General features: G+C 39.4%; 5 protein-coding genes across 13 annotated transcripts; 1 reads left to right on the top strand and 4 right to left on the bottom strand.

Annotated features, from left to right (window-relative positions):
• Positions 1-20520: 20520 nt before the first annotated feature.
• Positions 20521-27473, bottom strand: LOC135247392 (alpha-2A adrenergic receptor-like). The gene is made up of 2 exons (XM_064320792.1): positions 26942-27473; positions 20521-26608 (listed from the first exon to the last, which is right to left on the bottom strand). The coding sequence occupies exon 2, from the start codon at positions 26574-26576 to the stop codon at positions 25365-25367; it is 1212 nt and encodes a 403-aa protein (XP_064176862.1). The 5' UTR covers positions 26577-26608; positions 26942-27473; the 3' UTR covers positions 20521-25364.
• Positions 27474-30639: 3166 nt separating this feature from the next.
• Positions 30640-54422, bottom strand: shoc2 (SHOC2 leucine rich repeat scaffold protein). 6 transcript variants are annotated; one of them, XM_064320787.1, is made up of 10 exons: positions 52048-52179; positions 43447-44515; positions 42545-42682; positions 41134-41264; positions 40335-40523; positions 39713-39835; positions 38941-39078; positions 36884-37001; positions 36083-36318; positions 30640-32304 (listed from the first exon to the last, which is right to left on the bottom strand). In XM_064320787.1, exons 2-9 carry the CDS (start codon positions 44141-44143, stop codon positions 36110-36112), a joined length of 1743 nt encoding a protein of 580 aa, XP_064176857.1. In that variant the 5' UTR covers positions 44144-44515; positions 52048-52179; the 3' UTR covers positions 30640-32304; positions 36083-36109. The 6 variants fall into 6 exon arrangements, with proteins under 6 accessions (XP_064176857.1, XP_064176856.1, XP_064176855.1 ...); XM_064320786.1 differs by lacking the exon at positions 52048-52179 and adding an exon at positions 54333-54422 and having other exon boundaries at positions 30640-36318; XM_064320785.1 differs by lacking the exon at positions 52048-52179 and adding an exon at positions 53453-53688 and having other exon boundaries at positions 30640-36318.
• Positions 52619-56892, top strand: bbip1 (BBSome interacting protein 1). Its single transcript, XM_064320793.1, has 3 exons — positions 52619-52681; positions 53360-53438; positions 55357-56892. Exons 2-3 carry the CDS (start codon positions 53393-53395, stop codon positions 55518-55520), a joined length of 210 nt encoding a protein of 69 aa, XP_064176863.1. The 5' UTR covers positions 52619-52681; positions 53360-53392; the 3' UTR covers positions 55521-56892.
• Positions 56893-57044: 152 nt separating this feature from the next.
• Positions 57045-67444, bottom strand: pdcd4b (programmed cell death 4b). Of its 3 annotated transcripts, none has more exons than XM_064320789.1 (12): positions 67299-67444; positions 66560-66665; positions 65206-65511; positions 63017-63111; positions 62141-62254; positions 61369-61590; positions 59564-59661; positions 59251-59365; positions 58633-58740; positions 58282-58392; positions 57993-58132; positions 57045-57238 (listed from the first exon to the last, which is right to left on the bottom strand). In XM_064320789.1, the coding sequence occupies exons 2-12, from the start codon at positions 66600-66602 to the stop codon at positions 57178-57180; spliced, it is 1413 nt and encodes a 470-aa protein (XP_064176859.1). In that variant the 5' UTR covers positions 66603-66665; positions 67299-67444; the 3' UTR covers positions 57045-57177. The 3 variants fall into 3 exon arrangements, with proteins under 3 accessions (XP_064176859.1, XP_064176858.1, XP_064176860.1); XM_064320788.1 differs by lacking the exon at positions 67299-67444 and adding an exon at positions 66811-67016; XM_064320790.1 differs by lacking the exons at positions 62141-62254; positions 67299-67444 and adding an exon at positions 66811-67019.
• A 2809-nt stretch (positions 67445-70253) lies between these two features.
• On the bottom strand, positions 70254-120685 carry rbm20 (RNA binding motif protein 20). Of its 2 annotated transcripts, none has more exons than XM_064320794.1 (14): positions 120370-120685; positions 85459-86458; positions 84747-84808; positions 84163-84260; positions 83607-83707; positions 79601-79744; positions 79149-79280; positions 78961-79040; positions 78015-78648; positions 77015-77131; positions 75320-75845; positions 75018-75134; positions 74011-74132; positions 70254-72160 (listed from the first exon to the last, which is right to left on the bottom strand). In XM_064320794.1, the coding sequence occupies exons 1-14, from the start codon at positions 120498-120500 to the stop codon at positions 72086-72088; spliced, it is 3339 nt and encodes a 1112-aa protein (XP_064176864.1). In that variant the 5' UTR covers positions 120501-120685; the 3' UTR covers positions 70254-72085. The 2 variants fall into 2 exon arrangements, with proteins under 2 accessions (XP_064176864.1, XP_064176865.1); XM_064320795.1 differs by having other exon boundaries at positions 77015-77119; positions 120370-120684.
• Between the last annotated feature and the right edge of the window lie 1211 nt (positions 120686-121896).

Genomic DNA, 121896 nt, shown 5'->3' on the forward strand with positions numbered 1-121896 from the left:
AGCACCACCTCTGAAGATATCATTATATCCTTGTCGAGCAGGTAGTGGGATAAATGGGTTATTTAAAGTAAACACCACAAGATTAATGGCACGAAATGGCACATGAAGCACAGAGCTGGATTAATGGGAGCCCCTTCAGCAAGATTATTAGTAATGCTTGTATCAACACCGGCATCATTTGCGTCTTTCTGTTTTTTTCCCACTGAAAAGGAATGCAACAAGCACATACTCCGAGTCCTTTAATTAAAATGCTTCCTGCTCTTTCAGGCAATCAAATTGCAAAAATGGTAATCGTTCAGAAACCATCGGTTGGATACGTACTGTACAGCAGCCCCTTGAACACACAGTGTCAAATGTAGAGTGCACATTGTGTGCATATTGACGTCCCGCTTCTGATTGCAGCTAGGATTTTGAACCTTCGCTATCTTTAGGATATTTATGGCAGGCAATTCACATCGACGCAGGCAAAGTAGACATGCAGGATAGTGTGATGGTTGTATTCCTGATGTTGTTTATTCTGTGAGGCCAGGGGTGAGAAAATAGTCTATTACGGTGATTCTCATTGCCTGTCATTGCATAAGTCATACATTATGCATTATGTAAAGCCTTTGTTCTCTGAGTAATACTCTAATTAATTAGTCTTCGGTCTCAATTTCATAAGTTCCACACGGCTGAGTTTATATATCAATAGTACACTAAAGACCATGTTCTTCTTGGTCATTACTTGATGGAATTATGATCTTTCCCACACAGAAACTGCTCTTTCCTTGGTTACTACTCAAATGTCAATTAAAAACATTGGCATGTTGCTTTAGCCACATAAATACATGCACTGAGTCTGTAATAATTCTAAAGACCCTTTTTTATGGCACATATTTCAGAACTTCAGTTTGCCAACAAAGCAACTCCTCCAAGCAGCTTCAAGTGTTTCCAGAAAAACATGTTTTCTGGCTTTGTTTAATTTACTCTGTCTGCAACCTTTTTGTTTACAGAACATCCTATCCTTAATATGGCGTGATGGCTCAATCAGGAGCGTTGGCTGGCGTGTTTAAACAGTTCTGTTTGACCAGGACGTAGCAACCCCAAGACGGTGGCAGTGAGATCGCGTGGACGGAGAAGGGGCATCAATGCTGCCAAATGAGCCATTATTAAGCTAAATCTATTTGAGCAAGTCATGGTTGATTTTAAAGAGGAGAACACCTGCACTGTATTCAGTGAATGCATTGTACTTGTCTGGCGTATTTCCTCATCATGTGCCAATTCAAAGATCACTACTCTAAGCACAGTGCAATCTCTCTTTTATTGAAGGTGATAGCAAATTGTGTATTCCGCTCCGTTCAACCTACTAGTCGTCTCTGAACAAACTACAAGTGTGATAGAAAATGTGCAGCCAAAAGACAGCCCACTGAATTAAAAAAAAAATTAATTAGATGGCAATGCGAAATTTCACACTACAACTTTTAGACTGTTTATTCATGCGGGGAGGATTCTGTTGATAAAGAAAGTAATTTAGCACATTATCGCAAATTCATGAATGCTAATAGGCTTGCTGCGGTTGCCTGGATACTAATGACGTTAAATTAAAAGGCCGTCGTTCAGAGGCTGGAAGGGAAACTGATTGCTGCTGCGTTTTGTGTTGGCATACTCATTATATGCTCCAAATAAACAACTGGGTTCTTTTTAATGTGTAATAATGTCAAAAATGAAAGCTAATGTAATGCAAAAAATTAATGTAAGCTCCTTCAAATGTTATATATTACATAGCATTACTGTACAAAACTTTTTATATGGTATAGTGACAATAGACATGCTGCACGTTCTTACTCAAGAACATGTTCATAATTACAGGTACATTACAATTTAAGGACATGGATATATTTGGTCACAGAAATCGATGATTCATTTTGCTATGACATTTTATGTCATAGTCTTTTTTTAGCAATTTGCAAAAGGAAAGTTGACAATTACCAGCTTGGCTGAAAATGGAACCTGAACACAAATCATAAATGATTTTATACTGGACAACCGCAATGTCAATTAACAAGACATTTGTTCTTGTCTTGTTAATTGTATCAGTGTATTTCAAAGTGTTCCAGTACAAACTTTCACAAACAAAAGGCAAAGTAGAAATGATTTCAAAATAACCTGGATAAGTGAAGTGTTGACACAATGAATTTTACCTTTCATTTTCTGACAGTTTTCAATTCTGACATGAAGGCTTTATTAAGAAGAATACAGTCAGGATCTGCACTTTATGCATAACAATGCATCTGTTGACAGTGCCAACAGCTACACGAATGGTTTTCTGTTCCATTTAGGTGGATTCTGAACCAGTTGCTCCCATATACACCATTAAAATGGCTGTAATAAATTATACAAAATCACAGTGTAAATCACAAATGTCATCTGGCTGGCATTAAATGAAATCCCATATTATATAGTAGGCACCATCATTATTAATGATCTGCATTCCTCAACAGCGACATGCAAGCCCTACCTCATTTGAATACTTCAACCTTCACCACGCCGATGCATCTTTCTCCCAGCATGGGCACCTCGGAAATCAATAATGCAGCAAGAACAAAAGGCTGGGAACAGAGCTCCATTTCCAGCTTCCATCAGCTCACATGAGAGCAGAGTGGGGTTCTCATCTGCTAAATTTATGAAATGCCCCCAAGGGAACTCAACAAAATCACATCGCTTAATTGTCCATGTGTCTTAGGATCCTGTTTTTGTGTTTTGTGCAGTTGCAGATGACAAGCTTAGTTGCTTTTCGTCCACATTAGTTCCATGTGAAACAGTGTGCGGTTTTGTTTCTCCTCACATCACAGTATGCTCCCTCAACAAAAAATATTTTTTTGCATAAAAAGCAAGTCACTCATAAACAGAAAGAATACACTTTTAATGCATCTGTAAAGGAAAAACACAAATCCTTCTAAACTCTCTGTGGACCAAATAATGTCAAGCTGCAATTATATTTTCACCACTATGTTTCACACAAATTATACCAGCCACATTCCAATGCATCACTACCCGTGTTTTTACTTATTATTTATTTGTTCGTTTGTTGGCCACAAATAGTATATGTTTCTATAAGAAATAGAACATTAATCATTTACTATTAGTTAGCAAGCAAGTAGTACTACGTGCACATCCTCATGTAAAAAAAAATATATATATATATATATATATATATATATATATATATATATATATATATATAACTTCTGTTTCCTACAATTGGCTAGGATGAATAGATGTTAGTGGTTGGATAGATCTGAACAGATGTTGGCCTTGTTTGATGTAGATATTGGCCAATGGGGAAAATTAATAAGGTGGGACTGGAGGCAGGGAAATTAAGAAGGGCGAAGAGGAAAAAACAAAGCAGATAAGGCAGAAGCATAAAAGTTTGAAGCTTCATTGTGTGACACCATAAAGTTCAATCTGAATTCTGTATGTTCACAAGATATCAGAGTGTGTGTAAGATGATGTTTGTAAACAGTGAGAGTGTGGTAAATGTAATCATTTCAGGGGGGAAACCCTGAAATGTCATAGTGCTGTCCATGTATGGGATATGCACCCACCAGTCGATAACCTGGCAGACAGCATTTTAATACTACATGGTATCTCTAAATTCCATTTAAAAATTGACTTCAAAGAAACCAAGAACATTTCAATGAAAACGTTAACCTCCCTAAAATTTTGATGGTAAATAAACAATCAAATAAGATTGTGTATTTATTTACGTTTTATAGCTGGTAAGGTTATCAGCTACCTCAGGAATTGAATAATAAAGAATTCTTGGATTTATTTGGAAACTTATTTGTTCAAACTAGCATTTCCATCATTCTACTTGCTGTCACTTAATGTGTGCCTATTTGAAATATTACTTGCATCATAATATTTTTATTTATTCTCAGTCTGATCAGCGTGTTTCATCAAATCATATTTTAAAAAAAGGTTGTCCTGTGTGTCAACAACAGCCTTCCAACTGCAGTTTGTAAATATTTGTTCTTCTTTGTTACTTCCACAATTCTCACACGTACTATTGATTTATTGTCTGTGCACTTTCACTCAAGACAGTACTTTACAAAGGAAAACCTGGCAATGTAAACCTTGTTAATACAGAGACACGCAAAGCAACTGTATACTAGCAGAAAAGCCATATTCATTTAAAGGGAACCCCACCTGTTAAGATGTGTAAGCCTTAATATGTTGCAATTTTCCTCTACTATGAAAAAGCATTGTAAAAACCACACAATAGCTAATAATTCATAGAAATTTTGACCTATGGAGCTCACCATTATTTTAGACGTGCAATGCACTATGGGTAGATGACCTAAAATGGTTGCAAGAGAGGTTTACTCAGTTGTTTTGACCAGCAGTTGCGGTTAATAATTAAAAAAATATGTATCTATACAGTGTCACATTGTGCTGCTTTTTGTTGCCATTTCCGGTCGAAGAGCAATAAGGGAACTGATGTAAGTCTTCACAGCTTTCATAGCGATAAAAGGAAGAGAAAGGAGTGGGAAGACGCCTGTGGGTGAACGCAGCTACCAAGAGACCCACAGTTTTTTCTTGTCACTTTAGTCCCGATGCATTTGAGGGACTCAGTAGACCACAACTGGTGAGAGAATTGACTGGTGCCGTGGGTTGTAAGTGAAGACTAAAACCAAATGCCATGCCTATAGTTTTTCCACATAAGGAGCCTAAGTGACCCAGAATAGCGAGTGAAACCGGCTCAAAGAAACGGCAGCAACAATAGACACTGGATGCTCTCCTAGCACAAAAACACTCTGCTACTCTCCCTGCAGTTATGGCTTCTGAGAGCAAAAGTTTAACCTTAACAACCATGGAAGAATCTGGCGATCTGCCAGTATCACTGTTAGTTCAGCAATCTGTGAGTGTACAGTGTTCCCCATCCAAGACTGATGCCACAACTCAAACAGATGTAAACACATTGAATACAGCTGTACGGTGGCCTACGGATGTCTACTATTATCCAATAACCACAGATCATGTTCATGCTTGTTTAAGTTGAAGGAGAGCGACCGGCACAGGAGGACAGTCAGTCCCAGGACCTGTTCTTGTCAGATGGTGAAACTAGCAGGGGGAGTCAGGCACGAGACAGACGGATTACCAATACAATTTAAGTACATCTGAGTTTTCTCGAAGCACACAGGAATCACAAGCTTCACTTGACAACCACAAACAAGAGAAGGTGTTTCTTGATTATGAGAAACAGTTGAAAGAACTACTTCCTGTAATTATTTTTTAAAGTGTTGGCTCATTAATTATCAAGGAAGATATGAAGGACTTACAAAATGAAGGATCACAGGTGACACTTGAAATCAGATGTGCTAATGGCCTTCTCTCAGCGGTACCAAAGGGGCTAGAAACATAGTTGTGGTAGTTTTATTCAGTGTCATCCATTTTGCCGAATTTGAAATTTTTGTGGTAACATGAACCTTAAAACAATACGTAAAAATTCATACACAACACTTAGGAAGGAGTATGTATTCTCAGTTATTGAGAAAACATGGACGCAAAGTGCATTGTTATCTCACATGAAATCAAGAGAAACAGAAATTGTGCTCTGTGGAGATGGGCGATGTGACTCTCCTGGCCACATACACATTTATAGATGCAGAGGGTCAAAAGGTTGTGGTCTTAGAATCGATCAGCTGTACCCAAGTTGCTAGCTCTAATGACATGGACATCAAAGGTTTTAAGGATGCTTTCAAAGCAATAGAAGAAAACAGATTTAAGGTCGCTACCATCTCCACTGACAGACATCCACAAATTGTTAAAGAAATGATACTCAATAATCCAGAGAAATGCCATGAATTTGACCCTTGGCACATGGCAAAAGGAGTGTCAAAAAACAGGTCACTGCAGCTAAGAAGAAGGAATGTGGAGGTTTAGGAGAGTGAATACCATCCATCATAAATAATTTGTGATGGAGTGCCCAAACCTGTGAGGGTAATGCAGAGGTGTGGAAAGGGAAGTGAGTGTCAGTAATACACCATGTTAGCAACCGACATGACTGGCCAGAGAACAGGCATTACCACCAGTGCGCTCATGAGCCCATTGATGAGACGAACCAGAGAAGAAAGTTTTGGTTAAGATAAGAATCTGAAGCCCACAAAGCATTAGTCAAGATTGTTAAAGACAAGAGCCTTTTGAAAGACCTGAATCATCTGACAAAGTGCATACACACTACAGCACTAGAGGGATGTTCAAAGGTTGCAACTAAATATCATTTAGCCGCATTATGTCTGTAATACATACTGTACATATTTTCAGTTGTTTGCAAATATTTGTTTAAGGTGTACCACTCAATGTATCTGAAGTACCTGTCAAAGAGAACACTTTTTGTATATTATGTGATGATCCATGCCTCCATGTTTGCTGCTCTTGATCATAAAAATGCGAATATCAATACACGTGTCTCCTTTGTTAGCAATCATGGGAAATATTACAGCAAACTCTTCCTTTAAGCTCATTTCATTATTCAATTTTATAATTTTTTCTGTTTTTGGACAGGCTCCCCCAAGGTGGGGAGTCAGTTGGTGAACCCAAATTTTAAAAAATGGAACAAAGAACACAAGTAATTCAGAGCAGGAGATGTGGCCGTTAAAAATGACTATGGCTGCATGACGGCAATGGTGGCAGATGGTCTCTCTTAAGTATCAGATGTAAAGCAGGACATGGACATAAGAGTGGATAGACCACACATTATGGCTCCACAACAGAGACTGCCTGTCACCAATTATTTTTCAAACACAGCAGTTTTCATGTTTCAAATAGACTTGTGATACTAGCCTGTTCAACCCTACTGACACTTCAGAAATTTCATCATTACAAATGCATAGTGTGCACTCAAGCATTTTTAAACCCACAAAAGTTTTATTTTAAATTCTAGTCAAGTTCCAGGTTTTCAAAGACACCAGTATTTGAAAACCAAAAACGTATTTTCTTCTTATCACTAAGAAAGCTGTGAAGACTTGCATCAGTAGGGGAAATGGAAGAAAAACTGTTCATTTGAATCCAGTTTGATTTCACTTACTTAGCTATGCTTAACTAATGAAAGCTGACAAAATACATGCAAAACTTGAGCCATACTTGGTAGATTCTAAATCATTAAAGTTTCTTCAGGCTTGATCTACTTCTGTCTGATCATTTTCTGCATCTTTGTATTTTGTATAAATTCCATTTTGTTCAGGGTAGACCATTTTTGTTTTGATGGAATAACCCTGCAACTTCTTCTGCCCAGCCAACCATGCATCCACCATGTGAACTGACGATAAGAGGCATATCTGTAAGACCTAAAAATCACAATTTTCAGGTAAAACAACAAATTACTAGCAACCAAACTGAAGTCAAATATGAATCCTGACAATAACACATTTTATTTATAGCATACTTTTTATTTAGCTAAAAATCCCAATGCTAAATAAATTTCTTATCTATTGACAATTCATGAATTGCATTACATTTGAAATGTAGTGGAGTGATCCACAAACAAGGGTAGATGTTCTGACTTGCCTATTAATGACCTGGTTCTGATTACGTAGGACAGCACTCTCCCTATCACGGAGACTGACAAGGGCGGGGTTCCCTTTAAGACTATTGCAATAATATGGGCCGGTTATCACCAGCAATTTCTCAACCTCTGGAAGGCAGAGAAAATTCTCAAGAAATCCATTAAATGAAAATGCTATCTCGGCCATTTGAGAAACTAGTTTACTCAGAAGCATAGAACTTAATGATAAAAGCTGGAGACAGGACATCGTGAGCACTAGCCACACATCCACATTTGGACAAGGAAGAGCAAGCATAGGTCCTGGAACCCCCAGAGTTTTCTTATCCAAAATGAGATCTCTGACTCCTGGTGTCACACAAAATCATGCTCTTATTTAGTGCTTGGTGGTACATGCAACCTCTTCACATCTTTACTATATCACTGTCAGCAGACGGAAAATACAGACTGTGCTTTGTAGTGTTGTTTACAAAACACAAACAACTTCAAATGTTATAGTCCGGTAGCTCCAGCTTCACCCTTGTGACTCAAGAATGCAAAAGGGGCCTCAAACAATGGCATCCACAGCTAGTCTCACTCATGGACTCACAATGCCTTGGAATGGTATGGAAGAGTATGCATGTTTTTGTGTTTCTTGAGAGATACAAACATGGAACACCGATGCACTGTTTTTCTCAACTTGACATCCCATGGATACAGTATAAAACTAAACATATAATCTCTCAAATTTCCAAGGAACAGGTTCAGTGAGGGCAGGTTCATTTTATACTCAGTTGAGTTCAACATGTTCTATATTTTTTACATCATTTATATTTTTTTATAATATAGTTTTATATAGAGAGAGTTTTTCCTTTCTCATATGGAATAGCACTGCTGTCACTGCAGTTTTCCTGTCAAGCCTGCTCTCATCGTGCCTTTATCAATTCAGATTCCCAGTATCTCAGCCTATAGCATTGTTTTCTACCAAATCATCATCAGAGGTTAACATATAGTATATTGTATTTTCAACTGAAATGTCCTTAAACAGCAATTTTCAGTATGGATGCAGAGGCATAAGGGCATATTTGTTTACTTCTTCTTTTTCCAGTGCTATTAGCAGAATAAACCTGCTATATGCCTGAATGGACGCAGCAAACCCCAACCGGACCAGCTGCCGGTAACGGAAAACTCCAACATCACTTATTAATAAACAAAACACCATCTGTGGACAGCACGTCCAGGTGTTTATTCTGTTGCCTCCAGAAGCTCTCACATTTCTCCATACCTGCATTGGTAATTGTGGCTGCACCCGCCATGATTTTGGAGCCAATCTAGATTTACCTCCATCTGTGTGGAGTTTTCCTAGCTTGGAAAAAGGCAGAATCTCATCGCTCAGTTCAGAGCTGAACCAGCCAGGATTAGCTGTGAGCTGTTTTGAGATGCTTAGCAATATCCAACATGGCTGCCTAGACTTAAAGAACATTTCTAGATAGGATGCCTTCCTCTCACATTCTATTTGATATTTGTAGACTGTTGAAAGACCTTTGTTGTCTTCAAAGGCACACCTATAGGCAAGTACAACTGTAGTTTGGTGACCGCTAACACCAGAAGGACAAGCTGCCACGTCTTTTCATTCTTCTGTCTACCAACTGAACTAGTTAGCCACAATACCAAAGCACTATACATTTCCTGCAGCTGGTAGAATGAAGGCCATACAGAGTGGAATTTTGATAGTGACAAAATTTCTGTTGTTTTGGCTCTGTATTCCAGCACATTGGTTTTGAAATGAAAAATTGAATGCGGTGCTAAAATGCACGGTATTAGTTTGAATTTGATGGCATTTACACCCATATCGGGTTAACCATGCAGACATTATGGCCGTTTTAATGCATAGTCCGCCATTTTAGGAGACCAAAGGTAATTGGATAAATTAACATAAACTTAAATAGTCTTATTTAGTACTTGGTTGCAAATCCTTTGCAACTGCTATTTTCTTGAAGTTAGTGACGCATATACAGTATATCACTGAACGCTGGATATCTTCCCTGGTGATGCTTTGCCATGCCTTCAGTCCTTGTTTGATTCTGGGGCTTTTTGCCTTCAGTCTTGTCTTCAGCAAGTGAATGCTTGTTCATTTGGATTCAGGTCAGATGATTGACTTGGCCAGTCCAGAACATTCCACTTTTTGACCCAGAAAAACTCTTTGGTTGTAGAGCAGTATGTTTGGGGCCATTGGCCTGCTAGAAGGTGAAGCACCATGCAAATAGTTTTGATTCATTTGGTTGGATCTGAGCAGTTAAGGTGTTTCTGTACACTTCAGAATTAGTCCTGCTTCTACCTTCAGCAGACATATAATCAAGTTACCAAGATACAGCTGAGCAGCCAAATGTTCTATTACTTTGTCCTCTGTCAACAGATGGATAACATAAACAATTAAATTCCCAGGGTGCATTTCAATTGATTATTCAGGTACCTCCTTGCTTCCTATTATTTTTCCTGGTATGGAAGACTAAACAAGTTTAAAAAACCAAAAAAACATGAAATTGACTGTGAAATCACGTGTATGTGGGTGCATTCCAATTGCTTATTTTATTCATCCTTTGTCTCCAAGGTCCTTGACTGACCCAGAAATCAATTTAGATGTGTCATCATTAAGGACATTCCAATGTGTAATTCTCCTTCAAGGAACTAGAAGCTAGGAGGCTACCAAAGATTTCTTGAGCAAGGAAACATGAGTGCATCCTTTGCGGAAGTCTTGTTTTGGAATGCATGACGTAGGGGCGACATAGCTCAGGAGGTAAGAGCAGTTGTCTGGCAGTCGGAGGGTTGCCGGTTCGATCCCCCGCCCTGGGCATGTCGAAGTGTCCCTGAGCAAGACACCTAACCCCTAATTGCTCTGGTGAATGTGAGGCATCAATTGTAAAGCGCTTTGGATAAAAGTGCTATATAAATGCAGTCCATTTACCATATAGTCATCAACCTGTGGATCGACCTTTTCCCATCTGCCACGACTGTAATTGACGTGCTTCTATCTGACCCTTAAAAGAACAAGGATGTTCAATTGGCAGAATACACGTTTCCTTGCTTCCTTTCCTTGCCTTCTTTCCTTGCATCCGCCGATGGGTGGAGTTAGGAACGAGGAAAGGAAGCAAGAAGATAAAATAAGCAAATGGAATGAGCCCAGGGTGTCGACATGTGATTCCAATTTCACATATTTTTAGTCCATATTAGGAAAGGCGGAAAGGAAAGGAGGCAAAAAGGTACCTAAATAAGCGGTTGGAATGCACCCTCAGAATTTAAACTAGCTGTTATTTTATTGTAATTAGATTGTTCATGTTTAGAATCAATAAGTCCCTTCACTGAACTGACAATAAGGCATACCATGAACTGGCACAGCGAATAGGTAAGCAAGAACTGAAACGTCCATAGTTTAATCAGACATGCTTTATGTTTCTCCAAATATTTTGTTTATCAAAGTAAAGACATGTCAATTGAGAACATCACCTTACAATTTTACACTGCATCAGAAAATGCTTGGTAGATCAATGCTTAAATTTTGTTCGCATTGTAAACTTTGCTACAATCTTAGATTAGCCACTAGACGACTCTACAGTTTGTTTGGTTGCACTTCGAACGCATACCAAAATTGCACGCCACTGGGTAATGTTAGCTGACAAATATTGCCTTTACGTGTCAAGGGGAATACAAATAGCAAGACAATGCTGGTTTTGGTCACCTCAGCCGTGGATTTGTTTGGTTATGTGACTGAAACACTAGCTTTTGCAAACAGTTTTTTTTTTTTTTTTCCCACACAAAGAACAAATCCAATAGTCGGTTGTTTGATCAGAAAAGAATGAAACTCATATAGTGCAAGTTGGGCCTTTCTCTTTAAACGTTGCTTTGCACAGACATGTAATTTGCAATAATCCTCACTAAATCCTCACTAAAGCTAATGTTTACGATCCAAGTCCTCAAGTAAGTTTCTCCTGAATCTGTTTTGCTCATAATCCAGTAGCCTCAGAAGAAAAACCTATGCTCTTTTTTGGGCATTATATGGCAGACAGTTCTGAAAGGTAGTGTAAATGCATAAAAACATGCCTAACCAGATAAATAGTCGCTCTAAACATGAAAAGCACCTAATTGAAACAAATTAACGTTTTGCATAACAGCCATTGCATTCCATCTGATTTAAACAAGTTCTGCATAGTATTTCTTTCATTATATTCTAAGCTAACAATGATTTCATTCATACTTTTTGGCTTAGATATCACATTGATTTTTGAGCCTCATTCAATACTGTTGTACACCAGACAGACTCTAGCCTATAGCATAATCTCTCTTCGACTATGAAAACCTCCAAAATGACATAGAATGCACTTAGTGTCCGGCCTTTTAATAATAATATAATGTACGATAATATTTAAAATTACAGGGCTTGAACCACCCAATTATATTTATACACTTTGGTTTCTGCAGAAATTACAGTACTTTTCATACATAAAAACACGTCTTTGTCCCAAATATTATGTAGATTACTCTATAAAGAGGCATCAAATATCTCAACAACAGAACACTATATATAACAGATGCCCCATTTGGAGCCATGTTGAGTCTAGCGCTAAACATAAGCAATTGCTTTTGAAGCAATATTCATGAAAATCTCAAATACTAAGTACTTTCAGTACTAAGCACACATTTTTTCCAGTATTGTTTAAGGTAAACCGCCCAAAATACAAAAATAAAACTTTTCAAAATGAACTATTTTTGAGAGGTCAAAAAATACCATACCATCTTAAGAAATCAGGTCCAGTTATTTTGTATTAAATTGATTGGCTAGTGTGCCAAAGTACCACTGTTCTCAGAAAGCTATTATTGCCATCAGTTCATGGAAGCACACATCTGACTGCTCACAGTTCAAATGAGGCCTGTCTCTTTCCGCATATGCATAAGTCTGATGCACTTTGCACTTTCATTTTGCTTGGCTGGGACCTGTTGCTTCTGCTGGGTAAATTAACATGCCAACCTTATGTAACTGGTTTTGTAACATTATACAAGATATACAACAGTCTCAGTCTGTATCCTGTTTAGGTCCTGTTCAATTGCATGAGTTGACAGACTCAAACACTAATGGTAAAATAAAATAAAAAAACATGCAGCAGGCAGCTCAGGGAATGGCTGATATCCCATCAGGCCATTTACCTGTTCTGGAAAAGTACCCATCGAAAGTAATGTTTACAGGGAAAACAATAAGCTGGAATATGATTCAATTTTGTTTCTCTGAGATGGTTGTAGCCAGCTTGCAAGCAAAGGTCTGGACAGTTCTTTAATTTAGGCATACTTCTGATTTACAATGCATCAAGGTTAGACATGGGCATCTTACACAAATCTATAGCAGTTCATCAGTATTACAGCTTTATTTATTTTTGCAGTGAATGGCGTGCACTTTGCCTTTTTGTTTGCATTGTACTGTTTGTATTGTTTTTGTTACCAGCAGAAATACGTATTAAATTAAGATGGATTTTTTGTATTATTTCTCACATTCTCAAATGAGTTGTGAGGATGTGTATAGCATCTCCAGCTTTACAATTTCTCTCATTAGCATCAGATGTAGACAGTGTTTATCGCAGTCTGCACCCCATAGACAGTGCACGTTATGATTGCTGTAATGGATAATCAAGAACGAAAATCAAACATGTTGCTTTGAGGACATAGGTGACTACAAAGCTCTTCGCAATATAAAATGTCAGCCATGAGTGGAGGGGGTCCGATTAATTAAAAGAACACTCCTGGGGTTTTTATTAACATAATAAATACATCCACATTTATAAAATAACGTAGGGCCCAGAGTGTTGCACTGTGGCTGTAATCACTGTTGTTCTCTATCACATTGTGTTCTTGAAATTGATCGTGCCTGAGCACAGCACAGCAATCAGCCACGCAAAGAAAAGCACTCGGTTGTGAGCACTGGCATGCTGAGAATGGTACAAAGAGGTCGATTCGAGAGAACAGGGATGAGTAAAAAGGAGGAATTATTCCAACACGTCAATTCATTTACAAAGTCTAATGAAACTGCGCAAAATAGAAGTAATTTCTGTTTGCAGTTTTATTTATTTATTTTTTTGATAGATTTGCTGTTCTATCAAATTAGCGCCTTGTGATCATCTCTTGTCACAACTAGTTCAGCAACGCGGATTCACGTAAGACACGGCTCCAGAGACGACAACCGCGACATGAAAGACACATTGTGCATTTGTTGATGCAAATTACGGCATTGATGACAGTTTGATTCCACATCATTTCCATTTTGAGTGGCTGTTTCTCCATGTTAAATTGGACCCACTGAGATGGCCATTTCTGCTAAAACTTTTGTCCGGTAGGCTTCGTTTACATTTCAAGTGGTGGACTCCCTTTTAATGTACTCAATGCCAATTTCGGGACACTTGGAAAGTGACACAAAAATCTACAATGAATTTTTAAGGTCGTATACATTTAGTGAGTGGAAACAGCATCGCCACACTATAGCGGATTGAAATCCTCACAATGCCATGCACCTAAGCATCAGCATGCAAGCACGAGGGACTCAGCAGTGTCTACCCTCCAGCCTCATACCCCAAGGGAGCTGTTCATTCATCGCTGTAGAGTACCTCTCCTTTACTATGTCTTACAAATTTGAGGAATACATTTTATATAGTTAGATTTTTATTTTTTATTTTTTATCACCATAAATATTCCTTGATGGCATTTAGCAAATACTAATCCAGAGCAGTTTACACAGCTTTTTTTTTTTTTTTTTTGCTACGTACAGCCCATTCATACAGTTGTATGTTTGCTGACATAATTCAGGTGAAGTACATTGCTCAAGGGCAATGGTCTTCCCAGGAATCAAACCTGAAACCAGGTCAATCCACAAAGCTATATGAAAATTTTCCAGAAAAGAGCATAACCACAGCACTGTACATCTTTAGACGAATATTTACTTATGTCTTGTGTTCTTAAATTCAAGCTCAATAAATCGCTTTCAACGGTTTTAGCTGCCCTTAGCTGCCACGCCACACTACCACACATAGTACATTGTGTGCATATTAGGTTACAGATTAAATATTACTGTCTTGTCTGGACTATCGCGTCATGTTGTTCACAACACGTACATCAGTAAGGATGTGGCTCAAATTAAGGAAACACTTTCGTATCCTATTAATGTTCAATGGTCCGTGTCAAGTCAAGGTAGATGATTCTGCATTTGCCAGGATGCGTCACTGGAGTGTACGCTCGGTGATTCACAATGAACTCACATTTAACAGTTCGTTTTTTTTTGCCCAAAGTATGTAATCGTTTTTTTGTGGATGCAGCGTGATCCATCAGAGCGAGTCTCTTAAAATTCTGAAAAAGCCAAGAAGCATGGCTGGAAGGGACAATGAATTAAGATTGTGAAGGGATTGTGAAGTAGCAAATGGATATGTAAGGTGCAAGAGCCAAATAAAAACATCACATTCAAATGTTTCTCGATCTCGGATGAAAACTGTTCAGCGCCACAGCAGGTCTGATCGGCAGCATTCCCAGAAATGCGGAGGTAGTTAATGTACGACCACCCACAGCACAGAGGCCACATTTCTCATAAGGAACAAAATGGGGGGAAAACGTTTCCCTGTCCCCTGGAGCAAACATCTTCGGTCTGGTATGAGAAAGGTCTTCCTGTGTCAGCAAAGGTCGCACACAAGGAAGAATTCACACACAAGCCTGTCTGCAGAGAGCCTGGTGCTCCTTTATTCAGTTTTATGACTGTTGGACCATCCCCTGTCAGTGCAGTCATCTTCATGCCCCCCCCCCAACTGGAAACTGGTAAGTATAAAGCTCTCTTGCTGCATATTCAACGGCCGACTTTTAGGATGAATATCCCCTATCTCAGTTGCTTCATATAACGAAGAAAGAAAATGCATTTTAAGCATTTATTTCAGATTTTTCCTCTAGTCACGAAATAGTGTTCACTTGCTTTCTACCATTAGCTTGCAACAATGCTGGTAATGCACATAAACAAATGTATGAATGTAAATACACAGGGTATAGCTATATATTTGATTTTGAAAATGGAATGCATGGTTGAAGGGGACTTTCTTCTGCAGAGGCTGTGTACCACTGAACCTCTGACTTGTAATCCTGCTCTGGGATTTAAAGAAATACAGCTGAAATGATGTTCTGGCGTCCTCTTTAGGCTCCCAACTGTGACTCTCGACTCTTTTTTATTTCAACGTTGTCGTCTGTTAAGCAAGCATCTGTTTACATATTTTGTATTTCAAGGCAAAGTTTCCAGAAACGCAAATGTCATCCAAAGGTGAAAGGTGAACAGATGCAGGAGGGGAAATTTGCCAGAAATATGTAACTTGTGTTTAGCGAAACCCCTGGGGCTCCGTGTGAATGAACTACTGTAGACGTTGCTGAATATGGCTGTACAGAATCCAATGGATAGAACATTTTGCTTGACAGTCAAATGAAAATTCACAAGTTCAGTACCACTGCAATCACCCATGTCAGAATCCTCTCAGATTGATTATTCTCACAACCTTGTGCTGAAAGCTTACCGTCTGGCATTTTCTCTTCTATTAAAGCTCCAAGGGGATGCCTTCTTTAATGAAAAACATATGGCACATTTTCACTTTATTCTTTAGGGATGCATATATTACAAACTGCTAGAAGTAGGAGAACATTGAGGATTGAACAGCGGGGAAAAATGTATGTCTGCCTTAGGCCTTTTTAAAAAATAAATAAATAAACAAACAAACAACTTTTTCTTGTTATCAGCACAGAGACACCTCTGCCTTATTTTCAAGTTGCAGACCAACAAATTGGAAAATGCAACTGATAAAATTATTGACCAACAATGTTGCACAAAGATCACAGCTACGATTATGAATCCCAGCTGAACCTAGAGCATAGATTCTCTAAATACTGGCTTCTGCTGCATTTAAATTATCTGAGTATATCTGTGTGGTCAAAAGGTCCTTTGATTCCAGTGAAAGGCCGCAAATATAATTTATTGGTGACAATTTTTTTAATGAAAATGGTTTTTATAGAAAATGCAACACCAGATACGTCCCTGCCTGCATTTTCTCTTCATTGTAAGATGAAAGGGAGGTTCTAGTTTGGATAAGGGCAGGTGTCCTTCAAACCCTAATGATACTAAAGAAGTGCAGGCCTATTTTCTGAAATGGAACACAGCATCACACATTGACATTGCATCACATTAGTGAAAGGGGAGTTTGTAGCATTTTTGCAGTGTTTATCAAAATGAAGCATTCTACCATATTATTATTATTATTATTATTATTATTATCATTATTATACAACAAAATCTAGGTGTTTCAAGATGTATATATTTTTTTTTTGCCTTGAAAATGCTTTTCAGTGTATTCCACATAGGGTTTCTGAGCTTAAAGTACCTCAATAGGACACCCATAATGAAAACACTGATTTGTATGGTGCAAAATTAAATAAAGTTGTCTATGCTATATCAGGCAGACAGACAGACAGGTAGAGATTAATTGGGGGTATTTTCTTAATATTTTTTTTAATAACTCAACAGCATATTGGTGTGCATTTATCATTCATCAGGCTGCACACAAAGGGAGGTCGCCTCTGTGACTGTGACACTGCCTGGGAAGTTGCCCTGGAGACCAACACGGTCAGTCCATTTTATGTACACAACACTCAGCCATTTTCTCCTGATTCACTACAAGTCTTCTGGTGCAGAACATACAGGCACATTCCCTCAGAATCTATTCAATTCTAAATGAATGGGCGATAATGTTATTTTCAACATCAAACCTGTTGCCAAATCCTAATGTGACATTCTTCAGGAGGAAACACTGTTACTTAACTCTTAAACTCCCAATATTTCTTAAAATATTATAAGTTCTGTGTAAGGTCGGGCCTCTCTTCCCACATAAACTCTGTAGTCTTCTTAAGCCTTGAAATGCCACCTTAATGATAGACTGTCAAACATGAATAGAAGACATTTGCCACAAAATCTGTGGGTTGACATTTTCATTTGTGTTTATTGTCAATGGGTTGCCTTTGTCATGTATATTAAACGGTGATGGGTTTGAATTGCCGGTTGTCTTAAATGTCAGTGAAGGGTTGCTGGGGTGTCCCATTAAAACACAAGGTTGCGCTGTGTGGTACATTCCACAGTCTGGTATCAAATCCTCACCATGTTCGTGCCAACTGTGGCCAGCAGTCCTCTCTGGTGGGTGCGTAATTATTCATAGTGTTGTCCAGGGAGAGATGGCTTTAATCAACATGTTTTTCCTGCCACATGCCAGAGAAACTCTTGTAGTCGATCAGACTCCAGCAATCTCCCTCTCATCATTTCCACTGATGGATTGTTTGGTAAAAAGAAGCTGTGACTACGTGCTTGACTGCTAGTCTGCTCCTCTGGAATTGGCATAAGATGTTTCAGCAATGTAACTATGATTCAGCACTCCAAATTTGGAGAACAGATGTAATTGGGGGAAAAATTGGTTCTAGAAAAAGAAAGAAAGAAAGAAAGAAGTTGCTGCTTTTGGCATGTTGAAATTCTGGCTTGGTATTAAATACCTATGGGGGCATTAGGCAAGAGTGTCAATGTACAGAAATCAGATTTTAGCAATGGATTTGTTAGCAGAAGTGTGTAGATTCATATCTCAGCTGGGGCTGGGGCATGAATTTCTTCTGCATAAATATAAAACAAAATGCTATGGTGATGTACGTGCCAAAAGTAAATCAAAATATAATTTTTAATAATTTATTGAAATAATTTATTACCTATTCTAGTTCTTTTTAGTTCTCTTTGAAAATATTTCTGAATATTCGAATTTTTCTGTTCCCTATTACAGGAAGTTAGACACGAGTGGAGACAAATAGGTAAGCCTATTTTTCCGCCACTTGTTTCAAAAGAAGCACTACTAAAGTAAACAGATGACGCACAATTAATTGACACAAGTAATTTAGTGTGGCACAATTTAGTCTCCAAACATAATGCGCAAGGGGAAGTTTGTGATTGTGAGCGATTTTACCTTTTGTTTACAATCACTCAACAGCCAGCAGTCCGAATACTGTGTTTAGTGATTGCTCATATGCAGCCATTTATTGCCATCCCAGATAAAATGCTGTTAATTACGCAGTTAATCGAGCAAATTGCTTGGCTCCCTAGTGTGGAACAGGCCTGTATTTTGGCAGTTCAAATGAGTTCTTTGTAAAAAAAAAAAAAAAAGTAGTATGACACGGTGTTCCATTATTTCTGTGTTTCCATATGCAAAATTAAAAGTTCCCAGCAGGAGTGCTGTCCTGGACCTTACGGATTTTTTAACGAAGTTTTTGTAGGATTCATCACTCAGTCTTAGTTATATTATTGCATGGAGTTGAACACATTTCTATTCATAATTTTCTGAGCAAAACCCATGCAGACAGACAGAGTCCCAGCAATGCCCGCCTTTTGTGGGAAATACTTAAATAGACCGAGAGGTCATTTAGTCCAATGTTGTGCAAATACGTGAGTGTACATTAACTCAGGTGTCTGCCATCTGTTCTCCAACACTTTGGCGCTAATGAGACAATCACCGCAGAACACTTACAGAGATTTGGAGCTCCATAATGTTGCAACGCAGCTGGACCCTTAACGAGGTCAATTCAGCTGAGGGCCCAAGGGCCAAATGCAGCCCACCACAGACCGATGCTTGGTCACAGATACAAAAATAATGACAACTGTGCCTTCTAATAGTAACTGAATAATAAATAATAGCCACAATTATTTTTTCTCATACATATACGCACACAGTCGGTACTTGTTGGTACACTGTTTTATGAATAACACATGGAAATGCTCGGCCCATATACGCCAGTTTTAATAATAATCTGGCCCCCATGATAAGTAGTTGAAAACCCAGCTCCAGACAGTTACACGGAGGTGAGGTATACTTGTTTGCCCACATTGTTGCTGCGTTCTCTGGTTGGCCCTGTTTGAACTGAAATTCCACCCTCTTGCCTTCTGTCTTCTGCAAGTGCCTGTGAACCCATGTGTTAAAATAAGAAAGGACATCTGTTTTGGCAATAGTGTATCTCACAAAACCTACCAGAAATTACCGGTCCGTGCCTAGGGCTCTCACTGCCTTTGCCAAACTCTGCTATGGTGTGGCATGTGAGTGCCCTCTAAAGTTCACGCCCTTGATAAGGATAAGTAAAGAAGGCCATACAAAATAAACAATACAGGTAATGAGCTCTCCTGTACGCTCAAAAATGGCGCAAGTGTATTATGTTCATATTAATACAAGAGGTAAAACTGTTTGTTTAACAAGTCACCTGTTTTTTTTTTTGTTTTGTTTTGTTTTTTTTTTCCCAAAAACTTATGTGACAGATTTATTCACACCCCTGTCAGTATTTTGTGAGGTGAAACTGAGATGGCCATTGCAAAACAATAATTTTAGAGTCAGATAAACATTTTTTGGTCGATTTAAAGGACTGCCTGAGATAATTGTTTACTTTAAAGATTCAATTGTGGCTAGCTCTGAGCCAGGTATTTGGCCTAAATATTTTGGTGGATTCCACTCCATTCAAGAGCCCCAGGACCAGTTGATGCATACCAACCCCATAACATCAAAGATACACCATATTTGACCTTAAGGTACGACATACCTTTAAACATAAGCATCTTTCGTCCAATGCCTAACCCACTACTGGTGTACATGGTCAAAAAGCTAAATTTCGTTTTCATTTGATCATAACACTATGGAGTTGCAATGCCATATAGCAAGCTCCAGATACTTATTTTTGTTGGTTGCCCTCAACAGATCCTTTCTTTCAGGATAAACTTCTAACAAGCCTATTAGCATGAAGGTATGAAGGTGGCGTTTGTGTCCTCCAATGCAATCAAATTTTGTTGCCCTGACTGTGGGCCTTTTCTGCCTTGCAAATTATCTGCTTCATCGTGCATAGATTCAGCTGTGTCCTTGATCATGCAGGTTTACTACTTTTCTTTTTTTTTTTACTTTTGTTTTTTTAATGCAGATTTAATTGTGTTGTATTTCATTCAGACTGATTATTAGTGGAGTGAATAGCTGTGATCCATGTCTTTCTCAGAAAAAAAAGACTCTTTATTAAACAAAATCTTTGTCTCTGAGCAATTGCATCTGTACAAAAGAAAATAATTTTACAACTTTTTGGGCAACCAGTATAGCTCCTAATTTTATTTTTCTTTGCTCATCTTTATAAAGGGCGTTAATTGTTCTGGAGGACACCGTACCTCACAGTGCCACATGTCAGCTTACATAACCAATGCTTACATTACCTGTTAACCCAATATAAACATCTGGAGTGCAGCATGACAACTATATATGACTGTGTATATATCCACAAACATTTTTTTCTCTCTAAAGAACAGAACGGGCAAATGGAACCTCCTACTCTGTCAATGCGTCCTCATTCTCCTCTTATGAAAATGCAGACAAAAAAATATCAGTGGGCTTGCAGCATTATTTTTGCAGAATGGAAATACACCTAAGTGTTAATTTTCTACTGGTCGATTACTTGCATTTGATTTTTGGGTTTATATTTGCACTTATTTGTATAATTATGTCACAGATGTTAAGATAATACATATGGCCTCACAAATGGAAGGAAATAAACTTTCAAAAGTCCCAATTTCCCTATTTACATTTTGACTCATGCTTGTGCCCCCTGGTTAAATGTCTCTAGAAAACCACTACATGTATATGTAATGTGTGTTTATGTAAATGTCTGTCAACAAAGTTACAACTGTGAAGATACCATCATATGTCAATCTATCTTGGTTCAGTTTGGGTACAGGTAGGACAGCTAGCAAGAAGGGGTCACTGAGGTCAGAATGAATCCTTGAAGAACATAACATGACATAACGTAAGATGAGAACAGGCCATTCAGCACAACACTGCACGTCTATTCCAAGGTGAGATGTTTATGTATGCACATATTACAAAAAATGCAATTAATAATTATTGTGAAGATCAAAACACATGCATTTATAGTTAGTTAAGTTAGTATAGTTGAGTATAGAATCACTCTTACAGACAGTGAGCCTTTGAACCTGGTGGGATGCAGCAGTTACAATGGTTCTTGCGAAAACACAGTTCTGAAAGCAAAATTGATTTTTTTATAAAACATAATTACTTTAACATTTTCAAGTGTCAAACATTTCACTAAAATGCATTCATTTATAGTTAAACAATTTTGTTCAAAACCTGGGGAATCCAAATAGTTCAGAGACAGCATGAGTTTTATTTATTTATTTATTTATTTATCTATTCATTCATTTATTATGGTAGTGTGATTCCTGTGAATCCCAGAGAGCTCCGAATCCCATTCCCCACATTTCATCTTTATTGAATAAAGAAAATTAATTAAACACACCACTAAACCCTGCACCTGTTTTGTTTGTTTGTTTGCTTGTTTGTTTGTTTCCAGGCATCTCAGGGGCATCAAACACAACAGTACATCTGGCCTAAAGCATAGCTGCCAACCTCCTTAGATCCAGTACCTGACTCTTTACAGTTGGTACAGGGGGGAAATAACAGTTCTGGTCTCTGATTCTTAACATTGCTTAATGTATCTAACTGTTTTGAGATGTAATTTTATTTGAATTAAAATTTATAATATCGCTTCTTGTGAGTTGCATCATTTCCCTTTCATCATAATACATTCATGCATTGGGCCCTTAATATAAGGATACAACATAAATTGTAATGTTGTGGAAGAAATGCATAATAAAAGCAGCCTGAGGACTAGATCTCATAATTTTTGGTGTGCTGCTCTAGTTGTCAAATCAACCTTGGGGATACTTCAAAACATATACATTTTTGGCTAGCTGACCTGAATAAGGGTCTATTTCCAGAATGAAGATAAAACATTGAAGGGTCTATCATCCTTTGAGGTGAAATACATGAACCATTTCAGGTTGCCAAGAGCATTGTGCTTTCTTACAGTGGAATCAAGATCATTTTAAATAATTGCAGCCAAACATTCTACAAATTGACTCACCTTTGGTCGAGAGACTATAGGGACCACTGAGCTGCATGGATGGATATGATTTTATCATGTATAAACTGCCACACACAGACAAGCTGACAGCAATAATGGGCCTTCTCTAACCTCCATGCAAGGTACACGATTTTGGCAGTTTTTTACAGGCATGAGCTTTGCTGAATACCTTCCTTAGATATATGTTGCCTCTAACCCCACAAATCTAAAGCACTGAATACAATATTAATGTTCTTATCTGACCTGGTCTGCATTTACCATGACAAACTTTGCCTAAATTTAAATGTCCAATGTTTTTGAGGGAAAATAAAAACGTTTAATTTACATATATATAGTAGCCTTCTTTTTTCCAGTATGAAATAAGCCTGAAACAGAATAGGTAAGTAGCATATTTAGATAGGTAATAGATACATATCAATCTATTTACAAGTATTTTTTAATCCCCAGAATTTAAAGTGAAACATTTGTCTTTTTTTAAGAGAAGTGGAAATAGTCACCTCCTAAGGTTATCAGCAAGCACATTTTCATGGTTCACTTAATGTATCACCTATCTGACAAACCCTGCAATGAACACTGTTCCCAAGAAATACAAGTAAATGGTACAGTGCCAGCCTAGGTGTTAATAGAATAAAAGAAAGGATATCTGAGACTTGTAATAAAGGATAAAACATAAATACCAATGCAGAATGCTGACTAAAAGAAATAACCTTCCGTTTATTAGTCATGGGAGAGTGATGCTCCGTGAAACCCTTAGTCAGTGGACATGAGCTGTCAATCACTAATATGTTCCAATAAAATAACTGTGTTCATGGTAATAAAACACCATGATTTGTCAGTGAGTCACTTAAAACACAATTGCTCCGCCCATTTTGAGGTACATAAAACCTTGATCTCTCTGTAGGCTTCTGTCAAAAACATTGCTTGTCCACATTTGTAGAATGTAATCATCGGGTACTGCCGTGGGAATCCCCCCTATACTCATTATTCTGGTGAAAAAGAAGTAGTCTATATTGCAGCAACTATGTTTAGAAACTGAACTTGGGAACCATCACATTCAAGAGTAATTTGACTTAAGGCCAACATATCAGTATTCAGAGAGAAAGTCTTTTAGGTATTGAACTGGCAAAACAATAAGTATTCTTTGAAATAAGGATACTAATGCAACAGAATGAGTGCACTTTTAATTTACAGTAGTTTGTTCAACATGAAGGTGAATCTCAGGCCAAAGAATAAAACACATACATTTGTTTCCCTACTCATCTTCTGATATGTCTGGTAACAGATGCACAACTTGCTAGCCCAGCATTCCTTGTGTGTGTGCACATTATACCTTACAGGCAATAGCAACTGACCACAGTGGCAACCCACTTGTTTTGAATGAAAACTTACCATTGCTTATCCAGCCTGGTAGTTGAGCAGGCTTTGTCATAGCATTTCATGATTTTAATTAGGAATCCAAGATTAAAAAAAAAAAAAAGTATTTACAATTGTTTATTCACACTGTATGTTGACTTGTGCAGTATTTTAATAAGGTCTCAAGTTCCTTCTGAATGCACAAACATTACGTTCAAGAAAAATCTACTCATTCTCAGCAGAGAGACTGAGTTTAGCAAGTCTGCAATTCTGGTTTGGGCATATCTTCAAAGAAATCTAAATGATCCATTGACTATGGGGGAACAATAACAAGTATGTTGACCATAAAGGTGACCAAACACTTTTAGAACTGATTAAATTAATCTTTCATGTCAAAACAAAACCAATGTTAAGACTGCGGCAGAAAACAAAGCCATTCAGCCTAGGCCGTACAAATAATGCTGTTTAATTTCTGGGTTGCAGCAACTTTTTTTATCTCTACCTTGATAAAGAATATGTATAATCAAACAATGTCCTTAAAGAACTTACAGTTATTCATCTACGAGCTCACACATTTTTTTAAAAAACCTTCCAACATAATAATATATATATGGCCTCAATGCGTAATTATTCTGTTTTTGTTTATTGTTTTGCTTGCATATTTGGAATGCTTAGCATAGTCTTGTCTGGTAAATTCAGTCAGACAGCCAGTCGATATTGTATGATATAAAAATATTTGTTTTGTTACTGAATTCATTTCAACATGCCGTATTCCTGTTAATCAAATGTCCCACTGAACCAAGAAGTCTAAAGGCCATGTCCTGTCCCGCTACCTAATTTATACAATCCAAGCTGATGTGAAAAATGCATTTATTAAATCATTTACATACCACACGTTTCTGTTCAATGTTGCAGTTTTGAAAACATCATGTTAAACATGACAAAATACCGACACGTTTTGAAAAAATGCACGCAATAAATGACGATATCAGGGTTATACATCCATAAATATAAATAACAATAACCACACATCTGTGGAATATTTATCATCACTGACGTAATATACTAGGCTATAGCCTTAAACAATTACATGACAGAATAAAATATATGCATGATGTCATTTTTTTTAATCGAAAATCTTTCCCCAGTTGGCACAGGTGTATACATTTCTCAATACATTATATAAAATGACTGTGCACTTAGCACTGGTATGCACGTTAACTCACTTGCAAAATAGGATGGAAAACAGTACATAGTAAACTACATTGTGTTAAATGAATTCTGATGGAATACAGTTTTCGCAGATAAAGTTTGTTTGATCCCTACTGCGCTCAATAACTCTGTTAAAGTTGAATTAACTGAACCTTTTTTGCTGTGTAAGCTAATTACAGTTACATACGTGATCAACACACACAATGAATTGTAAAATTTGTCCTTGCAGAGACAGTTCTCAAACAATTTGTTTTTTCTCACCTTTACAAAGTATCTTTTTAAAAGCCCTCCTAAAATCATTGTTAAATATTGTGTATATTATGGGGTTCAGGGAGCTGTTGCAGTACCCAAACCAGAAGAAAAACTTAAACAGTGTTAGGGGTACGTTGCACGAGTCACATATGGCTGTCAGTGTATAAGTGAAGAAAAACGGAAACCAGCATATTACAAAAACTCCTATCACCACTGCAAGCACGAAAGTGAATCGTTTTTCCCTGTTTTGGCGTCCTTTCCATCTGGATCCTTTAGCACTCAAACGGTCCTCTCTTTTCGGAATATTGTCTCCCGGTTTGATTCGACTGAGTTTTGTCTTGCTCTCCGCTTTCTTCTTTTTCATCGAACATGGGGTGTTCACATTATGGTCTGAAGAAGAGGACTCCTCTATGTCAACTCCATTTACTTCAGCTTTCTCAACCTTTTCTTTCTGCTCTACGTCCTTTTCCCCGGTTAATTTTTCGTGAAAGCGTTGTTCTTCCTCTAAGCCATTGTGTTTCTTGTCTGCTTCTGTTTTTTTCCTCTTTCCCGGAGGGGTCCGCGTTCTCTTCTTTGCAATTTGATAAATTCGAATGTAAACGAGAATCATGATGATGCAAGGGACAAAAAATGAACCAATGCACGAAGATATTATGTACCATTTGTCTTTGTTGATTTCACACGTTGGACCCTCCTCCTTGGCACCCTCTTTCTCCATCGTAATCAAAGGAGGGAATGATATAACTGCAGCGATGACCCAAACTATAACGATAATGCATTTTATCCTCTTGGGAGTTCGTTTGAGGTTGTACTCGATGGCTTTAGTGATGGACCAGTACCGGTCCAGGCTGATGGCGCATAGATGGGCAATAGATGCAGTGCAAAACAAAACGTCCAGGGCAAGGTAAATTTCACACCAAACTTTACCAAAGTACCAATAGCCCATTAGTTCATTGGCCAGAGAAAATGGCATGACCAGTGTGGCCACCAGAATGTCAGCGGACGCTAAGGAAACTAAAAATAAGTTCTGTGGGGCTTTTAAGCCCCGGCTTGTAAACACTGCTATAATTACAAGGACATTGCCAAATACTGTTAAGAGGATAAGAATCCCCACGAGTATCGTAAGGGGAATTGAGATTTCCATCCTGTACGGAAGGCCTCCAAGCAAAGTTTCGTTAGTCACGTTGTCAGACCCCATTTGAGAGATCGCCTTGCTTCCCCTTGAGGATTCTGTAAAATTAACAGAAACGCCCCACAAAATTACTTTCTAAACGTTGCATTTAAACTATTGTCAAGACTTTAATTTCAGACGATTTTTTTCCTGTCCATTGTCAGCCATCATCTTTGTTAATTGGTTTGTTTTGTCAAGCCGTCTTAGTAGGCTATAGGCAGTGCACACTTATCCACCCAAATAAAACATCAAAATCAGAGATACAGATACACTATAGTGTTTTTAAAAAACTCATATTAAACATAGCTTAAATATAGTCCATTTTCTTTAGGAACAAATAGCCTACAAATAATTATTCTATCTATGCAATGTGAATATAAATTAAGCCTTACCTTTCTGACTGTCACAGAAGTCCTTTGATAAGCCAACAAATATTGGCGAGCAGTTTCATGACTTAGTTTTTTTACGCTGGTCGACAAAGCAGCTTGTTTCAGGACACGTTACTAAATGGACGAGCTACGCTTTTATGAAGGCCCTTGCTATATAATTACCCATGTTGGATCTGGATCCGTGTCTCGCATGGGACTAATAGCGCGGTAATCACATTTGCCTGTGCCTCTGTCAGCGGGGCGCTTCCCCTATCTGCTGCTACCACCACTCCTTTCTCTTATAATACCAGCCCCTAGTCTGCGTTGCTTAGCACCCAGCGTCAAAACCACGTGGAAATAAAAAAGCAGCGCTTCAAACTCAGTAGACTACTTTTTTTTTCCTTTCCCGTATTCACCCATTTCCTATTCGTCCACTGCATGCCAAATCCAATGTGATTTTTCAGCCAGCACAGTGAGCTCATGTCCTTTCGTCAAACCATTGTCGACTACTGTCACCGGGTTTGACGGTGAGCAATTAAACTTTTAACATTGCTGTCCTTGGTTTGAACAGCCTAATTGATCGTGTTAATGTCCATTTGCGTGGTTACGCTGTGCAGTAGCCTTGACCTGCTGAACGAAACGTATCAATCCGGACAGGGTCATTAATTATAAGTAAACATATTTGAATACTATATATTTTTACAGGTTGTGTATTATGCAAGGAAATCAGGCTGAACATACGAATTTAAGTCGATTACATGGATGCAACAGGTCAAGAGTGTATCTGGAAAATTACTACACATGGCATTTTGTCCTATTCCTATTGTCAGCCATTTGGCGCACGCTTTTCTGTTAGCTAATTTGCGTTTTGTAAAAGGTTTATAATTATAAAAGGTTATAATGAAATATTTCGACAAAATGTGCTTCTCATTTAAACAAGCTGTGGACTTGTGAATTATAAAACAATGATTCTGTAATTTGTTGCCTGTTGCCTACATCGTTATTAAGCAAGAGAAAGCTCATTGACCACGATAAACAAAATTAACGTTTTGCTGTCATTTAGATTCTTCAATCTAAGCATTTTAATTAAGCCATGTGTACTTTCAAGATAGCCAAAAACTGCAATAAGCCTGCCAGTATGACAATAAAAAAACACATCTACGTATGGTTTCTCTGGACTAGTCTAGGTATATTAAGACAGAAGCCTTTCCCTCATGAAAACTCAAAACCAAAACAAACAAACCTTCAATGTAAATAATAGAGAACGAGAACTCTCTCTCCAGGAGTTCAGAGGTGTTTAGCCCATAAATAGTCGTCTGAGGATCGGAAGCTGTAGCCTTACATTTCACGGGCGTTGTGTTAGCGCTTCAGCACTGTGGACAGAGCGCAAGGATACAGTGACACCTGTCGACAGATGGCAAACAGTATCAGTTGCGGTATTGCACATGCAATAAACTCATTTTAAGCAAGCAAAAGTAGCCTGGAATCTACGTTTCCATGGTGAAAAAACAATATCTGATGTCTGGTTTGTCCATAAATAGCCTAATAGCCGACAATACAAATGTTTATGGTTAACGTTTTCGATTGTAATATTTCCTTTTCTATAATATCTTGGAGATGCAGAAAGAGTGGGCAATGATACGCTATTCCTTCATCAGCCCAAAGTCCTATACATATAATTCGTATATATCTTTATTACCACAGTGAAACAATTTTTAAAAAATTAAATCAACTCCTAGAATCAATTCTAGACTTTTAGTTTGCTTTTATTTGCATGAACTAATGATGCAACAGCACACATATTGCCAAGAAACAGATGATCAGCCAATTGTCCAAATTTTTTTTTTCTCCAAAACTGGGGGGCTATGTATAAAAAGGTTTTTCATTCCTATGTTTCACCTGATTTGGATGTAAATACCTGAAAAGTAAAGCTGAGAGCAAACACTTTGACTTCATTTCAATTCTAATGTGCTGGAGTACAGAATAAAAACAACATAAATTATGTCACTGTCAAAATACCTGTGGGCTGCACCGTGGATACATACACATCACCAAGTTCCATCTAGATCCCTTTCTCAGATTGTCGTGCTTGCAGGCACAGAAGCACAGGATCTCTAACAACCTGCACTCCACCTATCAGTGTTTTATAGGGATTATAATGACCATTATATAATGTTGGATACACTATGTTTGGAACTGGCTTGTGTTGCTTTATCCAAAACCCGTCCATGGCCACAAATGCCATAGTCCACATTTAAAATGTTGTTCAATTATTAATGTATTCCACAACAGAGTTTAAGTGTGAAGGTCTACCTAACAGTGTGCTTCAGAACCTACATGACACACAACCGGAAGTCATGGAGTGTAGATCTCTTGCCACCTTTCAATGTTATGGCTTTTCCTCATTGTTAAGTTTTTGAATGGGAAACAAGCTCACTTTAGGAGACTGCTGCTGCCTGGTCCCTTTAGGGGTCCAAGTGAAGACCAATGCAACAGAACAGAAATGGTGACAAAGACACAGAAGTAACTAAAATCTTTCGGCTATGAAATATAAAGTTCCAGGACTTTCCCTGGTTCCAGGGAGAAAAACAGTTCCGGTTCATTTACAGCAATGATTAGAACTGTTAAACTCTGCCAGTCTCACCTTTAATCATAATTCCAACCCTAACCGTCCAAACTAGGGCTTTCTGTGACAAGTAATGTGTGAAATATTTGCGAGATATTAAAAAACCAGTACATAAACATAGCAAAATGTTCAGTGTTAAATCGACTTTGGTAATAGCACATTTTAATCTGATAAGCATACAGGCATTGGAGCCCATCTGAACTCTTTTTAAGAGTCAGTGCACCTACTGGGTTAGGCGTACCCAACTTACTGCAAAGAGCTTTGAGAACCTTGAAGGAAATTATTAATATTAATATCAATAACAATTTTTTGGAAAATGGTTACCTGTTGCTAGTGAAACCTATGGGTTGGCAACTTGCAGCATACAAGCTGTAAGTACGTGGCAGAACACAAAATATAGGCTATCTAAAATAAATAAGCAATTTGTAACTCGCTAAACACTGTAAAATAGATGTCACTTCAATGACACACACACACACACACACACCCAAGATTTCTAGGCTCAAATGGCTGCCACTATTTCTATAAAGCATACAATTTTGAATTGATCACTAAACTAAAGAATTTTCTTGAAAAAAATATTTAACTGCATGGGGCCTACTCTTCTGTGATGGGGTACTTGCAATAGTTTTACTTGGTTTTTATTAAAAAAAAAAAAAAAATTTATGCATCAGTACTATTGTGAAATTAAATATTCTCCTTCAGATGTTTCATTATCATGTTACATCCATCTTAACATGCTTTTCAATAAAGTAATGTATCCTGTACAATGTGTGCTTTAATAGTTTTTTTTTTTCATAAAACCACAATTGAACAAATTACATTAATGCTAGTATGCACAATGCTCTGCATGCGAACAGTATACAGCTGTCTGTATATAACAAAAATGCTTTAATTAATTAGCTAATTACAAGTCAATGTCCATTTATTGTGATGTAATTTGTGTATAAGCAAATGTGTGTGTTCGTGTTTCAGTATTAGGGATTTTGGATCTCTAATCAGGCAGGGAAGAGACAGGGTTGAACACTAGCAGTATTGAATCAGTTGCAACGTGTGTACAAATTTGCAATTTTACAATGAAAGCATCCATACAATATCACGTATAAAATCAAGACAAGGCAATCGTCTTTTTTATATTGAAGTAACATAAACTGAACATTACAATTAATTGGATTAAAAGTACAGTTATACATTTCCAGAGCTTTCTCCACATATATCAACATGGGATTCATCTCCAAAATAAAATAAAAAAAATTTAAAAAAACCAAAAAAAAAAAAAAAAAAAAAGCATTGTGCAGGCATGACAAGGGTACAAACATCAGAGATTCGAAACAAAGATTTTAAAGTTGACACGCTAATGACATCACCACTAAATGGTCTCTTTACTCTAAGTACAAAAGAGACATTTAAGGGAACAGCCCGAGTCTGAGTGTTAAAGGCACAGCACTATGTTAAAAAGTGGAAAACAAATTGAATTTTTTTTTTTTTTTATTTTTTTTTAAATGCTTGGGGGTCTCGACTAACGTTTCTCAAAGCACAAACAGCTTAGAAATCATTGTCTAGTGTGTTTTGTACAGACACAAGGAAGTCAAACTCACTTTCGGTTTTAATGGCAATATACATAATTGACGTGAGAGGGGTGTATGTTTTCGATGCAGGCCGTTTACCATTTTTAGACCTACAGGCCAGAATCTAATTTTAGCCATGGTAGGAGCAAAAGCAAAACAATATAAAGCATTTTTGTTTTGTGGACTTGGACGTCCAGGCTTTACAAGAGGCCCAAGCGCTTTCTAACGAGAAACATTTTAAATTGTGCCTCAATGTTTTCTGCATGTGCAAATCATTGCAAACTACTCATTGTAAACCAGCCTCTTGGCTGAATGCTGCTCTTGTGTTTGTACAGTTGAAATAAAATTACTATTACAGCAAAATGACAAAATATATAGAGGAAAAGCAATTTCTTTTTCAAGGAGGCAACAATTTGATATGTGAAAAAAAGACAGCATTCATTTTGCAGTACTGTTTGGTAAAAGCAAAGATTGCTACACAATACAATATCTCACGTAACTTTAAATTTTGTAAATGGTTATAGGTTTATTACAGTTAAAAGATATATGTACATATGGAACATCCCAAACATGACCATATAATTTATTTGCAAATGTCATATTTTGCAATACAAGTACAGGCAAATCCTGGGGTTGCCAAGTGTTTGAGTTTCAATATACACTTCATACAAAGGGGAACAGAATATACTTTGACTCTAATTTAAGTAATCATAACCCAGCCCTCCCCTATAATTAAAATGTATGCCAAATTGATCATTGGGCGTAAAGAACAAAGTCTGCTAAATTGTCATACTGGCAGTTAAAAGTATTCTAAAAATTAAACATCTCATACCTGGCGTGACAATTAAGCATACGTTTACATTACAGCTTCAAATTACACCATGTCACCGCAACCAAATGTAGTCTCGCAGGGAGGTAGGTGAATCATCGTTTATTCCAAATAAAATCTGACAATAGCAACAAAGTACTGAGGCAAAACATGTTTCCCCCCCCCCTGTAAATCAAGGAGTTTTCATTTATTCTGGTAGAAAACAAACAAACAAACAAACAAAAAAAAACAACCCAGGGCCTAATGTAAGCTTAATGCCAAAGCCAAGATTAGGATACTGAGGAAGGCCTGTGTCAGTCTTGGTCAGGTCTTCCACTTCTGTAACAGAGGCTGATTATCAAGATGATTTTTCGTTTCCATCCGTCTTCGAAAACAATCACAACCGAGAAAGGAAATAAAAAGAAAAAAAAAAAACGAAGGTAAGCAAAGGTTTATGAGAGAACTGTGCGGTAAACGTAAGGCTGTCAAATAAATGTTCGTTTTTATAATGCTTATCCGACGGTGCAGAGGACTGTCTGTGGGTTTGTGGGGGGGGGGGGGGACAGCTACGTGATTATTTGTCGGTAGCTAGGTTAAGTTTCGCGATGCACCGACTCCGCGGACAAAAAGCAGCCGAGATAAACAGAATGCTCACCAAAGCGGCCGAATGCCATTCGAGCAGCGGGAAACATAAGGAAGGAATACCAACACCATTCACCTTTTAAGGCTGCTTGTCAAAGAACAGGTAGGGTTCAGGCATTGCTGCACAATGCTTTTGATACTATTTGAAATGTACAAAACTCAAAATAACATTTTTGCAGATACCAATAGCAACATCGTTTACCTTTTTTTTTGTACAGCCCCCCCCCCCCTCCCCTCCCCCAAATCCCCAACAATAATCATGGTTAAAAAATGGAACATGCTCATTTCCTATACAACATCGCAAGGCAAGAGAGACGTACAAGACATTTTCTATAAAAAAAGGAGAAAAAAATGACCTTGATTCATACACTATCATTCTATGATCTAAAACACAAACGATAGAAAAATAAAACACCCTAAGTCTCAATTCATTTGGATGCACCAAAACACCACAAGATCATAAAAAAAGAAAAAAAAAGAAAAAAAAATCAGATAAGAGTCAAAATGACCACCCCAGCAGACTGAAAATTTGACTAATCTTTAAAAGCACATTGAATCTACATTCCTGGTTTTTGATAAATGCTTTCTTTTTTCAATTTTTTAAAAACATATTTGTTTCCTTTATCATTGTCTTGGTGTCAGCTGCTACCAACTACTGTCGATTACTTTCAAATGGCACGGTGATGAGAAGTAAAAATAAAATAATTACAGGGAATACAGCATTCATTTTTTTTTGTTTTGTTTTTTTTTTTGCTGTATGCCTAATGCACATTTCATCAGAAGGACTCGCTGAAGGCATTTTCACATGGTTTCAACTTTCTGTCAGCTGTTCAATGTAACAATAATTACAGAGATCGAATGTACACTTTGAAGCTTTTATTCAAAACCAGGAATGCACTGCCTCTGGTGTATTGTTAAGCACAAACAGAGAAAGCCCTTTTTACATTGTTAAAGTCTGTACTGTAACTACGGTTAGGCTCAATTATGCACCTTATTCACGTATGAATTTTCTTTTTCCTTTTCTTTTTCGCAGGTCCAAAATAATTTGATCTCTTACAGCCGCCGAACTTGAACCGCGCCAAGTCGATGGATGTGTCACAGGCTACAGCTGATTATGCATCTGCCTCCTTAAGAGTCTTAAGAGTTACAGCATATGTTTTCCAAGAGTTCATCGAGCAGCAACGAGTTCTGCTGGTAGAATCGAGCAGCCGTACGATTCTCGACGAGGGAGGCGGAGAAGCCTCGTCACGCGTGGCCGTGACGGACAAAGTTCTGTCGCGCGCACAACCGTGACCGCACACATCCGTCACCGCACGGGCGCAATCCACCCCCCCCCCCCTCCCCTCCCCCGCACGCGGGTCTGCCCCGCCCCTCCAAAAATACCCATCTTCAGTTGCTGCCAAACGTAGACTACGTTAAAATCCCATTTAAAACCACGACTGAAAAAAGCTATGACACAACAGGTTTTAAGCGGTGCCACGCCTTAAAAGCCAAACAAAGGATGTAACCAAAGTTGTAAATCTTCATGCACAGTCACTTGATATAATACTATTGAGACATTTTCATGTAGTCATTAGAAGAAAAGAAAAAAAATATCTTGATTCAAATTTGGCTCTTTAGTTAAAACATTGCAGATCTCAGAAGCAATACTTTTGTCACTACAAACCATTGTGCCTGTTGTGCAGGAAATGATACGGGAATTTTTGTTTGCAACATTTCAAGAGAACCTGATCTACACAGATCCTATACATAGATTTAATAAGACATTGTTTCAATGTAACAGTTTGGATTCTGCAACCAAACCTTATAGTTTCTTGTTATCAAAATGAGGCAAACAAAAATACTCTTGAAAAACGAGGAATTGATCAGAAAAAAAAGGAGAGGAAAGCTATGGAAAAGAAAATGCCCCTATTAAGTACACAACCGTTTAAATGAAAATGTCGTAAAAAGAAACTTCAAGGAGGGTGCCAATACTATTAAAAGTGCATAAAAACAGCAGCATGGTGTGACAGTGTTTGGGGGTGGCACTGGGGTGGGCGGGGACAGTTTGGGGTGGGGGGGGGGGGGCTCAATATACGTAATCATTGAAATCCGGTGATGCCAAAAATGAACGTTTACTCTGAAGATCTTTATCTATGAGAGCACTCCAATCTTGCACAATGTTTTTTGGCATATATTTAGCATGAGTATGGAGAAACCGTGATTCGTTTACTTTAATGTTCTTTCACTGCGCCTGATATGTTTAATGAAGTCTTTTCGTAATAATGACAGTAATAGTGCCCAACACTGAAGATATTATAGCAAACGTAAACATTGATAAGACTGAACTGCACGCGAGGCAATCAGTATATTTACAAAAATGACTGTAGTTCATTAACATCCCATCACCCATTTTTTTACAAACAGTTAAAAAAAAAACATTCCCAGTCAAATTAGCCTAGTATGTCACATCAGGGACCAAACGGTCAGAGATATGATTTAATGCAAGTCATTTCAGAATGCTCCGTTGCTCTATTCTCGACTTAGATGGAACAGGCCTTTAGTTTGAGAATGAAAACTAATCAAAGCAACTAACCGATTTCTACTTTCTTTGACATTTCGGTTGTTATAATTTCAATTTAAAAGTGAATAGCAGGGCTAAATTGTTTAGGTGGCAAATCCTGTAAATCGTGTTTTTTCCCTAACCCCATGTTCTGCTAATTTATCTATCGGGTTAAGCGTCGGCTTGTTGTATTAACCCTCTCTAGGTGAATTAAATGCAAGTTAAATTACAAATAAAAGAAATAAAAACAAGACCTACGGTAAACCAATATGGGCCACATAGCTAATGCTTTTTAAACAAAAATAAAATTTAAAAAAATTATAATAATTAAAATGAAAAATAAACAAGATTAGTTGCATTTAGGAAATAACCAGTTCTCTTTCCACGACAGGCACTAGTTTTGCTTTGTACAACTTCAAAGTAACACCATCAGACCAGACCTTTGTTCTCCACAAACTGAGTCATCTGCACAGTAGCACACAGTTATCTTTAGTCAGGTGTGATAAAAAATAAAATAAACATAGGAATAAAAATTCAGAAATAAAAAAACAAAAAACAAATAATAAGGGTTATGGCAGCAGCAGCAGCAGCAAAATAAAGGTTTTAACTTTTTTTGCATACAATTGTACTTCTTGTTCTAATAACCGTTTTTTTAATTACTGAAACTGTGTTGGCAATAGGGTTTATATATTAGAAGACTGCCATGAAGCTCTGGTTATGGTTATTCAATATATGTGTATCAATTTTGGCAAAGGAAGTCTAGACAAGTAATTTCTCTTTTTCACATGATTGGTGGGGAACTAAATGGCTATGATTCCTCTATTAGCAGAAACATGTAATGCAGTCTTAATAAAATTGCCTTTTTTTTCCTCAGATAAGATATTCATAACAACAATAATGCATTTAATTATAGTTTTCTTTTATCTTTTTTTAAAATTCTTTTTTTTCCCCCGTTTTTTTCTTTTTCTTTTTCTCTTACAGTGTATGACACGTGGGATCGGGGCGATCAGACCATGGCCCGGTACGGCCCCTGCATCTTCAGGAACTGAATGATGAAGGAGGGGCCCCCGGCGACGATTTGGGGGGGCAGGTGGCTGAGGGGACAGTTCTCGATGCTCATTATGGACAGCTTGCTGCACAGGGCCAGCTCGAAGGGAAGGCTGTGGAGGTTGGGGTTATCGTTCAGATACAGCTCCTCCAGGTTCTCCAGTGTACCTGGGGGAGGGGGGGGGGGGGCACACGGACAGATTAAGGTTCAGACGCATTTTATCGAGGCTCCGTTCCAAAGTCGCACCACTGTGCTAAGATCCCATCTGATTTTATCCCCATTAAATAATTTATTTGCTAAGTACACGATAAATCAGGTTTAGTATCTTTCTCGGAGTACACGTATGCCATAATGGTGTATAACTGTAAATCACACAGACATTTCGCAAAAAGGTATAACAGCTGTGCCCCACCTGGAATTTGAACCTGCAACCTCTTTATCCACTAGACTGCACAACACATTACTGTAATTTTCTCATGGCTGATAAAAACTTGAAAAAGTTGGAATTTCATTGCCAAAAATGTATGTACCCCACTTCCTTAAGAAGGTGATTTTGCACATCTGACTCCCACATTCAGTAATTTCTAGGGCAGCCTGTCTGAAATTTTTCTACGAGGAAGTACAGGCTAACTGTTTGCACACTTAACTATGCTCCAAGGAAAAAAGTTTAAATCTTGTGTGAGAGCCAAAGGCACAGCCCTCTGGGAAACCCATCAAGTACCACACACTCACCAATCTCCTCAGGGAGGTGCTGCAGGAGATTCTCCCCCAGACCAAGGTGGGTCAGGTTGGTCAGGTGACCGATGCCTCTGGGCAAGGTGGTCAGCTGGTTATTGGTCAAGACGAGTTTCTGAGAAGAGATCGGGGAGACAGGGGTCAGCTCCACCTGACCAGGCACTGAGCACATGGACCACATGATCGGAGAAATACATGGAAGCATTAAGGCCACAGTGTAGCTGCTAAGGTGCTGTACAAGTACTGGACAATAAGCACTATGTATACAGCGAGCTTCATAATGTTTGGGACAAAGAAATATATATATGATTTTGATTTGTAATCAAACAAGTCACATGCGGTTAAAATGCAGATTCTCAGCTTATATTTAACAATATTTTTTGCACATTTTGGTTTCACCATGTACAGGAAGAAAGGGCAGCACTTTTTATACATAGTACCACCATTTCAGGGTACCATAATGTTTCAGACATATTAATGTTATATAAATGAAAAGTAGTATATTTAGTACTTTGTTGCCTATCCTTCGCATGCAATGACTGATGTTTGTGAAGTCCTTGACCCATACACATCACTAGGTGAGGTGATGAGTATCTTTGCTGGTGGTACTCTGCCAGGCCTGTACTGCAGTCATCTTCAACTCCTGATTTGGGGGCTAGTTGCCTTACGTTTTCTCTTCAGTATATGAAATACATGTTCGATTGGATATCAATCTGGTGACTGACTTGGCCAGCCAAGAATTTACCAGTTTTCGGCTTTGAAAAAAAAAAAAAAAAATTTCAGCAGTATGGTAAATGGTAAATGGACTGCATTTATATAGCGCTTTTATCCAAAGCGCTTTACAATTGTTGCCTCTCATTCACCAGAGCAGTTAGGGTTTAGGTGTCTTGCTCAGGGACACTTCGACACGCCCAAGGCAGGGATTGAACCGGCAACCCTCCGACTGCCAGACAACCGCTCTTACCTCCTGAGCTATGTCGCCCTTTATGTTTGGGATTATTGTTTTGTCGTAGGATGAAGCGCCGTCCAAAGAGTTTGGAAGCATTTACTTGAACTTGAGTAGATGAGATCTTTCTGTACACTTCAAAATTCATTCAATGACATCATCAATGAAGACAAGCAAGCCGGCACCAATGGCAGCCATAGATGCTTAAACCATAGCACCCCCACATCACCATGTTTCACAGATGAAGGGGGAGTGCTTTTGATCTTGGGCAGTTCCTTTTGACATCCACACTTTGCTCTTACCATCGCTCTGAAAAAACTGAATCTTAGTCTCATCTGTACACAAGACCTTTGTCCAGAACTCTTCTTAGCAACGTGGCCAAACTGTTTTTTTGTGGCTAACAAGTGGTTTGCATCTTTCTGCGTAGCCTCTGTACGTCTGCTCGTGAAGTCTTCTGCAGACAGTGGTCACTGACTCATCCACACCTGCCTCCTGAAGAGAGCATCTGACCTGTCAGACAGGTGTTTGGGGGTTTTTCTTCATTATGGTGAGAATTTCATCAACAGTCTTCCTTAGCCTACCAGCCCCTTTGCTGAGCTCACCAGTGATCTCTTCGTAGTGACGTTCAAAACAGTTGGTTTTGGTCAGCCTAAGGGGGGCCCTATGTCTCTGTTTTTTATTTAATTTTTTTGGCTTCCTTGACTCTCACTTGTACAACTATGGTCCTCATGTTGGCAAATAGCAATAACGGACTCCAAAGGTGATGAATCAAGACTAGACACTGAAAGCTCTCTTATACCTGCACTAAGGAAGAAATTGAACACAACTGACTAATCAGAAACACCTGTGAAGCCATTTGTCGCAAATGTAATAGCGCCCTGAAATGGATGGACTATTCACTAAATTTCTATATATTTGTTGAAACCAAAATGCATAAAAACCACGTGAATTGTTCGATGACAAAACCAAAATTGTGGAGCACAGAGCCGAATCAAGAAAAACAAGCCTCTGCTCCAAATATTATGGAGCACACTGTATATGGGAGTCGATATAAAAGCAATTGAAGTGAGTTCTCTGAGCATTTACAGGACAATAACCCAGCGCATACCTGTAAATCTTTCAGATAGGCGATCTCATTGGGGAGCGATTCCAACTTGTTCTCCTCCAAGTCCAGCTCCCGCAGTTTCCGCAGGTTACCGATGCCGTGCGGCAGTTTCTTTAGAAGATTGTTTGACAGAATCAGGACCTGCAACCAAAACAAAGGACACAATCTTACCATTTAAAACAGAAATTAGAATCACATAACAGGCAACTGTGTGTATGTAAAGTACCAATAAATGACCTGTACACATAATTCTCATGCATGTATTATAATTATGCATTTTTAAAATAACTGCAAATAAACAGTATATGCACACACACTGGTGCAGCAAATTTGAAACCACCTTCTAAAGAAGGGATTACATCAGTGCTCCAAGGAACATGTCCGTCGACACGTTTGCACGTTGTATTTTTAGAATGCGACAGACTTACGTAACAGATGCGGTTCGCATGCATTTAGAAATTTCATCAACCAAAATGAGGATTTCCAAAACAATGTCATGTTAATTCAAATTTAATGGTACTAACAGACAAACGCATTCCCATTTACACCCCAGCCACATAATTCCTCTTTCGGCACTCATATGTGCCCCTGTCTCAGTTAGTGCAAGTGATGATGGCGTGGTTTACTGAATGGTGAATTTTGCTGAGGATGGGCATAGTGGGGTAGGTTGCCAAACCAGCAGAAACAATACACAATCCCCCAAAAGTGGGGAAAAGTCAGAATTGCTGAGGTCAGGCTTCAAGAAACGATGTAGTAGACAGAAAGAGCAACACACCTCCAGAGACACAAGCCCGCACACATCCTCAGCGATCTTGGTCAGCTGGTTTGTGGCCAAGTTCAGCTCCACCATGCTGGTCCAGGTTCCAAAGTCAAGTGGGAGAGACGTTAGCTGGTTGTCCTAAAAAAAAAAAGAAAATAGTTTTCTACATTTATTTATTTGTTAGGGGCTGATTACAACACTGCTAATAAATTTTCTTCCTTAGTCACAGGACAGGTTTGAACGATACCAGTGGCTTTTGGTTTGAGCCTTCGCATTAAAGCTTTAAAAGAAACACTGTGATGCGTCAGTCCGTATCCCACCTAGCTGGGCCCCGTTTTCTGCTTTTCGAGCACAACGGACGCGGGCACCATTTTGTTGACATTCGACGGCGGTCCTGAGAAACTGCTGTGCAGACGGTTTCGCGGAGCGGCCGAGCTTCGCGCCGCCGACAGCCGCCGCCGCCGCCGCCGCCGCACCGGAAGGCGCGAGGGATTACAGACAGAGCGCCGGGAGCGAAACCACGGCGATTCCGTGGAGAGGCAGGGAGAGGGGGTGGGGGGAGTGAGGGAGAGAGAGAGAGAGAGAAAGAGAGAGAAGGGCTCAGGCAGCCGGCACAAAGCGAGCGATGGCGGTTTACCTTCATGTTTAGCTTGCTCAGCACCTTGGCCCGGGAGAAGATTCCGAAGGGGATCTTGTTGATGCGGTTGTGCTCCATGTTGAGGGAGTAGATGGTGGAGAACTGGGAGGGGCCGCCCACGGGGTAGGACTGGAAACAGTTCCGGGCCAGCGTTAGACTGGTCAGGTTCACCAGACTCGACAGGAGGCCCTGGGGTTAAACAGACAACAGGCGAGTCTTACGCTCAGTCTTACGCTGAGAAAGTGAAAAAGTCTGTACCGTAAATTATTCAAAAATATGGTGAGTTTTAAACAAAAAATCTGTAGTGTTGCAGTGAAGACTTCACAAACATAATAATAATGTTTGTATAGCACTATTTCTGTATTACAATTCAACGTGAGTTCTACATTATATTATAGTTATGCAAGAAAAGCAAGTAAGACTGCAGACATTTGATCAGAATTATTCAGGATGGATAAAACCTGTCCCCAACCAGGAAATATAAAACACAATAGCACTGAAGAATAATGCAACAACAACAAAATGTAAGAGACCAATCAGAAAACCATAATGTAGCCAACGCACATACTACAACCTAAAACAACTGAAAATGTATAATATAAAAAAAGACCACTGCTTAGGCACTCAGTTTAACCATAGTTTAACCACCTGCATGTGTATGGGCACGTAGACTACAGCTTTGAAACCAGAATTGTACAATAGGGGTAGAGTATTGAATACAAGGCACGCTGTAAGATAAATATCCATACAGAACATCAGTGAGGCTACAAATCGATTAGATTACTTAGCCTGTGCTCACCTCTGGTAGCATTGAGATATTGTTGTTCTCAAGGTTCAGCTCCTCCAGTTCTCGGCACTTCGCTAATGACCTGGGGATTGCGGAGAGCCGGTTGTACCGCAGGCCCAGGCGGTTTATGCTTGACAAATTACCTGAAACGTTAGAAAGAAAGAGGCAAACAAATTACATCTTTTTTTCTCCCCCTGCTACAACGTAAAAGCTGATCGGTACCGCGCATATAAGAAGGGACAATGAACGGGTGCAGCTGTTAAAAGCAAAAGAATGAATGGGTATGGAGCCATTTTAAAAAGTTACGCGTGATACGCCGTCATTCACATCTCCGGAAGCCGCTGAGATCGTATAATGCAATTACTGACTGCAGCATCTGACACGCAGCACAACCTTTTGACTAACTACAGATATGTCAGTTGAACTTGCTTCGTGTCAAGATAAAATGAATAAATAAATAAATACTGTGAAAACTGGCACCACTGCAGAACTAACACTCGCTGCAACAGAAGTAAGACCAGTACTGATATCACCTACAGCTCTGATTAGACATGCCCAGTAATAAATAAATATTCTTTATTCGATGCATTATTATGGTCTGCATTGATTTCAGCAGAGAGTTCTCTTAAAAGTTCTACATTATAAATCAGAGCGTCGGGGGAACAAATAAAAGTGATCTACTTCCTCTCAATACGAGTGCATTACGACATGTACTCTTCTGCCATTAGAGACGGGAAAGCCTTCCTGACCACAAGCGGCACATCAGAGACAGTGTGTGTGTAATCATGGACGCGTCCCACAGGGTCATTCTCTACCACCGTCTTCTACCAGATATGAGCTTAACTTAAACTATACCCTCCGGCTTCATTCTCTGAAGAATCTTACCATTTTTTCTAAATATTATTCTAAAAAAAGCAATGGCAACCACATATGACGCGTTACATTTGAGGGGATAAATGTAGCATTGTATTTATAAAAAATAAGCGCTGCAAAAATAAGTGTTGAATATATAAGATATTCTCTCATCGTTCGAGCGTTGTGGGAGTGTCTAGACTCTGCACCGAGGACAGATTAGTTTAACAGCTGCGGATTTCGCACTTCACTTGCTGAACCCAAACAAACAGCTCAATCCAAAGTAATGCACCCCCCCCCCCCCCACCTCAAAGAATGCAGGAGAAGACAGACTTATGCCTCGTAGACCAGAACAAAACTATTTACAAAGAAGGAGTGCACAGAAACTACAGCTGCATATTTCAGTCCTTAACAAATGAAATGACGTCTGCGGCAATTGACCAATGATGATTAGCACTTCACCGGACTATTATCATTAAACACCTTTCCATGTTTAGAAAATATTAACAAATAGAAACAACGATTAAATGCATATTTATTCCATGAAAAATAACTGGCCATGAGCACTCACCTATAGTTTCAGGAAGGTCCAAAAGCTCGTTGTGCTGTAAGTCAAGGTTAGTGATCTGTGTGCAATTGCCGATCTCTTTCGGAAGGTGTTCGAGCTGATTGTGAGCTACGTCCAGCGTGATAAGGTTACATAACTCCCCTGTAAATAAACACACATCAAATACCACAAATCACACACTAGTACGCATTAATAATACAACAACAACAACTACTACTACTATTAATAATAATAACAATAACAATAATAATAATAATAATAACCAATTATCAGTCTTACCCTAGATTTAGAAGCAGAGAATAGTAGCAGCTGGTTGTACAATTGTTTTTATGTTTCTGTATGTTCAAATAAATATATATTTTTTAATAAACTAATACTTGGTTGATGTGTTACTTGGTTACAATTGGGCAGGTTACGATTTTTTACTTTACGGTTCAACAATGAGATGTACACACTTTTTGTTACAAGAGATAAAAAAGTCTCAAGGCATTCGCCACTGTTTAAAACTCTGTATATTTTCCACTGACATGGCACGTAATTATTTTGACTGAACGCAAAAAAAAGATAAAGTAAACTTGGCGCCTCGAGTCACAAGAAGACCAAGGCTGCTTTTGGCACGATTCCGCTCTTTTTTTTCTTTTAAACTCCTTACGGCGGTGTGAAACACAGCCTGGGAACAGCGCTTAGTTCATTATGAAGTACTCTCCCTGCCAAAAAAACAAGACAAACGCCGAGCACTCGAATAAAAATATTGTCGAACTGAGCGTACCATAATTTGCGGCGTACCCGCGAGCGCGACGGCGCGATCTCCCGCCCGGCCGTGCACCCCCCCCGTTTCTTTTCGTCCCTCCTCCCACCCCCCACCCCCCACCCCCCTCGAAACGTGCAAGGCGGCGCTCGCTCACCGATCTCGGCGGGCAGCTGCTTGATCTTGTTCTCCCGGATGCTCAGCATGGTGAGCTTGGACAGGTTCTTGATGTCCTTCTCCACGGCGGTGATGCGGTTGAAGCGCAGGTAGAGGGTGGTGAGCGACGTCACCCGGTACACCACCTCCGGGATCTCCCGCAGCTTGTTGTGCCGGAGGTCCAGCATCCGCAGCTTCTTCAGGTTGTCCAGCGAGTCGGGCAGGCTGGTGAGCGAGTTCTCGCTCAGGGCCAGCGTCACCAGGCCCGCCAGGCAGCCCACCTCGGCCGGGAGGCTCTGCAGCTTGTTGCTGTACAGGTAGAGTTCGGCCAGCTGCGTCAGCTCCTTGATGGACGTCGGGAGCATGTGTATGGACCTCTTGGAGAGGTCCAGGCGCATGGAGTTCTCCTCCCGGCACTTGTTGAGCTCTTTGATCACCTCCGCGTTGCTGGACTTCTTGCGGGTGCCCGGCGCCGGGTTGGGCCGCTTTATCGTGTTGTCCACGGAGAAGGCCACGGCGGGCGGGGCGCCTCCCGGCTCCTTCTTTCCTTCTTTGGCATCTTTCCCTTTGGTCTTGGTCTCCTTGCCGTCCTTGCTGAAGCCGCTCAGGGCCTTGCCCTCCTTTTCCCTTTCTTTTCCCAGGGGACCCTTGGGGTCCTTTTCTTTCGAGTCTTTGTCTTTTCCTAAAGTACTGCTCATGTTGACGTCGCCTTGCCCGAGTCGCTCATGGACCCAAAGTCTTTTCTTGTTCGTTTTGTTTAAAAAAAAAAAAAAAAGTTACACGGGGAGGTGAACGTATAAAAAAAAAAAAGATGCGCTCCTTTTTATTCCGACGCGCGCGCGTGCGTGTCCGCCCGTGGACGCGCGCTTGAAAAAAGTCGAGAAAAAGAAAGCCTCGCTGTTTCCGAAACGGCGCTCAGAACTCCATGGGAAAGCTGACTCTCTGAAGCGGCTCGACTGCCGCCGTGACCATCGGCCGCATACTTGATTGAAGCCAGCGCAGTTCTCTCGCCCCGGGTTGAAGCGAGTTCAGATGAGAAAGGTCGCCAGGGCTCTCATCCTTTGGATCCGCTGTTGAATAAAACATGAGGGTCATTCGTTTCGTTTGCATTGTTCCCTGCCGGGACATGAAGGGAAAGTAAATATAAATACATACATAGACACAAACATGCATACTTCACAGACGACAATAAAAAGCATTAATGTAAAACTTAGTGACCACTTTTTTTTGCAAGTCATAGCAAGTATGCGTATCAACCGCATAAATAACGAGACTAAATTTTTAAAAGACACCTGTGTCTTATTTTTGGTGACACAAATGGCAACCCTAGTCAAACGTGACTTCTTAGCCGCTTTAACTTGCCAGCGAGTCTATAGCGAAAATTGGGATAATTTAAACATCATGAATATGTTTGTATCTGCATGTTCCCTCTGAATCACTCCTTTTAGGAAACGATGGCATTCATTTCATTATTTTAGGCGTTTGAAGAGATTTTGAACCACAGCTGGATCTTTCTCTTCCACAGACTTCCCATTCATTCCGAAATGAGGCCTCACGGAGCCGTTTTGACGGATTCATCAAATCCGCAAAAAGACGCAGCCGAGAGCTGTCGCTGTTGACTCGAAAGGCATTCCTCAAGGTAGGAAAACGTATGAATGAGGTTTATTTTTAGGACGAGCTCTCCCTTTAACTGACTGTTTGATTTGCCGCCAAATGTCTTCCAGCCCGGGCTGTGAAAGATGGCCATTTCTACGGCCCAATGGACTGTGTAGCTCAGCTGGCGGGTAAAAGAGGTAAAAGAAGCGAGCAGCTATCTTTCACCTTCGCTGCTAGTCTTACTCTTCCAAATAGGCTACTCCTCGCCCTCAATAACTAGCCCCATAATTCACACTGGAATTAGCCTTCAGCTTCATGCGACGCGAGTAAGTTTGACGCAACTAACGTATGGGCGCACCACAAGAATTACCTGCGTTTTGATAAAATACATAATTTTCTGTCTTGTGTTCTCCAAAACAAAAAAAGTCACAAAAAGCATAACTTATTGTAAGTGTTGTAAAGCTACTCGGATAAACGAAACCTGGTTTCATTTACAGTTATCATTTTAAGAGATGAGAATGTTTACTTGAGTAAATGAGTATTCCTAACTTGAGTCATAGTCAATTAGGAAAAACCCATGCTAGACTCCCCCAAAAATGTTAAACCAATGTATAGACTCAGTCGCATCTTGTCATAATGGGAAAATATAGATTTAACATGACAATATAGCAGTTTTTTCCCCCCCAATTATTTGCACAACATGGTTCATTAAATGGAGTTACAATTTACTTTATATGGCTAACCTAATCCAATGCCCGTGTCCCCAATCATACAAAGCCACACTGTTTAAAGTCAATAATGGGCCTTTTCGGAAGAGCATAATTTCACCAGCAATTAAATGCCACTTGCTTAGTGAAAATCGTAAAACAAACAAGCTGGCTTATATAGGATCTATCCAAGATATTCCTAACAAAATTTTTGTTTGTCATAATTCTGCAGTTTGTTTGGGGTTCCAGTAGAAACAGGGGTCATTTGATAGTAAGCGACTGTTCTAACAGTATGTTTAATGCACTCAAGTGGTAATAAAACATGCAAGTTAAAAGTAATCTTAAAATGTACCTTTAAGATAATGTTATTTATCACTTGCTTGTCAGCCAGGTACCGGCTAAAGGAAGCACGTATTAATCTGTAGTAAAAGTAAATTAGGGCCTTGATTGAAATTAGCTGCTATGTTTATAGCACAGCAATTCGGTTGGCTGCATCAACAACACTACCTTTCCAAATGCAGAAAATAATGGTCTTTCACCAGTTGTGTTTCAGATGGTTTTTGGTTTTGGGAAGGACAGAAAAACTGGCAAGAAAAGTATAGATTATGTCATTCAAGCTACTGTTATAAAAAAGAAAAAAAACTCCTTATTACAGTTTCCAAAAAGGACCAGTGCAAATAATTGGCTTAGCCAATTTATTAAGTGAATGTAGCTTTTGTTAGCGCTTGGCTTCAACATAAAACCATCTCGGCTTGCCACAAAAGGTAGTCATCACCTCGATCTGAATCGGGGCTATTCCAAAATTGGCTTTAAACAAAGTTCACTGAGCACATGTTTGTAATAGGCATAATAGGGGGAGGAATTTTAACAAGGTTACCCTATACTCAATACTTTAATAAGCATCATTTTAAAGAATAAATCTGACATAAAACCACAAATTATGCCTGAATCCTTTGTTTATATAAAACAAAAACATACTAAAAAAAAATTGCATGCTGGGTTCTCCTTGAAGATTCAAAGGTAAAAAGAAAACACAACAAAACAACAAATGTTAATAAAAGTCAAATAAAATTAAAAACAGAAATACTTTGTTTATATTTGTTTAGAATTTATACTGTGAGCCAATTAGCTATCTCGGTGATGTCACTGACAATGCACTGCATACAGCTAACCTTTCACCTGCCACCACACGTTTGGTTCAGATGATGCTTCAGCAAACACCCCGACACTCACGATGAGAACTTGACTAGGGCAATGACTGAACACATCACCAAAGCTAAATAACAACTAAGCACAGCAATGCATTTCTTACATTTATTTTTGGCTGACAGGAACAACTGGATGCTTACCCTAAAACTTCTGAACCGTAAAAACCATAGCCTAATTCTGGAAGAAACCTAACAGCAAAATGTATGGAGGCACAAGCTTGGAGAGGTTTTTTTTTTTTTTTCTCAAAACAAGCAAGCCCACATCAGCGAGCGCTAGTGCTAGAAAATGTGTTGCATGCACCTCCCTCCATCTGTTGGGTTTAATGCTTTATCTGCAATCTTCGCATTTAAATTGCATGTGGTGAGGCGCTAAGTCAGTGGTTTTGTGGCGTGGCTGCACTGGATATGAAATCTTGCTCACCGCTGCCATAGCTTTTTTAAAATCTAAGTATTTCCATATGGTACATCTTTTTGGAAGGGACGCCATATTCAAGAGAGCTCAGTGAATGAATGCGTTGCTATGGTTTCATCCTCCCAAGCCCTCAGAACCATCAAGCCTGCCCACTTTGCTTGCTGATGACTTGTAAAAAATGTAAGTTTCACAAGTGCTTCTTCTTCTTGAAGGGTTGTATAGTTTATCCTCATATGCCAGGATTTAAGAGTGAACGTTTGTTTCAATGGCCAGTTCGAACAAAATCTCTCTTTTATTTGCTGATCTATTAGCCCAATTCCAAGCAATCAACCAATGGGTTGTAAAACTTGAGCACTTGCTCCATTTCAAATACTCTTGCCCAGATCTAGGACACACAAAACATGCAGTGTGTGGTTTAAAGCAGCATGTGAACATACATTTCCGTTGTGTTTTGTTTTTACCTCCACAACACGTCTTCTCCACACTTAACACACTGACCAGTTGAAAAGACCATGCTTGGCCACACATCAGAGCCGTTGAAAGGTTAATACCACAGAGATGAATCTTTGGGAGCAGTCTTCAAAGCTTATGCTCCCCGCAGGTCATGTGACCTTTATAATAAAAAGGTTCGATCACTGTACAAATGACAAAGCAATATGTAGTCTGTGGCAACACAGCCTTAAAGGGTTGTTCTCTGAAATTCACCGAATCTCAGACTACACTGCCCTGGAGTGTAAGTCACGGCCTCCTCTGCATTGGAAGCTTGAACTTGTGGATCTAAAATCCACACAAGACCAAAGCTACACATTTAAATCCTTCCAAAATAAAGTGACTGCTACAGTTGGGCCAATCGGCTGTTTTCAATACAAATATCTATTAGGATGGAATTGAAGGTTAAAATTAATGTTCTTTTTTTACAAAAAAGGTAAGAAAAAAAATTTGGTAAAAAAAAATGCACAAACCAAATATACAAAAAAGTGCGTATGTGTGTGTTTACACGCACGCGCACACACACACACTTATTTGTATATGTGGTTAGTGCAAAGCAATGCACACCCATTTTCATTTACATAGACTAATTTATCATGTTGCTCATTCATACAAGGACATGAATAATGGGTTCAAGCACTGAAAAGTACACATATGGTTCAGTGCAACAAATCATATTTTGTTAGAGGCAAGTGATACAGTTTCTACTTTCAACTTTGGAAGGATAACCTCACATTCCAGTAAAGTTGGCAGTCATTATGTAACAGGGAGTCTGCTGTGAGTTTCAAACCATAGCTCTTGTCTGCTTTGAAAAAACACTGTAGGCCTAGCCTTTCCAAGCCAAAGACCAAGGTCTGCAGTTAAGGCCAGTAACTATTAAGGCTCCAAGACTTGGTAGTAGACATTAACAAGCTTCTTCAAGCTTTGCACGCCATGTGGTTCAAAGTCTGCTGTAAGGATATAATGTATAATAAGCATCTGATATGGATTAGTTTGATTTGTTTATGTTACCATAAGCTAAATCACAGTAAAACATTTTTTTTAACTGCAATTTTCAACTAGTTTGTGGTTTTACAGTATTTCTACTCACTCCCATCAGTTCAATTTAAAATGGGAGAATGAACATACAGGATCGGAAACTGGTATTGTCATTAACCCAAGTTGGGATGTGCACTTGCATTTTTAAGTTATTTAATGCTATCTGTTCAACAATTCTCTGTGAATTTACATTTTCCTGGCATTGATCTGCACCTCCTCAAAGAGAGTTAAACAAATGACAATTTCCTCAGATTTTTATTCTTGGCCAGAATAGCTGTGTATAAACAGTTTACACACTGACTCAATGATTAAACCACTTAAAATAAAATAAAACTTTTTGACAAGAACATACCAATCTTGAAAACCAGAAACTGGGATGCATCTCCACTAATGGTAATACAACTAGGGGGATATTTTAAAGGCTGTAAAAATGTCATGATGTCATGTATAACAACAATGGTAGTACTTTTTTTTTTTTTTTTGACAAGAGAAAAAAGGCTTACTTTGGGCTACAATGTCTTGTACTGAAGTAATGCAAATGAATCACCTTGCTTGAGAGTACAGTGCCCCACCTTGTACTTGAAACTTCAGTTTTAAGACTACAAATTCAGTCCCTTTACCAGTGCACACTGTTAAGATCTCAACTCAAATTGCACAACCATTTCCTCCACTTACCACAGGACTGTCCTTTAAAAAGGAAAGAAAATTAAATTCTCAATCATGATAATATCAAATGTGACTGCTCAACTTTATCAGTGACTGTTACAGAGACTATTACTATATGCTAGTAAGTACAACATATAATCATATATTATATTGTAAGAATTCATATCATTTGATTTGAATGACATGAAATGGTATTCACTCAGTCTTGTTCAACAAGAGGAATATAATCAGAACATACAGTATGTTATTAAACATTTCAAATTTTTACTGAATCTTCCACTCTGCGACCATGCTGGTAAATCACTAGTTCTGAGGAAAAAAATAAAAAACCCTATTCACACTTTTTGCCATAGTTCCATACACACAGAACCCATATATTACTCGTTTTGCATTCATAATAATAATAACAATAATAATAATTACTCAAGTTATCAAATTAAATGTGAATGCTTGTGTAATACCTGGACATACACACCACAACAGGTATTGTTCACTAGTTACATATTAATTCAAGTCTATTCCATTCTCTCCATGGAGGGACTCAGGGCTGCACTGCTAAAGGAAGCTCTATGACTTTTCCCTGGCCTGGGTATTGTTTTGATTAAGGTAAAATAACCATTTATGCTACGTTAGAAGAGCAATGTTGGATTTAACCCACTCATTTACCATGTGATATTCTCACCCCTTAAAAGACGCTACCATGTAGACAGGTATGCACAAGTCAGCTAACTAGCCGTATAGCAAGCGCAGCTAGTCAGTATGATAACCCTCAAGACCTTTCCATGAGGAATGCAAGCTAGGTCTAACGCAAAGCTGGTAGGTAACGTTACGCACACGGAGCGCATCTAGCTACTCAGCTACAAAGCAACATGCACCTTGAAAATGATTAAGAAAATGCATATACCTTCGGCTTTAATCAATGACCATTGGCCAGTTCTTTGTCGAACAGACTTGCTTATCTAAACAGACAAATATTGCTGGGTAACGCTTGTTCTTACACGCACCGCATACCTTGCCAAACAACTGCTTTAGACACAACTAGCAACCAACCAAATAAAATATATATATATATACAAAATCGAGCATTTCTAGTAAGGTCAGAGACAGTAACGTTATGCTAACTTGCATGGTAAGGAAATCGCGCTAGTTGGATAGCTGGTAAATGCCAATAGAGATATATAGCTAGCTAGCTAACGTTATGGGTAGGGTAATTAGCAGCACGATAACGTAAGCGGGCAACAGTAAAATCTTAAATAATCAATACCGATTTTCTAGCTAGCAGTTAGCAAGCCACCTAACCGTTCCAAGGAAAACAGACATAGCAAGCTAGATAGATAGCATTGGTAAATCTGAACATTCATGGAACAGCGAGAAAAGATTACCAGGTCTATATTTCTGGTAACCTTTTCTCACTGGGTGGAACTTATCGCTGTAGCTAGCTAGCAAAGAAAAATACACAAAGCAAGTCAGCATCAACCGAGCCATAACTAGCTACCCAGCTGTCTTGCTATCTTCCCTTCACCTACTCGCGACTACCAAGTATTATCGGTAAATTAGCTAGCTACATAGCTTACCTAACCAGCTACTAAAGACACTCGTCATTTAACTTAGCTAACCTGCTAATGATCACAAGCTGCACAATAGAAACCAACAGAAAACACAAGGCAGACAGAAGAAGCAAACCATGGCTGATATTTTAAGAGACTAACATTAGCTAGTTAACTAGCAATCTAAACAAATCCTCGCCCTTCCTCAATATACCAAACGCTGGCCAGCTAGCCACCAGAGTTAGCGCTACGTAAGCAAACCAATGGACCACAGAAGCCAAAATAGAAGGACACCGATTTAAGATCATATCTTAAATTACCTAACGGTAGACAACCAACTAGCGACATAAAGCTATACGCTGTCTTCCGCGGTTGCAAAAAAACAAGTCTTTCTACAAGCTAGCCACCACTCCACACCCGGAACTGGGCGCAGGGTTTTATCCTAGCTAGCTAGGCCCTCTAGAAGCAGCTGTCATCCGTAAAACACCGTCCCGGCCATAGTGAGCTCAACCGGGGAAACAAGCTGCAGCTCAAATACAACACCAGTCCGTATGCATTCGTCCGCTACAAGCAGTTAGCTAACTAGCTAGTTCCAGCTGAACTGACATCGACAGAGGGATGACCATTTTGGGTAAATTCTCTCTTTTGTTTACAGACAGACACTTGGCTATCAAAAGGCGGATTCCGCCACCTCGATAATATTCGTGGCGCCTTTCTTCGTTCCTCTACTGAATATGAGAAAAAACATTCTCCACACAGCGGCCATTCCGTAGCTAGCTGAACAAAGAATGTATTTTCCCAGCCTGTTACAATACAAAAATACTGCATCGTCCCTCACGAGAGGTGGTTAACCAAAATGGACCTTTATTCTCGTTCATGTATTACTGTACAAAGAAATAAATTCATATTTATATGTATGTAGCAATATAACTGTTTTACCTTCAGAGGTGTGACTCCGCCATCCTTGCTTCCTCCTCCTTTTCTACACTGCTCTGGCTGGGTCCCCTCCCCTACCGTCACATTGCGTCACACGCACGCATTACCAGTATATTGCGTCACACGTACGCATTACAAGTGTATCGCCAAAGATACTTTGGCATCACGAGATTTTCTTTGACATAAAAGGTCCCTGGATAGGCAGCTTGCATTGGTAAACAATTGATTCTCTTTGACAGAAGAATGGTGTACTGCCGAATACGTAACGGAGGGAGCCATTCAGTTTTCTATCTACGTGTGTTCAGATAACGTTTGCATCTTATCTTGCTAGCTGGCCAACAATAAGTTTTTTTTTTCATTCGTGAAACACGTCATTGTATAAGCAAACGTTTGTTCTTAATTATCTCTAGCTATTTTATTTGATCTGAGTTGGGCCAACACTCACACCAGATTAACTAGTGTCTTAGTTAACCAGTGATGGACTACATGCACCACAAACCAAGGAAAGACAGAACTCTTTTCCTCTTCCTGTTTTGCTCGGACGTTGCTAAGAGGCTTTAGCGTCTCCGTGTCGCTAACGTTAATCAGCTAATTTCTCGTTAGCTATCTTTGTGTTCAGTACCAACACTCGATTGAGGTAACATTACTATGCATAGATGTAACCGAGATAAATGCAACTTGTTACATAGCTTGCTACCTGGTGATGTCGATTTGAATTTATTTAGCTTTCTGCAAAATGTTAGACTAGCTTGTCGGATTAGTACTAGTATATCTGGCGGTTACATTTCATTTTCATAGTGTTGATTGGAAACGTACAACTTTACGTTAGATTACGCTTTCTAAAGACTGTCAAGCATTACATCGTCATCTAAAAAAACTGGACATGAGTTGGCAAGACAGCTGAAGAGTTGAATTAATTGTTTCTACGCTAGCTAAACTGTTACATTCGTAGCTAGGTAGACTAAATAGTCAGAAACTAGCTTCCTAGACTAGCTAAACCAGTTGACACAACGATCCAGCAAATTAACGTTTACAATCTTCACTCGAATTCATGTTCTAGTTCTCTGTACACTTGCGTTATGAGCTCAATCGCGCAACCGTATTGTTTTTCCACAACAGACTAGCTAGCTAATAGAACATCTACACAATATTTTCGTTCAACTGGTGTTAGTCTGCATTAGCTAACCTTCCCATGATATCATAGGCTAAGTGAGTTTTAGTCACGTGTCCCAAGAATGAATGAATGAATAAACACAGAAATACCTTAAAATCAGTCAAGAAACATAACCCTTATGTTGTCTTTCATTTCCTACAGTCGGGCGAGGAAAACGGATACTGACACCAGACCATGCCTGAAGTAAAGTCAATGTTCAGAGAAGTGCTTCCCAAACAGGGTAAGTTGGCTTACTTGCAAAGAATGCAGTGTTTGTATCAGCAGCTCGAGCGAACCGCTAACTTCGCAACGTGCAAATTGTCGAGATAATTTATTCCCTAACAAGGTATCCATTTCGCGTAAAATAAATTACTTGTATTGTTGTTTCACATACCAACTGGCATACGATAATATTCGGACTAACTTGTTTATGCAGTCGATCATGGCTAAATCTACGTAACATTTTACAATTATTTGTATTTGCTCTTGGGAATGGATCACATGTGTACATCTAGAAAGCGAATTGACCTCCAAATATATTCACTTGGATAGCCTGGCATTGGCTGATCACATTGCTTGGCCGTGGTTTTTCAATTAGGTTGATTACAATCGCGGATTTAATTACAATATTCAAATATTTAAAATTTGCCTGAAAATGAGCAGTGGTTCTGTAATACTTTGTAGAAGCATAACTTCTGGCCGCCTCACGTTTTGTACTCTTGTCAGAAAAATGTTGTTTGCTGTCTTGCTGATTTGATTGTTATTTCATATCCATGGTTGTTGTAGTAGGGATACGTTTTGTCCACTCCTATGTTTTTCGCTGGAATGCAGAGGAAATAATAGAGTAGACATTACACTGCCTCGACGTCCAGTGTGGCTGTTTATATTTGGCTGGACTGGAGCCAATGAAGAGGTAACATAACTGTGAACACCATGTTCTCAGAACATCCTTAAACATTTACAAAAGATCGTTTATACTAAGCAGCACACAGATTGGCACTCGTTCAATGTGGCGTCCAGGCTTATGCTTTAACAATATTTAGTACAATTCTTTTGGCCCCTGATCTAGTGGCTGGTACTAGACGTCAGACGATGCAGAATTAATCAATTTCAAATAAATTCTTAACCAACAAACCAAATATTTTGATTTGACCTCAGGCATCAAGACCGTTGCGGAACCCATCCGTTAAAGTGGCATTGTGTGTGGGCCTAACCCAGTGATACTCATATCCAGTCTGTAGTACTGCTGCTTTTCACTTCTGCATGATAGTCCATAGTCGAGTAATGTCACTGATTGGCCAGATATTACACTCACCTGTTGCATCAGGTTTAAACCAGTCCCTGATTAGAGGGGATGAACGAAAAACACCAGTATCACTGGCCCCCCAGGGCCAGATTTGAGTATCCCTTACCTATTCCCTCAATGCAGTGTACCATATGCACATACAGTCTGTAGTCTCAGTGAGTACATACATTTATACGTTGACTTGTCTGTATGACAATGCCCATGTTCCAGGTTTGTAATTACTTTAAAACTTCAGTTGTTTTTGGCTAATTCTAACATTCTGGACTATACAAAGCCCCTCTATATGTCCTGGCTCTTGTTTTCTAGTAACAGTGTGTAGCAGGTTTCTTAGTTTCCATTGTGCACTGTGTACTTCCACATATATCACTGCCAAGAAAGTGGTGCAGGAATCATTAAACCACTTTGGATTAACTGTTGCTGTGCCACAAGGAGAAAAGAAGCAGCATACAATAACACAATCGATTTTTGCGTTAAATTTATTTATGAGAACATATATAGAATTCATATTCTACAACAGAAAAAATGTGCCACTTTTCCATAGTTAATAATTTCATAATTAGAAATGTACAATTTGACAAATGTGTGATAGTTTAGTCACTTAGCCCATAAAATAACCACAGATTACACACAGCTCCTTACAGCTAAGTAGGTTAGTGCATACACAAAGAAAAAGGCATCAAGGACGGCAAATGGTGTTTAGAAATAGTTACTACATGTATGTATCTATCTATCTGACCATCCAACAGAAATGTTATGTTTCTATTACTCTGTATGTATACAGTTTTCATAGGTCTTCAGCACAAAATAGAGAACTGTGAGCCTTATTAGTGACGCCCGTTTTTCTCTTTTTTAGGGCAGCTGTCCATGGAGGACGTGCCCACCATGGTGCTCTGTAAGCCGAAGCTGCTTCCTCTGAAGTCAGTCACCTTGGAGAAACTGGAGAAGATGCAGCAGGAGGCGCAGGAAGCAATTCGGCAACAGGAACTGGCGCAGAAGGACAAGCCCGAGTCACTGTAGGGCCACCAATCAAATGACTGCATCTGCCTGACCAGGGATACATGCGTACAACTGTCTACTCACAACCTAATATCTTAACATATCACAGTAGCTGGTCCACCTGGTGTGTAAGGTGGCCATCAGGTTGAGTGTATAGCACTAGCTGGTAGTCTTTAATATATCAGTTTAGTTACTTGTATACTATATGTACAGTATTTTAAGCATACTTATGTATTGCTAATTTCATAACTTTACACAAATTTCTTTTACAAGTACTGGCTGATAAAATCTAACAAGGGGGCAAATCCAGTCCTTGATAGTTTTGCCTCCCCATATCCATGTAACATGGTATAAAAAATGAAGAAAAAAATGGAACAAAGTGTGCAATGGACCTTGTTGCATTAAAACATTGCATTGAGGTATATTTATTGGTTATTAGATCATTAGATCTGTTGAGTATTTTTTATTGACTGACCTTATTTCCCATTTTATTCCTTTTTTGTCTCAGTTATGTTCAATACTGGAAAATATTGCTACTTAACTCAAAATGCTCTCTGTGACTAATTGTTGTCACTCAAGCAATGGCCCCAGTACGGTGGCAAATACATGTATACTTTGAATTTTAATGTTAGTGTTTGGAGGTCTGTACATATGATTTCTGAAGCTTTTTTTTTTTAAATATATAAAATGTTTTAAACAATCTGGGTGTGTCAGTGCAATTGTTACCTGTGCAACAGATTTGGATTCAGAAGTAAAACATGTTCAATTCTTTCCATGTAACTGACATTCATATCAACAATTTCTCAGTCAGAATCAATTCAATCCAAAAACGTTATAGTACCATAGCATTTTTCCACATCCTTATTTCAGTTTTGAAATGATACCAGCTCTAATAGTTAGCATTTAACTGATGTATCCAAAAGTGGCTGACCAAAACAGTTCTTTGTGAGTCATTTAAAAAATTCAAACACCTACCTTCCCCCAAAAGAAAATTTGAAATTTCAGAATTAAAAAATCATGACATGACACAATGGTCATTATTTATTTATTTATTTGCAGTTCATTTCATGTTTTGAACATAAACAGCGAGCAAGACTGGGTACATTTCACTCACCAGTGTTAAAATATAAAAATAAACATTCTGGACACCATTTTGTGAAACGGACCCTCACTGGTTTCCTTTGCTCTGCGTCCTGTTGCCTTCAGTTTTGCCTTCCGTACAGAGAAAAATTCCAAGCACAGCATCTATAAACAATAGCAGCTTATAAGGGGAGTAACTGCTCTGAACAAATGTGCCCCCCCCCTTTAATATAAAGCTTTATACACAAAACCAGTGACTCTTGTACAAACACTACGGTCAGGGAAAAGGGAGCGGCAGTGGGGGAAAGAAAAATCAATACAAAAAAAACATGGAATGACTACGTCATTGAAAAGGTCTGGCACTTTGAGTTAGCTTATTTGCAGACGTCGGTCAGGTATGCTTACATTTACCTCCTAACAGAAAAAAAGAAAAAGTACCTTTAATTTCCATAACACCCATAAAAATTCCCCAAAAATGTACATTCTTTATCAATGAAAGGAGTGTTTGGTACCCAAACCGTTATGACAGATATCTGAATTGTACAAATGAGCTCCAGTTTTCTGAATACTACTGGCACATGGTTCCCAGAGTTTCTGCTCAGTAGCTCTCCAGTTTAAGACGACCGCCATCCCCTTCGCTCACAAATCTCTTGCGACCTCTGGAAAACGAACATACAGAACGTGAGATTAGTACGGCCGTACATCTCAGAAACGCGTCTGTAGGGACGGATTATTTTTTTGTGGGGCCGTTTATGTTTATATCAGTTAGGGCAAATTATTCAGATATTAGGATGTCATTTCTTGAATAGTTATGAGAATTCTGTACTGAAATAAGACTTGACAATCAGTGATCATATAGAATTATGTGGGGAGCAAAGCTGAGATCATAGAGGTCATGGCGCACTTTGTACCAAGGCACTACAGGGTTCTAAAGAGTTAAATAAACTGCAAATCAAAAGACAAGATATAATTCAGTCAGATCCATAAAAGGTTCATGAAAAAGGTACATTATGCCATTACATCTCATTTTATAATAGTTTATCATTTGCTGAACAGATATTTCTCTTAACAAAAGAGTGGCATTCCAGCATTTTGAATATTCACAGACAGCATGGTCATAACATTATTCATAAAGCAAAAAAAAAATGAAAAGAGAAGAAAAGATGGATACTGTGAACTTTGTTTTTGTAAAAATCCTGAATGCACATGGAAATTTGTCCTTATTTGTTGTTGGAACTGTACAGAATGCACATAATCCAGGAAATGGTGAATATACGGATGCATGTAATGGGACATTTTGTGTTTTGTTAATTGCAAAAGACACAAGGGCTCAGTCTGATTTCACATTGACAGTGCAGCAAAATCCTAAAGGACAATACTGGGGGGGAGGGGGGGGGGGGTAAAAGTACCTACCGAGAAGGACAGAGGTCCCTCATTCTTTTGTCTATAATACCAGCGCTGAAACTCTTCTCCACAAACTGCTCCAATACAGCATACGCACAGGGTACATCAATGTTGATTTCTGCTATTTCCATGTAAACTCTTTGATACCCCTGCATTTAAAAAGTGAACAACATTCATTAATCACAATGACGAGCAGATTAGAGATAAGAAGACCAAATTGATACACTACCACGTCATTATGCAACTGGCAGAATTTGTAACGGCGATATAATTTCCAAACACAAGAGGGCGCCATTACCCTTCTCATTTGGTCCACAGTGATCACAGAGGACTCCCACAGAAACTTCAGCAACTGCAGAACCATTTTGAATATTTTGTCCCCTTTAGACTCTAAGACCATGACTATTGCCTAGTATTGGAACAGAACACAAAAAAACAAAACAGTCAAATTTATTGATTCATCTACCTATTCCAGGCCCACCACATTACGAAAAATGAACATGCTGACAATTGTTTGATGGTGCAGTCCATCTAACGTTTTTTGTTTTTTTTGCAATAAAAACAGATTTTAAGGTTCAAATGTACCAGTGCTGTAAATTCTTTTCTGGATCCATTTTTTTTTTTCCAAAAAAATGCACGAGGGCCTTACCTCATAGACAAACTCATGGTGGAAGTGCGGAACCTCCAGCTCTCTCAAACATCTCTCTGCCTCCACCACATCTCCAGATAGAAGATACTCTTTCAGAAGCAGATTAACCTGATACAGACACAACGCAAGTACGTGTAAGCAAATCCTGGCCAAGCCAAAGTGGCAGCATTGGGCTAAGCATGTGACAAACAGATAAATTATAATTTAAAGCAGTTGTTTGAAATGTTCAGAGCTCTCAGGAGAGTGGGAATATGGCATTTTGTGTGTCACATGCTCAAGCTTGCAATGATATTGAAATAAATATCCACCATGGAATGCAAAATAACCTCATGAAATATGAATGTGGAAAGTCTACAGCAGATTTCATATCCAGATAAATGTTCTTCATTTTTAGGAGTCCTTTCTTCATATATCGATGCATTACATTCCTTTTTTGCTAATATTATTCAAAAGTCTATGAATTTTTTGACAGATGAACTTTAATTTGACATACACCAACATCACATAATATGCAACCCTTGAATAACACTTAGAACATGTATGTTACATGCTACCCATAAACAGGAGGTGTTATTGGGGAATGAACAGTCCATCACACTGCAAGCCCACGCCCCTCACCTCTTTGATGAGCTGGGTGACAGGTCTCTGGCCCCCGCCCGATCCCCACAGGTTGTCTATGCGGAGTCCCCCCCTGCTCATCTTCAGCAACACGGTCGCCCTGTCCAGCGCTGCCCTGTCAATCAAAGTAAATTCTGCCATTCAAAAGTAATCTTGGCATTCACTGTTTGTTATACCATATATTATATGGATGTGAGGTGCACTGAAGGAATATTAAAATAAAAAGTCATGGTTACATAAATACATATTTCCAGCACGATACGAGACGAGGCTGTGAATGTCTAAGAAATATAAATATTAGAAAAATCTATACCTTGCATGCTCACAGTCCACTTTCCCTTTGTAGCTCTCAATGTAACTTTTGGACAGGATTTCATCCCTGACCGCTCGAGCAATGAACTGGCCAACAAGCTGCAATACAAGGAAAGAAAATGCACGCGTTAGCTTCAGGCTGCATTACATAACGTTACGGCAGCAACGCGAGTTACCGCACTCTCAGCCCAGTGACAGCCAGCTGGAATATTTATGGCCGTTACTGCAAAATAACTACGTTGCCAAAGAGGATGCCGTCTCCTCTGTGGTCCAATCTGGTTCACGCTATTATAGTGTACCCACATTTTACTCCGGAAAAAATAAAATCTGGGCCTTTACGAAATGTGTACGATAAAATGAGCCGCTAGGGGCCTGTGCAGTCCGTAGCGTAACGCTGGCAACGAGGCGGCGTTTATTTGTTTACCGCGAGCCGCTCGTGCAGTGACTCGGACAGAAGAAAAAGCTGGCCTAGTGATTCTGAAGAGAACAAAGGCTGTGGTCAGCTGCCATTGTCTCTGGGCAGACTCTGTGAGAGACTGCTGCGCATCTGCCTGGGACTAAGCTCGTCCTGTTTGGGAACGAGAGAGAGAGAGAGCACAACAGAGAAAGTGAAAGAGAAATACAGAGAGTGAGAGAGAAAGCAAGAGAGAAAAACAAAGCAAGAGAGAGCAAGAAACAGAAAGTGAGAGAAAGAGACAGCAAGAGATCGAGAGAGAACAAGACAGAAAGACTCACCTCTTCAGGCTGCACCTCTCCCCCTCCCTCCCGTCCCCCCTGTAAATGACTAAACTTAGGGTTGTAACTAGGCAGCTGTTTCGTAGGTGACTAGGTGCATTAACTGTCTTAATGACTACTTGTATTTTTTCCATAGATTGCGTTGTTGCCGTTCTCGTTGTTAGTGTTAATCAGTTTAACCATCAGGGTCCAAGTTGAACTATGCGGTTGTTCCCTGCACTTGGACCGGTACTTCTCTCTAGGGGTTTCGTCATACTTGTTCCTGGTTATGGTTATACACTTTGTTGTACGTCGCTCTGGATAAGAGCGTCTGCCAAATGCCTGTAATGTAATGTAATGTAGAGAGAGAATGACAGAGAAAAAGAAAGCAAGAGAGAGCAAGAAACAGAAAGTGAGAGAAAGAGACGGCAAGAGATCGAGAGAGAACAAGACAGAAAGACAGAGAGAGAGCAAGAGATCGAGAGAGCAAGAGAGAAAGATAGAGAGAAAAGAGAACTCGAGAGCAAGAGAGAGAAAGAGACAGAGAGGGCCCTTTAAACTCCCTACGCTGAGCCAGCAGTTTGCTGACACAGAGACAATGGTGAGAGAGCCCAGCGTCTCTGCGCCTGAAAGAAAAGAGCTGAAACTCATCTCTGGCCGACCGAGGTGCGGTGACATCAGAGCCACCCGCTGCTGAGCCGACCTCACAGCGCTTCCTGTCAACCACAGCCACATTCGTTCAAAACAAAACAAGAAAAAAAAGAGAAGCTGCAGAACGCAGGAACAGATCACGAGCTGTAACATCACCGCTAGACTAGAAGCGATTGCCAGATGATCGCCGTCAAATTTCAGCAAGCTTACTGTTAACCAAGCCAGTGGGTGACTTTTTGGACAGAGGAGTCCAGTGATTTCATGGGACCTTCTGCCGGGTCCCCCCTTCAGAACAGAATAAAGTCGGCTGGTTTTGTATTTGTTTGATAGTTTCCTGTGTTGGCGTCGAGGCCCCCCAGTTATGTTTGCTTACCCTCTCTCGCTCTCAAATGTCACATCAATTTAACCGAACGCCCCCCTACCTCCCGGCGGCACTCTCACCTGCGGCGCCCCCGGGGTGTCCAGCACCAGGTCCGGGAGCTCGCGCAGCAGCTTGTGGAAGGCGGTCTCCACGTCCCGGAGGGAGAGCACCCGCCCGCACAGGTCCGACAGCAGCCGGGACGTCAGCTCCCTGTGGCTGGCCTTGGCCTCCAGGGCCAGGGACACGGCCAGCATGGGCACCCCGCTCCTCATGTGGCCCAGGTTCAGCTCCGCCAGCAGCTCCTGGAGGGCCCAAACCCACACCGCCGGGGGCAGAGCGGTAACACTTCATTAGAACGAGACGCCGCTTCATTATTACTGCGGCCTTCCCACCTTCCAGAGCAGTTTTCCTCAGGACGAGCGCGCGTCATGGTGACACATGACAATAAGGCTTCCTATTGTGGACATTATGCAAATATAGGCTGTTAAAAACAGAATCCACGGTAAAGGCACTTGCCAAAAGAGCAGGCTGGCCCCATGGCTGAGACAGCACAGATTTATGACTCATGGGGGGGGGGGGGGGCTTAATCAACTAGGACCTGAAGCCTGCTGTTGTAGGACACAATTGACTCCCTCTAGAGGTAGGGCGGGTTTAAGTTGGCCAGGGTGTCTTGGGTGGCTCCCGCATTAGTTCTCCCCAATAATACACCTAGGCCACACAGGCTACCATTTCACACCAGTGAGACTTACTTGCCAATTGTTTTAGTGTGTTCATCTTGGTTCCAGAGGGTGGCAAGAAAAACTTTTATTTATTTATTTATTTTAATCTAAGGTGAAGACCTTTCAGACTTACCGCCACTTCACTGGTGTCCCCGTGCTCGAAATACTCCTGCACGATTGGTGTTACCGTCTTCTCAAAGTCTTTCTCATCCAGAGGCAACACCACGGTCTCATACACACAATTTTCCTAGGATGCGGTTCAATCCATCAGTGGCACAATTCACAAACGGAAAGTTACGATCCCTAACCAAGTCCTAGGACAGACCTACACCCTTTCCCCCCATTTTGTCCAAGCACACTGACACACTTCAGATTTTAAATCGTTTTTTTTTTTGGTCATGCTGATGCATGACAGATCAACCTATTAGCATTATAGGTGCTAGTCTACTCAAAAAGCAAGTTGGCACAAGTTGTCAGCAATAAAGACTGAGGAGGTAAACACTTAAAGGTCAACAGTTACTGCTGCTCGCCGGCACACTGCCAGGAGTAGGCAAGGGTACACTACGAACTGTAATAAGGAGTCTTTTATCTTACAAACGTTCAGCTTTGGATTACAGGCAATGTCCAAGCTCTCAAAACAATATAAGGCGATGATAACATTTAGTGTGCTATTGCAAGACATTGTGGGTAATGTGAAGGGAGAAGCAAACGTGTTTTATTGGCTCCAACTTACGTGACCCTAATTCTAGCACTGTGAAAATGGCCTGTTAGACCTAATTTTAAATTGGCCCCCCATTATGAAATCTGGTAATTTGAGAAATGCTAAGCAAACCAAACTACCCAATGCATTTGTCAATATAAACACAATACCTCACAAAAGACACACTACTCAACTACACCGTGAACTTAGAGAGGGGAGACTAGGGTACAGCAATGCAAAGACTAGCAGCACAAAAGATGGTGCAATCTCCAAATTGTTTGCCGGCATGCAAGTACTAAGGGACATTACCTGGTCTTCATCATAATTTGGGTCTTTGACGTCCACCTCCTCAAGGTCGTAGACCTCTCCTGGTGGTCCCCAGACACCTTTACCCCCCGCTCCACCTGTGAATGAGGGATACATAAAAGAAGCTCTATAAGATTTCTCACTGCAGTTCCCACCAGTTGGGGGGGGGGGGGGGAATTCTACCCAGGATCACGTGTTAACTTCGGAATTGGCTGTATTTGACAAGCCACATTACAGTCATTTCTTTTTCTCTGAAAATCAAAGTGCAGTTAATTTTCTTTGGTCAACACTCAGTAATCAGTCATGCGAACTATCCGTTAGAACGTACAAGCAATCTGGAGCGTGGCTGTGAACATTTCCATCAAAGCAAACATAAATAAGCACAGAAATGTAGGTTTAACCATGTATCATCCAAAAATAACCTAATTGTAGCATACGGTCAGAGTGAATTCCCTGGGAGCAAAGGGAACAAGATGAAATATAAGTTTCTATTTTCATAAAAGTAAAACCGATGAACTTCCTCATCTGACAAATAGAAAAAGACTGGGTCGCACAGGAAATAAATTGTGTATAAACTCCTATGGAAAATACAGAAACCCTGAAAGAAATGGAAGCCCTGGCCAATATCTCAGTTTAGCAGTCATGTCAGAGAACAGACGTCAAAGATGAACAGTCTGTTGGTGATGCACTGATAACTCAGAATTCCATACTACATTGTTAAAGAACTGTAGATAAGATCCATTTAACAGAAGAATGTGTAATTGGCTTTACAGCGCAAAGCACGAAAACCTGCTTGTGCGATACCGCACTGTATCACTACGTATGCACACAAAAAGAAACGACAACCCAGACACGGCTCTGTGAAGCGGAAAAAAATACCTTACATAAGTCTGTGTGCATAGTGTGTAATATGCAGCCATGACCTTTTCTTTTTTACATATGTGCCTTTTACCCCGTAGACCTCCCTTTCCCGTTGCATAACCAGAGCTCCTGCCACACACTGTTGGCCTACATTAGCTGAGGGGCAGTGTACTGTAAGCAGGAGGAGAGATCGATGTCAGGTATTTCACTGGTGAGACACAAGGCAACATTTGCCTGACCAGTACACACAGACTGATTTGCATTTAAGAAGCACTGTCCTGGAGCAAACTGTCATCATGTTTTAGTCTTCCTTTAGGCCCCCCTTACCTGGAACACATATCTATAATTAGTTCAGTCAACTGTGCAGGCCCTTTTCAGTACATCTTGTTCCTTCACCGCCAGGGGAGATTCCACATCAACCGAGAATATTTTTGTTTCGGTAGCAAATTACAGTCGAAGAAAATCTTCAGAGAGACGCTCGCCAGTACACGACAGGGCCCAAATTGCAGTTGTTGGGATTACATAACCAGCAAGATTAATAGCCGCGCTAAGTCAGACGGCATTAGCAGGGGATGCCCGGATATAAACAAGACTTGGCACACGCCTGTGTTATTAGTGCCTGGATGACCAGTCGTCTCATGAAACACCTCCTGTCTTAGATCTTCGTGTGCTGTCCGTTTCATGAAGGCCTTTGTGAAAGCCCTACTTTTCTATAGAGATTAGTACAATTCAGTCTTCAAAACCACAAAATTGGCACTTCAGCCATCGCCCTGTAATAGCCTGGTAAATGCTGTTTTATCATGTAGCGCTCTGCAGCAAAATGGGTGCATCTGCTCAAACAGTTGTGATTTGACAGCACAGGCCACCCTTTAAAGGAGGCCAGGTGGTAAAGTCCCTTTGTGAAAAAAACTGCAAGATGATTTTTATCTGTTGACAATGCTTCCACTGCACTTGCACCAGCTTAATCATTAAGCTTAATTCCTTTTATTTACAGTGTTACAGCCACTGAGCACACTGCCCAATAAAAACAGGCAGGGACTTTTTTCTCCGTTGTCTGCACACAAATACATTGTGGGTATTGTTCCAATTTGATGGCAACTCAGATTACACCAAAATTACAAAGTGCCCTATTCGTACTGGAGCTACAAACAGTTATCATTTAAAGGCATATTGCACAGACACTGCAGATCTTATTGAACAGAAGACGTTTTAATGTAACTGAAGATAAATAAGGTCACAGTCAACAGAAGTAAAGTATTTCAAAATTTAAATAATATCCTACCATTTTCTCAATCTCAGTCTAGTACCAACAATCACTCCAGAGTACGTACCTTTCTTTGGCAAGCCCCTCCCTTTGCCCATTCGAGACCTTCTGTCCAGCAGTTTGCCCTTGGGGCTGGTGGGAGGTACAAGAGGGCCACGGGTGCTGTCCCCATTGTCGCTCAACGAGTCCCCCCGGCCAGAGTCCCTGGAGGAGTTCTTCCTCAGCCTCCTCTTGGCCTTGGCCTTCACCCTGGCCTCATGAATGGACGACGTGGGAGCGGCGATCCAGTTCCCGTTGATCTCGTTGTCAACCTTCCGGACGACCCCTCTCTCCTCATCGCCGGAGAGAAAAGAGTCGCTCAGGTCGTCCGCCTCTGCGTGAGGAAGGAATGAAACGTCAGGGCGCACTCTAAATTTCGCCGCTATGGCCAATAAACATCTAGAAATTCCTAAAAAGAATTGCATGATCTCTATGGTGATCGGTTTAGTGGCAGGTGAAATTGTGTCAGAGTTGTCTCATCCCAAATAACCTTACATCTCCCTACACAAGTTAATTCCTTGATATTGTTTTGAGGCCAAGACAACACAGAAAAACAATCATAATTATCTTAAACCCTTACAAATGAGTAGAAGTGAATCAAATCCATTTTCAGGCAGAAGCAATCAACATTAAGGTAGGCCAATATCTCAGTATATGGGGCATGCAGGAAAACAGATTTCAAGGATTAACAGCCTTTTTATGACAACACAATTGATAACTGATAACAGAATGCTAGACTGCTTGCATAAGTATAACATATTGGTTTTAAAACAAACCATTATATATATCCCACTGTCCAAAAGCTGTGAATGCACAATGAATATAGTACACACAACGTTCTACAAAATAATTATGAACGAGTATCAGAAAGACTAGCACATTAAACTATTTGGAGACTCACACATAAATGTACCTAATCAATTATGTATTATTTTTATTTTTATTTCATGACGCCTACCTCTATCAAGACAAATTCTTTACGTCAATAAATGTGTAAAGCACAGGCACGCCTTGCCATTCTATTTTTTTATTGACATTCCTTAAGCCCGACATAATGTTACATAACAAATTTTGTTTATTGTGACAACCGGGACCAACTTACCATAACGGAAGCAACTAGGTCTTTGTTTTGAATGATAACGTTAGCTCATTATATTTCATGTTTAGGAAAGTTTCTTACACTAGAATGACAATCCTTAAAAAGTACTGAACAGACTGAATACCCGGAGCTAGTTAGACCAGTATATACACAAGTCATCAATGCATGACAGAAGTAGGGCATACCATTTTCTAGGGAAACATACTTTATTATTATTATTTTAAATCACTGACGGACATACAAACCTGCATTTTTAAACATACCAGATGTATAATTAACTTACCTACTGGGTTAGCATTAAGCCATGCCTCGCATTCAGTTGCCATGGTTTTAAAAAGTGAAATGCAGCAAAAATAAAAACGTGCGGTGAAGAAAAAACCTCTTGACACCTAAAATAGTAAAGTAAAAACGTATTTTATTTTGCTCCTACAGTGTTCTGTGCTGTTTAATCGTTAGCTGGTCAAGACTCAAACCTGAACTGCCACACATATCCATTTAGAATCCTTTCAGATGCATGCCAAAAACAAAGCTCACCCAATTCCCTGTCCACCCGCTGCAGAGCATGCAACAATAATTTCCGGCTCAAATCAGTTAAGATCCACAGCCAGCTAACTCTATCACTGCAATATCCCTAACGTCTTGTGAATAGGTTATATAAAAAATGCATCTTGAACTTGCTGGCGATCTAAGTTGCATGCGTAGTATATTGTCCATGCAAACTGTGCAGAATATTGCATTCTTTGTCGACAATAAACTAGCCAACTACCAGCATACGCATAAACTTTTATTGCTCACATGAAATTTGCTAGCCTGGGGCAGGCTTGCAAGTTGTTAGGTTTTACTAACTCGCGATCAGCTGCTGATAGAAATAATCAAATAATTGCGAGCTAGCGTACTAATATATTCAGAACGTAGACAAAGCCAGTTAGCAAGCTAGCTAGAATGTTATCATATTTACACGAATGCATTTTGCAGTCACTAACGTTCTTTACAGGAACTAAAATGGTAAACAAATCACTTACCAGTCAATACCCTGTCTAAGCTGTAAGTTGAAGTGTGTTGCTGCTGTTTTTGTGTTCTCTGCCCAGCAACACTGTCATATGACGCCATTCTTCAGATTTCTTATTGGTCTACGTGTGGAGGCGGATGAGGCGAGACACCAATGGGAACGACCCAGGAGGATTCTTTTTACATATTTCTGTAACAGGATATAACGTTAGCTGGATAGAAAACAATTTGGAGTGTGCTGCCATCTGCTTTTGGTGGTTCGCCAGCGATAACCGCATGATGCATCAAATTTTGGATTGTGTTACTTTAAAAATTCGAGCATTACATTAGATTACAGATGATGTCTGCAATGATGTTAACGTTACTATTTTCATTTTAGTGCTTACGCAAGAAGTAGCTGCGATAAGTAAAAGAAAAAACTGTCATTTAAATTGACAACGACTTGCCATGGTGATGACTTCATGGATTGTTAAAGTTACGTAACCGAGTACTGTAGCCTGCCTATTCCATGTTCAGTGTTGGGCGGTCTCAAAGGCGGACGAATAAAAGCTGCCTTGTGTGGACGAGAGAAAAAAAATGTTACATTACATGGATAGAAAAGGGAACTATTATTGATAGGTTTCATAATAAAAATCTTCTCTCCCACCGAGCGTGTATAAATTGGTGAAGGGGGAGGAGGACGATATTTGGTTACGTAGAGTGAACCGAGAAGATGTTTTAAAAACTGTTTAGTATGAGCATTTGAGGCTGTTTCCTTCAAATAAATATAGCTTATATACTGAACGACATATTGCTTTATTTGGAGACAAACATACTGTATTTCTTGGCGTTATTGTTATTGTATTTTTACAACATCCATGTGTTCACAACTCGCAATAGGTCTACGTGATCAGTGCACAATGAATTTCGAATGAATCATAACATGATGACTTCCGTGGTTATACAGGGAACATAATAGACCTATTTAATTGGTATGCCAAGGATAATGTTTAATTATATCCCGTTTTCCCAAATCATTTTGCTGACAGTAGTCATCTATTGTGTCAGTGATGGAGCTAACCATATGGTGATAGAATGATTTTAATGGTTTTATTAATAAACAAACTACTTCTATTTTTCACATAAGAATTAACAAATGATTCAAGAACAAGCATGATTTAAAAGTGAGAGTAGAGTTTATACTGTATGCGGTGTATTTATTGTAAATACAGTCACAAACATACTTTACAGAATAGGAAGGCCAAAACGGGATCCAAATCACCACATGGGGGAGCAATTTCCTTGAATTTGTCGTAACCCTTTTGTTTGGAGCTTGACTACTTCCTGTTTTAGTTTTTTTTTTTTTTTTTTAACTTATAGTCCCCTACTTCCTGCCTACCTACTTGATTAGGCTTTTATTTTGTGTTTTTATACAGCCCAGTTAAAATTCAGCTCCATGCGTCCTTGTTTATGAAGTCAAGTTTATGGATGATATAAAATCATTTAATAATTTGAATAATAATTTGGGGGATCAAACTCTCCACATTATTCCTGCTTCCTGTACATCAACTACAGTCCTGGACTGAATTAAAATTACTGCTAACATGAATCTGTTGTTGGATCCATCAGGCCCAACTGATAAATTCCAATATACTGCTAGCTTTAGTCACCACCCAAGGGCCATCATATAACATAGTTTACAATATATATGTATAAATATAAACATTTATCTCATTTTCATCCTTCCTCATGTACTGTGAATTTGATTACCTGTTGTTCCAGATACTGGCTGATGGACATGTCTATGCAATCTCAGGGACAGGAATGCTGAAGAGTATAAGTGAACACCATTGGCATGAACTGTCAGGTGGCATTGACAATTGACTGTGAAATAACATCATACCATATGAATTAATTAGCTGTTGGTAATATAGGCCCTTCAGAGGTAAAGAGTCAATTAACAGCTAAAATTATGGAAACTTAATCTGAATAAATAAATAAATAAATAAATTAATTAATTAAAATTCTATACACAGTGGTCCCCAGGTCTGAATTTGAAAAGCCCTTACTTAATGTGACATATTACTGGTGGTGTGATAGAATAATGGTAGTTGAAAAAATAGATTTTGCACTCATCTTTGCAATCGGAGGTGAGCCCCATTGACGTAGTGTCCTCTGTCACCTGCGGAACCTGCAGACTAGCACACAGCTTCTATTTCTCTATTTCCCACCCAGCAATCGACCAGCTGGGCTGCACTGCTACTCTGCCAAAGGATAACCAATCACAGGTGTCCAACAGACCAGCAGAGTTGCTTTTACATGATGATGCAAGTAATATCCTTCTGACTTAAACCCTCCTTCTCCAGGTGAGGTTACAATCACGTATCATTTCATCTGTCTCCCAAACATATTCTGCACTGGTTTGATCATGTTTAATTTCAGATCATGAGGCGTATTACTGTTTTAGCATTAGATACGTCACTCAGGAGCACAAATTATTAGCATCTTTACAGAATGTTTTTTTTTTCCAGCCACAATGTGGATCTCTACTACATGTAAAAAAAAAAAGAAACGGGCATAAGTTTAATGGGGCCCTCGGCCTGGTATTGAATCTGGACTGGAGCTAACAGTGCTGACTGGCTGGCTGCCCTGTAGCACGTAACATAACTGACTGTAGTGTCACAAAGATAGTGAGGGATTTCTGTCTCCCGGAGGACTTGTCTCATTGTGCACCAGCGCCTCCCTCTAGTACACAGTGTCCACAGTGCCTGTTTAAGCAGCACACTCTGACCCAGAGTCTGTACAAACTTAAGTGGTGCATTAGAGTGAGAAGAAGCAGTGGCTCACATTATGTTTGAAGGGCACATGCATGTATACGCTTTCCCAAATTCACAAACTTTTAGTGATTGGAAGAACACAATTGTACAGTAAACTCCAAATTGGGTAAAAATGTGAGTAAAATAAAGAAATAAATACATGAAAGCACAACCTTTTACTTTTTTTCAAAATGTTTATTTAAATATGTGTTTAAGAACACCCCTTGTTAAAAACAATGAACTAATAAGCCCGCTGAATTCCGGGTCCCAGAGTTTTCACAGTATATAAAAGAGAAAGAAGACAACGTCAAAATCCAGTGTGCATCATCCCATTACACCAAATCACCACACACTTACATTTGAATTATTTATTTATATGAATACATAATAATATATTTATGTATATTACTATTTATTAAACTGCAATAAATAAAAAGCGCACATGGTCCAGTTCAAGTATCTTTACAGTAATCCCTTGTTCAGGATGTTTTTGGTGTCCGTATTGCATAAAAGCCTGTTTATTAACAATGACTTCAGAAACCACAAACAACAAATTTTACAAAAGAGTTCAGATATTGCATTTCATTCTGTTTCCCATGAGCAGATTCGGACACCTTGCAAATACCCAACTCCCCAGCCCACTCCCTCACTCCAAATCCTGGTTCATCATGATAACTGACCATATACCATTTTATTTTTTTAATTCTGGGGCATAAAATCCAAATATTACTATTGGGGTACACAGGAATTACTCTTATAATCGCAAAGACAAACAATCTGGAAAAGGAATGGACCCAGCCAGAGTAGTCAGTCTTATTCACATTCGCTGCTTTAGCTGCATTAAAGAAGTGAATATGGTAGCCGTTGAAGGGTGGCATTGAGAAAGAAAATTTGGCACATGTACTTGGCACAAATAGTGTACATTTCTTGAAAATAAGCAGTCTGGCTAAGATTGAATCAACATACATCTTACTTTGACTCATGATGAATTGAAAATGTTGTTTTTTTCTTATACACTGATTGGCAAGTTCGGCAATCGCCAAAATTACTTGGCCCCGCACTGTGTAATTCAAAGTTAAGGACAAATGTTGACTGAATCCATGCCTCTGTTTTCATTTTGGAGGGTAAATCTGAAAGAAAATTAAATAAGTAAAGGTTTGTGCCCGTCTTTATTTTGGCACATTTAAGGGTGATTTCCCTAACATGTGAGGAAAGAGAGAACCAGACTTCAAAGGCCAGGGTGGAGCATCACAGAGTCTGTGGAATAAACTAAGCAGGGCCTCTAAGACCATAGCATACTGGTCTGCTGTGGAAGTAACAAAGAGACTATTAAAAGATAAACTGAACAGGAGCAAATAGTAACCTCAGAAGTCTCCTGTTTTTATAAATTAGTAAATAAATTAGTGTTGCTACTAATATGACATGGCTAGGCACAATTAATAATAATAATAATAATAATAATAATAATAATAATAATAATAATAATAATAATGGTCTTCAGCTGCTTCTAAAATTCAAAAGAACTCAACATGTAACACTTTCAGATATTAACAAAATAAATTCCTCTACATCTGAAAATAAATAAAATTTACAGAAATATCTTTAGTATTTGTATATATGCTGTACACTTCTTGTTTCTTCTTAAACTCTGTAGAATATGTGGCAATCTGTTAACATTCCCATTGGTTGTAAGAGGGTTTAATGTCCTGAAGCATACAATAGTTTCGACTAGTACTTTTTGAAACCATCATGATGTGATATTAACCAAGAAAAATCATCTGTGAGTTATTAATTTATTTAAACCTTATTTTAGGTCTTTAAATGAAAGGGATATATTTATTTGGTTAAAAAAAAAACATTCATTCATTTAATTATAGATTCAGTGCATGATCCTGCTGATTTACCCAAAGTCCTCTGCTTCCCCGTGGATATATCCATTTGCGGAACACGGCCCCATTTTGGCCCTGCTGGGTCCTCCGGAGTCACGGGGCAGGGCCAGTCCCCTGCTACTCTGTGGAAGCCGGGCCAGTGAGCACGCTCTGTTTGTTCATGCTCTCCTCTGCTAAATGACTCAGATACTTCTGCAGACAGAAGACACCAGAAAGACATCAGAAAAGGCGTAAACCACACATTTGCACTCGCATTGTGTAAAAAGGCCAATTGAAACAACTGAAAAAGTTACTGTCACTACGTGAATCAGCCTCTTCACGCGAACGAGAACCTGCAACTTTCCAGAAAGTTATTCACATTTTCAAATAACAAAAATGCCACTCATATATATTTTATTCATAAGCATCGGCAGGTTTTTAATCCAATTTACGAGGCAGTGCACTTTCAAAGATTTATTAGAAAAATCAGCGAAGTGGAAAGTGTAAAAAGAGGAGAGTGCTGTAACAGGCAGATGCTTTCTGTGTGTCCGGGAGCTTTGCCATTAAAGGAGCACAGGGATCAAAGACCATTTTCTCCAAAGTCCTGTTAATCACAAGTGATTTATGCTGGAGAATCCCGACACGTCCGTGGGTGAAGATGAAGAACGCGCTGTTCCTGCACAGGGGGGGGAGCCCACCCCGCCCCTCCTTTCTGGGTTTGACCGACAGCGCAACTGTTTCCGAGCTTTTTCGCTCCGGAACGCGGTCCATAAAATGTCAGGGAGTATTTCCTCCGCGGGGTTTCAGCTGCGACCAGACCTTAGCGTCCGGAGCGCTAATGAGCAATATAATCCAGCTGAGAATGTGCGCGGCCCAGCCTCGGTCCACTGGGGGGACCTGGGGGAGTTGGGGGGTTTGTGGGGGAGGGATCCGCAGCGGCAGCTGAACGGCCCCCACGCCGCTGGTCTTGCCACGCACCAGGGACCGGGGGACGAGAGCGCTCTTCCACCGCGAAGTAACGCTCACCGCACCTCTCACTCGTCGGTCAAATTCACTTCAGACACCATGGAGATTACACGGCCACGCTTTCTCTCCCTCTCCCCCTCTTCTCAGCTGTCCAACCAGGCTGCAGTTTCTTCAGCCCGTGTCACAGTTAAAGCTGTGATATTGCCTGAGCTCTGGGGGCCTTACGTCTGCACCAAAAGTGCTTGCCTCAAGGCCAGTGGGAGGCAAGAGGTTTCAGTTACTCGGTCACTGACTGACTTTTCCCTCTAATGCTTTGTCTCAGGATAGGGTAGCAAACGCTGACATAACTTTGGCACCTTTCTTTCCTCTTGGCAATATAATATTTTTCCTTGTCAATACCTGTTAAAACTAAATTTAAAAAATTAAAAAACAATATTTCATGATTTCAGTCCCATATCACATCCTTAGAAACAATAAACTTGGGCCAATTAAGTTCAACCATTGGCGCTGTTCGGTATGAATGACCAAAAACAACTGTTAGGAATTACACAAGACGTTAGTTATATTTTCAAATAGAAAAGAGCATGTGTTAAGAAAAATAAAATAAAAAAGGTGCATCAAAATGCTGTGTGGTTGTCACAAACAAGGCTGAAACAAAATCTGCTGTTAAGCTAGTAGAGACAACTTCCACCATTTACAACTTTGCAGACCCTCATTAATTGATAGGGCTATTATAGCTAATGCACTGTTACATTTTCAGCTAGAACATAATGTTCACACAATGTTCCTGGGACATTGCCAGATGATGATGGCATTTTTATAATGCTGTAGGAACATTAACCCCTTTTCCACCCAGTTGTAGGAACTAAAAGTGGGCAGGAAGTATCCACAGTGGGGACTGAAACAGTTCCTGGAGCGCGTTCATGTTTGCTTTCCCATCTTAAGCGGCACAGACCCTCTTAAGGAGGGGATCTGGGGCCAAGAAATGCATCCATTGCGTCAAACCGTTTACTGGGCTGTCTATTTGAGCAACTCCGGTTATTGTGGTCTTTAATTTGACAGAATGCTGTTTGCTGATTGGTCAGCATAGGGCTCACCTGCAAGTTCCTGTAATGCACTTTACTCCTGCAGTGGGTGGTCTTGGCCTTCTCCTCGCTTGTGTAGAATAATCCGCACAGCTTGCAGTAAAAGCCGCTCCTAGGCACGATGAACTCCACTCCTGAACATGTCATCAGGATAATAAATAAACAGCCCATAATATACACCAGCATTTGCAGTCAACTGAGTTCTACTTGTAGATATGAGAGCAGCATATCTTAAGTTTTACTTTAAAATGCATTAATAAAAAATAAAAAACCAGGTTGATGTGCTATGTTTAAGCAACAATATATTCTTTATTGATCTATGGTTAAAGGTAGAACATGCATTTTTTTTTAAACTACTCACATAAATGTATGTCAACTGTGTATATATATATATATACTACGTCAATTTCCCAGGTTAGAAATACACAACCTAAAAAAAGTATTACTAATTAAACCATAGCAACACATCACCACTTATTTAGCGAGTACGTAGGTTGGTGGACAATTATGTCTCTGTGCGAATCGTACTGAAATGAAGTCAGCACATGTAACCAAATGACTGTACTGAACTAGATATCATTCCAAGTCAAGTGTACTGTGACTAAAAATACAATTTCCAGTGAGCTGTTTCACACCTTCACACCAATACCAGTACACTAACTGCTTAGTCAAACAAAACTGTTTAGTTTGAGATGTCTTGTACTGGAGCCATCAATCTCCCTCCCCCCCGCCCCGAAAAAAATTCATTCAAATAAATAAGAAGTAAAGTGCTGGACATGCCAAGTATTTATAAATTTGCCTTGAAGAGAGTTGGTGTGAGCTTGGTACATCTAATTAAAGAAGTGTGTCACAGTCTCTGGGTCTCATTTCAAATGCCAATTAAGTTACTCATCGGGTGTTTAAACATTATGTTGTGTTTTCATGCAAATACAACAGTTGAATTAATAATTCATTAATCACAAATAGGTGGTTTTTAATTTTAAAAAAGAGTAAAAAAATGTTTTTAATAATGCTCTCACCCAGTGGGATGCTGTTTTCATTGAAGACCTTCTCCTGTTCCCATGATGGTGAGTAGGCTGTTATCACCGCAACACCTAGCTGTCTGGGAGACTGTCTAAGCAAAGTACCGTGGACATCTAAAACAAATAATTCAGCACATGAATTCAAGCAACTGAAAATGGTGTGAAAATTTCCTCAATATTTTAGACCGCAAAATAGACAACTAGGAAAAAGAGAGTCAGTGTGTTTTGATAGAAATCATTGCTAAACACATATATTATTGTTTGACGGGAGTTAAAGATATCATGAATGTGTAACGTACCTTTTCTTTCACCCTGATTGTCATCCTTGCTAAGAGCCTCATTGGCGATCAGCAACAGACTTCCTGTTTTGCAGTCAGCTACAGCGTCCGTGGGCTTGCTGCCTCCGCACGCGTCCCTGTGATTGGAGAGGCCCTCCAGCGGCAGCTGGCTGAGAGGCGTGTCCGTGGCAACGGCCTGGAACGCATGGGCAGCAAAGGCGCCAAGGTCAGTGCCCGACCGCCGCTCCGCGCCTGCCAGGCCCTCGGAGCCAGCGCTGGACGACACGTCATTGGCTTTTTTCCGTGGCGCGGGTGGGGCGTCGGCGCACCCCTCCCGGTTCGTCCCCTCATTCCGAACGTGGTCCTTCTTTGGGTCCTGGCTGGCCGTCGTCTCCCCGGGCTCTTCCTGTCGCTCTGTGGGGAGGTCAGGCTCGATGATGGCGTCCTCCTCCTCCTCGCCCACCTCGTCCACCGTCACTAGCTCCTCCATGTTGCCCGGATACCAGATCTCCCCCTCCGTCTCCTCCCCGCTGTCCCAGCGCTCTGCCTGTAGAGCGAAGCTATGGAGCGTCAGTAATGCCATGATACATTGCAAGAAGCACAGGCCATGCAGAGGCCTAGCATATGCAGTCCTGTAGGCATAAGCCTATAGGACTGCATAGAGCAGCCATTTCCATTCCACTTTGATTGTTGGATATTAGTGCTCTGGAGAAATTGTACAATATATAATGCTGTAGTTCCATATACAAGGAGATCATGCTTGTGTTAGTGTTTGCATATGTGAGCAGCAAAGCACAGACATGCTTGGGTGCTAGCGGAAAAGTACATAGTAGTAATATTGTTCTATTTTCGTGTATGTTTTTGTGCATTGCAAGCTATGCATATTTTGTATTAGTGTTTTTATTAATGTCTTAGATGATTAAAAAAAAAAATCCAGTTATGGAACCACAGGAAGAGAAGCAGCTACTGACTGTTGAAACATTATTGCATTTTCACTCATAAGATGACAGGCCAATGCTCTGTAAATGTTTCAATTCATCAAGTCAATAGGAGGCCTGGGAATTAGTTTAACCTTTTAAAATAATCATTGAATTGTACCGGCTTTTTACTATGCTAATTTCTTTTTTTCAAAGAGCGTATTCACTCAAAACCAAAAAGTCATATTGACATTCAATTAAAAAATATCTTCCCTAGATATTCTATATAACAATAAACCCCATTCAGTCAACATTTGTCCTTGACTCTGAGCTAGTTATGCAAACACTGGACTGACTCTACAGGCTTCACATGGCTTGACAGTTGAACTTCATTGTATTATTATTTCAGTGCTCGACATTTCTGGCAATGTTTATTTATTTACTGAATTGTGAATAACAGCTTCCTTCAATTGATTGAATTTGAATGGACAAATTCAAATAAAGGCTTTTTCAAAACTCATTACTTCCTCCAACGAGAGCGCCTTGAACTGCATTGAAGTGAGCCCAGTTATATAAACTTTTTGCACTGAGGCACCCTTCTTTGCTCCCTTCGAGATATCTCTGCCCTTTTGTTCAATGAGCACCTTGTTGGTTCGTCCTGATCTCCGGAGCTCGTAGATATTTCTATACTTGAGCACCCAGTGATTGTTCTGTTTTTCTTCTGAATTTGAATTGAATTTGGGTGAGTACTGTTGCAATAAAATTTGTTGCAAGTGAACTGAATCGGCAGGTGACCCACCTCATTGTTTTTGCCTTCCTCAAACTCAGTGGGCTCCACGTTTTCACAGGAACCTAGAGGGGATCTTGACTTGTCCTTATTTTGCTTTTCTTCAGCCTCCTCTCCCTGTAATACACGCTGTACAGACTTTCAACTTTCAACACACTGTTATGTTTTGCCGAGAGCTGTTTCAGATGCTGCGATCCAAATAATATCTAGCAACCAACAACAATATCGTGCGAGATAACAACTGGGATTTGTGTGATGTATGTGAATAATACCAGTTTATCTGTTTTATATTTGTGCTTATCCCTTTCATCCTCACTCATAAATTCCAGATGTAGTGTAATAATATCTGTGGTCATAACTGGTGGACTAGCTACAGCATGTCATAAAGCCATGCGCTATTTCATCATACCCGTGATCTCCTGCATTGTCTACTGACCGGGAATCCAGACTTACACTCATCATTATGGTATCCATAGAAACCTTAATACATCAGATACAAATCTGGGATGAAAAGCACATCATCCTCTGTGTGAGTGTTTCACCGCAAGCACTGCTACAGGTATACACTGATCGAAGCTTCACTATGGGAGCAAGGAGACTGTTTTATTAAGTTTTTCATTTTCATTTAATAGCAGTCTTCTATGTTGCGGTCTTCTAAAATAAAAGCAGATACCTTCTAATCAATTATATACCACAGATACTAGTCCACATACTGTTGTAAACAAAGATATTCTTTACCCAAGGATTTTTACTAAAGCCCTATTCTTCTATCAAAGATAACCTTTATTAAAAAGAATCACAGATTCTCTACAGTAACATGAATATTTGCAATAGACATAAGGGTGTAGTCTTTTTATTGCAGCTCATTTGGTAGCTCTTCAATGCACACGTATGGATCTCTGTGACCTGTTTTAGCATGCACACAGGTCTAAAATAGTTTTTACAAAATAATTATTTTTGTGCTGAAAACTTGGTATTTGCACACATTGTTTTTTTTTAAAAATTCTCTCACCACTTTCTCGACTTCCTGTTTCCTGCTTGGGGTCTTTCCCTTCACCCCGGCTGGGGAGGTCTGTTTCCTGTCCTCGGCGGCCCTGTGGTCCGTGGAATCTCCCGGTGGCTCCGACTCCGAGTGTCGGGATCTGTGGTTCTCCGGCGTATCCCTCTTCTTTCCCTTCGCCTCATGCCTCTGGTAAACCTGCCTGGAGGGCTTGTCTGGCCTGTACGGGGGCTCCTGCTTGTAAAAGTCCTCCTCTTTGCTTCTGTAGGGCAGGAAAGGCGGAGCCTGGGGGCTGCTCCTGGTGTACCTGTCCCTGCCCCCCCTCTGGCCCTCAGCCCTCTCCTCAGTCGTCCGCGGGCTCGCCCTGTCCGTCGGCTGGAAGTAGGCCTTCCTCCACTCGGGGGGCCTGCTGCCGGGCTGGTCCCCGTCCCCGTTCCTCCAGCAGGCCTCGTCCCTCTCGTCCTGCCACGCGTGCGAAGACCAGTCCCAGGACGGGTGCCGGGGCCCTAGGCCGTTGCTCCGCTCGGCCCTGCAGGGCCCGGGGGGGCTGTGGGCAGAGCTGCAGGAGGTGAAGCTGGGGCTGTGGGACCGGGGGCTGAGCGACCGGCTGACGGGGCTGCGAGACCTCACTCGCTCCGGGGGGTAGCTGCAGACACCCAAAACCACATCACCGCCAGCAACAACAGCCCAGCGCAAGCCTATGCCAACGCAGTCACATTATAGTCACCGAGGGACAGAGCAAGACTACGTGTCCTGCCAAATGATTCTGTTCTGCCATAGCATTAGCGCTTTTAAATAGATCTTGATGGTCTTTGCAAGTCTTTTATATTTGTTGTGCAGAGGGCAAGTGACCAAAATAAACCCCCTATAAAACGATCCACAGCATGTGATTTTCCTTTGAGAATATTCACCAGGGCAGTTTCAAGGGAGATTCTAATTTTTAAAAACAAATTCTTACCAGTCAATCTCCTGTTTCTCATGCCTTTCCCTCTGTGAATTAATATCTTGGATGATAGACTCCACATCCTTCCCTGGTTTCTGTATGGATGGAAGTATGAATCATTGAAGTTGACCATCCCAGGAAAGCACTCGAATCGCCGAACATGACCTCGGAGCACTTTCTGACCACTGCAGCTGCAAGCCTACCTTCAGCTGTAGCTCCTTGTATCTCTTTGACATCCGGATCAGAAGCTTCTGCTCGTTTATTGTGGCTGGATTAAGCTGATAGTATTTCACCATCGCCTGAGCAGCCTCAACATAGGCCATTTCCAAAAAGGCCTGTGAAAAACACACACATACACACACACGCACAACGAGGAGTCAATATGAGGCTTTTTTTTTTTACAAGGCTCTTGTATCACTAGCCTGAAATAATTCAGGATTATGAATAAGAGCCACACAAATCCTCAAAAATATCTACAAGAAAGAAGGTTTAATGATAGTTATGGTGCACTGTCAAGCACTAAGAATGAACGTTATAATATTACCATGATGCTTTTTAAAAAATAAATACATTGCCAATAATTGGACCATTTGGACCATTTAGACCAATTATAACTGCCCCCCTTTCACCCCACTGAGCTAATGTCTGTCATTACCTGATGAGTGGAGCGCATGAGAATGTAATTGGTGACTTTTCCGAATGGGATCCCCAGGTTGATGACATCATTCTCGGTGCAGCTGCCCTCTGGGAGATTGCAGATGTGCACGACTCGACCTGGACCCGGCTTCCTCAGAGGAAACTGAAGTTTAAAAAAGAAAAAGCACCTCGTCAGCAGAGCAGCGTTGCAGCTTGAGATGCTGGTGTCCGTGCAAACAGCTCCAGTAAAAATGTTGCGTAACCATTGGCATTCCGCCATTTTTAAGCCAAACTGGATATAATTAGAATTGCTGTAAATCAATACAAAACGATTCGCTTGTCAGTATTCAGTTTTTACACATTCTCGAGTACTGTAAAACCTTGTATTGTTATGTAATAGCTACGATACCCAAAATAGTCATATAATAGTCATTAATGAGTATATAGTTAACTATTATATGCCTATATGCAAATATTTTGGATAGTGTGGCAACCAGTTAATTAGACAAAAAACTTTTTTGCATCACCACATTCCACTCAATCCACTTTGTGTTATGGTATTTGCTGTTCTCCAGCAGAGGGCTCCCTAGTGTTTTATTTATTGCATCATTGGTTTATTGTTGGTGTTAATCAGTTCACCTGTGGCCTGTTTTTTTTTTCTTATTGTTTTGTTGCATTTGTCTTGCCTGTTTTAGGTTTTCCAAACCTCTGAAATCTCTCTGTAATTATGATAGTGATAAGCATTTTCTTTTCTGTATTTATCAAAAATATCAGCTGACAACCACCCCTTATTTTATCAGTAATCCCCGTGAAGTATAGCAACCGCAGTGACTGCAAAGCTCCCATCTAGCTGGCCATGAGAACCAACATGGAGGTAAGGGCATCCTACTCTTACAGCTAGCTAACAAGGTAAATGAACAGAGGAATTCCATTGCGCAAGGTGGTTGTGTTTTTGCAAATGGATATTTTGTGGGTACCTCCGTGCTTGGGTTTGTCTGATAAGGCAATAGATTATGGGAGTATATGCTGGTAGAAAGGACAGAGGACATAGAGGTTCATTCAGGTCTACTCTGAGGACTGTAAAGAACTGTACAGGCCTGGATAAATGGCACAGTTGCCGGATTTACAGCAAAGCCTCATGAAATGTAGTGGACCAAATATTTTCAACGGAACAGAAATATTTACTTACCATTTAAAAAGAATCCAACCCTACAAAAATATCCATGTTTCCTTCCAGCCTGTATTCACCTGACATCTTAATATATGAGTAGTGACAGGTGTCAGGAAAAATTGTGTTGAATGTCTTTAATGAATTAACCTCTTCCACCCCATTAAGCTCGTGTTGTAAGATTGAGTGAGTGCATCTCATCCAGTCAGCTCATTCCTGCACACAACGTTTCATATAAAGCAGGACTGATGTTTCGGGGTCCAGGGGGCCCCACAGACTCTTCAAGCCGCCTGACTGACAGGGACATCTGCCGGGACACCCTGGGGCCCGCGCCCCCGAGGGTCAGTGCGTCGGGGTCAAAGTTCACGCAGGGATTTCTGAGGTGGAAATTCAGAGAGCGCTACGGTTTCACAACAGCTACTGGGCTTCAGAAACGGGCGAGGCAGTCATCCCAGCCCCGCATGCCGTGTTCATAGTCATGCTGTGACATCCGGCACTTTTTAACCCCACGCCGCGTGCAGATTTACACATAGGTACGCGGTACAACAAAATGGAACCATCTGTGATTAAGCTCGAGGTCTGGAGGAACTCTGAGTGAACTAAACATGGCTTAACCAAGTTAAACACACTTTAAAATAGCATTTAAATTTCAGCCAACTACAAGGCATTAATTGGGGATCTCTTACCACTTCTTAATTAAAAAAAAGGGTTTATGACTACAGGTATTCTACCCTAATATGAACGTCTTTTCATAAGATACTGACTCTGTTACATACTGACAAGGATTATTAAAAGCATCAAGATATCTTAAGAGCAGGCAGAGATCACCTTGCTATAATATGCTGCATAATTACAGGGATGATTTGGAGGTTCTGATTAAAAAGGTTTCCCTTTTCCGGGGACTCATAAAATGCTGTCAGAAAGTTAAAATATAAGTGCATTAACTTACACAGTACAAATTAAAACAGCACCAAGAACTAATATGACATTCAATATCGCACTCAATCATAAATGTATGACCAACTATATCAGGGAAGAAAAAACAAAAATAAACCTCTACAACGATGAATTTCAATTAAACAGTATTTTGAATGCAATTTTATGGAATTAAAACAGCAGCATTTTAGGATAAACACGTTACTGGGCTCTGGAAACGGTCTAAGCGCAGTTCTAATCACCCATGCCTGACTGTCAAAATGAAAAGTTGCTTTTGGCCTGGGAATTGGTTTTAATGATTATAGATATAAAAGTGATTTTATTACCAGGCTCACAAAAGACTAAATTCACTGAAAGAACATACAGGAGAGGTCACAGCCAGCTTGGCTCTGTAAGACAAGACAGAAATAGACCATGTGCTGCCTGTTTCTGCCCTCGAAATATAACAAGAGGAAAATGCAGTTTTTAAAGTTCTTTAATAACCCGAACTGGCATCGTACAAAAGGTATTCTCAGTACTTTCAATACATGTTAATGTAGACTTCATGATGTAAATCACTTGAAAAAAAATCTTGAAAGAACTGAAAACGCATGAGAATTGCTCTGACAAAACTTGACCGGCAGAAAGCTTGGTAGTATTGAAGGAGACTTGCAATTCATCCTACCATGCCAAAGATTTTTCTCAGCCTACATACTTTCTCATCTTGGCTGCACCTGAGTGTATTTGACTGTCAGATGTGTGGATGCTCGCTTTACTGATCAATCGCTGTATGTTAATTCACAGACCCTAATCATTTCCCAAAGCATCCGTCAATGTATGAACTGCTCAAGTGATTGAAATAGCATGAATGTTGCCGCAAAATGGGAAGCCCTTCCCCCCTGAATGAATGTTTTGAGGGTGCAATTTACTTTTTCAAGATTATATATTTCAATAGATCATTCCATTATTTAAAAAAGAAAATATTGATAGATACATAAATAAAGACACCTGCAGCTATAACACTGCCCTGTGGAAGGGTCTTGGATAGTCCACTGCATCTGTGCCCTTGAGGTTGGAGGGCTCTTGTTCCCAATAGGCATGTGCCTGCCCCTCTGCCTGCACATTTTCAGCACCTCCTGTCACTCATGTACAGCACATGACTGTCTACGAATGTCCGTAAAAACAGCTGCCACTTCTAAGGTCCCGGGCACTTGGCATCACCCAGGCGTTTTTGGCGCTCCGGGCAGCCGATGCGATGGCGGAACGCACAGTACGTAATGAACCTGGTGATGTTACGAGGGGAAAGCTCTTTCTGCAGTGTAACTGCCATTGGCATTGTGCACACTGCATGCACTAAGTCACCTCTAGTGACCTACACTTGGCTACCTTCAAAAGGCTTTGAATGGCACACATTCCTTTAATGTGCTCATTTGCTGAAATGCGCAGCTTGATTTATATTATTTTATTTTATTTTTACACACAGGCTAATAATCACTGTGCGCACCTATCGTCTATATCACGTAAACAGAAATTAACATATGAATACATTTTCACTCTCATGCCTTCTTACTTCTGGTGGAACCTTACTTCTGGGTTATGTTGAAATATAAATACTACAGCATGCATATAAAGTACAATAGAGAAGCCAGTTGCCTTTATAAATCCATTATACGTGTTGTAAACTCGACTAAATAGGCCATGCATATACAAGTTCAACCATATGCAAAATATGCTATCCATCTATGTCCCAAAATGGGTGGAGTTAGGTGGAGATGTTGATTAAAAAAAAACTTTTTGGAGAGACGCAACTGCTAACCAAGCAAATCCATTCTTCTAACTCTGAATATTTGGTCCCATACTGAGGTGAAATCCATATATAGTGATAATTTATTTCCAGAATGAATTCCACTTTCCAGCTGCACTGATGTCATATTTTACTGACCTTTAACCCGCTCAAGGGCAGTGTAAATCCCATTCCTGTCAAGGGGTGTGGCATCATTGGAGCAGCTTGCAAATAAGGTGAGTTGTTCTCAGAGGATATGTCTGAAGAAAAAAAGAAAAAAAAAAGTGACTGGAAAAGCATTTTCCAGAAAACTGTCCAGAAAATTTTTAAAACTGAAAAGTGTTATGAAAACACGAGTTGTGATGTTGGCCTGTTAATATGCTTCAATATTTCTCTTAAAATCAACAATTAATTATAATTATACACTATGATTATACATTTTTGTTGTTTTTAGCACAAATACAAAAAAAAAAATACCACAGAATAAAACATAATGACATAAAAGTTCAAATAAAACTAACATGATGCTATTGTGAGAGAAAACCCATGACAAACACAATTTCTGTTCTACCACTGAATACATGTAGAACCTACACTCTATTACCAAAGTGAGAACCTTCCAGCTTAAAAATAAAAAACACTATTGTAGATTCCCAGAGTATGACTTTCACACCCTGTCTCTGGGATGGAGCTTTGAAGACAATCTGATATTTACCTTGATTAGCAGGGGAAGAGTATACCATGGAGCTATTTAGTGAGGCGTTCAGACATCCTTGAGAAGACTCGGGGAAGTTAGCTGATCCAGCAGAGGTGCTAAAACAGGAGACAAGCAAGTTACAGCTGGTCACAGCATACGCTGGCTGTATCTTGTGTCAGCTCATATTCTGGCCATTAGGACAGGAGATATATTTTATATACAAGTACAGAATAAATCTTGTTATAAACAGGGGGCATGTATTTTGCACATAAAAGTGCCACGCACAAATTATGCAGGAGCAGTTATAGTTACAAATAACAGATAGCGTCTGTGACAGTAAACAGAAAAGAAATAGATGTTAGACATGCCAACGGCGGTTATCGGAACTAAATCAACGCAAACGAACGAGCCAAATAAAACAAAGCATGGCAGAAGTGGAATGTTGTAGACAGTTCATAGTCAGAATAAATATTGTAGTATCAAGTCACTGATCTGTGTTGTTTCAGTCATGTATCTTGATTGGGCAAACCACACAGAAATGACTTTCACACAGACGGCTGTTAGATCTGAGCAGAGTAATCGATCTTGCGTGCCTTACTCACCCCTCATAATAAAGCATGCAGTTCTGCAGGTGTAGTTTTCCCTTCACATGCTGATCCCAGTCCTGCAAAAAAAAAGAAACACACATAAGGCGCCGATTCACTGCGAGTGACCTGGCCGACTCAGTCTGTGAGTGATTTTCTGGGCAGGCAGCGATCTCCTGACCGCTGGCTAATTAAAGATACAAGGGATCCAAATGCATTGTACTGGACAGACTTGAGCTTTAGGACAGAACATTGCCAGAAAATCATTGTTTTTGATGGCATTATACATTTTCTCTGAATGGTTGGCAAAGTAGTCTACAGCAAAGAACAGAACTCAAAGAGTGCTATTTTTCAAGTACAAGTCACTATATAAAGTTGGGGGTCATGGGCATATATTCTATAGGTTAAAAGAATAGGAATGCATTAAGTGTGTCTTAAAAATCACCATGGTTGTTAAGCTTGTTAAAAAGTGAAAAAAAAAAGATAATTTCATTCACTACTTCAATATTATTATCGATTACTGATATCCAGGTAAACTTTTTTTAGATTATTAAACACATAGCCCTTCAAAGAAATGGCAAAATCAACATGAATTAAAAGCATGGGAAAATCCTGGTATTTACAAATGGAAAGGCACAGAGTATAATGAGGGTTTTATTAGAGGTTTCCATTTCTGGCGAGGAGACCTATTTCCAAGGTCCCAGGTCAGGTGAACACAAACCCAACCCACCTTGAGGTTGTAGACCTTCTTGTCACAGATGGTGCACTGGTGTGGCAGGTGTGCGGGGGTCACAGCGTGGAAGTCGTTCAGCTGGTGGGGCTGCAAGGGCACGGGGCATCCAGAGAAAGGGTCCTCCCCAGGCTGGAGCTGATATGCCTCGAACCCCTGGGCGCCGGTGGCCCCGGCGCCGGAGCTGAACTTGGGGTCCGGGGTGGGCTCTTCGGGGTTGTAGAGCTCGGGCCTCGTGTGAAACGCCGGCTGGCGCCCGGGCGCCCACCCTGCGCCCGCGTTAGCGTTGGTGTCCAGCTGCCCTGCTTGAGAGAAGCCCTGCCACTGCTGGTCTTTGTGCCCGCCCGACGGGAATGGGCTCGATTTTTGCTCTCCAGCAAAGGCCGGCGGCTGTCCCTGACCATCCGGTCCGAAGAAGTCCCTCTGGAAGCCGCCCTGGTTCCCTCCGTCAGCCGGGGCGGTGCTGGGCGGGCGAGGCCCCTCGCTGCCGCGCTGGCATGCGGAGGGGAAGGGGGCGCCAGCCTTCTTTCCGTACTCTGAGGCCTGCTGGCCCGGCGGCTGAGGCAAACCGCCTCCGTAGCAGTTCAGCCTCATCCCGCCAGGGTTTGGGTTGTGGGAGCCGAACCCCCCGCCGACCAGAGGCCCCAGGGCGGAGCTCTGCGGGGGAAAGGCCAGCGCGCTAGCGGGGAACCCGGGGCCCAGCTGGGGGCCGCCGGCCTGGCCGTGGGCGGCGCCGATCAAAGCGGGCGCCCTCAGCTGGTTGAAGAAGGGCTGGGACATGGCCACGTTGGACAGCACCTGGTTCAGGACGGTGGCGGCGGCGGCCGAGCCTCCGCTGGCGGCCGTCTGGGCCAGCTTCAGCCGGTGGAGGGTCAGCTGGGCCTGGAGATGGGCTAGCTGCAGGCTGGCCGGGGTCAGGACCAAGGGCTGCTGTCCGCCCCCGCTCGGCTGGCTGCCGACGGGGAGGGGCTTCTTCTCGAGATGATCCAACGAACCGGCGCTAAAAAAAGCAGCCATATTGTAAAAGTGCCGCTAATTTACAACTGCATACTTCTCAACAGCTTCTTGCCATGTGGTGACTGGGTAGACACCCACCCCCCTATCTGCCATCTCCACAACCCCCCCGCCCCCCACTCCAGCTAATTCCCCCTTTCAAGCAATGAACCCTGTTTAACAGGGTTGTCCTTCCAGATTCTGATGGATGTGCTCACATGAGGGCTAAATTTAGCGTCTTCCGCTATTAATGCTATTAATCAGCCCCTCCATATCACTCACTCAAACTAATCACTTTCCCCTCTTTACACAGAGGAAGCTGCAAAACCGATTAGATTAGTGGTGGCAAAGACCCAAGGTAAAGTTGTTTTAGCCATGGAAGGCCATGGTTTGGCATTGTTCAGAGGGGTACGGATGGGACCTTCCATGAGACATTCAATGAATGGTGCCTCATAGACCATAGAGTCTAGAAGAATCTGCTAGTTATGATCATGGAGCATTGCTTACATTACAGTAAATTACATATTTTCTGCTATGTCGTAATTAACTTTGCCACATAGAATGATATGTTGAATTCTACAAATGTGCGCCTTAAAAATCAACAGGCTTGTTAAACTTGTTAAAAAAGTGAATAACCAGATGATTTCATTTTCTATTTCAACGCCACTATTGATTACTGATATCTAAATCCAGGCAAACCTTTTTTAGATTATTAAACTCATAGCCCCGCAAAGAATCTTCCATGAGACATTCAATGTATGGGGCTACGTATTTACTGCCAACATAGAATGCTGAATTCTACTAATGTGAATCTGTGCAATTGAATCTTTAGACAGGATTATCACCTTCTAATCCGCCCGCTGCTTGTTCCTTAAGTTACGCTGTTGTTGTACAAGAACATTCCCGACTCATAAAGTCAACATGTAATATTGAGGTTGTACATTCATGTCACAGGAAGAAATGATTTATGAAGTCATGAAAAGCAAGGCCTTTCTTTCCGTAACCGATATTGTGAAAAAATATTTTCCATGCACTGTACTATGCATAGATTTAAACTAATTATGATTGGATATGGTTTTACAGACAAAATAGGAATTCGTATTAATTCAAAACCTTTTGTAATTTAAATAATAAGCTAATTATACAAAGAATCTGGCCATCATTTGTTTTCGCAATGCATGATAAAACTGACATTTGTGCTTGCATTCAGTGAATTGATGATGTCATGCTGCAAGGTAATGACATATGCAAGGTGCAGGGACCAAATGATGGCTTTTTTCTAATATGTAACTGGTTGTGTAATACCAAGGAGACCATAGGTGAAATATCAAATCTATTGTCAAAAGAGTTGAAGGGGATTTGTACACACATTTGGTAGGGTAGCATGTTGTCCATTGTCCTTCTTGCAGTATTGATGTAATTGAATGCACATATTTATTTTTAGATACAAGAATTCAGAATTATTCCAACAATAAGTAATGCAGTGGCATTTTTGTCTTTTTGTTCAGCTGATTTAAACTATAATCTCCATAATGCATCCGTTTCAATACTTATTGTACCACTGGAAAATGCATGCATCTGTAAATGAAGAGGGAAAGAGAAAAAAAAATCTGGTAACTGACAGTCTAGTGTAAAATAAAGATAAATATTTGGAAAAACATTTATGGTGAATCTAATGTTTTTGTTGACTTATTTTTTTCACAGAGGCTGATGCAATTAAAATAGAAATGTTTGATTTTTATGTAAGCTTATTCTGTAGAAAATTCTGGCCTCAAAGTGATGAATGATGGATATTTGGAGTGAACTTATTGCAGGAAATAAGTTCTGCAAAATGCAGGGAAAAAAACCCCATGAGGCCTTTAGCACAAGAGGGCTCTGACCAGCAGCTGTTTTACTACATTTCTGGCAGCTACTGAAAATGACAGACAGCAGTGGTCCTAATGTTTTAATTCTTTAAACTGCTTGTAGGCAGTAAGACAGCTATTTGAGTTCTGCCACATATAAAAGTAATAATAGACAATATAAATAATTAAGGCAATTAGGAAGAATGTTTGGATAGCAATGGGGAAGATAAAAAGGAAAGCCAGTATTTTTTAAAGTTAAAATGAACAAGTAATTAAAATTAGCTTTCATAAAAACACCAATGCCACATTTCCAACTGCTGTAACGGGCACTAACATTATTCACAGTGTTGTCTCTCTAATAGCTATTCTTGAATTGGCATTCCAGCTTAGTAACTTTCTCCCCATCTCACCATGTGTGCAATGTGGAACAGCGCGAGACTACCCTGTAACTCAAATACTTCTGAGACAGCTTTGCTGCACCTTCGAGCTTGTATGCATTGAAGTGCAGTAAAACTACCGCTGCACAAATGCGCTACAAGGTGTTTACAATGCTGAACTGTGTGCTTTATGTCAGTCCAGCCGTGAACCCAGGAATTCATAAAACATAATAATAGTTATAATAATAACTCCCCACCGCCTGTAATCCCTCAGAATGAACATGCTCGTAAAAAGATTATGTTTACACCGAGCCTGGAGATGACTCATATCTAAAAATATTCCGCAGTGACACACAGTCCCTGAAAGACAAATATGGGTTCAGAGGGAGTTGGCCGGGCTTAAGGCCAATCAAGTGACTCTTGTGATTCTGCTAGCTTTGGAAAGTCCAGCTATCACTTCCTCACCAGAATTACCAATTACATCAGGGAGGTCATGAGATTAAATGTGCTAAACAGGATGATATGGGCCCGGAGGTGCATGCCTTTGCACTGCCAGTCAAGCCAAAGCTTCTCAAACACCCCAATAAAAAAATCATTAACACACCATGTATGCTAGGCTAAGCCATGGATTTGTTTGTGTTGGCACATTAGCATCTGCATGGTGGCCTTGTACCTTGTATTTTTACCATAATTAAGCTAAAGAGTTAGTACTTATTAATACTTATACAAAATTTAAACCGAAATAGCTTGTCTTCCACAGTGCCTTATTTTGGACATTTACTTTTTTCTTTTTATTGATTTCTGTCATAACACAGTGTTACAATTAAAATATGCCTTAGGTCTGTTTGAAAAAAAAGAAAATGCCTTGGTAGTCAATGAATGATGTGGCGCAGAATGAGACATAATTATTAATCAGCACCACATTTAAGAAAATAATATACTCTGATTTGTAAAAACTACAAAAAAAATTGTGACATATATTTTAGTTTGGAAATTGGAAGATTGGAAATTGTTAATAGTGAAATAAATCAACTAATCTGAAAATGATGTATTCAAATGTGGCTCTGTAACACATTGTTATCAATGTTTTAACCCTGAGGAGCTGTTCTGGGAGCAGGGGTTGCAATGTGTAGGGCTAAATTATGAATAAATTGATAAATATCAATTTGATAATATTCTGTAAGGCTTAACAACGCATCAAGAGAAGTCCGTTTGGACATTGCATTTGTTCAATGTCCCAAATGGTTTGTTTTGGGTTGACTTAAGCAGATTCTGAAATTATAAATGGCAAGTACAACTACTGACAAAAAAAACCCCGGTCATCTGTTGTGCTATCATGTTAGCATGAAACCTGCCTTCCTTCCCCAAAGGTTTCCGCTTTCAAAACGAGCTTCCAGCCACTTGCGCTCCAGCATTTTGTCTAGCTTGAAGTTTTCGTCACCATTCAAAACACTGCTGATGCTTGACAGCATGCTTGTTTACCCCTTCAAGACTGATGCTGATTAAGTGCTGACTTGCTTTACAAATTATGGAATTGAAATAGATGTGTGAGAGTCAAGAAAACTATATTTATGCACTTATGCATATATGGGGCACTGATGTTTGTGAAAAACAGAATATATAAGCACCAAATTGACCTACTCATAAAATAATTGTAAATGGCTTGCATTATGATGGAATGGTGTTTTGCCCTGGCTAGATTTTCATGGCGGTGATTACATTTAATTAGCTTGACTTCCAATTATAGAAAAACAGAAGAATAAGATAAAAGGTGATTCATCTGATATATTATTTATTGGCATGATTTTGTAATTGCTCAATAAATTTAGAGTTAGGATTAATTTATATAGTTCTACCTGTAATCATTAAATAATATTGTTTTCATTATTTTGTAGTTGCATATTTAGAAGAACAATGCTGTGGTCTACCTACAAACAGTGCACAACATCTTGAATAAAATGTAATCTTATACTGGAAATATCATCCAATGTTATTTTTAAATTCAGTTCAGATATCATTTTTGATAATTAAATAATTTTGAGACAAAGCGCCACAGGCACCCATCTGAGAATCTGTTCAACAAGTTAATTTAAGGGCAAGGACAAGTTGCAACATTTTTTCCACCAAATCACCATACAATAAAGAAATTTACATATAAACCAGAACAAGAAACACAAACCGTTCTGTAAAGCAGCACATGCCAAAGAATAAAATCCAAACTTGAAGCTAAAGTTAATTACAACATTGAAGCCACCAATAATTACCAGCAGACTGAAATGAAACCATTGGAATGGTTTGTTACCTCCTGATCCATTACCACCAAACAAAAGACTACTCGAGGGTGGAGTACTGACAGCAATCTTTCTCTCATCCTCGATACAATTTCTCACACTTGTACCTAAATGCAACATAGAAGATGAAATAAATGTTTTCTGGTCTTCAGGATGCCTTACTGGTCTGAAGAAGTTTTTATTATCAGACGTAAAGCTGAGGCAGGCAGTGGCTCAGGCCAGATGGAGAAGCTCATCCAGATGCATGCTAAACGAGACGCAGAGCCACAGTGCTCGACATGGGACCTGTCCTGGAGGCAAACAGTCTCACCGATCCAATCTGCTCCTCATTCATATTTCGGAAGTATGAACACAAAACAACACCCACCTGAGGGGGGGATCCAGTGCGGACGAGCTTTTCTGTGCGTGAATATGTACTCTCCCCTCAGCCCTCTCATAGCCCCTCTGTCTGGTCCCGCTGCGGCCAGGGATCTGCGCCCGCCTTCGCTTCCCAGCAGACGGGACGGGAGTGACGAAATGCCACAAGTGCTAAGTCCGAGCACACAGACGACGGACTGCTAACCCTACACCGCACGCTAACCGGACAAAGGGCTTGTGTAAAATTTCATTGCTTGCCTTGTCAAAAATGTGTGTGTGTGTGTGTGTGCGTGTGTGTGGGTGTGTGTGTGCATGTGCGTGTGTGTGTAAAACATTCAATTAATATTGAATGTTTTACACACACATGCACATACACACACACACACACATTTTTGACAAGGCAAGCAATGAAATATTCAGAATATTTTATGTGCATATATAATAATTTATATATGCACATAAAATATTCTGAAGTACTGAAATCATCTATTGCGATTGGTGACTTGGTGACATCAGTAACACAGCAGGATGCTATTTATTTTCAGTTAAGTGAAGTTGTGTTGCAATAAATGTCAAACAAATATGAAAGTACAAGTTTGTTATTTCTTTTAACTGCCCTGGTTGATCCACTGTGCTACCTGATAGGCACAGACCTATCCTTAGTTTGACTCACAATTGAAGACATTTATTTATTAATTTATGTATTATTTGTTTATTTCCACTTCTTATGGAGCTCACCAGACTGAGCCTTGTAAATTGTGTATTATTACATTTACTTTTGAGTTATACATGTGGATTGAATCCAGACCAATGGCACATGTAAATATATTATTATAGTGATATGTTTCAAAGTTTTGTCATCTATGAGCTGTTATAGAATGGCATTCATTTGAATACAAAATTATTTCTAGTTATTTTTAAAATTAAAACTCATTGCGATTTCATAGAACTAGGTACAGTAAGAAACCTTTGTTAGTTTTGGATTTACAAATATTTGGTGACCCATTCAACAACATAATCATATTTTCAACGAGTTTAAGTAAAGCACTAATTATTTAAACAGAAATATATCTGATAATCTCGTAACACACGTATAACAATAATAATACTCAGCTACACTTGCTAAATATTGTATTATTACTCAACTGTGACTGAGAGAACTGATAATAAATTATACAAATGATATCTCTATAAGGTTATAAAGAATAATAATGAGAGGAAAAGAAGAGTTTATAACAACAGCAACAACAATCACTATAACAATAACAGTAATAATAACAACAACAATAATAATAATAATAATAATAATAATAATAATAATAATAATAATTCACTTTGTATATAAACCCGAGTTTTTTCCGATTTGAATAATAAACTGTTCGTTTTGGTTTTTCACTTGCAAAATGAGTAAGTGGTTTACTGTTGTCTTTTAAAGAATCATAGAGTATTCATTGAATATACTTAAATAGATAACTTAATATTTCCACTTGAACTGGCTGTGTAAAAGTGTCTGCAAGAATTATGCAGAACCCTACTTATTTATGAACAAAACACTTTTCATCATACTTAACAACAAACAGCTACGTTACTGGTCACGTAAGGAATTGCATAAAATTCAGTCAATGAGCTGAATTCTGGCTGTACATTTGGTGAAAATAAGACACCTGTTCTGTCATTGGAAACATATTTAATTACATGTAAGTATTCGTTTTCAGAAACGTTGTACATGCGAAATTATCAATGTTTTTGGTGACAGATTAAATGTTACTATAAAGTCCATTATGGTTTGGAATAGCCTGGTCAACAGTATAGGCTATAATTCGTTCTGGATTCGTCATTTGATTGCTGTACACGCATAACAGCGTCTGAATAAAAACATATTTTTGATATGGGTTAGTTCCACCTTGCCATAACACCTTACCTTTAGTCTTTTCGTTTTTTTTCGGAAGCTTAGCTATCTGGTGGATTTAGTATGTTCTATAATAGGCTACTGATGTATTCCTCGAGCAGTTACCAAACCTCCCCTCTAAGAAAAGCGCATTCCCAACTTCACAAAACTCCCACAGCCACTTGGTTATTCGTTCTACTGCATGGCAACCACGCGCCCTGTCCCCGTTACTGTACAAATCAAAGTGCCGAACAGTTTTGCGCTGATGCTCAAGCGTGACCAACACTACCCCAACATGGTCAGGATGGATTAGGTAGGTGTCAAAACACATAGCTCCTGTTATTATTTCAAGCGTAATATTTGTGTGCGCAATATTTGGGTTTTCAATTTTTATTTATTCATTTTTTTGAACACTTTTTAAAGAAAACGATAGGTAAAGGCCTTACGTAGGTTATTTGTCAAATGAAACTAAATCAAATGGACTACGGGAATAGACATGCTCTGGAAGAATCTGAGCACTAACGTTTCAGCAGTGCACTACCTACACGTCCAAAAATATGACGAAAATGGACAATTAATTGCATCTACGGTGATAATTGTTGTACAGTATATTTGTGTAGACTGCAAAGGGTAAAATATGTAACATGTTAATTTACTTACGTTGCATAGGCATGGGTGTAGATCTGGAAAGAAAATATTTATTATAAAAATAAACCTATGTAGTTAAATGAATGAATGAATGAATACATAAATAAATGAATATTTCAAAATGCACGTATTACGCCCCTGAGTCACCAGATGGCACTATTTTGTAATATTTCAATTTTAGGCCAAATGACATAACCATGATATGAGACATTTTTTTAGCACTGGTGTCCACATACAGAACTAATCCGCGTAGCCGTGAATAAACATTTAACTTAACCGCAGTCATTGAAATGATGTTATGACCTTTCTTTGCATTCTACAAATGTAACAACCTCTTTTATGTCATGCCAGGTTATGATAGACTTTGGCGACGTTGCAATGCTGATGACTGCAAATAATTCATGTGAATTTGTAAGGATATTATTATTATTATTATTATTATTATTATTATTATTATTATTATTATTATTATTATTATTTGTTGTTGTTGTTGTTGTTGCTGCTGTTGTTGTTATGGTTGTTTTCACTAAGAATAATATGGAATAATGTGTCTAAAACTGTTGAAACACAATATAACAGTATGTGTGCATGTATTGCTGTGTCATTGTTGGATAAGCCTTAATGGGCTGGGCACCAAAGTTAAATGCATGAATCAATCAATCAATCAATCAATCAATCAATCAATTAATCAATCAGCCAACCAACCAACCAACCATTTAATCAAACAAAACTAATGACACTTAATTCATGGAGTCTTCATGGAGTCACATATCCTGGAGTTTCTCAGTTGCTAGGGACTGGAATGCCAGTTTTATCCCTCTCCCTGCCTTCAGGGACTTCCATATTGGCTCTGTCTCAGAAACATGCTGTTTTTTTATTCATACTGATCATTATAGTCTTTTAATGCCAAATATCTGTTGCTGCTAATCTTGCCATGCATGATGTATGTTACGCTGTCATTAGTTTTGTGCTTTTGCTGCTGCATTTTGTACTTGCATGTTGCTTGTTTTGTCATTGTTATCTGACTATTGCTTGCCTTTTGTCTGCCTCCATTGCCTGTCATTAAAAAAAGATTAAATATAATAAATAATAAAATAATAAAATAAAAGCTACTACAATTACAGCAACAAATTACTTCTACTGCTGCTACTGCACTACTACTGCTACTGCTGCTGCTGTTACTGCTGTGCAACTGCTACTGCTACTACCACCACTCCTACTATAATATTATTATTATTATTATTTAAATAATTATTATTACTATTGTTAACAATAATATTAATAATAATAATAATAATAATAATAATAATAATAATAATAATAATAATTGTAATTCCAGCCTGGTCCTTACTGTGTGGAGTTTGCATGTTCTCCCAGTGCCTGCATGGGTTTCCTCTGGGTCCTTTGGTTTCCTTCCATAGTCTAAAGACATGCAGGTAGGCCAATTGGAGACTCTAAATTGCCCATAGTTGTGTGTGTGCGTGTGTGTGTGTGTGTGTGTGAATGGTGAGTAAATGGTGTGTGTGTGTCCTGCAATAGATTGGAAGCCTGTACCAGGTGTATTCCTGCCTCTTGCCGAATGCACGCTGGGATAGGCTTCAGCACCCCCCACAACCCTGCCGTGGATAAGCAGGTATAGATAATAGGTGGATGGATGAGCATCATCATGATCATCATCATCAGCAGCAGCAGCATCAGCAGCAGCAGCAGCAGCAGCAGCAACAAAGATATATATTCTTTTTCATTCATATGCAGCAGCATAGTACTTGGTTGCTGTGACTGAAAGTGTGTAATATAAGCAACCGTGTAAGCACTTCCTTTGAAATTGGCCCTAGAGCTCTGGCTAATGAGTCTGAGGAAACGAATGCCTACTTGTAAAGACAAGCTTATTCAATATGAAACTGACACTCATATGTCTCGGTGTGACAAAATTAAAGTAATTGACATATAATGTAATTAAAACTTGGTGACAATACAGTACATCTCCGTGTTAAATTCCGACAGGGATGGGAAACCTGCCAGTTCTCAAGTCATGACTTGCACACATGCAACAGGAGAGGCATTTGATTGCTTCATTGATTTTCCCCTCTATTCCAGTAGCTAAAAGCCCTAAAGCTAGAACCGTCATTAAAAGCGCGAAGGACTAGCAAGCCTACTTTGGCTTGACATTGGGCCTTTGCCAGGTGGTTATTATTGACAAACCACCCTGACATTTGAAGCTTGAGCAGTCCAGCTCTGCTACCGCTAGCCATAAACAAGTCCTCCTCTACCTAAGCACACAGGCATTCGATTCCCTGCGAGGTGGCGGTATGACAGATTTACAGCAGTCCCATCTGTTGGCTTCGCGGCAGGGCAGGGGGGGTAGGGGGAGAGCCTGAGCGAGAGAGGGGGGAAATAAACCCCGCCCACGTCCGACGTCTCTCCCCTTTTAGATCCGCGCGCTTCTACCACCGAGCCGTAAACCATTTAAAGTTGAACTTGCCGTGAGTAGCCCCACGCACCGCTGACATGATGAGACGGCACCACGACTTAGCGAACACGAGCTCGGCGGCTCTGCTGGTTGCCGTGGAAATCCAGGATGGGATGTTTCATTTCTGCATCAGAGTTACCATTACAAGGCACGCTTAAATCACTCAGGACATTCCACTGAAATTCTAACCTTTTTTCATGAGATTTATGCTGTACTTTAGGCCACTGGGCCGTTGAAGTGAACCTCTTTCATGCAATGTGATTTTCAGTATGTGTCTGGATATTTTAATGTTTATGAAGAAAAAATGCTTCAAGACGTCTTTTTTTCCCTCTTTCTCAGCATGAATATCATGGTAGAACATAGCTTATTTGCTGAAATCCTTTAGTGAAAACAATCATGTATGTACTGTGTATACACAGTAAAACGTTTTGTGTTAAATCAACTCTTACAGGGTATATATGGTCCCTTTTTGACACATATGTACTCTGATAGAGCTGAATTAACCATGTGCTATTTACTCTGTAGCAATAATATATGTATAAATAAACATTTCCATGGTCACAGGCTTGAACTCAGAACTCAGAACTCAGAATTGGAGAATATGCTAAATGTCTGCAACATGTACATGCAGCTACATACTACAAAAATACAGTGTCAGCAAGAAACTCTTTGGTAAGTCTTTCTTAAGGTAGTTACAAAACACGGAATTTGAGAAACTGCTCTTTCCCATTGATAATTCACCACAAACCACAGTTTTTAAAAGGAGGAAAGACATTGAAATAAGAGTGATGCCTCATAACAGCATTTAACACATGCAATCAGCCATGACTCAGAACAGTGGGCAGTTCTTTTCACAGTTTTAAAGCACAAGTGATCACACTCATATAGTCACAGACCATAAAATAAATGATCACCCAGTGCAATTTAAGTGAAGGGAAACTGTGCATTTTGACACTTAAGCTCTACATAAGGCCAACATCAGGCTTATGATATGTGAGAACAGCGCAGACACTCTAAGCAAGCAGCGTATCAGCCCACTAACTGTGCTAAGATTTACAGCCCTGCGGTGTACCAGTCAATACATTGGTAGGGGAAAGGTTGTGGAACTTCACTTCCATTATGCACTTTAATTGACAATAGCAACCACAGACTCTGACAAATATGCTTTGGTTTTAGGATGCCCTTTTGTGTGGCAAAACAACAGCCAGGAATCCACTTCCAGTGTAGTTCTCTGTTATATCACATGAGCAAGCATTTTCTGTACATACAACTCACTGCATTACTTCATCCATTTGCTAATTGGTAAGGCTGCAACAAGAGCTTTAAAATAAGCGTCATACCCTTGATTATACAAAAGAAATGGTTTAAAAATAACTGGAAGTTGAAGACTGATTTCAGCCCACTAGGTGGAGCTGAAAGAATTTCCAACTTGTCTCAGTAAACAATAATACAACTGCCACCTGAGGGCACCATATAGCATATTTAAAATAGCAGCACAGTTGGCGCTTTGTTTTGTAAGACTTTCACAACCAGATCCTTGTGGGCTTTGTGCACTTTGCTGTGGACATTTATTATTTCACTGTAGTTCAGCAGGGGGATGTTATTATCGCTTGGAGTAAGCACACCTTTAAAAGCACAAACCTGTCTGGAAACACAGGCTTCAACCAGGTTTCGACAACCTGCCTGTGAACACGCAGGAGCATTGGCTATGGGCTGAGCCCCTTTACTGCTGAGCACGAGGGCCATGCACACCGTAACCATGCTTAGAATCATTATACAAAGTCTATTATAAAAGCGCGAGACAGAAAATATGCTGATCTGCTATGTCATGGAAATAGAAGTTCACACATTCAAACCATTGATAAGAAAATGAGTGCTGGAGTTAGCAAAAGTAACAAGTTTCTGGCATAATTTAGAAATAGAATCCTGAAATGTGTGTGGCAGTGTGCAGTTGTCAAGTCACCCTGGAAGCTGTGAAATATAAGATGTAAAAATGTGTGATAGGGCAGTAACTTGAAGTCAGGAACCGATGACTTTTTATATGTCAGGAAAACAACACAACTTTTTTGCCTATTCTTTAAATGCATGTACTATTAGTTCGAATGGTAACACAATGAATGGGATATAGTCATACAGCCAGACAAACAGACAGACTGAAATGAATGCAATGGGATGAATACTGTGCATGAGCAAGTTAATTTTGCCTGCAATATAAAAATACATAATTGCTCATAAAAATAACAAAAAAAAAAATCTCTCACATTAAGATTTCATTGTTTAGGGTCCCCTGCTGCTGAGAATTGACCTGTCAAGTGAAGACTAATGAGGAGCAGACACGACCACCAGGAAAAGCCAATCCATCTTTGCAAAAATGGGACTACGACCACTTTTCAACAAATCAAGCAGGTCACATCAAACTGCCAAGTAATCATAAGGTGCAAAGAGGGCGAGATCATGTTGCTCAGCTGCTGATCAGTACCAAACGGCATCCAGGACAGCTGAGAGACGCCGTTATTTATTGCCAACCCCCCCCCCCCCCCACCCCCCCGGTACAGGAGCTGAGCAGTGGGCATCAGCGTCACGGGTTTGGATGCGAGGCGACACTAGTCGCAGATGGGGCCTTGAGGCTCGATTGCCTTCTCCATGGCAAAATGAGAGAAACGCACAGTTTATTAGAGGCAATAAAAACAGTTTTATTAAACCACGTAAAATTAAAATCCCGAATCTCCCTGTGATGAGTGTGTGCAGCGCTAAAAGGATGGCACCCCTTCTTATCTGACACAGTTCCTCTTTCCCCACCGGCCCCTGATGTTCTTACTCAGCACCTCGATGGCCTGGTTGAACTTGTGTTGCGTAATGCATGAGGGTTTATTATGCACATTGAGAGTGGCTTTGACCAAGCAAGAAGTGAGCCCCATTGCAATTCTGTGCCCTTAAAACTTGGGACATTCTTGTGAAGTTATGATGATGATAATAATAATAATAATAATAATAATAATAATAATATTATTATTATTATTATTATTATTATTATAATTATATTTTGTGCTTAATAGTAGTAGTAGTAGCAGTAGTAGTAGTGGCGGTGGTGGTGATGGTGGTGGTAATAGTAGCTCTCTTTACGTCTGCCTGGACGTATGCATTTACTTATTGTAGAGATGTCATCATGCAGGGTTACTTACAGATTATAATATAGGGCAATATAACCTGTGTCACACCTACAACTACCAAGAAGACAAAACCTGAACCAATATGATGTGCAGTCATCTTTGCAAAGCAACTGGTTATTCACACATACAGTAGCACACTGACTGCATTTTAGATTTTCATACATTTCTGAGAATATTTCACCACATTTGTCAACTGATACTGGCATTGTACGCCATTTTGGCTGAACGCTTGTGCTAAAAGATTAAACTGAAAAGAAACTGTTGACAATTAATTTTTAACACAATAAGGGCAAACCTCTGCAGAACTAATGAGTGATGAGCTGTGTGAAGAAATAAGGAGAAATAACAATATTCAAATGCCCAGGCGCACAAACAGTGGCATTGGTTTTGGAGATTTTAATGATAGTGTATCAAAGGCACCTCATACTGTGCCTTGCATATATAACGTTTCTGCCCAGTGATCCTGAATGGAACAGCTTGTGGAGCCAAATTAAACTCCACAACAGCTGCTTCATTAAGTTGCTGTTTTCAAAGCTCAAACTCAATATTTTTTTTCTGGTGAAATATGATTCAACTCTCAGACAGGGCTGCCTGAGGATGACCACAGCATCTATCTCAAAAGATTGGATTTGATTTGATTTGATTTGATTCCTGCAATCCAAATGTCCAGCTGTCAAAGGTCCCATTTATGTTCAATCTCAAGCAATCTGTGATTCACGTCTTGGAATTGAGACACAAGCCACCGCAGAGAAGTCCAGCTCTAATACTGGCTAGAGCCTTGTTTTTTATCAACCATGATCTCAGAACTACATGCAAACTGGAGTGTGCTCGTTCAGGGGTGATGACAAGCATCAAGAAAAGTGGTACAGTTACCGTACCTGTAGCTTGCTGACAGCATCTGTCAAGCTGATTTCTGAAATGCCGTGGCCCTCCCTTGGGCGACGGGGAACTCACGTACAGAACGACGAAGTGAAGCACTTCATTTGTAAAAACAGCTGCGGCACTATTAATGTGAGTCAGGCCAATGGCCAAAATAAGTGTTGAGCACCAACATTTCTCCATACTTATTCATGCCCAGGGGTGCAGCACAAAATTCTGGGCCCCGTGCACGAACAGTCTCTGTGGGCCCCTTTAAAATTGTAGACCAAAGCAAACTAGTCCAGGCCTCCCCACACCCCTCCCCCCACTGTGACGCCCCTGTTCACTTATGTTCTTTGCATGTGGGCAAATTTCTCACACCTAAATCATTCAGGCCCCTGTCTACTCCTTTTGGCCAAAAAAAAATTTGAAAAGGCAATTTCAAACTCTAAGTAGACACAGGTCTAAATTCAATCGTTGTCTGTTTTTAACTTATAAATGTAATATGGCACTTCACAATAACGTTCGTCATTTTTGTCTTCTTGCCGAACTCAAGAAACTGTATTTGTAATTTAACATTAACACTCGCATTTTATTATGAATGAATTAAAGGAGAAATGTTGGTTGAATCCACACCAGGTTATATTGATGGTGGCAGTTATTAAGCAGGTTTTTAATCATTTCTCAGAGAGCAACTCGTCAAATTGAAGAAACTCAGATGAGGCTGTGAAGGTTTGGGCCTTTCAGAGTATAGTAAATGGGCAGGATTTACAAGGCCCTTTTTGGTGTGTTCTCGATGCTGCGTGACACTCCTGTTGCCAAGCGCCTGCCCCCCACCCCCCACCCCCCACCTCACGCGGGCTAGGTTCAGAGCAAGCATAGCAGATTACCATCTGTCAGCGGCGTCAGCTTGCGAATGCCAATCACAGCCCGTCACATGATCTGGATTAGATGCCTGGGCCAAGTGAGGGAGGGGGGCGGGGCTTGCCCAGCACATGCACATGCTGAGGCCCTTCTCTCTCCTCCACTTCCTTGGTCCACACATGGAAAAGTATGCCTCCTGCCGGGAACCACAGCAGTGGTTTTAAAGTGACTCTTCCTTTCCCAGCTCCGTGGAGATGTATTTCTTGACATCTATGACATCATGGCAACTCTGGACAGATGCGCACAGTTCCTACCTCAAATCACTCGTCTTTGATATGCATAGTACATCACTCTGTCCCAGAAGTCTCCACTGCAGCCAGTCCACCATTAGTCAAGCCCATCTTGCTGACTTTATTTATTATATCAGCGGCCCAGTTGTGGCCCTACTGTCTCGACTGTGATGGAATGCTGGTCACGACCAACATTTTTCATAGAGCTTTGGACAAATGGACTTGAATCCCCATGCCCTGTTCTCAGAGATTGAGACATAATATCCTCTGTTGTAATCTGAGTAAGGTTTCTATGTCTATTGCTACCTAAACACAAAAAGTTTAAAAATAATCTGGCATTCCAGAAACATAATTTCCATTCCCCGAAACAACTGAGGTCAACATAAGATGATAATTTCAATATTTATCGAAGTTTCAATTTAATTTTGCTACCATGTGGCTGAGATGTTTAGCCTACAAATTCAGTGCCGCATTGAATTTTGGTTTGTGTGCTAACTTCTCATTCCTAAAAAATGGGATAGTCTCATTTCTAAAAAAAATTGTTTTCTTCACTATGCAGTAATATTACTACTTAATTTTCTTAAATACTACATAATCGCATATATTATCTGATATGTTATTTCTATGTGATTAACACTGTGATTTGTTGACACATTTTCTTTACACTAATTCACTTGTTCCATTTTTCTTTTTACTTCATTGTGCTTCTATGAAAGTACCACATTTATGAATAAAATCATCCAGGATGGATGCTGTACTTACAATTGGGTTGCACTATATTAGCACATGCATGCATCACCAGTCAGCTGTGGCCCAATGATAATTTTTTTAACGCATGATTGCTTTAAGAGTCTTTGGCCTTGCACAGGCCTAAGTGGTCAATAAATCTTGTATATGAGACGAAAACACATAAACACTGCTGTTCTGCACCAACGCACGATATGTATGTTAATTATGCTCATCTAACACTGTCAGAATTTCTCCAAATATCACTGGCTAAGGGATCAGATCTTTTTGATAAGCAGTATTTATTTAATTAATCTAACATTTAAATTGAACTATTGTCTTCACCAGGTTCCATCTGATAGTATATGTCTAGCCACGCCCCCTGCCCGGACAACATTCATTGCCTTTATTCTTTTCCCAGATGTTCTGTACTGCACTACACTGAGAACCATAGAGCGCAAGGGGATCCCGTGGATAACCGGTGTTTATTAGTGCTGGAGGACGCTAATTTTTACAAATTAGGTGTAAAGCCTCTGAGATCCTCCGGGAAAGGCAATGAAATGGGGCATGTATGAAAAATATCAATGATATCCATCTTCATTTTCCGCTTCTGAAGTTTGAACTAATACTCTTGGGAGCTACAGGCCCTGCCAATCACGGCAGCTGGGCTTTGAGGAATGCAAGCCCGTATAATGCGCCACAGCACCGCGTGAAAACTCTGGAAACGGAAACGCTGCGTCAAACTGGGGACGGTTATTGAAAAAGTCCCAATATTAAATGATGCCTTTTTTTAAACTAAGAAAAAAAGCAGCAATATACTGAAATGCAACAGATGGAAATTAAATATGTTCCAAGCAAGTAAATTAATAATTGTATAATAAACACAGCACAGCATGCAAACAGAGAGGTCAGTGATGAAAAAATACCCGCAATATGCAATCCCGCATGAAGCCATCCAACTGCAATCAAGATTTGTGAGGAAGCCAAATCGCCCTTTGCCAAATTTTTATAAACAGCTAAGAACACCCAACAGTTCCAGACAGCTGGGGCAAAAAAGAAACTAGTGTGAAAAGGAACAGTTGGCCTAAACTATTTTCAATCTAACAGTTTTCACAGTCCCTGCTGCAATCACTGTCAACAAGAAACTACAGTATAATTGTGTGTTAAAGGCTCTTTGTCATTTTATTTATTTATTTTTTATTTTTTTCCAGTGATTTGCTATTCATGTCTGAACATCTTTTTCCAGGCAGAGAATCAAGTTTGTTCACAAACTTTAAATGTCTAAAAAACTCAAATGTTAAAAAAAACCTGCGAAGCCTCCAAAATAATCACCGCAAAATGTTAACGAGAATGAATAACGAGAATTCATATTAATTAATATGATTATCACTGGCTGCTGCTTTGTTTTACATAGTATTTGTAACACAGGGTCTTAAGAAGTTCACTTTGACATACACTGCATGACCAAAAATTATCTGGACACCTCTTGGTCTGGGGCTGGGGTTTGGACTAGCCTCCTTAGTTCCAGTGAAGGCTAATTTTAATTGCACAGCAAACAATGACATTCTAGATGATTCTGTGCTTCCCAACAGTTTTCGGAAGTCCCTTTCCTGTTTCAGCATGACAATACCCCCGAGCACACGATGAGGTCCATATAGAAATGGTTTTGTCGAGAACAGTGTGGAAGAACCTGACTGGCCTGCACAGAGCCCTGACTTCAAATCCATCCAACACCTTTGGGATTGATTGGAAAGCCAACTAGGTGTCCACATACTCTTGGCCATGTAGTGTATATGAGTCACCGCAGTCGTTAAGATGAGGGGGATGACATTTGCCAATGGGTGTGTCACTGTCATAGTATCACTGCAGCAACTCCAGACATAAATAAACAAATTATGAGCAGGGGATGAAGTCTGCACTAACACAAGCAGCCAGCGGCTTGTTTAGTTTATTTTGTTGTTGTTCCAAGACTTGGCGGGATGCTTGTACACATGAGTTGCTAACACCACCCAGGTTATCTTTCACAAGTGCTAAATAGAGTGCTAATGTGAAGTGGCTGTTCCTGTGTTATTTCTTGGTCTGGCCTATACGCTGTATCTGTTCTTTATTATTATTATTATTATTATTATTATTATCATAAATTCTAGTAGCAAATATTCAGATGTGTTCCATGAGCCCTGTCTGAAGTAAAATTGTACTACAATTTTGATTATGCCTACAGTCATACCATTTCTTAATTGTTCAGATTGCCAGAGCAAGCTCATTACACTAGCACATTAATTGAGGAGACACTGCCTATAAGTATTTAGACAGGAAACCTTTCTCATAATTTGAATAAAATGTTGTTAAATATCTCAGAAATTAATTTGCCACACCAACTGACATGCAGTTTACCCCAAGCATTGTTGAATTTAATATATGATGTTGAATATATGATGCTAGCTAGTAAATTTATCATGTAGCAAGTAAATTTATCAAGGTTTGTTATGTCATTGTTTCCCACGTGTGTCTTTTTCAGAGACATGTGCTTCCCTGTTACCACCTTATATTTGCTTTGGGTATGTGGCAATGACATACACAGCCTCACTTTTATCTAAATGCATCTATTAAAATAGAAATTTAAAAAATACCTAACATATTAAAAAGCTAAAGTTAAAGATAGCTCTAAATTTACTTAAAATTTGACCTGTAAATGGAAACAAGTCTGAACTTTTGACTAACTACCTCTAAGTAACAACATCAGACTTTTCTGTGGGTATGTAACATATTTCAGAAGCTAATGAAACAAAAACCTGAATGCTAGTACATCGTGCTGAGCTCTTTTTTCATAATTCATTTTTCAGAAAGGGAAGTTATAGTCAATAAATCAGAGTTAGCAGAGTCTAAGAGTCTAAATCTGACTCAGTCAATTGCACAATCGTGCCTGCATGCACACGCATGCACACACACACACCCAGACACCCACACACACACACTCACACACACAAATACACATGCTATTTAGACCATGGCAACGGAATTCACAGTCAGGGTCCATTTTCAAGCCAGTTTCTTAATTCCACCTATCATCATGGCACATTAGCTATGGCCCCTGTGATCCTTCTGGGCCAATCAATTGTGGCAGGGGGTTAATTGACAACAGCCTGTTTTGGTTGGGTTATGACAAGTGGATGACAAGAGGATATTGTCCAGTTCCCCACTCCGTCCGCCATCACATGGCACCTGCATTGCAGAAGGCAATTAACATGCCTTATCCTGATAAGTCCTCTGCTCTATAGAAGGAATGTGTACATACTCCGAGATAGCGAGAACTAGAAATAAAAACTATGTCCTGTGCACCAAGGAGTCTCCTATTATCTGGAGAGAATGCTATTACTTTAGCTAGTGTCAAAATGAGCTTGTAATAACCTACCTTCTCTAAGGCATAACAGCCAATTGAATAAATTGTACTTGAAACATTATCTTTCAATATCATATTGCACTAAAAATTATTAATTTAAAGCTCTTCGAGATCGGTCAAATGTGAACAAAAACAAAGTTAATGCTTGTAACTATGTTAATGCTTTTAACCACACCAAATGACTGTGGTGAAATTCAGAAAATGTGGACAAAAGTGCTTCCAGTGAAGAGATGAATTCTATAGGCCTACTTTCTTAAGTGTATTGCAATAGTTATATACCCCCACAGTGGTGTCAGCCTAGTTATAAAATCATTATTATTCAGTGTTGTGTGTGCCGTAGGAGGAACTGAGTCATTCACACCTGAAACCCTGTCATATGACTCATTTCACACTGAGCAATATTCCATTTTGAGCATCCAGAGATTTTAAATTCAAAAACTTCATAAATCAAAGGCAAGACAAAGGTGTTTGAACTGCAGCTGAAAAAAATGCATTAACATAGCAAATCTTTGTGCTATTTACATTAATTTAATTAAAGCTTATTGCTACTGGCACCCATATGAATAAATAAATGAGAAGGCACATCAGTTGCTTTTAGAAGTAGACCTTTATCTGGATATAGACATAGAGCAGCCGTCTTATAAGGAAATCAGTAAAGGCTCAAAGCTACACACCCAAGGTTTTCCGCTTACATCTTAAGGGTTTTCCACTTACATCACAGCCATCAAACATCATTCTTTCTTGAGAAAGGGTTTCCATTTGAACTGTGCCAAGTGTTCATGTTGAGTTTTTGCCAAAATATGAGGGATTCTTTGCAACCTGACACAGCTGATCTATTCAGCACTACATCGCTGCATGAACATTAGTATTGGGTTTCCTCTGTGGAAAGTCGGATCGAATAGTAATTATTTAGGAAAGTGTGAATTAAGCTATGCTTCTCTATGTAAGAATTTTAATTTAACTGACAGTCGGGACTGAAGATAATCCCACTCTTGCCTAAACATCATTAGTTTGGATCTGTCGCTCACAAAGTCCAGTTTGGATCTGTCAGTCACAAATTGGGCACGATTTCTTGGGCACAGCTCTTACTGCCGCAATGAATGAATGAATGAATAAATAAATAAATAATGCATTTGTTTACTTCAGCTTTCTGTTTAATCTTTAAGTGGTTGCATCATCTACCATCTGCAGCATAACACTGTTGGGAAGATCCATTGCAAAACTGCATGCATCGCTGTCTGGAAACATTCTCTCATGAACCATGATGTTGGAAGATGTGGGAGACTTTTTAGCAAGCAATAGCTGATGTAATGCTTCGTAAGTATGTATTAATATTCTACATATAAGTGTGAGTACAGTTATGTGTTTCATGTGCATTTCTGCATTGCTCATATTTCATTTTCTTTATGCTCCCTTATGATTCTCTTTTTACTCTTACTCCTTACTATTCCCAGACAGTTTGTTAAATTGTACATGTAATGACAATCATAATCTCTTGGAAATGAATCAACGAGTCAACACAATGAGTCAGTGTGAAAATACAGTAAGTAATACAGTGTGTGACATTAATGAAACTTTTGATATCCAGTACAATTAATGTCCAATTCATCCATAAAGAAAGAGGTTAAACAGTATTTTAAAGCTGAACTTATATGCACATTCTTTGTAACCCAAGGTGAAGTTTAACCCAAAGTTTTTTGTACAGTATGCGCATATCACCTGTAATCAGGCAGACAGCACAATCAGGGAAAATGAATCGTGCATTCTGAGATTAGTTTTTTCACAATGAACTAAAAAAGACTCAAATTTGCCCCTAATTATTCAAACAGAACAGCTGGTGTGAGACCCAAGTGACTCACGGCTCATTAAATTCTATCCTAAACTTCGGGGGGAAAATGGATCTTTCTCATGAATTCAATTAATATTTATAAGTTTAGGAGTGCTGACATAACTGAAGATTTTTTTTTTTTTTTTTAACAATCTGAGCCCAGCTTTTGTCATTATTTCAAACCCACAGCGGTAGACAAAGCATGTGAAAGCCTGGGCAGACATTGAGAAATGTCCTTTTTTGACTGTCAACAAGTCAACAAGATGTCAGCCAAATGTTGCTCATGTCCCATAGGCTGACTAGGTCAGGTGACATACCAAACCCCCCATACCGAATATCAGACGTTGGTGTCCCTTAACATTAATGTGGTATCTAAAATTACAAATGGTGACTTATAAAACTGTATTTACCCCCGCCCACCTGCGGGTGAATCCATGCCCCAGTGGCATAAGGTTTCCGTAATCCTTTAGCCAGTGGAGCCCTGGTGAATACCAGACTAAACATTGTCCCCGTGACCCTAAAGATGGTTTTCAGGCTAAAATGGTACCTCTTTTCAATGGGGCTCAAACTGCTTTCGCGAAGAAACAGTCACACATCGGTCAAGGTTAAGCTTAAATACATTGGAATATGTTATGGGACAGAGCTGCAGAATTTTGGAGCAATTTATTATAATGTTCCACCATGTCCATTTACTTGAAGAATGTTTTCACTTGAAGGGAACAAGAAATCCCAAGACAATAAATCCAGGAAACCGTAACAACAATTTTATCATGGACTACCAACCTCAGTTTTCATGACGAATAGCGATATCCTTCAAATACAAAATATAGTAACCGAATGGCATGATAGCACAAACTCATGACATTGCATGGAAAAGTTCAGCTTTTTAAAATGCAGGCATATCTACATTATAAAGATTTACAAAACATGTTCCGTGCTTTACTGACTCTACGATCTTTTTGTCAAAATAAAGGCGGTTGTGTGAATTACAATAAAGTACAATCACTTTATAGTCGCAGATTTTAGTAGCGTCTAGCATTCCAACCATCTGCTCTGTCTGATTCTGTGCGTATGAACGTATGCGTGTACAGCACAATGACTTTGCTCTGCCAAAAAATGGTAGGTGCGGTGCTTCAGTCAGGGGCTGTGGAATCAAACCTTGACAAATTCCAGCTGCTGTGTGATCTCAGCAGTTATACAGGGAATGGAAAAGTATTAATAGCTGCATTGTGTGTAGAGGCAGAGGCTTTAACTCCTGATTGGATGACCAAAATGGAAAGCTATCAACAAATGACAAAAGACAGAGCACCGAACAGAAATTATTAATACTTTTTCCCTCACACAAAAAAATGGCCCTCAACAACATCCACTTTCCCTTTTAAATAGACTATATATTTTTGACTAACCTTTGTGATTACGACTCTATCTAGGTTTGGCAACATTCCCTTGTACAAATAAAAGGGATGTAAGGCAAAGTTTCAATATCAGATTCAATATTATCTTTTTTCCCATAGTATCAGTTTATTCATTTAAAAAAAAAAAATCACCAAGTCATAAAATCAGCCTTAACTATACCATTCCGCCATCTCTAAAATGGGCTATGACATTATACTTGCCCCCCCCCCATCCCCAAAGTCAGCTATACCATTTCACTCACCACCCCCATCACCAAAATGGGCTATACCATTACATTCACCCCCCCATCCCCAAGAAAATGTCCGAAAATATTGTTTTCACTCGCTACTGGGTGATTGTGTTTATTATATTACCCATTTAACATGTCCTGTAGAATGTTTGAGACCAAGGCAACCTGCGTCCGTGTCAGAATTTAGTACCAGTTTTAAAGGGGTGAATTGCTGATAGCCTGACACCAGGCAACAACAGACCTGGACAGACCTTAAGGGGGTTGTTTATTTTAGAAGCTGCAACATACTTTAAATGAACACTGCAAGGCGGCTTGGCCAGATCTCTACCCATGATGCAGTGCAATGGGTAGATTAGTCTGCTGACAAAGAGTGTTTTTTTTTTTTCAAATACGGTTCTCTAGTTTCACTCATTTTCAAAGGGGCAGAGAGAAGGAATGCCCGGCACACTCCCCTCATGATCCTCCTGCCCCCGTATATATATATATATATAATATTTCTCCTATAGAGTACATGCTGTTAGTGCACCAGTGCTTAACCCGTTAAGTAGCTAAAGCTGATGTGGAAACATGTTCTGTTTCTCTCCACAAATTAAATATTGGTGTGTGTCTGATGCACGTGATTATTACTTGGAAAGGAGCATACCCTAATAATGCAATATAAATTTATAATAAAACTGTTACATACTCTTTTCAGGGAAACAATTAGACAATCATTCAACTTTGATAGGCATCTTTTACATGCGATCCAATAATTATACATGGTAGCAGTATATTTTTGTGCCAGAAATTCTAACATGGAATCTCATGCCTAAGTACAGGTATTTAATTTGTAATGTCTGTGAATATTCAAATCAGCACAATTGTTTCTTTAATAGTTGGTCCCTACCTTTTTGCATATAACTGCTATTTGAAACTGAACAGCATGGAGTTTTTTGTTATATTTTTAATTAATTGAAAATTTCAACCACCCCCCAGCCCTTAATTTTTTTAAAAATCTTAAGTTACTGCTTCATGGCTCCCACTCACACACACAGTGGCTTTAGCACTACTGCTAAAGTGCATGTCCTCCTCTAGCGCATTCATAAGAGAACCAGTGAATATTTTATACCTCACAGTCCAGACATCACTGCAGGAGGAAGATTGCACTGATTGGGAGAGAGGTGTGTCACTCACAGTTGTCAACCAATAGTCTGTGAGTGCCAGGCATGTTTTTGAGAGCTAATGCTGCAGTAATCTAAGGAACCCTGGCTGACTTTAGCCCTCCCTACCCCATGCCAGCACAAGGCTAATTGTGTCACTCTGTTGTGGGCACTTTGTCATATCGGCTGATGACATGCCGAGCATGAGGCCCAAAGCTGTGATTATAAAGCTCAATATGGTGACAGTCTTAAACAGGAAGGACTCCCAGGAACCAAGTTCCTATTTACATATAATGAAATAGCATACACATATACATTTCTAGGCAATTTTTCACATAATGTACAACATATTACCATCATAAGAATACCAGCAATAAGAACATCTACAAATAAACTCATTCAAGTTTTGGTCATGGCAAGACCAATAAACAGTAAAGTTGTTTCATAATTTAGTCTCTGGAGTTATTAAAAACGAATTGAACTGCACCCAGAGAAATGCACCACAGATAACAGAACAACAGCATAGATAAAATATAACCCAAAGCCAGTTTCTGACCACTGGTGACTGAAAGGAAGCTTCCTGTTCAAGGTAACATGTCTTTAAGTAGCATTTTATATCTGGTAACCAGATATCTGGCTGTCCTTGGACAAGTACCACCACTTGACCCTTTGAAAGGATCATGGTCTTATCGCGTCAGACAGCTATGAACTTGCTTCACGTTGTATCAATGTTTAAACAGAAAAATCTAAACCTTCACTGAAGTATTCATCAACTAATGGATGGACCAGGTGGATGTGGATGCTAATAAGGGAAAATTGCATGCATCTTCAAAAAGCATCTACTGATGCAATGCGATCCATCAAGCTGGGATTTTTAAACACCTAGATAATTGACCTTGGTCACTTTAAACCTGTGTATCATGATCATTATTAATCCATCTTCAGCTGTCTTATAAGTAAGTCCAAAAGACTGCCATCATATCTGTGGGTCTTATTAGCCTGAGATTACAGGTCACAAGCCAGTAATGGTCTATAGATAGCCAGCCCCTTGTGTGTGCGGGAGTATCCAGCAGACAGAGTTTACTTACCATCACAGTTCTAGAATTAGAATCTTAATATAAAGATGATTTTAGGTGTTCTGCATTTTTCAGACCTTTTAAATAGCAGCAAGTGTGCTTTTTAAATAGAGCTGACTCCAGTATGTAACCTAATTACTTAATATTTTTCATTAATTTAAGAGAAAATAAGGATGAAGTCTTAAGACTAAGTAATGAATCTCAACAGGAAAGCATATGAGTGTTCTTGCTTTCTCTTATATGAGTGTTCTTGTCCAACACAAATAATGTAGGCAAAAGAAAGAAGATTATAAAGAGGATGTAATTAGCACCATTTTCTTATCTTGTTTATTGCACAGGAGGTTACTGATATCAACGATTAGAATAACAGGAAAAAATACAAATCCGCATACTTAAAGCAAAAGAAAATAATTATACATTGTGTAAAGAAAAATGTAATGTACTTAAAGCATATTTAATCCACAAAAAACATTAATGCACAAACAAGAATGTGCAACATGTTGAAATACTTGAAGCCAACCTGATAGTTGTAATATTGAATTTCTGCTTCTTATTTGGTCTTTAGTGGAATGAAAGAAAACATTTCAGCTATAAAATTACTGCTGACCAGGATTTACAAGAGACTAAATACTGTAATACAGGAGAGCTTGCAACTACCTTATTAATATAATTTGCTATACATTTATAACAAGAATATTTTTCATTCATTTAAAAATGTATGCATTGTGTGATGTAATTGTATGTGGCTCCTATGTCAAATTAAAAGTTTGGAAGTATCAAATTGGTGTAAAAAGTATAAAAAGTATTTCAAAAAACTATATTTTTGGCAAATCAAGCATAAAATATTTAATTTTGATTTATTTCATATGTTTATGTTTAATTGATAATTAATAACTGCAAGTACCTATTAAAAAATAAATAAACCTTGAATTACATTTCTGTTGTGGTATAAAACATTGGTATAAAAAAAAAATTGTGTTTTATAAATTAATAGTTAATAGAAATTTTTATATTCATGTTCATTATGTTCGTAGGATCTGGACAGTAGAATTAGATCCTAAAACTGACATGCTTTATTTAAATTATATAAAAACATTATCATTGAAGAGTCTGAAAGAACAAATTGCTTAAACTGGTTCCTAACTGATTAGTTTAAATACCTTTAAACGGCTTATTAATTATTTAGTTAACTGAATAACAACTTTTGTTTTCCTGTGTGCACATGCTTCCAAAACGGGTTAATGGATTGAGCTCTCCCTGAGGAAGCGAGGGAGTTGAGACTAGGGAAAGGTAAAGAGATCGAAAACTACGTGACGAGGATACAAAAATTTGTTTTTTTTTTTGTTTTTTTTATTTGTGTGTGTTCAGTATGCTTGATTCGCACATCAAGTCAAACACTCCTGCAAGCTTAGGACTCGGTTCCCAATCCGGACATGGCCAGTGTTACATGGTTCCGGAGGTTTCCACGGTGTTCTGTGTCAGAATTTGCAGCGGGACCAAAATCACGTCATCGTCTGTCTCAAGGATACTCCCTTCGTATGCAATGTTTTTAATGCCAAATAAATGGCTAGATTAGATGTTATATGCAGTGGCCACCCAAAGTCTTGTCAGACATGCATCAGAGTTAAAGTTCAGATTAGAAATGCATCCGTGTAAATGTGATTTGCTTTTAATATGACATTTTAATGAGCCTCATCATGAGGCAGCAGTACATACTGTTTTTACGCTTAATACCCTATTTATATTCTGTATGGCTTTTCAACGGGTTTGAATTGAGATACCTATTGAGTTTTATGTGTGGATATCATGCACATGGCGAACTGCTTAGGTCAGGCATCTCAAACGCTGAAAGTGATAAAAATAATATTTACAAGCAATGATAAGTATATTTAAAAGAATAGTTAAGATAGTCATTGATTCATAATGCTTGACTTTATCAAATTGCTCCTTTACATTAAATGAAAAGATTTCTGCCAATGTGTGCATGTGTGTGTGTGTGTGTGTGTGTGTGTGTGTGTGTGTACTATACATAACTCTAATGGGACTGTTTTCTGCTGTACACTTTTTTACGTTGTTAGTTGCAATGTTTTTCCTATCGAAAGAATGCTAACATAGATGTATGAAAGCAGAGAAGGTAACGATGAAACTAAAACCGTGCTCTGTCATGCATTTTATTAACAAAAACTCCCAACAATATAGTCTATGCAATGTCCCCCAATTATGAAATTGTGCTGTATCATCATCTTAAATCACATTTGTCATAGTGTCATACTCTATTTACGGTTAATGGAGAAATGTTACCTTAATGCTGTAGCGTTGTTTGACTAGACCGTTTTGAGTGAATGAACTACTACACTGAAATCATTGGCTAAGTCAGCTACTTTAATGAGCAATTAGGTCTGTTGTATGAGTAGTTTGGGGTGATTGTGTTTGACTTGTTTTACAAAGCTGCTTATTATCCTGAGGTGCTGTCTTTTAAGAAGGACCTCAATATAAATGGGGCTTGGGAAAAGTGATTAGGAGAAGAGAAACCGTGCCGTAAATGTCGTGCATACTCGGTGAGGCAAACAAAAAATGTTTTCTTTTTACCCCCTCAGAAAACCTGCTGGCTGTCTTGTAAAATACTCTGCATGCTTTCAGTGAAACAACTCTATACTCAAACAACATTGTCAAAGCTTGTCACTTCAGTCATCACACCACAGCACAACTTTAGGCTATTTAAAAGTAGATAAGACCGCTTCCTGCCATGTGCCTGTGCTGTCATGAACATTTGCATAAGGGTCTCATAGTTGTCCTGTAACATCTCCTCAGTAATTTTTCTCACACTTTTAGCTAGTATATGTCACCAGGAAATGGTCAGTTGTGATTTCAAAATGGTCTCCATAGAAACTGTGCTCATTTAAGCAGGAAATGGACACACCAAGCCTGTCTCACCAAATGACACAACTACTTGCCTTCCAAGGATGGGCCAACTAGCAGCACAGAAACAAATACACATTCCCCGCAGAGCAAAATAATAATTAAAATTAATTCAGTTTACTAATATGATGTCCATTAGGGCTGCAGTAATGCACATTTAGCAGTTAAGCTTTGTGGTTATAATGTTATTTAAATGTCTGTTTTATGAAAGACAACTGGTTCAGTGCATATTATTGTGTTTATCATCTCATTAAAAAACCTTGGAAAACAACTGTAAATAGTAAAGAGCTCCACATTTATATTTTATGGTCTTTTAATGCAGTTGGACAACAATGTATTTTCTCCAAGGTAATGTCCATGTTACAATCATGTTGATCAGCATAGCTTCTAGTATTGCAATACTCCACAGCCAGCAAATAGGGACAGTTTTGTCGAGGGAGACATAATTTATGATAGCATCTACGTAGTTTGTAAGCTCAAAATACTAATTCGCAAATACATTGTAACTTCCTTCTTCACACTCCATGTGTCAATACAATGATTTCAGTATTAATGCATTTAATAAAAAAGTAATTTCCCTGAAGGATGCCGTATAATCAAGGAGATGTTTAACGTGAAAATGTTTAGGCATGAAAAACAAATTTAAACATTAATAAGCATTCATAACTGTTATTTGATTATAATGTATAGCATAGGAGCTCTATTGGTCTTCAATGTTTTGTTTTATCCTCGATTACTTGTGGTTTGGATGATGCAGTGTATTTAAGCTATTTTAATCTTCACAAAAAAGCAGTTGCACTCAATATTATTGTCCTCAATGATATCTGACCTGGTTTTAAAAATATGAACCCCACATCAAGATAGTTATGGAATCACAAGGCACCAGATAATATCCCACTTTAGCCCCCATTTTTATAAAATTTAAGTTGCGGGCCAGCACAACTGATGCTTAATGCCCCTCAGCTACATGCAATATTTCAAATTGTTACTTTACGAAACTGTCTATTACTCTTGAGAAAGCACAGCAACAGTGTACTTTTAAAATTTAGATATAAATAGACAACTAAATAATTTTCTTTATCATCATTCTTCTCTATCATTATGTACAGAAAATATTTTTATAAGTTAAAAAAAATTGTATACTACATTGTGAATGGAGATGACGTGCTGCATCGTTTTGTAATCATAGAAGCTGAAGATTCATGCTCTCTCATGTTTCCAATATAGCCCGGTGGACAAAGCATTATTCTGAGCATAGTCCTTTTTATTTCTTCTCAGAACCTTAGTGTGTAACTCTAGATTCCTGCTGTCACAATAGCAGCCGTGTACAAAAACAAACAGCTGGAATATAGTTTTTTTTTTCTTTCTCAAAAATACTGTATATTTATCAACTGAAAGAAATTCTGTTTTGCAGCTGTATTTAAAAAAAAATATTTTTGGTGCACATTGTGAAACTGGGATTCTAAGAATACTATATATTCTAATATACTGTATATCCACTATTAGGCATGTCAATATATTACCAGAATATGAGCACAGTTCACAGTTACAGAGAAGGAGAAACATATATTTCAGACTAAAAGTCATGGGTGACCTGTAGATTCAAGGAGGCACACAGACATAATCCATACATCAGCCAATTTTAAATACCTTTCATTGCTACCAAACCAGATCAAGTCCTGACTTATAAAAAAATGCTCACCGCACATTTTCAAAATGGTTTCTATAGCCTTTGAAACACAAGGAAGCATTGCATCGGCTAAACACCAAGGTCGTGTGGGAGGTCATGCAGCATTGCAACATGAACCTAAATAAAGAGTATTAAACTTTATATGTGAGCCACATGAACACCGGTTGACACTTCCATCGCGTTGGGCCCACATTCCCGTGATCTCCTGGCAAACAGAACAGGCACAAGAGCGAACAAATGCAATCCATAAGAACGCGCATTCTCCTTCCAGAGAGAGAGGAACGAGTCACATGCAGGTTTTTTAGCACCATTGTTAGCTTTCCTTGCTTTTCATACCATTGGGACAACTGGCTCTGCGGGCTAACAGAAGAGATCGAGTGAGCCTGGACAGTGGTAAACAGTCAGAAAACATCAGGGAAAGCCTAAAATCGTAACGCCCTAATCCGGGGTTCGAGGCAACTACTCCCTGCAGTGACAAGCCGCTCGGGTGATATAGAGCAAGCAGCTGGGTGGCAGGGGGTCGGGGAACAATGACAAAAAGCACATGCCTCACCAATATGTTGATAATGCCTTCCACATTCCAGTACTCACAAATCTGTTTACATAGTCTATCACAGTCTATCAAAGCATAATGCACTTTTCACTGTGAATCCCCTATTGAGATACAAAGGCCGGAGTTGCATCAATGGAATTCACAACTCCTAGCAGCAATATAGCTATAGGCTACACACCCACAATGCTATGACACAAGACAAGCTGAAGTGGGTTAAAACTTACTACTAAAACATGTAGTCAAAGTCTACTCACTGACTGTTAATAAAATAGTAATTTATAGTTCTGTAGTAACAAATCTGCCTCCTAAAATTAAAAGGTATTAGGGTGTTGTTACTGGCACTGCTGTTATTTCATCACATTTATTTAATCGCATTTTAAACTGGCACCATGAAGTGGCTACTGTGCTAGCCAGTTTTCATTTTAAACTGGTTAGTACCATGAAGTTGTTATTTTGCATGCATTCTGACAATGTAAATGTATTGTAAATTATGTATTTAAAAATGTAATGGAATTGTACATCACTAGACATGTTTTTTGCGATTCAAAGAAAAATACAATATAAATTTTATGGTGCCTCCAAATGTTATACATTTGTGAAAAGATTGTATACTTCTATATGCAGATTAGTGTAACAAATGCAATTAACAAAGCAAAATAGCCTCTAAAACTGTTTTGAATGGTATATCTTGATATTGAGATTGTCCTGTTTACTGTTTTCTGAAGGTAGTTCATACAAAAACACATGAGCCATAAACTACAAAAAGTCATGAACCACAAAAGCTACAAACTACAAAAAGCATGAACAGTTCTCTGACTGTGTTCTCTCACTCTGAGTGCATTCAGTTATAGTGGGAACTGCATTTGTGTTTGTAGTTATTTTAAAATGGCAGGGAAATTGTACAAAAGCTATGAACTACTACAAAAAAACATAAAATAATGCAACATATTGCTATTGGGTTTGTGAGTATCTTGCCAAATTTATCATTAAATAGCCCATGTTTTCCTTTACAGGCATGCGGAACATGAAACAGTTTGTCTGAGAAATGGCAAAATATTTGGAATATGAGGAATACTTTTTCCTGTAAATCATTTTGAATGGCAGGTGGCATAAATGCTGAAATTGTTAATGTTTTAAAATAGCAGCAGCAAGGAACACTGCCATAAATGGGCACTGCTTAGCTTTCATCCTCTGGTGCCGTTCCCCATTAGATCTACACGTGGGGCTATGATATTCCTTCACTTACCCACTGCTTGCCAAAATCTAAATTGTTTGCCAAAAGTCAGACAAACAATTATGAATGTAATTACTGTGCACAACTGACCAAAATAAGTCAATTAAAAGAGTGCATATCCAGCACCCACAGTAAATGTTTAGGTCAGAGCAAGATTTTGACGATTTTGTTAAAAAAAATTATAAAACAAAAAAACAACTTCCCTGCATACCCAAAAATCTCATTATTAAACAACCTAAAGATTTTATAAATTATGTTCAATCATAAATCGATATATCATAGACTGAACTAAACTCTTGTTATGTCTTGACTTCATAATGCTAACAGCTCCTACCTACTGTAAACTCCACGGTCATTCTGTTTCAGTTGCACGCAATATACGCAAAGGAATTACATGCAATGTGCACTACAATATACAAAGTTAGCATTCATCAATATGTATATGAATTCAACATTCATATGGGCTACTGTCTTTAATCCCCTTCTAGTATTGCTAGCACAGCTGGATATAATCTTTTAGACGGAATTTAGGAACACACCATTATTATCTAGATAAACTCTCAATTTAGTAAAATTTATATTCTTATATTTTAGCTGCTGGATTTTATCTCTCTGTTATTCTAATTAAAAGCTAACTTAGTCAAACAACAAATTACAGATTATATTATTCCTTTATGAAGGATACATTAGTTGAGCTTCATAATAATATGGTAAATATATTTTATTGTGGACAGTTCAGTGTGTTGTATTGCATGTTTCCTTTTATGCCACGCACTGCAAGAGTGACAAAAAAAAAAAAAAATAGTGCAAAATGTGTTTCTCACAAATCAAGGTAAATAGTGCTCCACATTTACTAATTAATTCCTAACATCCAAGAAATTCCAACACAAAATACAATAACACACCATGATGTAACTACTCATAAAAACGGGTGGCTCCAATAATATATAAAAAACCCAATATTTACATTCTTCCCGTTACAAAGAAACACTAGACAATATTGCAATTTTACAAACTATGCAATAGATACAAACTTAACAAACTTCAACGGTTTCACTTAATTCAAATGTATTAACCCCCTCCGTCATAGCCTAACACTTATGTTTAAACACGATACATACAAAATGTTTTTTTAAATATGCAATGGTAGTATTGAGTAAAATGCCATGTATCCTCTTGTTTATCAGATAAGAAAACTATATATTAATGTGTGTGTCAAATTATGAAGAAATTCTTTGAAATTCATACAGAAGTTCTACAATCTCACTCAGATGTATCTCTTCTCCTGTGATTCACCTCTTTAAAAAGTGTTGATACTCAATAATGACTTTACAAATACTGCGATATTTGTATTAAATATTGCAGACAATCATTACTGAATATTTTGTTTTTAGCAAAGTAAAGTAACTTGTGTAGTTATAGAAAAATCTGTAAATATCTTAGTTTAAAAATTGCTCAATCCATTGGATGGAATCCTTGTTAAATATTTCCAGTTTATACACTACATGTTTTATGCACACAAATTAATGGAAGTGTTTCTACTAAATGCATGTCTAATTGATGTCTAAAGTGATGACTACTGTATACGAGAAAATGCTATCCATTTAATGGTCTGCTCAGCCAAGCAGTAAATAGTTTGTTCTTTTTTTCAAAAGCAAACTTTCAAAATATTCTATTTATTAGCAGAGAAAGGTACACACATTATTTCAGAATAAAGGAATATTTTAATTATCCTTACCGCATCACCACTTGTAAATGAACAGTGGCTCACTTTGTTCAATGTAAATTAAATGTTTCACATCATAAGCTGTAAAACTGCTAAACAGAATATTGACTGTATTTGGGTAAACTGTTTAATCTTTGGATTATGGGATCACGATCACTTGCTTTGTGTTGTTGCTTTAGCAAAATGCAACTTCATTGTGAATTAATCTGACATAAGCTCATACATATAACTTTATTTGAAAAATGATATCAAACAGGATGTTTTGGTGAGAAAATAATAATGAAAAATAACAACAGTGACTGTGAACTACACAGGGCATGTCCTTCTGCACATGACCAACACTTCTATCAGAATTGAGTAGACTGGGTCTCCTTTATCTGGTCATACATCCATGTAAATCTCAGCAAAGTAGATCATGTACTCAATCCCTCAAAGTACGTGAGCAGTGTCTGACTACCATCGGGAATATAATACAGATACATACAATTAAAGGCAAAACATAGCTGATGAATTTCCTTTGCAATTGTATATTACCAGTGAATGTTAACTGAATAACATATTCTATACATTGTACCTGTATCATGTTTTGGACAGCCCTGATAGTGAAAGAGCTTTGTTTCTTGCCTTGTAGATTGAGGCTTGTCCCTATTTGACAGGTGTTTATTGATGATTTTCTTTGCTATATATTGGTATTCTTAACATTTAAATGTATTTCTGGGCTGGGTACAGGCATGTGGGCAGTGTTATTGAGGGAGAAAGACCCTTTCAATGGCATAATATTCAACAAAAAAGTGTCCATATTTATGAATGCCACAATAGTTTTGTGGTAGTCCTAAATATAATGTTAGGAACATGTTCGCTCTTTTGTTTGCATTAAGTACGTGAAACCCATTGACCATTTGAAGCGTGCCTGACATATCCTTACCTCTGTATGTTTTCCGAAAAAGCTTTTGCCCCTGAAAGATCCATCTGTGCTTTGCCAGACATTTTACTTAGCTCGTTCTGGACGCCGTCGACGTGACCCTCGAAAACACTCTTCTCCCAGGCGTGATTCATGATAGAAAAGAATATTTCCACGTCCAGCCCACTCGAGAGCACCAGAAATAGTCCGAATTGCCTTCGCCGTATAAGACCACTGATAAATCCCGAGGGGGGGACTCTCCTGAGGAGAACGCCGGTGAAACAGCCTGTAGCGGTCACGGGAAACTTTGGCTAACTTCAACTTCTGTGCAGGACCAACAGCAGCGATGCCAGTAGCAACTCACCCCCCCCCCCCTCTTCCCTTACTGCCCTTCCCTCCCCCGCCCACCTCCCGTCCACTCACTTTCCCTTCTTCGACAGGAAAAGTAAAAAGACCAAGAGAAGCCCTCTTCAAAGGGAAAACCTGCAATTTAACGGGAATGACAGGAAACAGGTTGAAAGGCACTTAACCGACTGAGAGTTTCCAGGACACTCACACTCAGGAGAGAAGAGCTTGTCGACCCCCCCCACTTCGCCCCATCAGTCACCATCCACAGTCGAGCTCAGTGAAATCACAGTGTGAGAAGTGCCATTAGTCACTCAGTAACTGCTGATCAATTTAGCAGCTGTATGGCTTGAAACTAGTCCCCAGCACACAGTGTCAGATACTTAACATGTTGTGGTGGCCATTTGTCTGAGGTTACACATCTGTGTGCCAAAAACCTGGACTCATTCTATAAATCACTTAGTGGGAAGAGTCGTTATAAGTGCAAACACATAACCAACAACTGCTGGCCTTTCAATTCTATTATGTACAACCAACCTGTTGAGCTGATTTAATTACGAGTGTATCGTGTCTAGTTGTCAGTGCTCATTAATTGACTTGTACTCACGTTTTATGGTCTCTTTAGCCTGAAACAAAAATGACCAAGGGAAAAAAATATCTCACTTAGGCACTAATGGCACATTTTAATGATAAAAAAAGTGTTCCCAGTCTAAATTTGGCTTTCAAAAAGGTATGTTAAGAAGAAAATACCCTAGAAAAGCACAACCTTTGATACAAAAAAGGCATATTGTGCTTGTAATATTGTTTTAACGGGAAATTGCTGACAAAATTATCTAAATGTCGGTCTCCTTCCAAAAACAGCGGACAAACCTCTGGCAAAACCTTATTGCTGAGAAACATGTTCTGGTGTAGGGGTGATGCAGAACTCAGATTCCAAGATCTCCCTGTAGTTCTCATCATCTTGAACTAAAATCTTTAAAAATGTGTCTTACAATGAAAGCATTGTGATATGATCCAGTCATTACATAACATTTATTTGGCAGACAGATTTATTTAACTTGCTATTTGTCAAGTTTTGATCAGAAGATCAGAAGAATTTCATATTACACTTTCTTTTTTTTAAATTAAATGACATTTGCAGCCTCACAAGATACATTCACATCATCAATCTTGATTAAGTGAAATATACTGCAAATAAAAGCATAT

This window comes from Anguilla rostrata, chromosome 2 (genome assembly GCF_018555375.3).
Source record: "Anguilla rostrata isolate EN2019 chromosome 2, ASM1855537v3, whole genome shotgun sequence".
NCBI lineage: Eukaryota > Metazoa > Chordata > Actinopteri > Anguilliformes > Anguillidae > Anguilla > Anguilla rostrata.

Bases quoted from the DNA above. Each gene is read 5' to 3' on its own strand.
- shoc2 (XM_064320786.1), bottom strand. From the start codon at position 44,143: ATGAGCAGTACTTTAGGAAAAGACAAAGACTCGAAAGAAAAGGACCCC. The intron at 41,265-42,544 runs GTGAGTGCTCAT...CTAACGTTTCAG, and splicing joins GGACCTTCCTGAAACTATAG to GTAATTTGTCAAGCATAAAC. The intron at 40,524-41,133 runs GTGAGCACAGGC...GTTTAACCCCAG, and splicing joins ATATCTCAATGCTACCAGAG to GGCCTCCTGTCGAGTCTGGT.
- bbip1 (XM_064320793.1), top strand. From the start codon at position 53,393: ATGCCTGAAGTAAAGTCAATGTTCAGAGAAGTGCTTCCCAAACAGG. The intron at 53,439-55,356 runs GTAAGTTGGCTT...TCTCTTTTTTAG, and splicing joins AGAAGTGCTTCCCAAACAGG to GGCAGCTGTCCATGGAGGAC.
- pdcd4b (XM_064320788.1), bottom strand. From the start codon at position 66,840: ATGCTCTGCAGCGGGTGGACAGGGAATTGG. The intron at 62,255-63,016 runs GTAATGTCCCTT...ACCGCATCCTAG, and splicing joins CAAATTATGATGAAGACCAG to GAAAATTGTGTGTATGAGAC. The intron at 59,662-61,368 runs GTGAGAGTGCCG...CTTGTATTGCAG, and splicing joins ACACCCCGGGGGCGCCGCAG to CTTGTTGGCCAGTTCATTGC.
- LOC135247392 (XM_064320792.1), bottom strand. From the start codon at position 26,576: ATGGGGTCTGACAACGTGACTAACGAAACTTTGCTTGGAGGCCTTCCG.
- rbm20 (XM_064320794.1), bottom strand. From the start codon at position 120,500: ATGAATCACGCCTGGGAGAAGAGTGTTTTCGAGGGTCACGTCGACGGC. The intron at 83,708-84,162 runs GTAAATATCAGA...TTTTTTCTTCAG, and splicing joins CTCTTCCCCTGCTAATCAAG to ACATATCCTCTGAGAACAAC. The intron at 78,649-78,960 runs GTAAGAATTTGT...GGGTGTCTGCAG, and splicing joins GAGAAACAGGAGATTGACTG to CTACCCCCCGGAGCGAGTGA.